We start from the raw sequence: 144,179 nt of genomic DNA, 5'->3' as shown, positions 1-144,179 counted from the left end.
CAGAAATATGTTGCAAAATTATACATACTTTCATTTTTAGAATTTAATTATACAGATGCTTCGCTCATAATATTGGACCTTGTTGTCCTAGGAATCATAATTCCAAAAATCATGGAATAATTATATCATAAAAAAAGTTATTGTCAAAAAGTTAAAAGTATTCTGATAACAATTATAGAGTTGCTCCGATTTCCAAATTGAACCTAATTGTTATAGAAATCTCCATGCAAAGTTTGAAATTAATAGTACAATCCTAACATTTAAAAATTAACTAAAACAAATAACAGTTACACGAAAAGAGCTAATCATTTCACAAACAGACGGACGGACCGACCCTAACTAAAGAAAAGCTTCAATTATAAAAGTTAAATTTTAAAGTATTAAAATAGTACAAAATAAAAATAAAATGGATTACTTGGTACCAGACAGGGAGGGAGGGAGGGGACATTGGGCTGTTTATTACACTAGTCCCCAAAGTCTTATAATAACATTTTCTTATTTGTTGGCTTAGGAACTTTGGTGACTTTCATTGAATTTTGATTGGTTGATTCATTTAGTTGAGCATCCAAACGTTTCAACCACCAATTATAATCTACAGTAAGGGTTATTTTGTGTATCATCATTGGAGATGTCTCAATATATCGGCCATTGTCCCTTTTAATATTAGAAAATAATAATAATAGATTACTTGGTGCTACAGACACGAAAGTCAGGGATCTAAAGGGATAAGACAATGGATGATAAATTGATGTATATCTCCAATGATGATGCATAAAAATAACCCTTCTGTAGATATAGTGGTTGAAATGTTTGAACTAACCATTCATATTAGATAAAGTTCCCAAGGTTTTTAGACCAGCAGATAAGAAAATGTTACTATAAAACTTTGGGGACTAGTGTAATAAACAATGTCTCCTCCCTGCCTCCCTGCAGAAAAGTTGAATATGATTAATTTCTCCCCCTCTCTTGTCTAACTGGCTGGTGGCTAGGCATAGACTATCAGGGATAGAGGAGTATGTATGTTACAAAATTACATTTGTTTGAATTACATTTGTCTATAATTTCTCCCCCTCTCTTGTCTAACTACTGGCTGGTGGCTAGGCATAGTATCAGGAATATAGGTATATGTAGAGATATTGGCTTATTTCTGCAGTTCTCTAAATATTCTTTGGTGCAATGGACTTTCACCCCTGATTTGACTACAGCTGAACTACCTCCATTCTCAAGTTAAACATGTTACTAATAGACTAAGCGCTTAGTCTATTAGTAACATGTATGAGTTTGCTTAGTCTACAAGTTACATGTGGAAAGTGCTACTAATAGACTAAGCGCTTAGTCTATTAGTAACATGTTCAACTTGAGAATGGAAAGGGGATATTGCTTAGTCTTTTAGTAACATGTATGAGTTTGCTTAGTCTATAAGTTACATGTGGAAAGTGCTTAGTCTATTAGTAACATGAGCCTTTTTGTTCAAGCTACTTATCCCTCTACCCCTGTGTTGCTAGAATAGCAAGCGTAGCTGTTAAACAGCTGTTACTAATAGACTAAGCGCTTAGTCTATTAGTAACATGTTTAACTTGAGAATGGAGGTGCTTAGTCTAATAGTAACATGTATGAGGTTGCTTAGTCTATAAGTTACATGTGGAAAATACTTTTACTATTAGTAACATGAGACTTTTTTTCAAGTCACCTATCACTTTATCCCTGTGTTGCCAGCATAGCAAGCCTAGCTGCCTTTTTTTCAAGCTAGCTTAATGTTTGCTTGGGGTCGTCAAGTTTGAGAATTTTAAGAATATTGCCTTTTGTAACAATTAAGTGGCATATAAAAAAATTGGTGATTTCTCTTTGGAGGGTGGTGGTTGTACCCTTCAAACAATTGTTATGAACCTTCCCATGACCTATGAGAAGGTACACTGTAAAGGAGAACCATATCGGTTCAGCGGTTACAAAGATCCCTCGGTAAAGACAGACATTTTTTTTTGCAATATTTACCCTTACGGAACCCCACCCTTTCAAATGAAGATAAATCTTTTAAAAAATGCCCCCCCTCATATTTTAAATTTTATTTTTAAAACTTAAGTTGAAAGTGGTGGAATGTTTGACCTCCTCCCTCTCTTTCACTCCATCTAAGTACCACTGAGGCCTATAGGGGCGTAGGCGCCATTGACAATATAAGAATATCGAATAATCTAGTAAAAAAAGCATTAAATTTTTAATTTCTAGTTGACATCCCCGAATCCAAACTAGCATGGCGTCTTGCGTTTCTCCAGTCATAACAAAGAAAACTACGCAATTTTACGCATTCACGGGTGTTCTCACAAAAGCGTCAAAATGCGTCAAAAATAAATTCACAGCCACAATGTCATTATTTATTAATTTATATATATGATGGGAGTGGGTGTAAATTTTATTGGTACCCAAAGTTTTATAATTATCTCTCTAGCTTAAAAACATTTGATACTTTTAACAAATTAATTGCCCATTGTCCACTCCCTTACTCCATGAAGTTTCTGATTTTATGCCAAATAGAAATATGCTCATTTTAATAATTATAGAAAAGCTTCGCTTTTAAAAATAGAATTTGCTAATAGACAAAATAAATTATTAGCTCTTTTTAGAAAACGATTAGACAAAAGACAAACCCTCTTTTTTTAGTTTTCCCTCCTAACACACACACACTTACACACACACACACACACACACACACACACACACACACACACACACATAAACACACACCCCATCGCTATAAATGATCTAAAAATTTCACTTGACTACCCCAGCAATGGTTGAAAAATTATTCTCCAACCGGAATTCTTTATTATTATGTAGTAATAGAGATTATGGGGATATTGGGCTGTTTATTCAACTAGTCCCCAAAGTTTGATAATGTTTCTTTCGTGAATTTTGATTGGTTGCTTCAATATGATGAGAGTCCAAACGTTTCAACCACAAATTGTAATCTACATAAAGTGTAATTTTGTGTATCATCATTAGTGATGTATATCAATTCATCGGCCATTGTCTTATCCCTTTGATCCCTGAGTAGTAAGGTTTTCTTTGTCTGAAGCTTAAGATCTCAATAACCACTGAGTTGATTGAGCTCTTTTTTTAGGGAAGCTTCATATAGGTCTTGGGATGGTATTAGGCTATTTGATTATTTATATTTAGGCCTTTGGATGGTTTTAAGCTATTTTCGTCGAATACATTTGAATACATAACACTAGATGCTAGGGGCGCAAATTTGAGTTGATAAATTTTCCAAATGCCAATTTAAGATTGAATTTATATGATATTGACAATAACATTTCATTGCTCTAACTTTTCGACCAATTAAAAATAACATATTCCTTTTAAATTATGTTCAAAACATTAGCGCAACTGCACCCCTAGCATTAAACAAAAATAGTTTGAAAAATAGCCAAGAACCACCCCAAGACTTTTCTTTACTAAACCAATAGCCTAAAACTATACCAGATCCTATAGGAAGCTTCACTAAAACGGATAAATCAAATGGTTCAGTGGTTACTGAGATCTTAGTGGACAAAAAACAAACCTTATATTGAATTTTGATTGGTTGGTTCATAAAGTTGATTGTCCAAATTACTAATTGTAATCTAAAGAAGGGGTAATACTGTGTAACATCATTGAGGTTGTACCAACGTCTTATCCCTTAAAATCCATGGCTTTTTCTATTAATAGTTGGACGGTAAGGGGTGGGGGGGAGATTTCTTTTTTATAGACAAAGATATTTTTGTTTACAAAGACCAAGAAATCTAGAGGGATAAGACAATGGCCGATAAATTAATGTACATTCCCAATGATAATACAAATTGCTGATAAATTTCTGTAGATTATAATCAATTGTCGAAATATTTGGACGCTCAACTTAAAATGATATAACCAATTAAAATTCCCAAATTTTTTTAGCAACGGAATAAAATATGTTACTAAAAAACTTTGGGGACTGTGTAATAAAAAGCCCAAAGATTTCTTTCTCCCTCACATAGACCTACCCATGGCCTCGTCATCCCCTTGATTATTTTCTACCAGCGGATACGCTCCTTAGAGGCCTCTAGGGGCACCCCAGACAAAGAGGGGGGGAGGGGGTGGATAATCAACCCTCCACTTCCAATATATAATTTAACAAGGAAGATTTTTTGGATATGGGAGGGGGGGGGGGGTAACATGAATTGACAGCGTGGCTTTACTATTATAAGGTCTGTACGTCCGAAATTCTGTACGTACATTACGGTTAGCTCTTTTTGTTAATTTCAACTTTGTTACAATATTTAGAATAGCAACTCTATAATAGTTACCAGAAAGTCCGTGCGTCCATGTAAAACATTTCTGATTTTTGACAAAAAAAATTTGTATGATTTAATTATCCTATTCATCTGATTTTTGTAACAATGATTCCTATGCCAACCAGGTACATTAGTTTTAAGCGAAGCATCTCTAAAATGAAACCCCAAACTTGTAAGCATGGCCTTAAACAGAATTAAAACTTATTTCATGTGAGGGAGGATGATAAAAATGGATGAGTAACCCTTCTTTAAAAAATTAGAATTTGATGTATTTCAGTGTATTGTAAAATTATCTCACAAAATCCCTGAGATGGGTTCTGCGAAATCTAAACAGATAATACAACTGAAGAATTCAAAATTTTAAAATTATTATTTTAGCAATTTGTATAATGTCTAATACTGCTCTAAAAAGATGTATTCATTAATATGCAGCAAAAATGGATTTAAGATAATTTTTTTATAAAGTCTGTACCAACAAAAGCGAAATAATTAAATAAATAGTTGTATACTCTATTTAGATTTTGCGAATGCCGCGCTCGTTATTCATAGCGTAAAAAATGTCGAAAAAACGCGACATTTTCTTTTAAGAACCCATCTCTGAAAGAAGAAGAAAACAGAAATGTAGAAAAGCAATAAAAATAAACATTACAAAAGGACAGACATAATCTATAATACAAAGTAGAACGATGTCTGTCTGTCTGTTTGTTTGTAGCGAAGGATCTCGCTAACCGCTGAATGTATCGGGTTCTCCTTTACAGGGTAGCTTCTCATAGGTCCCGGGAAGGTTTATAATCATTTTCTTGGGGGTGGGACACCCCCGACCCCCCCAAAAAATGAAAAATACCCCCCCCCCAATTTTTTTAAAACTAGAATTAAAATTGTGGGGTCGACTACCCCCCCCCCAAAAAAAAAGCCGCTAGTTACTTATATAGTAGCTTTGCTACTAAGAAAGTTACAAACAGAAAGACGTACAGTCTGAGTATAGCTAAAACAATGGATATAGGATATACATGGATATATTGACAGGGGAAAATTATTCTCCAATTTAGCTTGCTAATATGGACCGTATTTATTGTTCAGTTCCTTCATCCAATAGAAGGAAAGGGGGTGGAGTAAACGGGTGATTGGGGAGTATCATTATTTTAGCCAGCTGAGAGCATTACTTTATCGGAGTACATGAAAATCTGGTGCAACATCCAAGTAATAATATATCTATTTAAACAAGGATGCCAACATCCATAAAAGCGAAGTTCTGAAACGGTCGGGCAAACGGACAAACGGCAAAATTTTAAGTAAATTTGTTGAAACACTTCTTGATACAGAATAATGTTTACGGACATACTTACATTTTTAGGTTTTGATTTTAGAGTTGCTTTGCTTATAACATTGTACTTTGTTGTCCCAGGAACCAATATTCCTGATCGAATTTCGGCCCAACACCGCGTCATAACGACTGAAAAAGTTAGGGAAGGGGAAATGCCTTGGCCTATGTAGGGCGCATCTCTTTGCCATGCACAATTAGGCCTAACAACTCACAAGGGTCTCGCAATGAAAGAGTCTTTAATTTTGTTATCCTAAATTCAATGAGGAGCTATTTCGCGCCTCTTTAAAAAATTCAATTTATATTTTACACTGTAAAGAGAGTTAGTTTCTAATTGCTTTTATATAAAAAGGTTTTTTTTTAGTTCACTGACATTATCTTTATGATTTGTATACTATGTCTTATGTATGTTTACTTTTAAGAGCAAAAAATATTATTTAATTTAATCTCTTTTATTGTACTTATAGCTTAGTTTAGATAAAAAATGTATATAATATTTTAAAAATTTGGAACACCTTGCGTTGAAATTATTAACTACATATTGTATAAGAAAGCCCGTATGAATGTTTTTTTTAAATTGTATGTGGCGGAGGGGATTAGTTTTACTTTTTCTATGTCAGTAGTTTGTAGAATACTAGCGGCTTCTTCCCTAGCCTCTAGGGGCTTCGCCCTATAAGGTAAGGGGGAAGTCAACCCTCCTATCTATAATACAAAGTAGTCTATAATACAAAGTAGAATGATGTCTGTCCGTCCGTCTGTCTGTCCGTCTATCCGTCCCTTAAGATCTCGGTAACAACTAAACCGATCGGATTCTACTCTTCAGGAAATATACCTACTGGTCCTGTGGTGGTTTTAGGCTATTTTCTTGGGAGGTGGGACACTTCCAATCCCCCAACCCCCCAAAAAATAAAAAATCCCCCCCTTTTTTTTAATAATTAAAAATTTGTGGGGGCATCTCCAGAGGTAATTTTCTTTAATTATCTCTTGGGGCAAAGCCCTGAGAGGCTAGGGGCGAAGCCGCTAGTATAGAATGTTTTTTTAAAAATAGGCACTGCTACAGGCGACCTACTGCTACAGCCCACTGCTCCTAAAAAAATATAAAAAAGGGGGGGGGGAATTTTGTTTTTTTTTGGGTTGGGGGTGTCCCACCCCCGAAGAAAATAGCCTAAAACCACCACAGGACCAGTAGATATATTCCCTGAAGTGTTGAATCCGATCGGTTCAGTGGTTACCGAGATCTTAAGGGACAGACAGACGGACTGACATACAGATGGACTGACATCATTCTACTTTGTATTGTAGATGCTACGGGAATGTATTGACCTTTAAACAGGTACAACTCATTTACATAAAAAAAACATTTCACTTTTTTACAAAGATCCAAGATTATTTCGTCAATAAGTGCAAGAATATGTGGTAGGCGGCATACGGACAAGCCTTTTGCAGAGTATGCTATGCTTCGGGCTTATCAAATCACACCCCGGCGCTAATCTCAGCTTATCACCATTCTATCCAGCCCCCTCTGGGCATTGTCTACACATCAGAAGCAGCGGTCAACTTGGACACCGCTGATAGTGGGAGGGGCGCTGCCCCTCTCACCTTCAAGTCCCCAGCAACCTACCCTTTTCCGGAAGATGTCTACCTTCCCCCCTTACTGAAGCCTACCACTCTACTGTCCACCTGAATGGGGCTCCGCCCCATCTCCCCCACACCCTTTCTACCTAACCTATTTATCATCTATTTTGTATATAAACTAGTAACCTTATTATAAATGCATTCAGTTCAAATATATCTCTTTAACAGTAACTACTTGTAGTTTCTTATTGATAGAATCTTTAAAGGCTAGGGGCTCTTTTGAATCGAACTCGCGTTGTAGGGTTGAAACGCTTCACCCTACCACAAATACAGAGAGAGAGGGGATAATGGGCTGTATATTACACTAGTCCCCAAAGTCTTAAAATAATGTTCTCTTATTCGTTGGCTTAACAACTTTGGGGACTTAAATTAAATTTTGATTGGTTGGTTAATTAAGTTAAGTGTTCAAACTTTTCAACAGCTAATTTTAATCTATGGTCGGGGTAATCTTGAGTATCATCATTGGGGATGCACATCAATTTATCGGCCATTATCTTATCCCTTTAGATCCCTGACAAGAAGGACCGTTCTAAATTATTACCTTCCCTCCCCCCCCCCCCAATATTTATTTGTTTCTTGCTTTTTATATAAGTTTAAGTGCAGGGAACCAAATCACCCCCACAAATTCAAAACTAAGAAAAAATTAGGGGAGGGGAGACTTGATCGCTACATTTCACCTTCCTCCTCCAAAGACATAAATAGATTTAAGTAGAAAAATCTTCCATAAGAAAAATCTAATATGGTCCATTAAGTGAGCATTAGCGCCTAACGGCTTACATATAGTTTTTTTTCTAATTTTATCCAACATTATTAAACAATTAACATGCATTAATAATTTGTACCACTGTTACTAATAAACTTAATTGTCTTCAAAAAAAATTATTGTATATTTTTTCTTCACGTAAATTTATTAAAAATTAATATACATTATCATCATAAAAAATATTAAATTATCTATAAAATGAAAATCATAAAGCAACACGCATAATTTAATTTGCAATAGTGACGCCTAGTGGTCTTTTTTAAAACTAAAATTTTGATTAAACATCTTAGTTCGTCAGACAATTGGGGCTCGGCAAAGTTTACAAGTTTACGACCAACTCAAATATTATGGAACCCAATCTTAATTCGTGTAACCTTATAATTTAGTAACAGGATGTTTGTTTGTGTGTGCCGAAGGATCTCGTTAAACGCTGAACCCATCGGGTTCTCCTTTACAGTGAGGCGTCTTACAGGTCCTGGGATGGTTTAAGCCTATTTTTTTTTTTTTTTTTATAGAAAGTCTTGGAATGGCTTTAGGCTGTTTGGTCGCTATAATCAACCTACTTCCCCCAAGAACAAAAGAAATGGAATAACATTATTAATCCATCTCTTTTGGTTCATTAATTGAGCATTAGCGCCTAAAGGCTTACTCTAAAGGAAATGCAGAAAACGTACAGGTACTGATTCGAAGAGTGATAAAAATATTTTATTTTTTTTATAAATAAACTTGACTGTCTTTAAAAAAAAACAATAATTGTATATTTTTTTACGTAAATAAAAAATTAATGTATATTTAAAATACAAAAAATATTTATATATCTATAAAATGAAAATCATAAAGCAACACGCATATTTTTGTTTGCAAAAGTAACGCCTAGCGGTCTTTTTTCAAACTAAAATTTTAATTAAACATCTTAGTTCGTCAGACAATTGGGGCTCGGCAAAGTTTTGAGTTTCCGACCAACTCATTTAAAATGGAACCCAATTTTATTTAATATAAATATACTTCTAATAAAGTATAAGGATGTTTGTCTGTCTATGTGTCTCTCTGTCTGTACTGAAGCATCTGGCTAACCACTGAACCGATATGGTTGTCCTTTACAGGGTAGCTTCTTATAGGTCTTGGTATGGTTTTAGTCTATTTTTCTGTCCTTCCTTATATCCTTTCATATAATTTTAAAAATTAAAGAACAGATGAGTTATTTATTGCATCGTATTACAGACAGCTTTCCGCGGATATCAAAATGAAATCTTATAAGATTTAAACCAGTTTTGTTAGCATTGAGAACCCTTCCCCTTAAAATTGACCTTGCATGAGATTGTATAAAGAAGAACCATATCGGTTCTACATTTAGAAAGATCGTTGAAACAGACAGACAAAGATCCTGTTAATTTAATATAAGGATTTTAGTATAGGAACCATCACCTAAAAAAAATATTTTTTACTCTTTTGAACACAAATTTAAAATGGGATGAGGTCAACTTTTCCCCCTCCTACCTTAAGTGCCCCTAGAGGCTTCTAGGGGGCGTAGCCGCTAGTCTATAATACAAAGTAGCTTGATGTCTGTCTGTCCCTTAAGATCTTTTTAACCACTGAACCGATTGGATTCTACTCTTAAGAGAATATACCTACTGGTCCTGTGATGGTTTTAGGCTGTTTTCGGCGGGGAGGGGGGGGGTGGACAGAATATCACCCTCCATTTTCTTTTTACTCGAAATTAGTGAGGGCACTTCCAATTTATTATTTGTTTTTATTTATCTCATGAGGCAGAGACCTTAGAGGCCAGGGGAAACGGATCATGTAGAGGACAAATCTAATTAAAAATTCCCCACCCGGCCAAATATACTCTTGCTACGTAATATTAGCCACATTGCATTGGCTTACATAAATTAAACATCATAAAAGTTGAATGTTTTCATCTTTATGGTAAGATAATAGGAATATTTTAATCCTAATTTAGATTTTTACATTTATAATAGTGTCTGTCTTTTTAACCTATTTTTTTTTTTAAATTTTACCTTTTTTTTATAAAAACTTTTAAAATTATATAATTTTATTTGTATATTTTTAAACTATCGAAAAATACTACTTTCGAAAGAAATAAAACTAAAAAACCCAATACCACCTAGCGGTAATTTTTTAAACTAAAATTGTACAAGATTGAATATTTTGTTATCATCAAATTTAACCCTCTCTAGACGAGAATTTCAAATGTAAAATTAATAAATATTATTTTTAAAAGTTACGATGATACAGTCATGTTTTTTTTAGAAGCGTGTCTATTCTAAATTGTTATATTATGTTAGAGATGTTTAGAATATTTAATTTTATTACGTGTCAACTTCTTGTTTTGGACCTATTTAAAAAAAATTATATATCTAATAATACAAAGTAGAACGATTACTATCTGTTTGTCTGTAAAAATCTCGGGAACCGCTGTGTACTATGTATCCTTATACGACAGTAACAGGATGTCTGTCTGTTTGTCTGTCTGTTTGTAACGAAGGATCTCGCTAACCGCTGAACCGATCGTGTTCTCCTTGACAGAGTAGCTTCGCATAGGTCTCGGGAAGGTTTATAACTATTTTGGGGGAGGGTACCACCATCCTCCCAAGAGAAATTAACCCTAGAAAAACCTCCCCCCCCCCAATTTTTTTTTACTTTTTCTTCTAAAATCTAAAATGTTAAACTGGGTTTTCAAATTTGACCCTCCTCAAGTGCCCCTAGAGGCCTCTTGGGGGCGTAGCCGCTAGTTCCATTAAAAAAGTAATTAGGTTTTTTATTTGTTCATTAAAATATCACTAACCAATGCATCTGTATAGTTTTACACTTTTGGAAAGCCTAACATAGGCCCTGGGATGGTTTTATGCTATTTTATAATTCTTATATTTAAGTCTTGGGATGGTTTGAGGCTATAATCTTCCCCCATCTTTTAATACAGAGCCGTTAGATGCGCTATTGGCGCAGCTGCTAGTAATTATCAATGGGAGGGAGGGGTCATATGGCTATTCATTAAACTAGTACCAAAAGTTTTATAATATCCTTTTCTTATTTATTGGCTTAACAACTTTGGGGACTTTTATTACATTTTGATTAGTTGGTTTTTTAAAATAAATGGCCAAACGTTTCAATCACTAATTGTAATCTACAGAAGGGTTAATTTTGGTAATCCACATTATGGGATGTACATCAATTTATCGGCCATTGTCTTATCCCTTTTGATCCCTGAATTATCATAATATATTCAATTGTAAATAAAGTTTTTTTTATTGTTTTAATTATGCTATGATTTCTTTTGAAGGCGAAGCTTTTCTATAATTAGGGTCCGTTCATACATGACGTTTAGCCCTTTTTTTTTGTTGAATTAGACATGTTAGAATTGTCCTTTCGCGTTTAAACTTTGCATAATGATTCCTATAACAGTAAAGTACGATTTAGAAAGCGTAGCAACTTTATAATCGTTACCAAAAAGTCCATATGTCCATTTAAAATACGTTAATTTTTAACTTTTTAGACAACAATTTTTTATGTGATATAATTAACCTATTCTTCTGATTTTTGGAATACTGATTCCTAGGACAATAAAGTGTTTATGTTCGTTTGTCCTACCGTTTTAGAGCTTCTCTTCTATGTATGTTGTCATCCTTGTTAGAATAAATATAAGATTACGCGTATGTATTACACATATATGGCTTCCCTACTAAGAATAATTGCGTCTTATTATACCAATACATGTAAGGATAAGACAATGGACGATGAATTGATATACCATTCCCAATAATGTTAAACAAAATTACCCTTTCAGTATATTGAAATTTTTGGTTGAAACGTTTGGAAGTTGCTAGTTTAGACATTTTTAGTTTAAACCAACCAATCAAATTTTGATAAAGTATCCAGTTTTTTAACCAGTTAGTTAGATAACGTGTTTATAAAACTTTGGGTACCAGTGTAATTTTCAGCCTAATGTTCCCTCCCTTCCGAACATTTCTACATTTATATGGTAGGTCAGTCCATGTGTTTAGACACAACTTACAAATTTACGAGCAGTGATTACTAGAATAACTAGGTATTATATTCTAAGTGATATTTGTAATCAATATTTAAAAACGGCATTATCTATATTCAAAATAATTCTTTTATTTAAAGTTTATAAGATACATTTTTGCCTACAAATCATCGTTGGAATGCAGAAATCTAAAGGGATAAGACATGGCTAATAAATTGATGTATATCTCCAATGATAATACACAAAATTACCCTTTTCGTAGATTACAATTAGTGGTTGAAAGGTTTGGACACTCAACTTAATTAACCAACCAATCATAATTCAAGTCCTCAAATTTCTTGAGCCAACGAATAAGATAATATTTTTACAAAACTTTGTGGACTAGTGTAATAAACGGCCCAATGTTCTATCCCTCCCTAGAAGAATTCAACGTAGAATGATTAATCAAAATAATTTTGCATTAAAAACAACAATAATTTTATTTTATAAGTAGTGCAGCAATAATAAACCAAGACCTTCTATGTATAATACAAAGTAGAACGATGTCTGTCTGTCTGTCTGTCTAGAGCATAAATTAAACAAGGATGACAGCATCCATTAAAGCGAAGCACTGAAACGGTAGGACAAACGGACATTAACACTTATATGTTGTCAGAACTAAATAATCAGAATATAAATATATAAGAGTCGAAGCAAAATTTTAAGTAAATTTGTTGAAAAACTGCTTTATACAGGATAATGTTTATGGACATACCTACATTTTTAGGACTTGATTATAGAGTTGCTTCGCTTATAACATTATACTTTGTTCTCCTAGGAATCAATATACCAAAAATCAGATCAATCGGATGATTTGATCACATAAAGATTTGTTGTTAAAAAAGTAAAAAAATCAACATGTTTAAAACGGACGTACGGACATTTTGGTAATAATTAAAGAGTTGCTACTCTTTCTAAATCGTACCTAAATATTAAAGGAATCACCATGCAAAATTTGAAATCGATGGGACAATTCTAACATGCCTAAATTAACGAAAAAAGCTATCCGTTATGGACGTGCGGACGGACGGACGGACGGTCCGACCCTAATTATAGAAAAGCTTCGCTTTTAAAAATGGGGCTGGTCGACTAACCCCCTCCCAAAAGAAAAAAATCCATCCCCCAACCATTTTTACCTTGATCCTTTTACGAATTTCACCTTTTGATCACCTCTTGGGGCAAAGCCCCTAGAGGCTAGGGGCAAAGCCGCTAGTACCTAATACAAAAATAATGTATTGTCAAAAATCACATCTACCTTCCCTCAATTGCCCCTAGAGGCCACTAGGGGCAAGCCGGCTTTTTAATATAAAGAATAAAGTTTTTTTTGTCTGAAGCTAAAGATCTCAATAACTGCACTGAAACAATTGGGTTATCAATTAAAGGCAGGCTGTGATGGTTTTTAGGCCAATTTATTTTAAGATTTATGAATTTGGATGGTTTATGGCTATTTTTTATCTTCTCTCTGCCCCTTAGAATACCAAGCCCCTAGATGCTAGTGTAAGATAAAATAATGACAAAAATGAAGTAATAGGATGACTCTCTGTCTATGTATACCAACGGATCTCGCTAACCGCTGAACCGATATGGTTCTCCTTTACATTGAAGCTTCTCATGTAGATCCTGGGAAAGTTTATAACTTTTTTAAGGGGAGGGTACCACCACCCTCCCAAGAGAAACGCAACATAGACATATTTGAAATATAAAAAAAAACATTTAAAGTGTCACTAGAGGCCTTTAGGGGCGTATCCGCTAGCAGTGGCGTGCGAACCGAAGGGGGCATTTGGGGCAATCGCCCCCCCCTAGCGACCAAAACGCCCCCCCCTGCCCCCCCCCTAGCCACCGCCCCCCCTGCCCCCCCTAAATGTTGAAAAATGCCCCATTTTGCCCCCCCCTGGTCAACAAAAATGCCCCTTTTTGCCCCCTACCCTACAAAAAGCAAAACTATCCCAGTTTCCAAAAAAAAGATCAAGAAATACTCAAAAAAAAATTTTGGCGCTTTGCGCCAAACAGACAGTTACTATTCATTTAACCTTACCAAATTTTTAAATTAGTGTAGAAATTAGGTTAAAATCTTTTTTCACTAAATAAACCAGGTAATAGGAAGTATTTTATTTTGTATAATATAAACTTTTTACCAAAGAAATTTTGTACATCCCCGATGATGATACACAAATTACCCCTTATATTAGTGGGTGAAATGTATGGAAACTCGACTTAATTAACCAACCAATCAAAATTCCATTAAGGTCCCCAAAGTTGTTGAGCAAACCAATAAGAAAATTTTATATGAAATATTGGGGACTAGTGTAATAAATAGCCCAAAAACCCCTCCCTCCCTGCATATTTAAAGAGAAAAATTTGTGCTTCGCGCCCTTCCAAATGGTTTCTGCTTTTTATCACTTTGTATATTTTGTTTTTATTTCTATAAAAACATGTGTAAACAACAAATATTTAATCAAAAAGTTATTTTATATAAAAAAGAAACAGCATTGATATTTATCTAAGCCTTTTTCTCAACACTGTATGTCTGTCTAAATGAATAGCTATATATGATGTCATATTATTTTCAGGATAAGTTTATCATTTTTTTTGTGTACATATCCTTACAAAGAGACATGTTTTTTTATGGCAATTTTCATTAAAAACCCTTCAAACTAACTACAATCTATATTTTTAACTTGATAAAATACGCCACTCTTGTTGTCTTTAATTGATTTTAGTTCAAAGGGGAGTAAATATTTTTAGGTGCGCTTCACGCACCGCCCTTATAAATCCTTGGAAACACCACTTAATCAAAAATTAACAGAGTTTTAAAGTGCCATTTAAAGAGGGTAGGATATGTTGATATAACTTTTTAGCTTCTCTATAATTCACTATGGCTGTCAGTACGTAATGCTAAGGGGGAAATGTGATTTTTTCAACTGCAATTAAAGATTGAAGGTTAAAACTTAATGTTAACATTCCCATCATTATGGAATATAATTAACTATAAAAAATTCGGACTGCTTTTCATGACGTTTTTGGCTATTTTTGTATCTTTTAAATTTCGGGTATAGTCCCTTATGTGACATTGCCTATTAAGGTGCATTTTGTCGTATTTTCACAGTAGCTTTTCACCTATTTATAGCTCCTGCTGGGCCAATTGCCTAACCCTGCGGGGAAATCACCTGACCTAACTTAACCTAGAATAACCTATTAAAAGCTACTATGAAAATACAACGAAATGCCCCTTAAGAGGCGTTGCCACAAAAGAGACTATACCCCAAAGTTTTCTATATTTCTAAGAGATTTTTATATCTGTAGATGAAAGGACAAGTAATTTTTTTTATTTTTTACATAGTTCTTTATATCTTTGGTTTTTATGGTACGATAAATTATTTTGTGGATTATAATATTAAAAAAAATTAAATTTTTTGCTGTACATACAGGAAAAAGGATTTGTGACTTTTTCTACCTAAAATATATACCTATTTATTTCAACAGATGCTCTTTAAATCTACTCATCTGTATTCTTATTAATGATTTTTTGTGCTTTGCTACTTAAAGATGTTGTCATCCTTGTTGTCATACAATAAAGAAATATTTAAAATCAGTTTTACATATTAGGTTAATTTTTGGTAAATTATTTCCAAAATGAGTGTTTTTATCTCCCCCCCCCCCCAAATTTTTTTAATGGGGTTATTCATCCTTCCTGCTGAGATTTTATAACATCCCCTTCCACCCATAAAAATGTTTTGTGGTGGGGGGGGGGGGGAGGTTAAATTATCTTCTGTACTTTTTTTTCGAAGATGCTTTCTAGCTCCCTTCCCTTCGGTCATTGCAGGGTGGGCAGAAGGGATGGGGGAGAAGAGATGGGGAAGAAGAGATGGGGGGTTAAAAGATGGGGGAGAAGAGATGGGGGGAAGAAATGGGGGGGGAAGAGATGGGGGATATAAATGGGAAATAGGGATGGGGAAGAAGGGATAAGGACCAGAAGGCCCATAATCAAATAATCCCACCCCTTAAAACGCCCTTATTTAAAACTAGTATATATAATCAAAATGCCCCCCCCCCTAAAGCAAAGTGCCCCCCCGGGGCACTTTGATTTAGGGGGGGGCAAAATTTTACAAAATCTTCAAAATGCCCCCCCCTAGACAAAGTGCTTCGCACGCCACTGGCCCGCTAGTATCTTTATATAATAGAAAATGATGTATGCTAAGGATCTCGCTAACCACTGAACCGATATGATTATCTTTTACAGTGAAGCTTCTCATGTATATCCTGCAAAGGTTTTTAAGGGGTGGATATCATCACCCTCACAGTGAAAATCGCCCCTAGAAAAGTACGACCCTCCCGTAAAAATGCACAATCAGAACTTTCAGACAACGGTCGTGCAATCAAGCAGGCGATGTCGCAAATTAAAACCTCGCCCAGCAAGGTTATTTACTAGGTTTAATCAGGGATATAAAGGGATGAGACAATGGCTGATAAATATTGATATACAACCCAAATAATGATATACAAAAATATCCCTTCTGCATGTAGATTACAATTGGTAGTTAAAACGTTTTGACACTCCAACTTAATGAACCAACCAATCAAAATTCAATAAAAGTCCCCAAAGTTTAAAAGCCGACTAATAAGAAAAATTATTCTTATAAACTTTGGGGACTATATTTATAATAAACCACCCGTTGTCCCGTCCCTCCTAAATGTTTGATTATATAAAAGCTGCGATTCCAAAAACTTTAAACAAAACAAGCAACTGTAACAATCGATATATAATTACTTGGATGTTGCACCAGATTTTCATATACTCTAATAAAGTGATACTCGCAGCTGGCTAATGATATATACTCCCATACCCTCCCTTCCTACCGACTGAACTAATGAGCCAATAAACGAGGTCCATGTTAGCAACCTAAATTGACGAAAATTATGGTGCATATTCTTTATTATTAACAAAATAAAAAAGAGGGGGGGGGGGGGGACATTAAACTGTAAATTACACAAGTACCCAAAGTTTTATAATTGCATTTTCTTGATTGGCTCAACAATTTTGGTTACTTTAATAGAATTTTAATTTCTAAATATTTTAAAGCCACATGGAGGGGACAATGGGCTGTAAATTTAGTCCCCAAAGATTCATAATAATATTTTCATATTCGTTGGTTTAAAAACTATGTGGAATTTTGATTGGTTGGTTCAAGAAGTTGTTAGACCAAACGTTTTAACCACTCATTGTAATCTACAGAAGGGATATTTTTATGTATAATCATTGGGGAAATACATTAAATTATCAGCTATTGTCTTATCCCTGTAGATCTATGCTCTAACCATAGTTTGAAAATTTGATGGATCAATCTAAAAGACGAAAGATCCTTACATAAATTAATTAATGACGTCAAAGGATTTTAACCTTTGTGGTTCGTAAACTTAAGATAAAAACTTAATAATCAATAATAATTACTTTTTAAATCACGTTCGCTTCATTTAAAAAAATAAATGTTTTAACACTATGTTGTTAAAAAGTCATTATTTTACACATTTGCATATACAATAACAATCTTATAGTGCTATAAATAAGAAGCAAAATAATTTTGAAGAAATTATAAATTGTTCTCTGAGACCCCTAGCGTGGAGATTTTAAACTACATATAATAGAAATGCGATAGATAATAATATAGTTAATTCTTAAGTAACAGGATGTCCGTTTGTACTGAAGGATCTCGCTAAATGCTTAACCGATCAGGTTCTCCTTTCTAATGTAAATTCTCCTAGATCCTGGGAAGGTTTACAACTATTTTGGGGAAGGGCACCGCCACCTTCCTAAAAGAAATCATCACTAGAAAAAAATAACCCTTCACAAAAGAATTAAAATTTTTTTAAAACTAAAATAAAAAAGGATGACAACATCCATAAAAGCGAAGCTCTATAATGGTTGGACAAACGGACATTAATGCTTGTATAGTGTCTGAAGTAAATAATCAGAATATAAATGTATAAGAGTCGAAGCAAAATTTTAAGTATATATGTTGAAAAACGGCTTGATACAGGATAATGTTTATGGACATAATTACATTTCTAGGACTTGATTATAGAGTTGCTTCGCTTATGATATTGTATTTTTTTGTCCCAGGCAGGAATCAGTATACCAAAAATCAGATCAATCAAAAAGTAAAAAATCAACATGTTTAAAATGAACGTACGGACATTTTGGTAATGATTATAGAGTTGCTACGCTTTCTAAATCGTACCTAACTACTACAGGAATCACTATGCAAAGTTTGAAATCGATAGGACAATTCTAACTACCTAAATTAACGAAAAAAGCTATCCGTTACGGACGGACCGACCCTAATTATAGAAAAGCTTCACTTTTAAAAATGGGTTGATACTTGACTAACTCCCCTTCCAACATGAAGTTTTTTTTTCATTCCTAACCTAAAACCCAGACAATGGTCGATAAATTAATGTACATCCCCAATGATGATACACAAAAGTGTTAAATACAATTAGCGGTTGAAACGTTTGGACACTAAATGAATCAACCAATCAAAATTCTAAAAAAAAGACCCCAACGTTGTTGAGTCAACTAGTGAGAAAACGTTATTGTAAAACTTTGGGGACTAGTGTAATAAACAGCCCAATGTCCCCTCCCTCCTTGCCTGAAACCTGTTCCTGGGCTAATAATAAACTTTCCTGAATAGTAACACTGTGCTACTATGAGTAAAGCTATTTAAAAAACTTTAAATTTTATTTTCCATTGGCCAATCCCTTTAATACTTTCTGTTAATTTCTTTAGCACTAGCGGATACGCCCCTAGAGGCCTCTAGTGGCATTTAAATGTTTTTTTTTATTTTAAATATCTAATTTGATAAATAATTTGTTTATGTTGCGATCAGCTGTTAAATTCATGTCTCTACGCAGCGCCGCTACGCTAGCGACACTATGCGGCGGGAATATTTCATTTTTTTTCGATTTTATTGTGATTTCTCTTAGGAGGGTGATGGTACCCTCCCCCAAAATGGTTATAAACCTTCCAGGGACCTATGAGAATCTACCCTGTTAAGGAGAACCCGATCGGTTTAGCGGTTAGCAAGATCCTTCGGTACAAACACACAGACAGAAAAACATCCTGTTACTTTAGTATAAGGATTAGTCATTTGGTAATCGATATATTATTACTTGGATGTTGCACCAGATTATCATCTATAATACAAAGTAGAATGATGTCTGTCTGTCTGTACCGGTAACCACTGAACCGATCGGATTCTACTCTTCAGGGAATATACCTACTGGTCCTGTGGGGGTTTTAGGCTATTTTCTTGGGGGTGGGACACCCCCCCCCCCAAAAAAAACATCCCCCCTCATTTTTTTTTACAAATGTTGCGAATTTGGCGTATTGGTTATTTAATTGGGAAAATTTGCGATCCATTCACATTTTTTCCTGCTGGGAAGTTGCGAAAATTAGTCCCCCTGTATAGTATGAACGAACTGGCCAATAAATAAGCTATCCATATTAGCAACCTAAATTGATGACAAATTTTCCCTATCAAAATATCCACGTATATCCCTTATTTTTAAAAGCGAAGCTTTTCTATAATTAGGGTAGGTCCGTCCGTCCGTCCGTCAGAGAGAGATAGCTCTTTTCGTTAATTTAGCCATGTTAGAATTGTCCTATTGATTTTAAACTTTGCATAGTGATTCCTATAGTAGTAAGGTACGATTTAGAAAGCGTAGCATCTCTATAAGCATTACCAGAATGTCCGTACGTCCATTTTAAACATGTTGATTTTTTACGTTTTTAAACAACAAATTTTTATGTGATCTAATCATCCGATTGATCTGATTTTTGGTATATTGATTCATGGGACAACAAAGTATAATGTTATAAGCGAAGCAACTCTATAATCAATTCCTAAAAATGTGAGTACGTCCATAAACATTATCCTGTATCAAGCAGTTTTTCAACAAATTTACCTACAATATTGTTTCGACTCTTATACATTTATATTCTGATTAATCAGTTCTGACACTATACAAGTGTTAATGTCCGTTTGTCCTACCGTTTCAGTGCTTTGCTTTTATGGATGTTGTCATCCTTGTTTTGTTAATTTCTTTAGCATTAGTCATTTGGGATAACCCAGACATTTTTCTTTGCATTTTTTAATCGGGAAGGGAGGGACGATAGACTGTTTATTACACTAGTACCCAAAGTTTTGTAATTACGTTTTCTTTATAACTTTGGGGACCTTTAAAAACTTTGTTTGATTTATCAAGTTGAGTGTTCATACGTTTCAACCACTAATTGTGATTTACAGAAAATGTTATTTTGTGTCTTAACATTGGGGATGTACATATTGTACATCAATTAGTTAGCCATTGTCTTATCCCTTTAGATCCCTGCATTTGGGATAACCCAGACATTTTTAGCAGGGATCTAAAGGGATAAGACAATGGCCGATAAATTGATGTACATATCCAATGATGACACACAAAATTATCCCTGCTGTACAATTACAATTAGTGGGTGAAACGTTTGGACACTCATTTAATAAAAAAAACCTATCAAAATTCAATTAAAGTCCCCAACGGTGTTAAGGCAACGAATTAGAAAATGTTGTTATAAAACTTTGGGGACTTGTGTAATAAACAGCCCATTGTCCCCTCTCTCTCTCTGGGAATGAACATTACAATAAGCAGACAATAAGGTAAATGGTAAAATTATTAAAACATTCATTTTTAACATACAGACACATATATTGGTGAGTTTTAGAGCAATTAGGAATATATCTGTAATACAAAGTAGAACGATGTTTGTTTGTTTGTCTGTTTGTCTGTCTGTCTGTTTGTTTGTTTGTCTGTCTGTTTGTCTGTTTGTTTGTCTGTCTGTTTGTTTGTCTGTCTGTCTGTCTGTTTGTTTGTTTGTTTGTTTGTTTGTTTTTCTGTCTGTTTGTTTGTTTGTTTGTCTGTCTGTTTGTTTGTAGCGAAGGATCTCGCTAACCGCTGAATCGATCGAGTTCTCCTTTACAGGGTAGCTTCTCATAGGTCCCGGGAAGGTTTATAACAATTTTCTTGGGGGGTGGGACACCCTTAACCCCCACCAAAAAAAATTAGTTTGATCAAACCTCTTGGGGCAAAGCCCCTAGAGGCTAGGGGCGAAGCCGCTAGTAGAGTTTATTAAAAAGGTACAGACATTTGGAATTTAAGAGTGACTTTAAGATTTAAACAATATGTAGAAAAAGCTACGCTGTTAAAATGTTATTTATAAAACAAAGATGTGATAATAGAAATTGATCACTTAGTATCATAAACAGCTTTCCGCGGATATTAAAATAGGAAACAGATTGATATTAGTTTAGTTAGGCCACACAAGGGGCATATGAACCGGTCTAACAAAACTTCTATTGAATTTATGTTTTTTTTATTTTAATACTCGTGGAAAACATGATTTTTCAGTATGGCCGGGAAACGGTTCTAATCCAGTGGATATTAATCGGTTTCGAAGCCACACTGGAAATAAAATTATTTCCCTGTTTGTAGAAAAGTTAACCTTTATTTTAAATGTTATTAAATCTTTAATGCCAAAGTATTCCTCCTTCCCTTTTTACTCAGGGATCTTAAGGGATAAGACAATGTATGATTAATTCATGTAAATCCCAAAAATTCCCAAGTTTGAAAACTGCTAATTTTGTTTTATAAAATTAAGATCAGATAGATATTTTAAACCAACGAATGAGAAAACGCAGGGAGGGAGGGGAAATTGGGCTGTTTATTACACTAGTCCCCAAAGTTTCATAATAACGTTTCCTTATTCATCGGTTTGCCAACTTTGGAGACTTTTACTAAATTTTGATTGGTTGGTTCATTAAGTTGAGTGTTCTAACAATTCAATAACTTATTGTAATCTACAGAAGAGTTATTTTGTATATCATCATTGGGGATGTGATTGTGCATAGATTTGTCCGCAATTGTCTTATTCCTTTAGATCCCTGAGTGTAATTTAAAGTCCATTTTCCTCCCCCTAGTTTACTCGACATTATACGTCGCATTTACATCCTTTTTTAGTAGCGAAACTACTCTATAATTCGAAATGTCCGTCCGTCCGTCAGAGACAGAAAGGGGGAAACGTGATTTTCTAGGCTCCTACGAAAGATAGAGAGCTGAAATTTTTAGGGATTAATTATATTAACATTCTTCATATTTTTACCAAGTTTCATTAAGATTCATCAATTGATTGGGGTGCTTGATTTTTAAGCTAATTTTTGAGCTTCGCTACTTATGGATGTTGTCATCCTTTTTTTCTCAATTTTAGCTCAATTTAAAATAGAACTATTAGTATTAGAGGGAACTCACTGATTTAGTACAATATTAGCAAAAAGTATACTATTCATATGTTGATCTATAACTATTATCTCTATTAAAATAGTACTAGCGGTTGCGCCCCTAGCCTCAAAGGGCTTTGCTCCAAGAGGTATAGGAATTTCCTCGCTTATATAGAATTTATTCGTATTTTGTAAAAAGATTTTATAAAGTTGAAGATGGGGAGTTTTTGCTTTTTTGAGGATGTGGGGGTGTCCCAGCCACCAAGAAAATAGCCTAAAACCACCAAAGGACCAGTAGGTATATTCCCTGAAGAGTAGAACCCAATCTGTTCGGCGATTACCAATATCTTAAGCTTCAGACAGACAGACAGACATCATTTTACTTTGTCTTAAAGATATAACAAGCCAGTTTGATAAATTTAAGTTTCTAACATTACATAAGTATATCTATAACTATTAGCTTTATTGCAATTGAATTAGACAAACCCATTAAATTATGTAGATCTATAACTATTAGCTCTATTACAATTGAATTAAATAAACCCATTAGATTATGTAGATCTATAACTATTAGCTCTATAGCAATTGAATTAGATAAACCCATTAAATTATGTATATCTATAACTATTAGCTCTATAGCAATTGAATTCGATAAACCCATTAGATTATGTAGATCTATAACTATTAGCTCTATAGCAATTGAATTAGATAAACCCATTAAATTATGTATATCTATAACTATTAGCTCTATTACAATTGAATTAGATAAACCCATTAAATTATGTATATATATAACTATTAGCTCTATAGCAATTGAATTAGATAAACCCATTAAATTATTATATCTATAACTTTAGCTCTATAGCAATTGAATTAGATAAACCTATTAAATTATGTATATCTATAACTATTAGCTCTATTTCAATTGAATTAGATAAACCCATTAGATTATGTAGATCTATAACTATTACCTCTATCACAATTGAATTAGATAAACCCATTAGATTATGTAGATCTATAACTATTAGCTCTATTGCAATTGAATTAGATAAACCCATTAAATTATGTAGATCTATAACTATTAGCTCTATAGCAATTGAATTAGACAAACCCATTAAATTATGTATATCTATAACTATTAGCTCTATAGCAATTGAATTAGATAAACCCATTAAATTATGTAGATCTATAACTATTAGCTCTATAGCAATTGAATTAGATAAACCCATTAAATTATGTATATCTATAACTATTAGCTCTATAGCAATTGAATTAGATAAACCCATTAAATTATGTAGATCTATAACTATTAGCTCTATAGCAATTGAATTAGATAAACCCATTAAATTATGTAGATCTATAACTATTACCTCTATTACAATTGAATTAGATAAACCCATTAAATTATGTAGATCTATAACTATTAGCTCTATAGCAATTGAATTAGATAAACCTATTAAATTATGTAGATCTATAACTATTAGCTCTATTACAATTGTATTAGATAAGCCCATTAAATCATGTATATCTATAACTATTAGCTCTATAGCAATTGAATTAGATAAGCCCATTAAAACATGTATATCTATAACTATTAGCTCTATTGGAATTGAATTAGACAAATCCGTTAAATTAATTCAAATTTCCGAATGCCATAAATGCTATTGCTTTTTGTGTGTCTTTATTGCTTTTATGCATTATTGGCCCTCTAAAACTATTATTTCTATACTAGCGGATTCGCCCCTAGCCTCTAGGGGCTTTTTTTCCCCAACAGTTACCCATCAGAAAAAAAATGTGATAAATCGCAAATTCGTTAAAAGAATTGGGGGGGGGGGGAGGTCCCACCCACCAAGAAAATAGCCTAAAACCACCACAGGACCAGTATGTATATTCCCTGAAGAGTAGAATCCGATCGGTTCAGTGGTAACCGAGATCCCAAGGGACTGGGACAGACAGCGTTCTATTTTGTATTATATCTATCTATCTACATTGATATCAGGATTGAAGGCACTTCAAGTTCTTAACGTGGTTTAATGCCATATGGATTGAATAATAATCATACCGTATTTACACAGGTAAAGTAAAATTATTAGAGAACATAGGTCCTCAAAATTTAATGATGATGCAAGAAAGGGGTACAAACATGATTAATGTAAGGAATATTTTTTGAGTATTTATACAAAACTTATTTTAAACTTTAAAGGTTTTAACTTTTAAAGATATATATATCTAAATTTTTTATATTTAAAAATTTTATTTTTAAATAATAATAAACATTGCGATTGATTAATTTTTATGTTTGGTAACAAATTTGTTGCAAAATTAATTTTATTATTCTAAATGCGGACGCCTAGCGAGTAATAAATAAACTATATAAACGAGAAAACGCCCAACAGTAAATATTTGTATTTTAACCCTTTACGTCCGAAAACAATTTTTAGCGTTTAATTTATACTTTTTTTTTTACTAAGGATCTAAATAATAAATATAATAAAGGCCGATACTCTGATGTACATTCCCAATGATGATACACAAAATTACTCCTTCTATAGTGGTTGAAATGTTTGTACACTCGAATTATCATAAAACTATGGGGGAATAGTGTTATTTTTTTTTCTTCAATTTTCTCGTTGATCCGTCTTTATCTTATTATACATGTGTGTGTGTGTGTGTGTGTGTGTGTGTGTGTGTGTGTTTGTTTGTGTATATATATATATATGTAGGGATTTTAAGGGATAAGACAACGTACGATAAATTGACACACAAACACATTTATGAATTTGAAAATATTTTGTTTGGTTTTGGGGATCTTTAAATCAATTAGAGGGGACATTGGGCTGTTCCCCAAAGTTTTATAATAACGTTTTATTATTCGTTGGCGCAACAACGTTGGGGACTTTTATCGAATTTATCATTGGTAGGTAATTAAGTTGAGTGTCCACACGTTTTAACCACTAATTATAATCTACAGATGGTTTATTTTGTGTATTATCTTTGGGGATGTACAAAAAATTATTGGCCATTGTTTTATCTCTTTGGTTCCATGGGTTTTTAAATCCTTATATTATATTGTTAATAAATTTTAAAATATTTCCTTTTTAATTTTCTCCTCTCTCCCATTACTAAAAGGGATTTTTATTTTCATTATTAAAACGATTTTCCATTGGAAAAATTGAGATGGTTCTAGACTATAAAATTTCAAAAGTAAAGTATTGGGGTGGTTTTGGCTATTTTACTGCCACCCTCCCTCCCGTTTTCTTCTAAATGCTATAGCGGCTAATATGATTTGTCTAACGTTAAGATCTTATTTATAGAAAAGGGGCGGTTTGTCGTATTTTCACAGTAGCTTTTGATAGGTTATTTTAGGTTAAGATAGGTTAGGTGATTGCCCCGCAGTGTTAGATAGCTAATGTGAGAATACGAAGAAACGCCCATTAAGAGGCGTTGCCACGAAAGGAACTAAACTCAATCTTTGTATTGTTAAAAAAGTTGAAAATCAACATTTTTAAAATGGATGTACGGACATTCTGGTAACAATTATAGAGTTGCTACACTTTCTAAATCGTACCTTATTACTACAGGAACCACCAAGCAAAGTTTGAAATCAATGGGACAATTCCAACATGCCTAAATTAACAAAAAATTTCTGGACAGACGTACGAATGGACCTACCCTAATTATAGAGAAGCTATTTGAAAATATTGTTTGTTTATTCGCACAAAGGGCATATATTCCCCTAACACCCTTCCCCCCCCCCTCCCCCATTACAATTTATTTCTTTGTTAGATAAAGGTGGAAATACTCTAACCCCCTTAATTAATTCCCCCTTAATTTATTTTAGGGGGGGAGGGGCAAGATACTTTACATCCCCCAATAATTTCCCCTCTTTCAAATTTATTCAATGGGGGGAATATCCCACCCCTCCCCCCTTGTAATCTGATTTATTCACATGTTTTTCCCTCATTTTTATTTTTTTTGGCAGGGGGGAACGGATAAGTCACCTGCAAAAGATTAAAAACACAATGACAATATTAGACCAGAGCTGGATCTTTAAACCATTTCCATGAATGAATTGTGATTTAGCGCACCATTGAAATGATTTAAAGATCCAGCTCAGTAAAATTCTTAATATAGGTTATAATATATTGATATAAATATCTGGATGTCTATCTGTCTGTATATACCAGAAGTTCTTGTTACCAAACCACTGGACCGATTTTGGTCTCCATTTCAGTGTAGATTATTATAGATCTAGGGAAGTTTTTTTAAGAGATATCTTATTCATTGGGTCAAAAACGTAATTTTCCTCAAAAAAAGTAGGGGTGCCCGAGGCACCCTCAAAGAGAAAGAGAGAGAAAATATTTCTAAAAAGAGTTTGGGTCCACTGAGGGGAGTATTATCCCTCCCCCTGGGACGTCCCTTAACCCTGATCTCGCCCTCATAACAAACATATTTTTCAAAAACACAAAAATCTGCGTGAAAAATTCCATTTGGATGCACTACAAGGCAGGGATCTAAAGGGATAAGACAATGGCCGGTAAATTGATGTACATCCCCAATGATGATACTTAAATTTACAACTTCTGTAGATAACAATTAGTGGTTGAAACGTTTGGTCACTCATCCAAATTAACGGACCAATTAAAATTCAATAAAAGTCACCAAAGTTGTTCAGCCATCAAACGTTTATAAATTCCCAACTTTATGAAAACTACCGGTAATTTTTTGCCCTTTTTTTCTAATTTTCCCCTATATGTATATTAACAAGGAGGACAACATCAATAAGTAGCGAAGCACAAAAAATGGACTAACGGACAAAGTTGGTTATAGAGCAGATATTCAGTTCTCATAACAAAGAAAAAAAGAGAGATAATATGCAAAAACTAGAAGAAATTCCCGAAAGTAGGTTTATGTTGCATGACAAACAGACAGATGAAAAAAAAACAATGTCTTTGCCGAGAAAATCACATTTTCCTCCATAGCGTAAAAATAAAATTGCCCCAACTATATATTAAACTAATTTGTTGAAAAGTTTGGACACTGCTAGTTTTAACCAACCAATCTAGATATGTTAAAGCACCCGAAGTTTAATAGGAATATAGGCTTTGAGTATCTGTATAATCTATAGTCCAATGTCCTCTCCCTCCATGTATGTATTACCCCTATATTTGTAAATTAGCGGTTGCTCTCCTAGCATCTAGGGGCCTACCCAGCCTTAATTTAAAAAATAAAATAGCCTAAAACCATCATAGGACCAATAAGAAGCCTTGCTGTAGAGGAGAACGATATCGGTTTAGCGGTTAGCGAGATCCTTCGCTATAGACAAAAAAACGCTTACTACTTTATATTAAAGGATTATAACCATTTGATTAAAAAATATCCAGAGAGGGAGGGAGGTGACATTGGACTGTAAATTACACTTCTACCAAAAGCTTTAAAACCGATATATGTTATTATTTGGCTCAAAAACTTTGGGGACTTTTAATTTGTTGGTTCTAGACTAGTGGTCTCAGAACTTTTCAACCAATAGATTCAATCTGAAGAAGGGATAGTTTTGTTAGTCATCAATATTTCTCAAAACTTTTCTATAAATATGTTTGATCTACAGTAGGTTTAGTATTGTTTATCATCATTGAGGATGTGTATCAATTTATTGTCCATTGTCTTACCCCTTAAGATCCCTGGCATATATAAATTTTTAATTGAGAGTTTACCCTTTCGTGTCGCGGTGTACATCCACTTACGCAAAAAATTTGTGTTCATCCCCAATGATTATATAAAAAATTACCCATTCTGTTGATTACAATTAGTGGTTTAAACATTTAGACATTTAGCTTAATTAACCAACCAATCTAAATACAATAGTAGTTCCCAAAGTTGTTAAGCCAACGAATAAGAAAACGTTATTATAAAACTTTGAGGACTAGTGTAATAAGCAGCCCAATGTCTCCTCCCTCCCTGTAGTGCATATGTTAAATATGTCAAAACCGTATGTTCGATTCCCATAATTTTACAAGGGTTGAATATTTGGGGGGAATATAAAATTATGTGTAAATACCAGGTTTAAAGGGATAAGACAATGGACTATAAATTGGTGTAGATTTCACCAAATATGATAAACAAAATTCCCCTTTTGTATATTAAGATTGTACCAACCAATCAAGATTCAATAAAAAAAAGTACCCAAAGTTTTAAGTCAACGAATGAAAAAACGTGTTTATAGAACTTTGGGTACCACAGCAAAATTAACGGTCCAATGTCCTCTCCCTCCCTGTACAAAAACAGCTGCTTTGTTTAGTAACTAGCGGCTTCGCCCCTAGCCTCTAGGGGCTACGCCCCAATAGGTATAATTATATCTTTTATTACCTAGAGAACCCCCACTCCACAACTATTTTAAATAATCAAAAAAAAATGGCGGGGGGGGTTGGGGGTGTCCTACCCCCCAAGAAAATAGCCTAAAACCACCACAGGACAAGTAGGTATATTCCTTGAAGAGTAGAATCCGATCGGTTCAGTGGTTACCGAGATCTTAAGGGACAGACGGACGGACAGACATCATTCTACTTTGTATTATAGATTAATGTCCCCCGGATTGAAAACCGGCAAAAATGGATTGACACAAACGGTTCAGTGGTTACAGATATCTTAATATACAATCTAAAAGAAACAGCTTTTTGTTTGTTTGGGCGTTTTCTCTTGGGAGGGTGGTGGTACCCTCCCCCAAAATAGTTATAAACCTTCCCGGGACCTATGAGAGGCTACACTGTAAAGGAGAAACATATCAGTTAGGAAGATCCTTCGGTACAAACAGACAGTCAACCAGATAGAAAAATAGACATCCTCTTACTTTTATTTAGAATTGTTTTATTCATGTTTATCCAGGGATCTATAGGGTTAAGACAATGGCCGATAAATTTATGTACATTCCCAATGATGATACACAAAATTAACCCTTCTGTAGATTACAATGAACCAACAATTAAAAATTCAAAAAAACGCCCCTCAAGTTGTTGAGCCAACAAATAAGAAAACGTAATTATAAAACTTTGGGGACTAGTGTAATAAACATGCCAATGTACCCTCCCTCCCTGTGTAACAGGGTTTAAAACTGTCCTAAAACATATTTTTTAAACAAATGTTCATTTTTTCTGCACTTTCTATATGTCTGAAAATGTACCATAAGGGTTAGGCAGCCGCAAATTTTTTGAAAATCCGCAGCTTAAGAATATATGGCCTCAGCTTATCTGTGCTATTTAAACATTATAGCGGTTGCGCCCATAGCCTGTAGGAATATTTTTAAGTGATCTCTTTAACAGAGAGAGAAGGGACAATGGGCTATTTATTACGATAGTTCCCAAAGTTTTATGATCATTCTTAATTGTTAACGCAATAACTTTGGGGACTAGAATTAATTTTGATTGGTTTTTTCTTTAGGTTGAGAGTTCAAACGTTTCAACCATTAATTTTAACTACAGTTTGGGTAATTTTGTGTATCATTATAAGGGATGTACAACAATTTATCGGTCATTGTCTTATCCCTTTAGATCCCTGATTTGCATCCGCATAAAAACCGCAAATATATATGCGGCTGCCGCGCCTTTATATAATAACATATTTTTATTAGACACACATAATACATATGTCAAAATGTTTTGGGGAAATATATAAAACATTTTTTTCTATTGTGGCTTCGAAACCGATTAATATCCGCTGGATTAGAGCCGGTTCTCAGCCATACTGAAAAATCATGTATAGCATTGTATTTTCCACGAATAATAAAATAAAAATCTTAATATGTTTATATATTTTGTTAGCCTGAGCATTCGGCCCCGGGGCTAACAAAACTGGTTTTAATCTTAAAATTTTTCATTTTAAAATCCGCGGAAAGCTGTCTAAAATACGATGCGATAAATAACTTTTATGCACGAAGTTCTTTGTTGCTTGCAAGGATCTAAGGGATAAGACAATGAACGATAAAGTTATGATGATGCACAAAATAACACATTTTTTAGAATAAAATAAATTGAAAAATTTATTAAATTAATATTAATACTATTTTTTTTTGTCTGAAGCTTAATATTTTAATTACCAATAAACTGATTGAGTTCTCCTTTATATGGAAGCTTCCCATAGGTCCCAGGATGCATGTTTTAGGCTATTTCTTTCATAGATTTAATCCTTGGGATGGTTTTAGGCTATTTATCTGCCCCCTATGTACTCCGCCTAGATGCCAGGGGGCGCAGCCGCTATTTGATAAAAAGATGTAGAATATATAAAAATTAAATATAAGTTTTCTCTAAATGCGTATAGAGATTGTTATCAAATATAAGAGAGAGAGAGGTTTCGTGATTTTTCTATAAGAGAGAGATAGAGAGAAAGAGAGAGGTTTCGTGATTTTAATCATTGCAAGATTGTTTATATTTATGAGTAGGTCCCCGCGCATTACTAAAGGGCCATGGTAAAAAGCTAGCTCTCAGGGAACAAGGGATATATGCTATTAATATAATTTATAATAAACATTTTACCCCTATTATAACAGCTTCTTAAAGCAGTGATTAATAGATAAAAATTGGGGGGAAGATTAAATTTTCGTTCATTGTCTTTTCCTCCCTGGTCAAATATAGAAAGGGTGAAACTACGTTGCAGCCAAAAAAGCAAAATTTATAAATGAAAATTCATGCATCGTTACGCGGATATTAAAATAAAAGAAGAAAAGCTGCGTAAAGTTGTTGGTAATAAAATGCCATACACGATTTTTCAGACAAAAAAAACACTCACTAGGTACTTACTTAAAAATATTTCTAAGAGGATAACGCCAAAAATATTAAAAAAATTAAAAGTCAGAACAGAATATTAATACATATATATCAACAAAATTATAAGTAAATTTGTTGCAAAACTACATAAATACATGATATTGTTTAAGGACATACTTACATTTTTAGGACTTGATTATAGAGATGCTTCGTTTGTAATATTGTATAACCTTATTGTATTAGGAATAAGTACTCCAAAAATCAGATCAATCGGATGATTATATCACATACAAAATTTATGTTAAAAAATCAACATGTTTTAAATGGACGTACGGACTTTCTGGTAACGATTATTGAGTATATCGTACCTAACTACTACAGAATTCCCCATGCAAAGTTTAAAATCGATAGGACAATTCTAATATGCCTAAATTAAAAACAATATTGAATGTAGTTGTGTTTATTTTGACTAAAACATTGAAACATGTACTTTACACATCATAATGAATTTTACTAAGTGGTTTCGCCCCTAGAAGCCTCTAGGGGCACTTAAGGTGGGAGGGTATAAAGTCTACGCCCCCTCGATTTGAGTTTTTTAAAAAAGAGTAAATTTGTTTTGGGTGGGACGGGGATCCTATTTAGGGAGGAAAATTCCCTCCCCCAAAATAGTTAAAAACCTTCTCTGGACCTATAAGAAGCTTCACTGTGCAGGAGAACCATATCAGTTCAGCGGTTAGCGAGATCCTTAGCTACAGACAAAAAGCTTAATACTTTATATATACATAACTAGATAACCTATTCTATAAAGTAGTAAAGATTTTTTTGTCTGAAGATTAAGATCTCAATAAATACAGAACTGATAGGGTTCTTCATTTTAGGTAAGCTTTACATAGATTCTGTATGGTGATGGTTTTAGGCGGCTATTTTTTTCAGATGTAAGCCCTGGGATGGTTTTAAACTATTTTTCTAGCCATTTAAATACAGTTTCCCTAGAAGCTAGGGGCTCTGTATTTAAAGGAAGGCAAAAAATAGTCTAAAACCATCCCAGGTCCTATTAAAAGCTCGCCTATTAAAGGAGAACTCAATCAGTTCAGTAGTTATTGAAATATTAAGCTACAGACAAAAAAATAACCTTACTACTTTATATAATAGGATAGTATGCTTAACTAGTTTTATAATAGACGCGCTTCTAACTTTACAAAAAGCCCTAAATTGTACATTTTTAACAAAAGCCTAACTTTGGGGCTAATCCTTAAAAGCATTGGGAGAAAATCTTAAGGATTGAACCATTTTTAAAAAAATTGTATTTTAAAGGGGAAAAGTACCACAATATGCGATTCTTAAAATTAAAAAATGGACAATAGACTGTAATTCAGAAAATAAGTAGATGTTTTTAAGATTCATATTAAAGCAGGGATCTTAAAGGATAAGACAGTGGCGCATAAATCATTTTACATTCCAAGCATGTTTTTGTCAAAGCTTTGGGTACTAGTTTAATTTACAGTCCAATGTCCCCTCCCTCCCTTATTCCTTTATTATTATTAAAAAAAAGCTTTTCTTATATTTTGAAATTTTAATTAACATAAAAAACCCTAAAATATTAGGGTATTAGGATAGAAAAAAGCATACTGCTAAATCGTACAAATGTACAGTAAAAAATCGTACAATTGTACGGCAAAAAGTCGTACAAACGTACGAACATAATACGAAATGAATACAAAACAACAGAGAAACGAAACTGAACAAAATTTAAAGAAATATTATCTATATTCTAAATGAAAAGATATTTAAAAATATAAAATAATTTCCAGTAAGGCTTCGAAACCGATTAATATACGCTGGATTAGAACCGGTTTAAAGCCCTACTGAAAAATCATGCATTGCATCGTATTACAGACAATTCACAAAACTGGTTTAAATCTTACTATTCTTCATTTTAATATCCGCGGAAAGCTGTCAATAATACGATGCGACAAATAACTACCAATTATTTTATAATTTTTATAATATCTTTTCATTTTAATAATTAAATGTATTTTATTATTTTATTGATGGTAGATTATGTTTGTTAATAAACTCAATAAGAAGAATATCAGGAGTTAGGGTATAGCACATACAGAAAAAAATGAATCTAAAGGGATAAGACAATGGACGATAATTTGATGTACATACCCAATGATGATACACAAAATTACCCCCTTCTGTAGATTACAATTAGTGGCTGAAACAATTGGAAACTAAAACAACTGAATAAGCCATCCAATCAAAGCTCCCAAAGTTTTTAAACCAACCATCAAGAAAACGTTATTATAGAACTTTGGGGACTTGTGTAATAAACAGCCCATTATCACCTTTCTTCATGTTTAAAGGAAATATATTTAGTCGCCATTTTGGATTTGATTGTCGGGGTAAACTCGGGGAAAGAAAGTTTTTAAAAGCGAAGATTTTCTATAATTACGGTAGGCCCGTCCGTCCATAACGGTTAGCTCTTTTCATCTGTTTTTTTAAATACTGATTCCTATTACAACAAGGTACAATGTTATAAGTGAAGCATCTCTATAACTAAGTCATAAAAACATCAGTATGTCCTTAAACAGTATTGTGTATTCAATCAGTTTTGCAACAAATTTACTTACTATTTTGTATAGGCTTAATATTAAGTTTATTCAGTTCTGACACTCTACAAGTGTTAATGTTTGTTTGTCTATTCATTTCAGAGCTTCGCTGTTATGGATGTTGTCATCCTTGTTGGGAAGGGGGTAATAAACATTTTACTTTTTAACCAGTCAATCTTTAAGGCTGGTAGAAAAGTTAGGGGTAAAACAGTTTTTTTTTCTCCAGTGCTATAGCCTAACCATGAGAAAATGAGGTATTTTATAAATGTGTGTAAAAACTGGAAAAAGGGAGGTAGGTTGTGCTAAAAATCCGTAAAGGTGTGAGTTTTCAGGCTTAAAAACAGTAGTAGTAGAAGGATAATATTCACTAAATATGTGTATTCCTTATTGAAAAGAACGATAGACAACATTTTTTTTAATTAACATAATATTTATCGTTCTACTACTGTTTTAAGCATGAAAACTCACACCCTTACGGAATTTTAGCACAACCTACCTACCCCTTTTTAAAATAAAAAAAAATTACTGTGTTAGGATAATTTAATATTTTTAAGTATTTCCTCTCTTTACATGATTTATTTAAGCTATTTTAATTTAAAATACTTCTTAGTTGTCTTTTTTGTTAAATATTACTTTTTAAGAGGGGGGGGGGATATTATTCCATTAAGAGAGCCAAAATTAAAAAAAAAATATTTAGATTACAATATATATTCCAGTATGGCTTCGGAACCGATTAATATCCACTGGATAAGAACCGGTTCTCAGCTATACTGAAAACTCATGTATAGCATCGCTTTACAGATAATTTTCCACGAATGTTAAAATAAAAATCATAAGATGGATACCATTTTTGTTAGCCAGGGCCTTCGGCCATTAAGGACTAGCAAAACTGGTTTTAATCTTATAATTTTTCATTTAAATATCCGCGGAAAGCTGTCTATAATGCGATAATAAATATTATTACAGTAGTAATTAATTTTAGCACTCTTTATAAAACAACCTCCCCCCTCCCTTCAAGATTAGGCCTAAAACCATTAAAATGACGACATTTTAGAAAGCTAACAAAATTGTATTCCTTTTTATTGCATGACTTTTTTCACCATGTCTTATTTAAAAGATATGACTTCTATAAAAATTTAACACTTTATCACAAAGCGCTGTAAATTAAAGTAAAGGGGTTAAGGGGGGGGGGAAGTTCTGCCACTTTCGCGTAAACAGTGTGCAGTGGACTAGGTATTGATTTTAGATTATAGGTTATTTAGGATAAAAGTTTACTTTTGGGTATTAGTTCACGTATATTTAATCATTTTTTGAATAGGTCTCCAGGTTCAGGTGCTGCAGGCTGGAAGGTCGTTTCTGGACAGGTAAAAAAATTAAAAATTTTTTGTTTGAAGATTTAGAGAGCAACTTCTAAAACAAAATATGCTTCTTTTTGAATGTTATTAACATATCTGCAGAAAAAATTAAATTCGGCCTCCAGGTTCAGGTGCTGCAGGCCTCCAGGTACACCGTGGACAGGTAAAAATTAAAAAAAATAATTTGAAGAGTTAGAGGTACACTTATTAAACCAAATATGCATCTTTTTGAATGTTATTACCATATTAGAAGAAAAAATGACAATCGGCCTCCAGGTTCAGGTGCTGCAGGCCTCCAGGTACACTCTGGACAGGTAAAAATTAAGTTTTCTTATTTGAAGAGTTAGAGGTACACTTATTTAACCAAATATGCATCTTTATGGATGTTATCATCATATTTGCAGAAAATTTTAAAATCGGCCTCCAGGTTCAGGTGCTGCAGGCCTCCAGGTACACTCTGGACAGGTAAAAATTAAAATTTCTTATTTTAAGAGTTTGATGTACACTTATTTAACCAAATATGCATCTTTTTGGATGTTATTACCATATTTGAAGAAAAAATGACAATCGGCCTCCAGGTTCAGGTGCTGCAGGCCTCCAGGTACACTCTGGACAGGTAAAAATCAAAATTTCTTATTTGAAGAGTTAGAGGTACACTTATAAAACAAAATATGCATCTTTTTGGATGTTATTACCATATTTGAAGAAAAAATGACAATCGGCCTCCAGGTTCAGGTGCTGCAGGCCTCCAGGTACATTCTGGACAGGTAAAAATTTTTAAAAAATTATTTAAAGAGTTAGAGGTAAACTTATTAAACCAAATATGCGTATTTTTGGATGTTATTATCATATTTGAAGGTAAATTGATATTCGGCCTCCAGGTACAGGTGCTGCAGGCCTCCAGATCCATTCTAGACAGGTAAAAATTTAAAAAATTTATTTAAAGGGTTACAGGTACACTTATAAAACCAAATATGCATCTTTTTGGATGTTATTATCATATTTACAGAAAAAATTCAAATTGGAATCTAGTTTCAGGTGCTGCATGCCTCCAGGTATTTAAGTGTCAGGAATTCCTGCCTTTTTCTTTAGACGTGGATTGAATATACAATCTAAGAATTTCTTTATATTTTACTAACCTGGATGGAGAATCTGTAGCTCTGAATGACATCTGGATAAAATTAACCTCTCTCAGTAGTAATTTTAAAATTATTTCACTAGCATCTATACTTTATAATCTGAATCCTATTGAAATTGCATTCCCCATTCTGAGTATCTGTAATATTATATCTTAGACAGAATTATATTTTGCATATGTGTGGAAAACCATACATAAACAAAAAGTAATAAATACAGATCTATCTAGCTGGCTCCTGGAGGCCACCTTGACCCTATCTGGAGCACAACTCAAACCTTTCATCTAAATAAAACAAATTATAAAATTGATTTTTTAAACCTGTCCAGCAGGCTCCTGGAGGCTACCTAGAGCCTGCCTGGAACAAAAATAGAAGACTTACTTAATAAATTTTGTCATATTATTATATTTTAGTATTTTCTATTTAGAAACCTTTCCTCTAATATCAAATATTACCTTTATTGGAATTTACCTTGCCAGCGGCCACAAGCAGTCACCAGTGGCCACCAGGATCCAGGTAAGGTGTCCAAATCAAAAAGTATCAAAAAATATTATAACTGCCTGTTCAGAGTGTACCTGGAGGCCTGCAGCACCTGAACCTGGAGGCCGATTGTCAATTTACCTTCAAATATGGTAATAACATCCAATAAGTTGCATATTTGGTTTAATAAGTGTATCTCTAACTCTTTAAATAAGAAATTAAAATTTTTACCTGTCCAAAGTGTACCTGGAGGCCTGCAGCACCTAAACCTGGAGGCCGATTGTCAATTTACCTTCAAATATGGTAATAACATCCAAAAAGATGCATATTTTGTTTTATAAGTGTACCTCTAACTCTTCAAATAAGAAATTTTAATTTCTACCTGTCCAGAGTGTACCTGGAGGCCTGCAGCACCTGAACCTGGAGGCCGATTGTAATTTTTTCTTCAAATATGGTAATAACATCCAAAAAGATGCATATTTGGTTAAATAAGTGTACATCAAACTCTTCAAATAAGAAATTTTAATTTTTACCTGTCCAGAGTGTACCTGGAGGCCTGCAGCACCTGAACCTGGAGGCCGATTGTCATTTTTTCTTCAAATATGGTAATAACATCCAAAAAGATGCATATTTGGTTAAATAAGTGTACATCAAACTCTTCAAATAAGAAATTTTAATTTTTACCTGTCCGGAGTGTACCTGGAGGCCTGCAGCACCTGAACCTGGAGGCCGATTGTCATTTTTTCTTCAAATATGGTAATAACATCCAAAAAGATGCATATTTGGTTAAATAAGTGTACCTCTAACTCTTCAAATAAATGTTTTTAATTTTTACCTGTCCAGAGTGTACCTGGAGGCCTGCAGCACCTGAACCTGGAGGCCGATTGTCATTTTTTCTTCAAATATGGTAATAACATCCAAAAAGATGCATTTTTGGTTAAATAAGTGTACCTCTAACTCTTCAAATAAATGTTTTTAATTTTTACCTGTCCAGAGTGTACCTGGAGGCCTGCAGCACCTGAACCTGGAGGCCGATTTTAAATTTTTCTGCAAATATGATGATAACATCCATAAAGATGCATATTTGGTTAAATAAGTGTACCTCTAACTCTTCAAATAAGAAAACTTAATTTTTACCTGTCCAGAGTGTACCTGGAGGCCTGCAGCACCTGAACCTGGAGGCCGATTGTCATTTTTTCTTCTAATATGGTAATAACATTCAAAAAGATGCATATTTGGTTTAATAAGTGTACCTCTAACTCTTCAAATAATTTTTTTTTAATTTTTACCTGTCCAGAGTGTACCTGGAGGCCTGCAGCACCTGAACCTGGAGGCCGAATTTAATTTTTTCTGCAGATATGTTAATAACATTCAAAAAGAAGCATATTTTGTTTTAGAAGTTGCTCTCTAACTCTTCAAACAAAAAAATTTTAATTTTTTTACCTGTCCAGAAACGACCTTCCAGCCTGCAGCACCTGAACCTGGAGACCTATTCAAAAAATGATTAAATATACGTGAACTAATACCCAAAAGTAAACTTTTATCCTAAATAACCTATAATCTAAAATCAATACCTAGTCCACTGCACACTGTTTACGCGAAAGTGGCAGAACTTCCCCCCCCCCTTAACTCTTATTTAAACAAATTAAGTTGGTGTTAATTGCCCCCCTCTTTTAAAAATATCAGTCCTATTAATGGATATATAATACGTGGATAGTATGAAAGATTCTCCAGCTGGCTAATATAACAATACCCCTATCCCCTCCCCTTCTATTGGAGGAGCGAACTAACCAAGAAATCAGGGATCTAAAGGGATAAGACAAATGGCCGATAAATTTATGTACATCCCTGATGATCAAACACAAAATTACCCTTTCTGTAGATTACACTTAAACGTGGTTAAAACGTTTTGACATTCAACTTAATGAACAAACCAATCGAATTTAGTAGATGTCCCCAAGGTTGTTCAGCCAACGAATAAGAAAACGTTATTTTAAGGCTTATGGAACTAGTGTTATAAGCAGCCAAGTGTACCCTCTTTTCTCACTGCCATTAAATGGTACTATATTAGCAATCAAATTTGACGACAAAATTTCCCCTGTCATAATATCCACAAATATTCTATATCCATTGTTTTTATCACAACAGTTAGTATTGCTCTTTCACAAAAAAAATTTCCAGTATGACTTTGGAACCGATTAATATCCGCTGGTCTAGAACCAGTTCGTAGCCATACTGAATATTATGCATGGCATCATATTACATACAATTTTCCACAAATAATAAAATAAAAATCATGAAAATTAATCTGTTTTATTAGCAAAGACCTTCGGCAGGCCCTAGTTAACTTTTAACCCTATAATTCTTCATTTATTATCCACGGAAAGCTGTTTATAATACAATACGATACTTTTCTCTTTAAATGAACTTAAGTAATAAAGAAATACTGATTGCTTGTGATGTAACTTAAACATTTTTATATTTTGAGTATTATACTTAATAATTTTTTTAATTCAAAGGGGTAGTTTCACGAAATGCATTTGAACTTAATTTAGTGAACCGCATATTTTTTCCTGGTTAATTGGTTAAACTACATTTATATAGCATATAATTGAAAGAATTTTAATTTTCTACTACGTAGTTTTTGAAATATTAAGACTTGAAAATCGCCTTTTTAAGTTGCATTTATCACAAAAGGACGATTTTCAAGTCTTGATATTTTCAAAACTACGTGGTAGAAAATTGAAATTCTTTCAAATATATGCCATATAAATATAGTTTAACCCATTAACTAGCAAAAAATATGCGGTTCACTAAATTAAGTTCAAATGCATTTCGTGAAACTACCCCTTTTTAACAAAAAGGCGGTAACTAATAACTTTGGGCTCATTTATTATTTCCATTGTTCTTTAATTATTATTATTATTTCTGGTACCCAAACTGGTACTTTGGGAACCAGTGGATGTTATTATTATTTTTTTTGGGACACTCAATATTGGATGTCTTTCTGGCTATCGTTGATGTCTTGGATAAGGACATCAAATGCTGATGGTAGGTGGTGGTGGTACCCAAACTGGTATTTTGGGAACCACCAGTGGATGTTATTCTTGACTAGGTTTTCAAAAAATCTTTCAACAGGCTACTCCTAAAATAAAAAAAAACCTATGAAAAAAAACAAAAAAATATTGATTACGTCATAAATCCAGGGACAAGACAATAGTTAATAAATTGATGTACATCCTCGAAGATGATACACAAAAATTACCCCTTCTGTAGAATACAATTAGTGGTTGAAACGTTTGGACAATCAACTTAATGAACCAACCCACCTTTACGTAATATCCGCGCATAAATGACTTCCTTTAATATTTTAGTTTAATAAAATATAACTTGTTTTTTTTACACAAATAAAATGTTTATTACATTAAATTATTTTAATCTAATCAGCAAATTTTCATTGATTTGACATGAGTTTAACATTGTTTATAATTGTGAGGGGGTAGCTAATCTAAAATTAACTATGCAATAAATAGGTCCTTCATTTATCAGATAGAATTTTAAAATGACAAGAACAGAGAGAGAGAGTGATAGAGGGAGAGTGGAGAGAGAGAGTGGAGAGAGAGAGTGGAGAGAGAGAGAGTGGAGAGAGAGAGAGTGAGTGGAGAGAGAGAAAGAGAGAGTGAGAAAGAGAGAGTGAGAAAGAGAGAGTGAGAAAGAGATAAAGAGAGAGAGGGAAATATCATCTAAAGAAACTTATTCTTAAACTTTTCGCCTTCCAAAATTCGCATTACTAATTTTGATCTACAGAAGGGGTAATTTGTGTATCATCATTGGAGAAACACAACAATTTATCAGCCATTGTCTTATCCCTTTATATCCCTGGCAAGTGGCACATTGTTCTGCTTACAATGCATTGCTGACATTCTTGTTTGATTTTGCGTTCAATTTAACATTATTTCAACAACAAAACATTCATGGCAATTTGATATCGTTATCAATTACAACTTATCTATAATACAAAGTAGAATGATGTCTGCCCGTCCGTCCCTTAAGATCTTGGTGACCACTGAACTGATCGGATTCTACTCTTCAGGGAATATACCTACTGGTTCTGTGGTGGTTTTAGGCTATTTTCTTTGGGGGGGGGGGTGGGACACCCCCAACCCCCACAAAAACAAACAAACACCCCCAAATTTCTTTTTACGAATTTTGCGAATTCGCTATTTATTCGCGAAAATTTGTGACCCATTCGCTGGGTAGATAATAGAAGATATAATTATACCTCTTGGGACAAAGCCCCTAGAGGCTAAGGGCGAAGCCGCTAGTTTATTATATAAAATAGTAAGCTTTTTTTTGTCTGTAGCAAGAGATCTCGCTAACCGTTGAACAAATATGGTACTTCAGACCCACAAAAAAAAATTCTTTAGATCTTCTTTATGACACTCAAGTTAAAAATAGGCGGGGCCGACTTTCCCCTACTACCTTAAGTGCCCCTAGAGGCTTGTAGAAGTTCTGACACATTTGCGTAAACCTGGTATATAGGCTTTATCTTTGGACTGAGAGGATAGGTTATTAGGGATAAAATCAATCTTATATGATGAATTTTCCTAAGTTTTAAGATTTTGTGGATAGGCCTCCAGGTGGTCTCTGTACAGGTAAAAAATAAAAATAAGATTTTTTTTGAAGAGTTAGAGGTTATTCACATATTTGTAGAAACAACATACAATTTTGTCTCATAAGCTGACATCTAACTCTTAATTTTTTTTTTCATTTTTACCTGTAGAGAGACCACCTGGAGGCCTGGAGCTCCGGAACCTGGAGGCCTATCCAAAAAAGTTTAAAACTTGGGAAAATTCATCATATAAGAATGATTTTATCTCTAATAACCTATCCTCTCAGTCCAAAGATAAAGCCTATACACCAGGTTTACGAAAATGTGTCAGAACTCCCCCCCCCCCATTCTTTCTATTAAAAGCTATAAGCCTTTTTTGTCTATTTTGCTTCCTTACTTCTTATCCCTTTGAACACAGAGCCCCTATATGCTAGGGTCAAAGACGTTAGTATAAAAATAAATAAAAAATAAACCTCGAATGTGTACTAAATGGTTTTATTGGTAAACTGCGAAAAATCCTAATAATAAATAATTTTTTTTTTTTTTTTGGGAGGGGGGGGACAAGGGCAAAGGTTGTGTCTGTCAGTACTGAATGATCTTGCTACCCGCTAAACCATTATGGTTCTTCTTTACATTTTTCTTATCCCTTTAGATCCTTGGTCGTACCTTTTCCTCTGTTAACCTTATATTAAAGAACAAATGTTTTATTAAAATGCAAAATTTCTAAAGAGGGAGGTCATTTTCTAGTAAATCCCGTAAAGGTGTGTGTTATAAGGCCTAAAAATAGTAGTAGAACGATAAGGTGCTCTATATATTTGTATTCCCTATTGAATAGAACAATAGGGAATTTTTTTTTTTTTTTTTATAACCATACCTGGAATATCTTTAAAAAATACGAAATTTCTATCAAACGCTTTGTTTGGCTCAAACTGACAAAAATTAAAAAAAAATATAATTATAATAATAATGTTTTCTATAGGTACAAGGTAAAGGTTAAGAACAATCTATACCATTAAACAAAGGAAGAAGTCATTCTTTACAGGTTGATTTATTACAATTATATTTTTTTTTATTTGTGTCAGTTTGAGCCAAACAAAGCGTTTGATAGAAATTTCTTACTTTTTAAAGATATTCCAGGTACGGTTATCAAAAAAAAAAAAAAAAATTCTTCCCTATTGTTCTATTCAATAGGGAATACAAATATACAGAGCACCTTATCGTTCTACTACTATTTTTAGGCCTTATAACACACACCTTTACGGGATTTACTAGAAAATGACCTCCCTCTTTATGGAAATTTTAAATAAGAGTAATTCTGTACTAGAGAGATTTTATAATACCATGTCAAAAAGAACATTTAAACATTTTTAATAATTTTTGAAGCAGAATATATAGAGGGTAATGGGGAAATTGACCCCCCCCCCCTAGTTTTAACTCTTAACGGTCGGGGGGGGGGGGGGGGGGCGTTGAACAAAGGTTATTAAATAAAAGGGTGAAGGAAGCGAAAATTGACTTTGACTTACTTAAGGTCGGAAATTCATAATCAAACAGGGGACTTGCACAAAATTTTTTTAGCCCTCTAGCTCTAATAGAAATGAGATAATAAGGGGGGAGGGGGTCGTTCAACCGATTAAGGTGCGGCAAGGGTCCCGACTGTTAAGGGTTAAAAAGAAAAATATATGGGGTAGGAAGTATTTTTTTTTAGTGATTTCTCTTGGGAAAGTGATATTTATAAACCTTCCCAGGACCTATGAGAAGCACCACTGCAAAGGAGAACCGTAACAGTTCAGTGGTTAGCCAGATCTTTATACACATGTACACAGACAAACATCCTGTTACTTTTCTACCCTGGAGAGGCCCCGAGGTTGTAAGAGAAAAAAGCTTTGGGTAAATTTTGATTGGTTGGTTCTAGCAGTGTCAAAACTTTGGGTACCAGTGTAATTTACTGTCCAATGTCCCCTCCCTTCCATGAAAATCCCTAGAAGAGGCCCCAAGGTTGAAAGAGGAAAAATCTAAAGTAGAATTATTGTTGTATAAATAATTTATGTAAATAAAAAATCCTCCAATTTATATTGAGAGAAATTGAATATATTTGAAACAGAAAAACAAGAAGCATATAATTATACAAAGTAGCTTGATCTCTGTCTGTCTTTCCGTCCCTTAAGATCTCGGTAACCACTGAACCGATTGGATTCTACTCTTCAGGGAATACACCTATTGGTCCTGTGGTGGTTTAAAGCTTTTTTCTTGGGGGATGGGACACCCACAACCCCTCAAAAACAAAAAAATCCCCCCCCCCCATATTTTTTTAAAAATTATTTAAAATAGTGGTGGAGTGGGGGATCTTCAGGTAATAAAAAATGTAATTATACCTCTTGGGGCAAAGCCCCTAGATGCTAGGAACGAAGCCGCTAGTTGCATATACTAGGATAGCGAAATTAAATTGAAGAACAAAATGATGATATTATAAAAGTTTTGTGATTTTATTTAATTTAATGAAGGGAGGAAGGGTACATTTGGCTGCTTATTACACTAGACCCCAAAGTTTTATAATAACGTTTTCATAATCCTTTGCTTATCATTTTTGGGGTCTTTTTAAAGGTGTCAACCACAAATTGTATTTACAGAAGGAGTAATATTGTAATTGGGGATGTACATCAATTTGTTGACAATTGTCTTATCCCTTTAGATCCCTGAATTAAAGAGAAGAGAAGCAATATATATATAAAAAAGAACTTTCTTATCGTACATATGTATATATATATATATAGTTATAAAACCAATTTCTCTCTCGATTTTTATAGATTTTCGTCACATGTTTCTTACATAACTTTTTCCCCCTCTTATTTAATCAGAAAAGAAGGGTAATATGACACTAGTCCCCAAAGTTATATAATAACATTTTCTTATTCGTTTACTTAACAACCTTGGGGACGATTAGGTTAGTTTTTCCTCTTTAAGAAAAGATTTATATAGGATTCTAAGCTTATTTTTTCTAAATTGAAGCCATATGTAGTGGTTTTAGGCTATTTTTTACCCCCTTCCTCCTCCCTCAAATGGAAAGCTCATAGTTGCTACTGGTGAATCTTTCCCCTCAAACTGCCTACTCGAGCTTAGAACCCCTACCCCCCACACTCTTATTATGGAATTAATCGAAAATAAGGTAAGGGGAGGTTTTCATTTTATTGTTAATTACTTAATTTCAGGTTAGGTTCGGTAATATTGGGAACTGGGTAGTCCTACAGGGTTAGGGCTTGGAAGGTACCTATTGGGGATAGAAGTATGAAAAAAACATCCCTGGTTTTGAATTTTCGAGTTAGGGGTTTCAGTGCTTTTTTTAGGGAAAGCAATATAATATCCTAGTAATATATAGACTGCGCATAAGGATCTTAAGGGATAAGCAATGGCCGATAAATTGATGTACATTCCCAATGATGACACATAAAATTGCCCTTCTTTTGATTAAAATTAGTAGTTGAAACGTTTGAACACTCAACTTAATAAACCAACCAACCAAATTCAAATTTAAAGTTCCCAAAGTTGTTAAGCTAACGAGTAAGAAAACGTTGCTATAAAACTTTTGGGACTAGTGTAATAAAGAACCCTTCCTGGGATGCGCTTCTAAAAAATATGAAACTTATTTTAGTAATATATGCATAAAAGCTTAAAATATAGGACAATGGCCGATAAATTGATGTACATCCCCAATGAAGACACACCAAATTACCACTTCTGTAGATTAAAATTAGTAGTTAAAACGTTTGAACACTTAATAAATCAACCAATCAAATTCAAATTTAAAGTTCACCAAGTTGTTAAGTCAACGTATAAGAAAATGTTATTGTAAAACTTTGGGGACTAGTGTAATAAACAGCCCATTGTCCCCTCTCTCTCTCTGGACTGCTCTACTAAAAAATATGAAACTTATTTAAGTATTATATGCATAAAAGCATAAAATACAAGAGGATTAAAAAAGATTAAAACAAAATGCAGTTCCTTATATTAGCAAGATTAAAACAAGAATCACAACATACATAAAAGCGAAGCTCTGGAACGGTAGGACAAACGAACACTAACACTTGAAGAGTGTCAGAACAGAATTAGCAGAATATATTATAGAAGTCTATACAAAAATAAAGGGAAAAGTAGGTTGCGGTTAAATCCGTAAAGGTGTGTGTTTTAATGCTTAAAAATAGTAGTAGAAAGATAATATTCACTAAATATGTGTATTTCTTAATGAAAAGAACTATAAACAAAATTTAAAAAAAAATTTACACAATTTTTAATTGTTCTACTACTGTTTTTAACTTAAAACACACAACCTATACGGATTTTACTCGCAACCTACTTTTCCCTTTGTTCCAAAACTGCTTAAATACAGGATACATTATTAAATTGATTATAGCGATGCTTCGCTTCTAACAATGTATCTTGATAAAGATAATTATATCATATTATTCGTTAGCTTAACAACTTTGGGAAATTGGTTCATTAAGAGTGTGAAAACGTTTCAACCACTAATTTCTAATTTTTGGACCCAGAATCCGAATCTGCAATTCTAATTGCGAATTCGGGTTGTTAATTTTATGACTTTTATAGCAAATAAAATTTTTAATCCGCCAAAACAACAAGAATCCGTAATCCATGGATTAATCCGCTTTTTTGGAGGCAGATTTCTGTAAAAATCTGAATCCGACCCTTTAATTGGGCGGATTGCCAACCCTATTTCTTAGACTTGAGAAAGGCATTTGATAGTTTACAGTTTACAAAAAGCATACCTTAATTTTTCAGCAATGTCCATCTGATTCTCCAGATCACCGCGGTCCGTTGTTTCTGCATGCTCAATCTTCCAGGACAGATTCTCTATCTCTGCCTCCAGCTGAGCTTGATTGTATTCAAACTAAAATATGGAGAATTCTCATTGGTCAATTAATACATTTAGAGGATTCTCATTGATCATTTCTTAAATTAAGAGGATTCTCATTAGTCAATTAATAAATTTAGAGGATTCTTACTGGTCATTTCATAAATTTAGAGGATTTTATCAGTTACTTTTAGAAGATTTTTTTCTAGAAAAGTCCGCGAACAATTGAAAAATCTGGTTTTGACCGGTTAAATTGTGGAAAAAACCCACTAATAAGGTCTTACCAACTGTTTCCTGGGACAAGGCATCATGTAGTAATCTTAGGATTACACCCCCTCCCTCCAGGGTTGGAAAAAATACGGGTTTTATCTAGAAAAGTCTGCAGACAATTGAAAAATCTGGTTTTAACCGGTTAAATCGTGGAAAAAAAAACCACCAATAAAGTCTTACCAACTGTTTCCTGGGACAAGGCATCATTTAGTAAGCGTAGGGATAGGTTCCCCACCTCCACAAGAGCTTATAGGATGGTTTAAGGCTATTTATGCTTACCAACTGTTTCCTGGGACAAGGCATCATGTAGTAAGCGTAGGGATAGGTTTACTACAGATTGGCAAAAATCCGGGTTTTTCTAGAAAAGTACGCGGACAATTGAAAAATCTGGTTTTAACCGGTTAAATCATGGAAAAAACCACTAATAAAGTTTTACCAACTGTTTCCTGGGACAAGGCATCATGTAGTCAGCGTAGGGATAGGTTCCCCACCCCCTCAAGAGCTTATAGGATGGTTTAAGGCTATTTATGCTTACCAACTGTTTCCTGGGACAAGGCATCATGTAGTAAGCGTAGGGATAGGTGTACTGCAGGGTGTATCTACACTTGGCCAACAGGTTGGCAGCGTCCAGCAGGTACTGCCAGTCAATCCAGGTCCCACAGCTGGCCTTCACTTTATCCTATAATATAAAGTAGTAAGGTTTATTTTGTCTAAAGCTAAAGATCTCGGAAATGGCTGGTTCAAATTGTTTGTGCTTTTTAGGGAAACTTTTATAATGTCTTATGGTGGTTTTAAGCCATTTTCCTGAACTGCACCTCCTTCCTCTAGAGGCAAGGGGCAAAACAACTATCCCTTAATGATTCAATGTAATCAGGAATCTTGAGGGATAGGATAATGAACAATAAATAAAGATATAATCCTAAAAATGTATATAGAATTTATGTGGATATTACGACTGGGGAAAAATCAGTGAGAGAACAATGGGCTGTTAATTACACTAGTCCTCAAAGTTTCATAATAATGTTTTCTTATTCGTTGATTTTAGTGAATTTTGATTGTTCTAACGTTTCAACCACTAATTGTAATCTACAGAAGGGGTAAATTAGTGTAACATCATTGGAGATGTACATCAATTTATCGGCCATTGTCTTATCCCTTTAGATCCCTGTATAGAATGGCTTCGCTCTTAAAAATGCTAAAAAAACATCCTTCTTTCTAATAATTTAAATATTCACGTATATATAAAATATATAGATAATATTAGATAAATTATATATATAGCAAATTTTCCAAGAAATATAAAAAGAGAAATTATCTAAGTTTGGGGCCTCTTTATAGAGAAAAATTTACTAACAGCCAGGGATCTAAAGAGATAAGACAATGGCCGATAAATTAATGTACATTCTCAATGTTGATACACAAAAATTCCCCTTCTGTAGATAACAATTAGTGGTTGAAACGTTTGAACACTCAATTTAATGAACAAACTCAGATAGAAAAAAAGAGTTCCCTAAGTTAATTCGCCAACGAATAAGAAAACGTAATTTTATATAACTTTGGGGACTAATGCAGAGAGCTAAAGGGATAAGACAATGGACGATAAATTAATGTACATTCACAATGTTGATACACAATTAGATTACAATTAGTGGTTGAAACGTTTGAATACTCAACTTAATGAACAAATTCAGATAAAAAAAAGAGTTCCCTAAGTTAATTCGCCAACGAATAAGAAAACGTAATTATATAACTTTGGGGACTAATGCAGGGAACTAAAGGGATAAGACAATGGCCGATATATTTGTGTACATTCCCAATGTTGATACATAAAATTTTCCCTTTTTATACAATACAATTAGTGGTTGAAACGTTTGAATACTCAATTTAATGAACAAATTCAGATAAAAAAGAGTTCCCTAAGTTAATTCACCAACGAATATGAAAATGTTATTATATAACTTTAGGGACTAATGCAGGGAACTAAGGGATAAGACAATGGCCGATAAATTAATGTTGATTCACAAAATTCAATAAAAGTTCCCTAGGTTGTTAACGAATAAGAAAACGATATTATAAAACTTTGGGGACTAATGCAATAAACAGATCCTTTAATACTTGAATGCTTGGGACGCAGCCTGTTGGTATTAAAATATAATAAAAACTTTAAATGGTACCCAAAGTATTATGAGCAATTTTCCGCATTATTCGGTATAAAAACTTTGGATACTTTTACTAACTCTTGATTGGTTGGTTCAAACTAGCGCTGTCCAAACTTTTCGACTATATATTTTAATCTACAGATTGATTATTTGTTTATCATCAATGGGTATGTACATAAATTTATCGTCCATTGTCTTATCCCTTAAGATCCCTGAATGTTCTATTGACTTTGGCAAAAAATCGTGAATTTTATTTAATTGAAATATTATTGAAAATAGCAACGTAATTTGACATCTGTTAAGTTATATTTTAATGGATATAGAATATACGTGGATATTATGACAGGGGAAAAATTGTCATCAATTTAGGTTGCTAACATGGACAAGACATCCAGGGATTTAAAGGGATAAGACAATGGACGAAAAACTGATGTTCATCCCCAATAATGATACACAATATTCCCTCTTCTATAGATTACAATTATTGGTTGAAATATTTGGACACTCAAATCAATGAATCAACCATTTAAAATTCCCTACAAGTTGTTTAGCCAACAAATAAGAAAACATTATTAAAAACTTTGGGGACTAGTGAAATAAACAGCCCATTGTCCCCTCCCTCCCTGCAAGAATCTCTTGTTGGTCAGTTAGTTCATCCAGTAGGAGTGGAGGGGATGGGGGTGGATTGGAATTTTGTTATTACAGCCAGCTGTAAGTTTCTCTTTATTAGAGTACATGATAATTTTATTGTAAGATCCAAGTAATAATAAATCCATTAGGTATTATATATTTGAATTATTAAGTAATAAGTAACAAGGATGACAACATCCATAAAAGCGAAGCTCTGAAAAGTTGGGACAAACGAACATTAACACTTGTATAGTGTCAAAACTGAATAATCAGAATATAAATGTTTAAAAGTCGAACAAAACAAAATTGTAAGTAAATCTGCTGAAAAACTGCTTAAATACAGGATATTGTTTACGGACATACTTACAATTTAGGATTTGATTATAGAGATGTTTTGCTTATAACAATGTACTGTGTTGTCCTAGGAATCAGTACTTTAAAAATCAGACCAATCGGATAATTTTATCACATGAAAATTTAATGTTAAAAAAGTTAAAAAGGAACATGTTTAAAATGGACGTACGGACTTTCTGGTAACCATTATAGAGTTGCTACATTTTCTAACTCGTACCTAACTCCTATAGGAATCATCATGCAAAGTTTGAAATCTATAGGACAATTCTAACATGCCTAAATTAACAAAGAAAAAGCTATCCGTTACGTACGGACGGACGGACCGACCCTTATTATAGAAAAGGCTTCGCTTTTAAGAAGGATAACAACATCCATAAGAAGCGAAGCTCAAAATAAACATGGATGGACAAACAGACAAAGTGAGTTGTAGAGCAGGTGTTAAGTTGTCGTTAATAAAAAGAGAGAATGTGCAAAAAATCAAAATAAAATAAACTAAAATAATAGTTATTTATCGCATCGTATTATAAACAGCTTTCCGCGGATATAAAATGTTCCATGCCGAAGGCCATGGTATTAATTTTATAATTTTTATTTTTATTATCGTGGAAAATTGTCTGTAATACGATTGACCTTTTTTTATATTGATGAATACGATGCTAAACATTATTTTTCAGTGTGGCTGAGAACCGTTTCTAATCCACCGGATATTAATCGGTTTCGAAGCGATACGGAAAATTGTATTCATGCCTTTTGAAGCATGAGCGAAAGACAGACGTACAAAGCATTATATATTACTAGATGCTACGCCCCTAGAGGCCTCTAGGGAAACATGAGAGGGGGGGCAGTTAAAAAATAGTTAAAAACCTTCCCTGGACCTATATGAAGCTTCACTGTTAAGGAGAACCATATCGGTTCAGTGGTTAGCGATATCCTTCGCTACAGACAAAAAAGCTTACTACTTTATATAATAGGATAGCATGTAGATTAGATGCTCACAGGTCTTAGGAATCTTTTCTGTCTTCTATCTTGATTAGCAGCTAAGAAAATCATAATTCCTGCTCATAATAAGAACGATATCAACAACTAGCGAAGCATTGCCAGGGTTCTTAAGGGATAAGACAATGAATGATAAATTGATGTTCATCCCCAATGTTGATAAACAATAGATCTTCTTCGTTAGATTAAACTCATAATTGGAAAAGTTTTAAAGCCAACGAATAAGAATGCGTGCCTTTAAAACATTTGGTACCAGAGAAAGATTAATAAAAGTCCCCAAAGTTTTAAAGTCATCCAATGAGTGAGCGTACTTTTAAAACATTGAGTACTAGAGTATTTTCGCTACCTAAACCTTCAATGTCATTCATTTAATCCTTAATTACAATTTCATAAAAGTTATTTATCTAAAACTTAATATTAAAGGATCTAAATATTCAAAGATCTAAAGGGATAAGACAATGGCCGATAAACTAATGTACATCCCCAATTGATAAACAAAATTACACATTTTGTAGATTCAAAATAATGGTTGAAACGTTTAGACACTCAACTTAATTTACTAACTAATCAAACAAAATACGACAAAAGTCCCCAAAGTTGTTAAGCCAGCAAATAAGACAATGTTATAATAAAACTTTGGGGACTAGAGTAATAAACAGCCCATTGTCCCCTTTATCTATGAGTTTTAATTTTATACTTAAATTTTAAGAATTTGTATTCGTATCCTCAGTAGTAATGATTATATAAGAAAAGAAAAAAAAGTCGTAATGACTCAATAGTTGCAAATATAATGCAAAAACAAAACAAAACAAGGATGACGACATCCATAGGCAATAAAGCACAAAAAAGTCATGGATGAACAAACGAACATTGAGTTGTAGACTAGATTTTCAGCTGTCATAAAAAGAAGAAATCTAAAGGAATAACACAATGGCTGATAAATTGATGTACATCCCCAATGATGTTACAAAAATTACACCTTCTGTAGATTAAAATTAGTGGATGAAACGTTTAGACACTCAATTTAATAAAACAACTAATCAAAATCCACAAAAGTCCCCAAAGTTGTTACTATAAATCTTTATGAAACAGCCCAATGTCCCCTCCCTCCCAGGAGAAAAAGGATATGTAATAGAAAATCACGAAACCTCTATGAAATAAATACATGTGTTTTGTAGCATGACCGACGGACTGACGGACTAAGTATGACTGAATGCGCTCTACATGAAATAGCAATAAGGACTGACTGACGGACAAAGTGAATTATAGAGTAGCTTCGCTACTTCAAAGTATGAAAAAGGTATAACCCATGAATCACTTCTTGAAAGTGCTTTCTTGCTTAGATTACAGGGATAGGCAAATAGACGATAAACAAATATTTTCAAATTCTATGTCGTCAAGAAGGGAGGGAACATTGGACTATAATTAACACTGCACTGGTACTCAAAGTTCTATAATGATGTTTTCTCATTCATTTACTTTGGAATTTTTGGGACTTTAATAAAATTTTGATTGGTTAATTTATTAAGTTGAGTGTCTAAACGTTTCTTTAACAACTAACTGTAGTCTAAAGAAGAGGTAATTTTGTGTATAATCATTGGGTATGTACTTGAAATTATCGTTATGTCATTAAGTTGAGAGTCCAAACGTTTCAACCACTAAATGTTTTCTACAGAAAGGGTTAATTTTGAGTATCATCATTGGGGATGTACTTCAAATTATCGGCCATTGTCTTATCCCTTTAGATCCCTGCTTTTACTGAGTAATACTTGCAAAATTATCAGAGTATTGTTTAAACATACTTTTCATATTTGTATTTTGTTGCAATCAGGAATCATTAAGGGATAAGATAATGTAAATAAATTGATATACATCCTTAATGTAATTATCAAAATTACCCCTTCTTTAGATTTAAACGATTGGTTGAAAAGTTTGGAACCTTCCAGTTAAAATTATCGACAGTTTTAGAGCCAACAAATAAGATAACATTATTATAAAACTTTGAGTACCTGTGTAATTTACAGTCCCCTCCCTCGTGTTAAAACATACTTTTCTTATTTGCATTTTTTTTCAACTGAATGACTCAACTAGCATTAAAGGATAAAGGGGGGAGTTTTTAATGCAACTATCTCGTAATTAATGTTTAAATGGCACTTAGAATTAGAATTTCTATCTGAAATTTTATATGAGTAATCCTTGGTAGGTCTATTTTCCCCAAATTGAACAAAAAGTTGAAAAAGTGGCGGCTCAGCCGATTAGCCGTTTTTTGGGTGTTTTTGGGGCAAATCTGTCATAAATTACGTAGGACTCAACTTTTCCAACTTTTTGTTCGATTTAGGGAAATTAGACCTACTCAGGATTACTCATGCAAAATTCTAAGTGCCATTTATTCATTGATTACGAGTTGGTTGCATTAACCCCCCCCCCCCCCCCCCTTGTACTGGTTTCCAAAGTTTTATATGTTATTCGTTGACTTATAACCTGTCGAGACTCCCAATTAATAGACAGAACGGCTAATATATAAAGTAGTAAGGTTTTATTTTGTCTATAGATTTCGATAACTACTGAATTTATGGAGTTCTCAATAGTTGGAAAGGGATGGCAATCCGTTAAATTTTTGGACCGGATTCGGATTCTTTCAAGAATCCGTCCAAAACATTCGGATTCGGACTCCGGATTCTAGCAATATTTTAAAAGGCTTTTTAAAAATAAAAAAAAATTAGTGCTACATAGTACATACGTCCTAAAAATTAATGTTCTTGGTGTTCTCTATAATTCACTTCCGAGAATCGAACCAGATTTTTAAAGATTTTATATATAATGATGATAATCTTTGCCTTCAAAAAGGGGGAAATCAAGACGCTAATTTTAGCCTACCAATTCAGAATCCGAATCCGCTATTAAAAAACGGATTCCAAAATTGACCAAAAATTGGGCGGATTCCGGATCCCGGATTCGGATTGCCAACCCTATTAACATTAGACCTATAAAGATTTTCAACTATTTAGTAGAAAGGTGGTACTGCCACCCTCCCAAGAAAAACAACCCCTGGACAAAAAATAACCCCTCCCCATAGAAACTTTTTTTACTTTTTCTTTTTTAACTTCAATGTCTAGAGGAGAGTCAACTCTCCCCCCCCCCCCCCCCTCCATCCAAAAAAGGCCTCTAGGGGCGTAGTCGCTAGTACCTACATATTATACAATGTTAACAATTTTGGGTGTTGTCATCCTTGTTTTTCTGTATGAGGTAAATACTTTGAAGCAGAGTTGCATCTAAAACCGATAATTCTCCTTATATTTTTAATAGCGAACCTACTCAATAATTCACTTTGTCTCTACGCCCGTCCGTCAATCAGTCCGTATCGGTATGAGAAAAATGTGATTTTCTCTGCTGTTATTCGAGGTAGACGATTGATTTTTTAGTGAAGTGTGCATCTAGTATATAATTTACTTTGTCCGTCAGTCTGTCAATCATGAAACAAAATATAAATATCATACAATAAAAACAAATGGGAAAGGTTTCGTGATTTTTTTCTCCAATAAATCTATAGTTTTTTAACAAATGCTCTTTAAATCTCCTAGTCCGTATTCAAATCCATGATCTACTTATGGATGTTGTCATCTTTGTTTTTGTATTTCTTGTACACTTTTGTAGTTTCTGAACATGAAAGAATCGAGAACAAAATTAATTTCTTAAAATGGTCACTTTAAATGTTTTCCTCAAAAATAATATTTTTAAATCATATAAGAGGGGGGGGGGGGGGTGCGTAATGACATCTGAACTTAAACAGTGAGCAAAACGGTCTAAATATTGAGCTAGATTCTTGAAACTTGGTATATAAGCCTAGTCCTATAGGGGTACTACATCTAAATGAAAAAAAAAATTATTTTTAGGTTAGGTACGAAAAACCCTGCGGAAATGGGGTTTTTAGGCCTTTTTTGGTCTATTTTGATGTAGAAACTTACCTTAAATTGTTTTTTCTTATAAATCTTGGGTACAAACTACTATTTTACAGAAGTTTAACTGGAGACCAAAGTTTTATAAACACGTTTCCTCATTTTGGCTTAACACTTTGGGTACTTTTATTAAATCTTGATAAGTTGTTACAAACTCTTTTACCACTGATACAATCTACAAAAGGTGGTGAAGGGGGGTAATTATGTTTCTTATAATTAGAAATAAATCTTACCTCTATTCTATTGTTAATTTTCTCTAGGGTCGCAGCCTCCAGCTTCATACTTCTACTATGGTTCTCCCACTAAATAAAAAAAAATAATCTCAGCCATACTGAAAAATCATGTATATAGCACCGTATTACAGACAATTTTCCACGAATGTTAAACTAAAAATAATAAAATTAATACCTACCAGTTTTTTTGTTAGCCCGGTTCTTTGCCCCTCAGGGCTTACATAACTAATTTAAATCTTATATTTTTTATTTTATTATCCGCGGAAAGCTATCTATAATACGATGCGATAATAGTTATTTCTCTCATCGTATTGTAAACAGCTTTCCGCGTATATATAATGTACAATTATAAATCAAAAACGGTTTTTTAGCCCCGAGATGCCGAAGTCACGGGCTAAAAAATATGGTTTACACTTTACATCTTATGATTGTACATTTTTATGTTCGTAGAAAGCTGGATATAATACGCTGCTAGACATAGTTTTTTCGTATGGATGAGAACCGGTTCCTAACCACCGGATTCGAATGAATACGAGAAATAATCTTATTATCTTATAATTGTTCAATTTTCCTTTTTGCTATCCAATTCCAGTGCTCTAATGGGATAAGACAATGGCTAATAAATTGATGTACATCCCCAATGATGATACACAAAATTATCCCTTTTGTAGATTAAAATTCGTGAAACGTTTGAACAATCAACTTAATTAACCAACCAATTAAATTTCACTAAGGTCCCCAAACGTTAATATAAGACTTTGGGGACTGGTGTAATAAACAGCCCATTGTCCTCTTTCTCTCCGATCCAATTCACTGAAGTATTTTTTAGGGAAAAAGTAAAATTTTCAGTTTTCCTTAACTTAAAAAAAAATGCTTTGTTGTTGTCAAAAATGATAAATGTACCTTTTATGTCGCTGCGTCAAAGCGTTCTTTTTCACGGAGAGAGGGGACATTAGCCTGTTTATTACACTAGTCCCCAAAGTTTTAAAATAACTTTTCATATTCGTTGGATTTGCAACTTTGATAGAACTTTGATTGATTGATTCATTTAGTTGAGTGCCCAAATGTTTCAACACTAATTGTAATCTACTGCAGGGGTAATTTTATGTATGGGGGTGTACGTCAATTTACTGGCCATTGTCTTATCCCTTTACATCCCCAGTGTCAAAGTATTCTTTTTTCCTGTTGACTTTTAAAAATTTAAGACTAACGAACTTTAGGAATTTTGAGAATTTGTATTTAAGTCGATGTTTGGTGATTTTTTATTAAGTTATGGAAAATCCAGGGATCTAAAGGGATAAGACAATGGACGATAAATTGATGTACAACATCACTAATGATGATAAAATACAAAATTACCCCTTCTGTATCATGTTTATAAAACTTTGGGTATCATTATAATCTACAATCGGATGTCAAAGTTTTTCAACCTTTATTTTTCAAAAAAAAAAAATCTTGACTGCTTACCCGCTCAAAATAATGTAGATATTTCTTGAGAGCTTCTCTAGCCTGTGCATGAGCTGACTCGTTGGCTATGTTAGGATTCTCCTTATACCTAAAATAAAGATCTAACTATACTGTGTCAAATGCTTCTATGAGGTCAGAAAAAGAATGATTAAGACTGTCAAATGCTATGGTAAAGTCTAAAAATACGCTGTCCTGTTGGCTATGTTAGGATTCTCCTTATACCTGAAATAAAGATTGACTGAGTCAAATGCTTATATGAAGTCAGAAAAAATGATTCACACTGTCAAATGCTATGGTAAGGTCTAAAAATATGCTAGCTCGTTGGCTATGTTAGGATTCTCCTTATACCTGAAATTAAGATTGATTTAAACAGTGTCAAATGCTTCCATGAGGTCAAAAAAGATTGATTAACAATGTCAAATGCTATGATAAGGTCTAAAAATAAGGTTGACTCATTGGCTATATTAGGATTCTCCTTATACCTAAATAAAAGTTTGAATTATACTGTGTCAAATGCTTTCATGAGGTCAGAAAAAGAATGATTACCACTGTCAAATTCTATGATAAGGTCTAAAAAATAAGGTTGACTCGTTGGCTATGTTAAGATTCTTTCTCATTATACCTACAATAAAAGATTGAATTATGCTGTGTCAAATGCTTTCATGAGGTCACAGAAAAAAATTGATTTGGGGTAGCATTAGCTTTCCTTATAAATGAAATATAAATAACTATAGAAGAAATTCTGTCATATGCTATGATCTAGAAGTATGAATAAAATAATAATTTACAAAATGCTTTCATGATATTAGAAAAAGAAGTATAGTAACATAAAAGATATATTATCTATTTCTTGTGTGAAATAGCATACTCTGTCAAATGATATCGAAAAGTCAAAAAATACGTTAACATATTTTCTTTATAAATTGTAAATCTAATTACTCAAAATTTGAACCTTAAAATCAAAACGTCATTAATGATCTTTTTAACCTAAAAACATTATGAAAAAAAGGAAAAAGAATACCTACATAAACATATATTCATATAATTAAAAGTTATAATTATAAACTTAAAGTCTTTGAAGGTATGAAAGTACTATATAAGAATTAAGAAGACAAAGATCCATAAATATATTTTTTTATTCGAGGATTTAAAAAAAATAAATTAGAAGATTTTTCAAAATTTTGTATTCATTGAAAAATTCAAACTGTTTTACTGTTTAAAATCAGAGAGAGAGGGCAATGGGCTGTTTTTTACACTAGTCCCCTAAGTTTTAGAATAACGTTTTCTTATTCGTTGGCCTAACAACTTTGGGGACTTGGGTGAAATTTGATTGGTTGGTTAAGTAAGTTGAGTGTTTAAACGTTTCAACCACTAATTTTTATTCTACAGAAGGGATAATTTTGTCCATCATCAAAGGGGATGTACATCAATTTATCGGCCATTGTCTTATCCCTTTAGATCCCTGGTTTAAAACTAATTTAAATAATCTTTTATCCTCTCCATGATGGTAATATTCAAAGTTAAATTAGGTATCTTTAATCCTGGCCTAAAGATGTTATTTCAATATGATGACAGTATGATTTCTGTATGAAATACACTCTAAATGTTCTGTTATAGTAACGTATTCAAGTGTTTTTGGGAACCGAATTTAAACTTTCATACATAATCTTTCATCTCAAATAAAAATTCCACTTTTTTGGTTCTTTTAGTTCAGGGAAAAAAAGGACATTTACATTTTCAAACATCCAGGGATCTAAAGGGATAAGACAATGGCCGATAAATTGATGCACATCCCTAATGATGATACACAAAATTACCCCTTCTGTAGATAAAAAATATTGGTTGATTGAAACGTTTGGACACTAAATGAACCAACCAATCAATTATATAAGTCCACAAAGTTATTAAGACAACGAATCAGAAAACGTTATTATAAAACTTTGGGAACTAGTTAATAAACAGCCCAATTTCCCTCCCTGCAAACTTCCAAGAATTTTGATTTAGATTTTATTTTAATATTCGTAAAAAATGTCTGTAATACGATGATATACATGAATTGCTGCAAATCGGATTTTTTTTTATTTTCTTTGATTTTACAGAACATTTTACAGCTAGAGTATGGGGAATTTCTTGGCCCAATCCAGGCTTAACTTTGTACCAGTTAAGATCTAATGGAGCATCCCGTCCGCTAGAGGTCAAAGGTATGTTTTTCCTAAAGTTTAACAACCCTTTTTTTCTCTTTTTTCTATATATCTTACAAGTTTCCAAAATTATCATTTATATTATGTACATAAACGTCTGGAGGGGGGGTGTTTACTTTGAAACCCTAATTTTAAACCCCTCAAAATTGTATTAGATTGACCACCCCCCCCCCCCCCCAAAAAAAACCTTTGAAATCTCTAATTTTACACCCCTAAAAAAGCTTAGGTGTCCTTGAATATGTACCTATCAACAAGTACTTAGAGAGATATTATATGCAAAGAAAATCTTTTTTTCTCTCCAAAAAATCTATCCTATCATGTGAACAAGGGAAATTTTTGTTTGTCCTTTAAGATCTCGCTAACAACTGAACTGAATAAGTTCAGCATCCTAGTGAAGCTTTATATTGATCCTGGGATAATTTAAATCTATCTTATTATAATATAAAGTAGTAAGGTTTTGATTATGTCTGAAGCTCAAGACCTCGATAAATGCTGGTCCGCATTGGATGTTCTTTTCAGGGAAGCTATAGAAATATCTTAGGAACGTTTTTTGCTATTTTCTTGATCTCCCTGAGGGCGATAAAACTTGTTTCATTAATCAATTAAAACCTAGGGATAGTTTTAGGCTGTTTTTATGACTTCTCCGAATACATAGCCCCAAGATGCAAGGGGCAGGAACCACTAATTTGAAATACTTAAAAAAAGTACTTCGTTAATGAAAAAAAAATAGAACAAAAGACTGTATAGAATCTAACAAACCATCATATGATCAAATATGATTTAATTTATTAAGTCTATCTATGTTTACGTACATTGTGTACTCTAATTAGCAAAAACACAGAAAAAAAACTCAGGGATCTAAAGGGATAAGACAATGGCCGATAAATTGATGTACATCCCAAATGTTGATACGCAAAATTACATAATCTGTAGATTACAATTATTGGTTAAAACGTTTGGACAATCAACTTAATAAATCAAAATTCAAGAAAAGACCCCAAAGTTGCTAAGGCAACGAATAAGAAAACGTTATTATAAAACCTTGGGAACTAATGTAATAAACAGCCCAATGTCCCCTCCCTCCCTGACAAAATGTACTCTAATTAGCAGAAACTCAGAAAATAGAGAAATTCTTGCTAATACCATCAACAATGTCATATTTATTCATAGGTAGGTAAGAAAAGTTTAAAATACAAGATAAAAACATTTTAAGTTAAAAATAATAGTAAACTACAATACAGTAAATCTACACTTTGTCTTAAAAACATACTTTTTGAAATGGCGATTCAAAGGTTTGATTGGTTGGTTCATTAAGTTGAGTGTTTCAAAACGTTTCAACCACTAATTGTAATCTACAGAAGGGGTAATTGTTTGCATCACCATTGGGGATATACAACAATCAATTTATTAATTAGCTAAAACAAAAAGGGGTAATTTTGTTTATCATCATTGGGGATATAAATACTGGTACACCAATTTATCCTCCATTGTCTTATCCCTTTAGATCACTGCATACCTACCTACTCCGAAAATGTCCACGAACGTTTAAATCAAATTATAGAGTAGCATTGAAAAATTTTAAAAATATTTTGTGTTGACTTCAAAGTTTTTTGTTTTAGCTAATGAAGTTACTGCAGTGGTATACAGGGATCTTAAGGGATAAGACAATGGAGGATTAATTGGTGAACCAGTGTATAGCCCCAATGTTGATAAACAAAATTAACCCCTCTTTGTTTTAGCTAATGAACTTACTGCAGTATATCTACACATTTAGGGATCTTAAGGGATAAGACAATGGAGGATTAATTTGTGTACCAGTGTATATCCCCAATGATGATAAAACAAAAATACCCCTGTTTTTGTTTTAGCTAATAAAGTTACTGCACAGTGGTATACAATACACAGGTCAGGGATCTTAAGGGATAAGACAATGGATGATTAATTGGTGTAAAAGTATATAGCCCCAATGATGGTAAACAAAATTAACCCCCTTTTGTTTTAGCTAATAAAGTTACGGCACAGTGGTATACAATACACAGGTCAGGGATCTTGAGGGATAAGACAATGGAGGATTAATTGGTGTACCAGTGTATAGCCCCAATGATGATAAACAAAATTACCCCTGTTTGTTTTAGCCAATGAAGTTACTGCAATGGTATACAATACACAGGTCAGGGATCTTAAGGGATAAGACAATGGAGGATTAATTGGTGTACCAGTGTATATCCCCAATAATGATAAACAAAATTACCCCTTCTTGTTTTAGCTAATAAAGTTACTGCACAGTGGTATACAATACACAGGTCAGGGATCTTAAGGGATAAGACAATGGAGGATTAATTGGTGTACCAGTGTATAGCCCCAATGATGATAAAACAAAATTACCCCTGTTTGTTTTAGCTAATAAAGTTACTGCAGTATTATACACGCTCAGGGATCTTAAGGGATAAGACAATGGAGGATTAATTGGTGTACAAGTGTATATCCCCAATGATGATAAACAAAATTACCCCTGTTTTGTTTTAGCTAATAAAGTTACTGCAGTGGTGGTATACAATACACAGGTCAGGGATCTTAAGGGGTAAGACAATGGAGGATAAATTGGTGTACCAGTGTATAGCCCCAATGATGATAAAACAAAATTACCCCTTCTTATTTTAGCTAATGAAGTTACTGCAGTGGCATACAATACACAGGTCAGGGATCTTAAGGGATAAGACAATGGAGGATTAATTGGTGTACCAGTGTATATCCCCAATAATGATAAACAAAATTACCCCTTTTTTGTTTTAGCTAATAAAGTTACTGCACAGTGGTATACAATACACAGGTCAGGGATCTTAAGGGATAAGACAATGGAGGATTAATTGGTGTACCAGTGTATAGCCCCAATGATGATAAACAAATTTACCCCTATTTATTTTAACTAATGAAGTTACTGCAGTGGTATACAACACATTCAGGGATCTTAAGGGATAAGACATTGGAGGATTAATTGGTGTACCAGTATATTCCCAGTGATAATAAACAAAATTACCCCTTTTGGTTTTTAGCTAATAAAGTTACTGCACAGTGGTATACAATACACAGGTCAGGGATCTTAAGGGATAAGACAATGGAGGATTAATTGGTGTACCAGTATATATCCCCAATGATGATAAACAAAATTACCCCCTTTGGTTTTAGCTAATGAAGTTACTGCACAGTGGTATACAATACACAGGCCATCAGGGATCTTAAGGGATAAGACAATGGAGGATTAATTGGTGTACCAGTACATCCCCAATAATGATAAAACAAAATAAACCCCCTTTTTGTTTTAGCTAATAAAGTTACTGCACAGTGGTATACAATACACAGGTCAGGGATCTTAAGGGATAAGACAATGGAGGATTAATTGGTGTACCAGTGTATAGCCCCAATGATGATAAAACAAAATTACCCCTGTTTTGTTTTAGCTAATAAAGTTACTGCACAGTGGTATACAATACACAGGTCAGGGATCTTAAGGGATAAGACAATGGAGGATTAATTTGTGTACCAGTATTTATATCCCCAATGATGATAAAACAAAATTACCCCTTTTTTGTTTTAGCTAATAAAGTTACTGCAGTAGTGTACACAGGGATCTGAAGGGATAAGACAATGGTCGATAAATTGGTGTACCAGTACGTAACCTATGTGCAAGTGCATACCCATTACCTATTCTGTAGATTAAAATAATGGTTGAACAGTTTTTTTAACAATTGTTTGAAACCAACTATCAAAAATATCAAAATACAGTTTTAAGCTAACGAATAAGAAAACGTGATTATAAAACTCTGGGTACCATGGGTGTACTTTATGTACATTAATAATCTTTATAATTTAGATGACCAGAGGGAAGCGAAGCAAGCCTACATAAATTTTTTCATTCCTGAGCATACCATTGTCCATTACCCTCAATGATTTTTTTCAGATGACAGTAAATAAAATATTACCTGGAGCATTCGTAGTATTCAGATCCATGTGACCGCCAGTCTCCGAGGCACATCCAACAAAATTCATGCTTGCAGTTATAACACTGCATATGATTACAACCTCCGTTCTTCTCGATGCAAATATTACACTTTGGACAGTCCTACAATAACAGGATAAATTGTCAATTTAGACAGTTCTTGTATGTAATCTATAATACAAAGTAGAATGATGTCTGTCCGTCAGGCTGAAGCTTAAGATCTCGGTAACCACTGAACCGATTGGATTCTACTCTAAAAGGTATACCTACTGGACCTGTGGTGGTTTTAGGCTATTTTCAAAAAAAAATCTCCCTCCCTTTTTTGCAGAAGATTTCCTTGGTCCTTTTTTTTGCTGAAGATTTCCCTGGTCCTTTTACGATTTTCACCTTAATTTTTTTTTGATCACCTATTGGGGCAAAGCCCCTAGAGGCTAGGGGCGAAGCCGCTAGTCCTATTATATAAAGTAGCAAGATTTTTATGTATAATGTTATTTCGAGTAATCTATTGTAGGAAATATTCACATGGCTCTCGGGATGGTTTGAGGCTATGTTATTTTTAAAAATATGTCTACGGACGGTTTAAGGCTATTTTATATGCCCTTCGCTATGTTAATTATAGGAGCTTTATTTATAATCCAACCATTCAAAATTCAATTAAAGTCCCCAAAGTTGTTAAGCCAACAAATAAAGAAAACGTAGCTATGATAAAACTTTGGGTACCCACAGTTATGGAATCTCAACCAAAAAGATTTTTTTATCCAATCTTGACAAGTGAGGTATTTTTGGAAAGAGGAATATACATGTAGTAGTAGTAGTAGTAGCCCGTTTCAACTATCCATTATCATCTGCTGGCAGATTCTCAGACAAATCTAAGAATCTGGCTGCTTCAACCGGCCTGTTCCATAGTGACTTGACTGTCAGTCTTGTTGGTCTCGCTGGACATGAGAACAAATGCTTAGTGTCGTGTGGAGATCCCCCACAGTCTGGGCATTTGTCGTCAATGTTCGGATCTATTCTGGAGAGGTAGCTGTTTAATTTACAGCTATAGCTCGACCTTAGTTGTGACAGTGTAGATCTTGTTTGTCTGGGCAAGGATTTTTCAGATTCATTAACTTCTGGAGGTTTTGTTTTCAGGACCTGATTAGCCTTTCTGTTTTTGATGGTGTTTTTAACTGAGGAAGTGTGGATTTTTTTCAGGTTTAATTTGTACCTCTCAGAGTCTATAGTATGCCCTCTGGTAAGATTCTTTACCTCCTTGCCAAATTTGGCCTTTAAAGTCCTCTTCATGGTCCTAGGGGGTGGTGGAGATGACAAGTTAACTGGAGTAGGATGGTTGTTGACTTGTGTTGCCAGTAGATATTGCTTGGCAAGCATCTCACAGTGGTCACGTACAGGCATAATTTTAGACTCTTCATGCAAATGATCTTCTTTAGTCATAAGATGACAACCAAGGGCTGTTCTTAGAGAAGTGTTTTGAGCAACTTGGAGTTGATCCCAAGCACTGTTGCATATAGCTGGAGTCCAAATTGGGCAGCCATAGTTGATTAATGACCGTCCAATAGCCTTGTAAGTGGACAGAATCGTCTCTTTGTCTTTTCCCCAATCTGTACCAGTAAGAGCTTTCAAGACATTATTCTTGGTATTAAGTTTATTTCGTAAATCAGATGTGTGTTGACGAAACGTGAACAAGTTGTCAAATGTAATACCAAGAAATTTGGGTTTTTTCACTGTTGGTACTGGTTCTCCTCCAATTTCTATTGGAAGTTCATAGTTGACCTCCTTTGTAGCTGTTGTGAACAAAGTAGCTGTGGATTTTGCTGGTGAAATAAATAGATTCCTGCTCTTAAACCATTCATCTAGAACGTTCAGATATACATTAATCTCATCACATATTGGGTCAATTTTAGTTCCAGATCCCAGGATGTTAGAATCATCTGCATACGATACCAGTTTTAAGTTTGGTGGTGGCAGTGGCATCTTAGACATATAGAGATTAAAGAGAACTGGTGAAAGTACCCCTCCTTGTGGCACTCCTTGATTCATCTGGCGGTATTTAGACTTGGATCCTCGAAACTCAACATAAGTTTGCCTACCATTAAGATATGCATTCAAAAACCTTTTAATATGGCCATTTAGCTGAAGTTCGTAGATGTCTTTTAACAGCTGGCCATGGTCAACAGTGTCAAAAGCTTTCGACAGGTCTATTGCAACGGACACTGTTCGGCTGACAGGTTTTTTCTTGTTGAGACCACTGGTAATGTGCTCAGAGATGGAATGAAGAGCTGTTGTGGTTGACCTACCCTTCCTAAATCCATGTTGATGATCTTCAAGTGGAATTGATTCGCTGACATAAGGAAGAAGTAGGGCTTCAAGAGTCTTTGCTGGTGGACACAGTAATGAGACTGGCCTAAGACTAGTACCTTCCTCTGGTGGCTTTCCAGGTTTGAGCAAAGGTATAATTCTGCCCGTTTTCCAGATTGATGGTATTTCAGCCTTATTTACGCTGTAATTGTAAATATTAGTGAGAAATTCAATACCATTGGGGCCTAGGTGTTTCAACATTACTGGCGATATTCCATCAGGTCCTAGTGCTTTTGAATTTTTGGATTTTCTGATGGCTTCACGTGTTTCAGCAGGTGTAAATATTATCTCTGGATCAGATGTTTTCTTTTTGAGATTCCTAGCTGTTGTGCGTGTTTCTTGTCTGGGTTTTGTGGTATTTCCAGGAGTATATTGTTGGTTTAATTTGTTTGCAATAACCTTAGGATCATTGTATGTTTTACCATTAAAGCGGATTCCTTGATTAGATGGCTGTTTCTGGGGATTATTGAGATTTTTGATTGTTTTCCACAATTTCTTAGATCCATTTTTGCAGTGTTCGAGATGTTGTTTCCATTTTTCAAGTTTATGTTGCTTAATCTTTTTGTTGATGTCATGATTAAGCTCTTGAATTCTCTCTCCATTGTTATTAGTGTTATTGTCAATGTCTTCTGCTCTTAATTTATCTCGCTCATCAATCATTACAGCAGCTTCAGTAGGTATGGCATTGTAGATTTTAGGTATTCTGCCTTGTGGGATGGAGTTTTTGGCTGCTTTAACAATTGTGGCTCTGAAGAAAAACGCCTATGTAAATTAGAAAATCCGCAGAAATCATATTTGCAAGTTATTTGCAAAAATCTGCAATGTTAATTTGCAAAATTAATTTCATGCCTTTAATGACAGATTTAGAAAAAAATCTTTTTATGAAATGTGTTTATCTATAAGCTTAGAACATACTTAAGGCAAAAAAAAATTCTTTAGTGTTACTTTTTTCACCTTATATATGAAAAAAGCAGTTTCTCACAATTTATGATAAAAAATGTACAGGAACAAAAAATATGTTTTTTCTTGATGTAAACACAATAATTGGCATAAAATCTATCATCCTAAATGTAAAAATCAGCTATAGACTCCTTTTTAGAGCAAATATAGTGCAAAAAGTAACCAAGACATTTTTGCAAAGTGTGGAAATCTAAAGAAAATAGTTCTTTTTGATTTTAATATACATATCAGATAAATGTATATAAAATTAGTGATCAAAAACTATAAAACAAGTTATAACTTATTTCAACCCTATCATTGATTAAAATGCACTTTTAGGTTTACTCATTACCAAAGTTGCACATAAAAACTCTTTTTTATAAGTTAATAAACAAAATAAATTCAAATCAACAATTAGGCATTTTTTATAATGCAGTAGACCATTTTGTAGTTGTTTTTTTTTTGGTATTTATTTTGTTTAATTACTTCATAAAAAAGTTTTTATGCACTACTTCAGTAATTCTTAAACCTAAAAGTGCAATTTAATCAATGACAGTGTTGAAAAAACTTATAACATGTTTTATAGTTTTTGATCACTAATTTTATATACATTTATCTGATATGCATATCAAAAGCAAAAAGAACTATTTTCTTTAGATTTTGATACTTTGCAAAAATGTCTTGGTCACTTTTTGCACTATTTTGACTCTAAAAAGGAGTCTATATCTGATTTTTACATTTTAGATGATAGATTTTATGCCAATTATTGTGTTTACATCAAGAAAAAACATATTTTTTGTTCCTATACCATTTTTTATCATAAAATGTTAGAAACTGCTTTTTTCATATATAAGGTGAAAAAAGTAACACTAAAAAATTTTTTTTTGCCTTAATTATGTTCTAAACTTATAGATAAACACATTTCATAAAAGATTTTTTTCTAAATCTGTCATTTCAGGCATGAAATTAATTTTGCAAATTAACATTGCAGATTTTTGCAAATAACTTGCAAATATGATTTCTGCGGATTTTCTAATTTACATAGGCGTTTTCTATGTATATTCCTCTTTCCAAAAATACCTCACTTGTCAAGATTGGATAAAAAAATCTTTGTGGTCGAGATTTCATAACTGTGTACCTTTATGTTTGCTGATATGTAGTTGGAAAACACTCGTATAAAACTTTGGGTACCTTTGTGTTTGCTGATATGTAGTTGGAATACGCTAGGATAAAACTTTGGGTACCTTTGTGTTTGCTGATATGTAGTTGGATAACGCTAGGATATAACTTTGGGTACCTATGTGTTTGCAGATATGTAGTTGGATAACGCTAGGATAAAACTTTGGGTACCTTTGTGTTTGCTGATATGTAGTTAGCCGTCTCGCTGTCGTCCGCACACTTGGTCAACCATTTCTTTATGGTTTCACAGTCGGTAGGCGCGTGGTACGAGTTCCCGCATTTGAAACAAAACCTTAAAGAAATATAAGATTATCATGGAGGGAGGGGACATTGGGTTGTTAATTCAAAGTTTTATGATAACGTTTATTCTTATTCGTTGGCCTAAAAACTTTAGGGACTTTTCTTGAATTTTCCTTTTCAAAATAAAATCTAGAAAAAAATTATTAGAAATATTAATTAGATGGAATAATCTATAATATACCAAATACAAAGTAGTATGATATCTTGTCTTTCCGTATGAAGCTTAAGATCTCGGTAACCGCTGAACCGACAGGGCTTTACTCTTCAGGGATTTTACCTACTAGACCTATGGTTAAGCTATTACCTCCAACCCTCAAAAAAAAATAAAAATACCCCCCCCCCCCCCAATAAACCATTTCATTATGGTTTCACAGTCGGTAGGCGCGTGGTACAGTTTCCGCATTATACCCCTCCAACATATTTCTTTTAGTTTAGTCAGGGGAGATAATGAAAATTTTTTTATATTTTTTCACATCCAATCATATAAATTTCATTTACCCCCCCCCCCCCCCCCCCAATATGTTAGGGTCAATTTTGCAAAATATACACCCCTGGATAATGTCCCTAAATGTGTTTCTTAAACACTTTGTTTTACGTGGCTCATTAGTTGGCTCATCTTCGGTCAGTCCTTTTATTGGTCGGTACAACTACAATAGTAAAAATTCTTCTTAAAAGCGAATCTTTTTCATAATTAGGGTCTGTACGTCCGTATGTCAAAGTGAGCTTTTTTTATTCTATCGATTTAAAACTTTGAAAGATGATTCCTGTAATAATACAACCTACCTTGACTTACACATAACACAGATAGCGCTTTTAGACACACAGTCCGCAGCCTTTAATAATGGATATATAAATTACGTGGATATATTTTAAAATAATTTATGTATATAGGTATACTAGCGGCTATACCCATCGATGCCTCATGGGGCACTTTGGGGAAGGAGAAAGCTCAACATCTACTTTACCTTCCTATAATACATTTGATTCTCTGTAGGTAAATAAATCGAAAAAAAATGTTTAATTCGTCTTCTTTTTTATTTTTTTTGTCATGCTGCTTTGTTTGGTAAAATATTGGCATACTTTGCCTTACTTGATAAAATATTGGCATACTCTGCTTTACTTGATGAAATATTGGCATACTTTGCCTTACTTGATAAAATTTTGGCATACTCTGCTTTACTTGATGAAAATTAGCGTACTCTGCTTTACTTGAGTAAATAAAAATCTGGTGCAACATCCACGTAATTATATATTCATTCCTTTATTACGATGGGGCAGTTCGGGCCGGGACAAAACCGTAGGTTCGGGTGACATCTGAAAAAAAGAATTGTAATTTCAATATTTGTAGAATAAATATAGATGTATAACCAGTCAATTTCCTGGTTCTCCCTGTTGGGGACCTTTTTTGTCTGCCAGCAAATTGCTTTCTGCTCTTTTGTAGCTTCTGGGCTGTGTTAATATTCCCAACGCTATTGGTTAATTTTCAAAGACCCAATTGAAAGTCGGCACAGGGACCTCTTTAACTCCCTTCCTCTCTATTGTTTTACTCTAATATTTTTAGGGATCTTAAAGGATAAGACAATGGACGATAAATTGATATACATCCCCAATGATAATAAATAAATAAATAATTCCTTTCTGTTGCTAGCCCTTAATATTTAGTAATAAAATCGCATAAAAATGTTTCGTAGGTACCTATTTATATTGTTTTAATATTTTTATACTCATTGTATTAACTACCTAGGTAAGGAGTTATTTAGATCTAAAGGGATAAGACAATGGCCGATACATTGATGTGCATCCCCATTGATAAAACACAAAATTACTAATTTTGTAGATTAAAATTAGTGGTTAAAACGTTTGGACACTTAACTTAATGAACCAACCAATAAAAATACAATAAAAGCTTCAAAAGTTATTGAGCCAACGAATAAGAATATGTTATTATAAAACTTTGGGGACTAGTGTAATAAACAGCCCAACCTCCATTTAATACACCTTAAATAAATAATATTTGGACCATATCAGGGATCTTTAAGGATAAGACAATGGCCGATAAATTGACGTACATCCACAATGATAATACCCAAAATAAACCCTCACCTGACATACTCTAAGAAGGACAGATGTTTATATTTTGTAACGAGGTCTGATTTTCGTATAATGCTTAAAACCTAAAATAAAAATGTATATTAAAAACTTAATTTAATAGGTACCTAGTTATTTAGGTATCATATCGTATTATAGACAGCTTTCCGCGGATATTAATTGAAAAAAATATAAGTTTAAAACCAGTTTTGTTATACCGAGGGGCCTTAGGCCTGTGCTAACAAAACTAATGATAATTTTTTTATTTTTATTTTATTATTTGTGGAAAATTGTCTGTAATATCTAAGGTTTTAATCCACCGGATATTTATCAGTTCCGAAAAAAGCTTTTTGTCCTTAGGTACAGTTAGAAAGTCTGAAATTACTTATTTTAATATATTATCAGCAAAAAATTTGAAAATTTAATGAATTTTGGCCAAGACACACAAACATCCTACTACTTTGATAGAAAAACATCAAATAACAGACATACAAGATATGAGCGTAGCTACTGTATAACTTACCATATCCTCGTCTATAACATTATCACAGCCTTGCGTCATACAGACAGACATACATACAGACAGAAAGACAGACGGACGGACAGACAGACAGACAGACAGACAGACAGACAGACAGACGGAAAGACAAACAGACAGACAAACTTACCATATCCTCGTCTATAACATTATCACAGCATTGCGTCATATAGACAGACAGACAGACAGAAAGACAAATAAACAGACAGACATAAAACTTACCATATCCTCGTCTATAACATTATCACAGCCTTGCGTCATACAACTCATAGTGGTTGATACGCCCTGAAAAAAAAACATATTAGGTAGTTAGTTATCGCATCGTATTATAGACAGCTTTCCACAGATATAAAAATGAAAAACCAGATCAAAACCAGTTTTAAAAAACTTGTGTTAGTTAGTTCAATGATTTTTATTTTAATATCCATGGAAAATTGTCTGTTGAATGCCATGTTATACATGAGTTTTCAGTATGGCTAAGAACCAGTTCTAACTAAGCGGATATTCATTGGTTTTGAAGCCATACTAGATTAAAAAAAATATATTTAAAGGACTAGTAGCTTTTCCCCTAACCTCTGAAAGATTTGCCCCAAGAAATATTTTCACATTTATTAACTCTATTGAAAATGAGAGTCTAATCGGTTTGGCGGTTAGCGAGATCTTTAGGTACACAAAAACAACATATTAAATCTTAAATTTTAAAACTTTTTGAAAAGTTGCACGTACCTAGAGATCTTAGTGGACAAAACAATAGACGATAAATTGATAAATATCCCCTTTGATGATGAACCAAATTACCCCTTCTGTATATGTCCGATAATTAGATGAAAAGTGACTCTGCGAACTAGTTTGAATCATCGAAATTCCATAAGCTTCTTAAGCAACAAATAAGGGTGCCTTTTTTCATGTAAAAGTTTGGGTACCAGTATAATTTACAGTCCAATGTGCCCTCCCTCCCCTTCATAATATTTTCTACGTACCTGATTAATTTGAATTTCAAAATGCATTTGCCAACAATTAGCACAGAATTTGTGTCCACAGCCCTGAAAATAATTAATATTATTATATAGGACACCTGTCTTTATTTGCCAACAATTTGCACAGAATTTGTGTCCACAGCCCTGAAAATAATTTTATTATATAGGACACCTCTCTTTATTTGCCAACAATTAACACAGAATTTGTGTCCACAGCCCTGAAAATAATTTTATTATATGGGACACCTGCCATTATTTGCCAACAATTAGCAAGGAATTTGTGTCCACAGCCCTAAAATAATATATTACTAGCTTCTACGATTCTAGAGGTCTATTGGGTAACTTGAGGAGGGGGTAGTTGAATTCGATAACCCAATTATTTAAAAAGAAAAAAAATTTCTTTGGGGGGGGGGGGGGAGAAATTTTTTTCTAGGGGCGATTTCTCTTTGGAGGATGGTGGTACTCTCCCCCAAAATAGTTATAATAGTTAAAATTTTGTCTGGCCTCTAGCACTCTTTTCCAAAGGAATTATTGATGCGAAACATTTACAAAGAAATTATTGATGCGAAACATTTACATTTTACCTACTAGGTAGGTACTTACTTTTATTCAATATAAAATATCAAAAAATGATAAATAAGATAAGCTATTAAAAAATCATGAATTTGTGATATACCTGGCTCCCTAGATACTAAAACAAACCTTTGGTGAGGTGAAGTTCATATGAAGTCCAATTCACCGATCAGGGATAAGACAATAGAGATAAATTCATAACACCCCTAATGATGATTATCAAAATTACCCCTTCTCTAAATTACCTTTGGTGAGGTGAAGTCCATATCAGGAAGATCACAGGCGCACACCTCGCAGTTTAAGATCACAGTTCCGGTACCGCCGGTCGTGGCGCCCGTGGCCGGCAGCGAGGCGGCCGCCATAGACTGGTGCGATGACGAGTCGGGGGGCGGCAAGTATTTGTCAAAAATGTCAGGTATGTTCCATTTGTGCGCGTGCAACAGCTGCTTGGAACGAGCTGAAAATATAAGCATGACATTTATTATTTGTTATCCTTGATATAATTGGGGTAGGTACGTTCGTTCAATACGCCTTCACGACTAACGGTAAGCTCTTTTCGTTCATTTAGTCATGTTAGAAGTGCACTTAAGTGTCCTATAGACTTAAAACATGACATGTTGAATCGTTGATAGATACGATTTATAAAGCATAGCAACTATACATAGACGTCCAAGGGGGGGGGGTAATGGGGCGATTACCCCCCCCCCCCCAAACGATTGTGGGGGTGCCGTAGGCACCCCAATTTTTTTTTTCATTTTACCCCCCCCATTTAAAATTTACCCCTACCCTGGGGATGCCGTAGGCACCCCCAACCATTTAGGAGGGGGTATTTAATTTTGGGGGGGTAAATACCCCCCCAAAATAAAAAATCTCTAATAAAAAAAATTTTTTCTTTTAATACTATATATTTAATAAAATTTAAATTACCCCCCCCCCCAAAAAAATTTTACCCGGGGGGTAAATTTTGGGGGGGGGTAAACTAAATTTACCACTGCCAACAGATTTCAGGGGGGGTAATTACCCCCCCCCCCCCAAGCAAATTTTACCCCCGGGGTAAAACTTTTGGGGGGGTAAAAAAAATTTTACCCCCCCCCCAAAACGAATTACCCCCCCCCCCCTTAAAAAATTTTTACCCCCCCCCCAAAAAAAAGCTTGGACGCCCCTGCAACTATATAATCTTTAACAGAATGTCCGTACGACAGTTTATTGATCTGATTTTTGGAATAGCTACTGATTTCTTATTTTCTAGGACAACAAAGTACAATGTTATAAGCGAAGCAACTCTATAATTAAGTCCCAAATATGTAAGTATGTCTATAAACATTATCCTGTATAAAGCAGTTTTTCAACAAATTTACTTACAATTTTGCTTCGACTCTTAAACATTTATATTCTGATTATTCAGTTCTGACACTATATAAATGTCAATGTCCGTTTGTCCTACCGTTTCAGTGCTTCGCTTTTATGAATGTTGTCATCCTTGTCAAATAAATATTTTGCATGAGAATAAAAATCAAGCGCGGGAAACAATGGTTACCGTGGGAAAGACCAAGCTTGACTTTAACAGTTTCGATGCTCTCATTGAATATTTTCTCAACAGAATCCACGCTCAAACATTCGTACGAGAAGTATTCAGGATCCTCGTTATTGTTAAACTAAAAATAAAAGATTTTAAATTCAGGGATCTTAAGGGATAAGACATTGGAAGATGATTTGATGTACATTCTCAAAGATGATGAAACAAAAAGATTACAAAAAGTGGTTGAAACTTTAGGACACTCAACTTAATAAACCAACCAATCAAAATTCATTAAAAGTCCTCAAAGGCCAATGAATAAGAAAACGTAATTATCATACTTGGACCCGCAGTTTTTTTTATATCAATACTAACTATTTACTAAATACTGTTTATTACACTCCATGTTATTACCCGTGTTATTCGTTGTTGAATGAATAATAGTCATCACAACCATCATTTTCATTCTCAACTTTGGAGTGCCGCAAGGATGAATACTTGGACACAGTTTTTTATTATACTAATTCCAACTATATATAGATACAACACTAATAAATACTTTTTCTTTCTCTCACACACACACACCAACACACACACAGTTATTACCTGTGACAATAATCTATTCTCTTCTTCATTATTGAATGAATAATAGTCATCATAACCATCATCTTCATTCTCAGAATAACTTTCTTCCTGATCCTCCACATCACTACCAACACTCTCCTCGTCTAGATTAAAATTATTGGTTGAAAAGTTTGGACACTACAAATTTAGGACCAACCAATCAAAATTCAATAAAAGTACCCACTGTTTTTAAGACAATCATGCGCGGTACCAGTGTAATCTACAGTACAATCTAGAGAGGCTCTCCGAGAAAATAAGTACAGCCAAGCAGAATGGAAGGAATTAGTTAGCATAACAGGTAGACATACGGACGTAATAAGAATCTTCACACAATTCAAGCAGTCTATGTATCTTAAATAACAGTTCAAAAAAAATAAACAGCCCATTGTCCCCTCCCTGATATTTTCCCCTGTAAAAAGATATTGACACAGAAACATTGGCAATGTAAAGCCCCTCAAACTATTAAACATTTCATGTTTACAGGTTCGTGCCAGCCCTGCATTATAAGTGTGTCATCACTGCAACATCCAGCTTATGTTTTATCATGTGTATTAATTATTATGAATTTATATTGATGTTTATTTAATGATCCTATAACCTGTCATGCACAATAAAACCATGATCATTATTCTTTGTATGTTTCATTTCTTTCGTATTTGCAGAGTAAGTATGCTGAGGTTTTAGTTTGATTTTAGTATATGATTTATATTATCATTTCAGTATGTCTAATATGTTGATTACAATGACGGTAGCGAGGTGTTTCGTGTTGTAATATACCCACCCTAGATATTATCCAATTAGCAGGAATTTAGGGGTATTTAATACAAACAAATAAAAACTTAATAAGCTAGGTACCTAGGTACTTAAAATAAGATTGTAAAAAAAATCTGGGAATCGTCCCATTCGTACGTGGCAAAGCCCCTTTGACGGGCGATTCGTCGTATTTCTATAAATAGGTTATATTGGGTTAGATGATTGCCCCGCAGGGTTAAAGCCCCCCACAAGCGCTAGAATTAGGAGAAAAGCTTCTATGAAAATCACGAAAAGGACTATAGCCAAAACTCTTCTAAATGTACATACCTTGATCACTCATTTTCACAGAAAAATTATCTATTCAAAATTTCACAATTAAGTCTTAACTAAAAAACTAGAAAAATCAATTAAATCACTTTTCTAAACCATTGTTTATTGTAACATACGCTTATCTGAAAAAAATAATAAATACCTATCAAAATTATTTTTGATTTACAGAACATTTAATTTAATTTGCATGTATTGTAAACAGATTCAAAATTCTTAGGTAGGTAATACATTTTTCAGTATGGCTTAGAAACCGATTAATATCCGCTGGATTAGAACCGTTTCTCAGCCATACTGAAAAATCATGTATAGCATCGTATTACAGACAATATTAAAATTAAAATCATAAAATTAATACCAGTTTTTTTTACTAGGGCCTACGGCTCCTCATGGCTAACAAAACTGGTTTGGATCTTACAATTTATCATTTTAATATCCGCGGAAAAATGATTATAATACCATGCGATAAATAACTATTATGTATATTATTCTCAAAAGGAATTCTTAGATTTTACAAAATTAATAGGTACCTATGTAGGTATCTAAAATTGAAAGGGGTAGTTCCATAACAAGGGGAAAAGTAGGTTGCGGGTAAAATCCGTAAAAGTTAAAAACAGTAGGTAGTAGAACGATAAAAATTTAAGTTAATAAAAAAAAAAAAATCTATTGTCAATAGTTCTTTTCAATAAGAAATACACATACTTAGTGAATATTATCGTTCTTAGAACGACGTTCTAATACTATTTTTAAGCCTTAAAAGTAAAACACACATTTTTACGGATTTTACCCGCAACCTTCTTTTCCCTTTTTTAGGTACCTAGGTATTTCATTACTTTAGCTGCAATTGGAATGCAAAGTAGCAACCAGTTTCATTACTTGCTAAGTTCTATAATACATTTCAATTGAATTATTAAAAGTAGGTTGCAGGTAAAATCCGTAAAGGTTGTGTTTTTCAAGTTAAATACAATAGTAGAACGATAAAAATTTAAGTTAACTTTAAAAAAAAGTTATTGTCAATAGTTGTTTTCAATAAGAAATACACGTATTTAGTGAATATTATCGTTCTAATACTATTTTTAAGCCTTAAAACACACACTTTTACGAATTTTACCCGCAACCTTCTTTTCCCTTCTTAAGGTACCTAGGTGTTTCATTACTTTAGCTACTTGGAATGCAAAGTTTATAACCAGTTTCATTACTTGCTAAGTTCTACAATACATTTCAATTGAATTATTAAAAGTAGGTTGCGGGTAAAATCCGTATAGGTTGTGTGTTTCAAGTTAAAAACAGTAGTAGAACGATAAAAATTTATGTTAACTTAAAAAAAATTATTGTCTATAGTTTTTTTCAATAGGAAATACACATATTTAGTGAATATTATCGTTCTACTACTATTTTTAAGCCTTAAAACATACATTTTTACGGATTTTACCGGCAACCTTTTTTAGGTACCTAGGTATTTCATTACTTTAGCTACTTGGTATGCAAAGTTTTAACTAAGGGATAGTTGTATAGAGTGCATTTAAGAAAACGGATTTCAAACAAAAGTTAGATATGTTAGAATATATGTTAGATATATCCTTATACTAAAGTAACAGGATGTCTGTGTGTTTGTCTGTGTGTTTGTACCGAAGGATCTCGCTTACCCCTGAACCGATCGGGTTCTCCTTAACAGGGTAGCTTCTCATAAGTCCCGGGAAGGTTTATAACTATTTTGGGGGAGGGTACCACCACCCTCTCAGGAGAAATCGCCCCTAGAAAAAAATTACCCCTCCCGAAAAAGAGAACGAAACATAAACCAATTATTTCTGTAATTAGATATTTTAAATAAAAAAAAATTCAAAGTGCCACTAGAGGCCTCTAGGGGGCGTAACCGCTAGTGTTAGATATGTTAGAACATATATAATTTTGTATTACAATAAATAGCAATCAATCAACTTATCAAGCACCTAACAAAACCGTAGTAATGCTATTTTTGTGGTAACAAGGACAGCCATTTATGTTGCATATACCCCAAAAAAATATGATTATCCAGTTATCAGAAAATTAAAATTCTTTTAAATAGGTATATATATGTCCTATAATAGATGTAGCTTAAACTATTCCCAGCTAACATTTTCATTAAAATTCATTTAATTTTCATCTTTTTCGCTTACATCTATTCATTTAAAATCATCATGCCAGAAAAATGAAAATCAGGGATATTTCAGAATCAACTCCCTTCTAAAATGGCACCGATTTTGATGATTATAGAAATGAATTTTAAATGACAATCATTTTTGTGAAGACCTGACTTTTAAATGACAGTCATGTTTGTAGAGAAATGAAATTTACATGCCAGGTCATCTTTTTACAGAAATAATATATAATCTAAAGCAGCATCCAAGGACTTGCCACATGTACCTACTTAAGTATGATGGCCAAAGATATTACTAAAATAAATAATGTGTTGTAGTTTACACTGAATTTAGTCGTTTATATGAGTAATTGAAATTGTAATTCAAATAAGATTTCTTTATTTTAAATGAATGTTAAAAATTCCTTTCATGTTCAAAAATATTTCCGTTATATTTTCTGATAAAATAATAATTACTCAATTTTAATTAAATTTATTTTTACTTAACTTTTCCCACTTTTAAAATTAAAATTTGAGACCTCTAGCGGGATTTTTTTTAACCATGTAATATAGAAAAAAAGAATGCCCTGAAAATTAAATGAAAGTCATTTAGATGAAAAAAAGATGACAGGAATGTTTTTTTCATGAAAAAAATGAAAATTAAATGACCAGCATTTATTTTTCATCTCTTAATGATATGAAGATTCTTGGCATAATTTGGAAAAAGTCAAACATGAAAATTTAATGCCGGGTAATTTTTCGGAAAATTACAAAAATGAAAAATTAATGCTGGTCATTCACTTTTCATTTTCAATGAAAAAAACATTCTTTTCATCTTTCTGGCATTTGGGGGAAAATTACAAAAATGAAAAAAAAATGCTGGTCATTTATTTTTCATTTTCAATGAAAAAAAGATTACTATCATTTCTATGAATTTGAAATTGTCATTTAATTTTTTAGGAGAGATGACGCATGTTTGACTGGGTTGAACAGATAAAAAAATATGCAGTTCACTAAATTCAAGTTTAAATGCACTTCGTGCAACTACCCCTTTCATTTTTTTCCTAAAGTTCTTCAATACAATTGATTTGAATTATTAAATAAGAGTCTGTACTCGAAAAATAATCAAATTGTTCACAAAAATTATCTTGTAATTAATGCTTAAGTTTGATCACATAAGTCCTGGAAGGCGCAAGAGCTAACAAAACTGGTTTTAATCTTATAATTTTTCATTTTAATATCCGCGGAAAGCTGTCTATAATACTATACTTATACGATTAATAACTATTTAAATATCAATTCACAATATACATATTTAAAATAAACAGCATTTTTTTGACTATACAAAGAAAATTACCTAATCATTTTTTTACATTATAGTTATGAATGTATATACATAGAAAAATTATTTAGTGTATAATTTTCAGGGATCTTAAGGGATAAGACAATGAACTATAAACTTATTTGATATCTCTCCAATGATGGTAAACAAAATTACCCCATCTGTAGATTAAAATTATTTTAAAAATTGGAGAATTAATATGGGTGCCCAAAGCTCTTTAGCTTACAAATATTAATAAATAACGTTTATAAAACATTGGGAACCAGTGTAATTTACAGTCCAATGTCCCCTCCCTCCCTGTTAATTTAAACAATATTTTCAAATAAATCTTAAAATATAATTCATTTTTAACATTTTTACTTTAACAAAATAAATCGATTATACATATAAATAAAATAAAAATATTTAATATTGAAACAAAAATCCCCCATACTACTACTATTAACAAAATCCCCCTATTATAAAGTATAAACTTTAAACCATCCCCTCTTGAATCAACAAAATAACCCCCCTTATTGCCCCTCCCCCACCCCCTCGAATTTTCCTTTAAATTGACAAAGAGAGTAGAATAGAGTAAAACCGGCCAAACCAAACCTAAAATTAAAAGACTCCATCTTTAAAAATATTTATATATTTTTCTTTTTTTCTTGTGTTATATACAATTACTAACGGTTGCGTCCCAAGCAGAAAAATAGCCTTGAACCGTAAACAGACTTAATATAAAAATAATATAGCCTAATACCATACAGCTTTAATGTAAAGGAGGACTATATCGGTTCAGCGGTTAGTGAGATCCTTCGCTACAGACAAAAAATACTTACTATATAATACAATTGGATTAAATAGTATTACGATTTATTTTTGTCTGAAGCTAAAGATCGCGAAAACTGCCGGTCCGAATAGATTGGACTTTTCTGGGAAGCTTTAAAAATATCTTTAGATGGTTTTAGGCTATTTTTCTAACCTCCCTTGCCTTCCCCTAGGCTAGGGGGTAAGAAACTGTTCCCATTACATAAAGTGGTAATGTTTTCTTTGTTTATCCGTTAAGAACTCTCTAACTACCGAACCAATTAAGTTACTCATTTCATAAATGATTTAAATAGGACCCGGGATTTATTTAGGCTATTTTATTTTAAGAATTCATGTTTTTGGGAAGGTTTTAGCCTATTTAACTACCTCCCTCCTATTTAGCTAAAGGCTTAGCCGCTAGTTATTAAATAAAAAAAGCATTTTTAAAGAAGAATGTTTTTTAAAAATAAAAAAGTAATTCATAACGAAATAAATTTAAAGACTGGACTTAAAAAAGACGACATTTGCATCTTATTAGTTTTGAGAATATTAATCTTATTTGAATAAAATTATACTATACGTTGCGCCCATAGCACACAGGAGCTTGATTTTAATGGTAGGAAAAATCAGAAATATAGCCTAAAACCATCCCAGGACTTGTGAGGAGCTTCGCTGTAAAGGAGAACCATATCGGTTCAGCGGTTAGCGAGATCCTTTTTTATGGACAAAAGAAGCTTACTACACTATATATAATGGGATAAGAACTGTAAACAATATTCGTCTATAGCCTTTAGGGGCTTTAAAAGTAAGGAATGATTTATAAGAAAAATACACATTAACATATATATAAAGCTTCCTCCTTGAAATGAACAAATTAATATAGTTGACACGTTTCCGAGATCTTAAAGTCGACTCTACACTTTCCATTAATATAAAATTTTAAAAAGAAAAAAAATATGGGGTATAGTTCCTTTGGTGGCAACGCCTTTTAAGGGGCATTTCGTCGTATTTTTACAGTAGCTTTTCCCCTATTTCTAGCCCCTGCGGGGCCAATTGCCTAACTCTGCAAGGCAGATGCCCCTGAAGAGGCGTTGCCACAAAAGGGACTATCCCCCAAATATTTTTGATCAAACTAATTTTAATTTCTTAAAGATGAAATCTTTCCTCTGTGATAGAATTGACAAGCAGAAAAGTTAGAAAATACTCAAAATTCTTCAGTAAAGATCTCCCCGCTTTAATTGTCTGGTTTCAACCTAAAATTTAAATATTAATCGTACTTTTGTATTTGGGCCAATGAATGAGAGAAAGTGATTATAAGACTTTAGGTGAAAATATTTTCTAACATCTCCTCCCTTCCTGTTAATTTTCAGGGGTATTTTTTTCGAGGCGAAAATAGTAATGAGCCTTCACTGGACCTATAAAAAGTTTTACTGTAAAAGAGAACCATATGGGTCCAGCAGTTAGCAAGATCTAATGATACAGACAGTCAGACACACATACATAATGTTACTTTTATGAAAGAAACACCAGGGAGTTTAGATGTTCTTGATTTGAATTCTTAAGCTAAAAACAGACAGACATACACAGAAAGACATCCTGTAACTTTTATGAAAGGCAAACCCGCAGTTATGACGTTTAACAGTTCTTGGTCTGAATTATTGAGCTACAGACAGACAGAAACAAACATAGACATACATCCTATTACTTTAATGAATAGGCAAACCCGCAGTTTAGACGTTCTTAGTTTAGATTCATAGACATACATCCTGTTACTTTAATAGAAGGAATGCACACATGCACACAATCACAAACAAACAGTCAAAAAACACAAATAGAAGACGACAAGCCCAAATTGAAGACGACATTTAATATCCTCCTATTTCCGAACCGAATGTTCCAATCCGTGCATAACAACACCTGCACATTAGACGTCCGGTAATTCTTGATCTGAATCTTCTAAAACTTGGTTTGATGAATCTTCTTTCACTTCTATAAAAAAACAATCCCTCTATGAATCTATCTAGTAAAGTAACAGGATGTCTTTCTGTTTGTCTGTCTGAAGGATCTTGCTAATCGCTAAACTGATATGGTTCTTTATAGTTATAGCTATTTATAGGTTCTGAGAGGTTTTTGGCTATTTAATTTTAGTCTTAATTTTGGGCTATTTTTCTGCCCTTCCATCGAATATTAGATGCTAGGAGCGCAACCGCTAGTCTGTAATACAAAGTAGAACGATGTCTATCTGTCCGTCTGAAGCTTAAGATCTCAGTAACCACTGCACCGATTGGGCTCTACTCTTCAGGGAATATACCTACTGGTCCTGTGATGGTTTTAAGCTATTTTCTTTGGGGGGTTGGAAACCCCCAACATCCCCAAAAATGGATTAATATCCCTCCCCACCAAAAAAATTTTCTTTTTCTTTTTGAATCTAAAATACCTACGAAAAATAAGGTTGATCAAATTGAAAAAAAATATTTCTAAGAGGATATTACCATCAAACCTCTTAAAGCAAAGCCCCTAGAGGCTAGGAGCGCAACCGCTAGTATTATATAAAGAAATAAGATATTTTAGTCTGACACCTAAGATCTCAACATCTACTAAATCGTTTAGATAAACTTCACATAAATCCTGTATGGACTATTTTATCATCAGATTTAAGTCTTATGGGATGGTTAATTGATATTTTTGTCACAAAAAATCACTAATATTTCTTAAATAGCAACCGAGAAAATCACTTATTATCCATAGCGTTACTGGCAGACGGACGGACAGACAAACCGTGTATTATAGAGTAGTTTCACTAATTCGTTAGAATAATAACCTCGGAGACTTTAATTAAATTATGATTGGTTGGTTCATTGAGTTGAGTGTCCTAAAATTTCAACCACTAATTTCATTACCAGAAGGGGTATTTTTGTGTATCATCATTGGGAATGTACACATACATTTATCGGTCATTGTCTTATCCCTTTAGATCCCTATCATAGAATTGTTTATTTCCTTGACGATGTTTTTTAGAGAAAATTTTGAACAGCATTTTAGTCTCATCTCTTTCATCTAAAAAATAAAAAGTTTTTTTCAGTATGGCTTCGAAACCGGTTAATATACGCTGGATTATTACCGGTTCTCGGCTATACTGAAAAGTTATGTATATCACGGACAATTTTCCACGAATATTAAAATAAAAAATCATATAATTGAAACCAGTTTTCATGGCCCGGGCCGGTGTAATCAAATAATTTATCATTTTGATATCCGCGGAAAGCTGTCTTACAAACATCCTGTTACTTTTATATAAGCACAATTTAATTTTAAAGAATACCTTCTACAACTTGTTTGGGGACATGAACATATTTATAGTTAATCAGCTCCAAGACCTATAGGAAGCTTTAAAGAAATGAAGACTATTAGACAGACAAACAGACAGACAGAAAGACAGAAAAACAGACAGACAGACAGACAAAGATACAGAAAAACATACAGACAAACAGACAGACAGACAAACATACAGACAGACAAAGAGACAGACAAACAGACAGAAAGACATCCTTTACTCACATTGATATAAGCACTATTTAAAGATAACCTTTTACCACTTGTTTAGAAAAATGAACATATTTATAGTTAATCAGCTCCAAGACCTATAGGAAGCTTTAAAGACATGAAGACCTATAGACAGACAAACAGACAGACATCCTGTTACTTAAATATGCACTTTTGAAAGAATACCTTCTACAACTTGTTTAGGAACATGAGCATATTTATAATTAATCAGCTCCAAGACCTATAGGAAACTTAAAGACATGAAGACTAATAGACAAACAAATTGACAGACATCTTTGTACTTTCATATAAGCACTATTTAAATAGTACCTTCTACAACTTGTTGAACATGGACATATATATAATTAAGCAGCTCCTAGACCTATAGGAAGCTTTAAATAAATGAAGACTATTAGACAGACAAACAGACAGACATCCTTGTACTTTAATATAAGCACTATTTAATTTTAAAGAATACCTTCTACAACTTGTTTAAAAACATGAACATATTTATAGTTAAGAATTAATCAGCTCCAAGACCTATAGGAAACTTTTAAGAAATGAAGACCTATAAACAGACAAACAGACAGACATCCTGTTACATAAATATGCACTTTTGAAAGAGTACCTTTCACCACTTGTTTAGGGACATGAACATATTTATAGTTAATCAGCTCCAAGACCTATAGGAAGCTTTTAAGAAATGAAGACTAATAGACAGACAAATTGACAGACATCCTGTTACTTAAATATGCACTTTTGAAATAATACCTTCTACAACTTGTTTAGAAACATGAACATATTTATAATTAATCAGCTCCTAGACCAATAGGAAACTTTTAAGAAATGAAGACTATTAGACAGACAGACAGAAAAACAGACAAACAGACAGACAGACATCCTGTTACTTTAATTTAAGCACAATTTAATTTTTAAGAATACCTTCTACAACTTGTTTAGGGACATGAACATATTTATAGTTAAGCAGCTCCTGTAAAAAGATGATGTTCAATGTTAGTTAACATGGATATATTATTACTCGGATCTTACAGCAGATTTTCATGCATTCTAATAAAGTGAAACTCGCATCGGGCTAAAATAAGGATATACTCCATCCATATCCCTTTATGCCAATCCCCTCCACTCCCAATGGATTAACGAACTGACCAATAAACGAGTCTGAAGCGATGGATCTCACTACCCAATGAACCTATATGGTTCTAATTAACAGTAAAGCTTCTTATAGGTCTAAGAAAGGTTTATAACCTCCCAAGAGAAATCACTCTTTAAAAATTACTCCAACAAAAAAAATTTTTCTTTACTTTTCCATTTTGAAACTTAAATTAAACTCTGCGTATAATATATTAAGAACAACATTCCTGTATATCTTCATCGTCTATTTTAGGAGTTTTGGTAGCAGTAGTGTTATAGTCAGCTTCAATATCGTTAGTAGACTCCTTTTTAATATTCATTTAATTATATTTCTTTTTAACATAGAACTAACTTAATGAATCAACCATTCAAAACTCATTAACAGTCCTTAAAGTTGTTAAGCCAGTAGTAATTTTTTTATAGAATAATAATCAGTCAATGTCACTTTTCTTACGAGATCTAAAGGGATAAGACAATGACCGATAAATTGATGAACAAAATTGCACCTTCTGTAGATGAATGAACTGAACAGTTACCAAAAGAAACCAACAAATCAATACTCATTAAAAGCCCCTAAAGTTTTTAAGCCAACAAACAAGAAAACATTATTTTAAAACTTTGAGGACTAGTGAAATGGACAGCCTAATGTCCACTCACTCCATGAACTTCTTCCTCAAACTTAATCAGTCATTTCAAGTGTTTAATGAAATATAATCTGAATTCCTGTGAATTAGTGATATTTTGAGTCTCAGTTTCTTCACCACCACTTAATATACAGTCAGGGTCATCTAGCATTAGGTCATGTTCAACATTAACAGCTGGGTTTGTAGTATACAGGGGCAGATCCCACTTGGAAATACCCCTTTATAGGGGGTATTAACATCTTAATATTGATTAATCCATTAAATAAGTATCAAAAGTGGAAAAATTCCTATATACCTTTTTAGGATTTTTTTCTCATCAATATCTTATCATTGATTAATCTATTAGATAAGATACTCAATTAAGTATCAAAATTGGCCAAATCCCTATATACTTGAAAATATCCCTTAAATATTAACATCTTAACATTGATTAATCCATTAAATAAGATACTTAATTAAGTATCAAAATTGGCAAAATCCTTATATCCCACTTGAAAATAACCTAACCTTCACCACCACTTAATATACAGTCAGGGTCATCTAGCATTAGGTCATGTTCAACATTAACAGCAGGGTCTGTAGTATTTAGGGGCAGATCTTACTTGAAAATATCCCTTTAAAGGGGGTATTAACATCTTAACATTTTGTTAAGCAGCTAGTTCACTCCCTCAAAATAGTTTTAAACATTTCCAGGACCTATGAGAAGCTTCATAATATTGTAAATAAGAAACATATCAGTTCAGTGGTTGGTAATATCTTAAGCTAGAGACAGACAGACACACAGACTGACAGACATCCTTTTACTTTAATATAAAGATAAGTACTTTGAGGGACATGATGGCCTTCCGATTTATTGTAGGTCCTATAACAAAGTGCAACATAACTGTCCTTAAAATAGAAAAGCTTTGCTTTTAAAACTAATTAATGTTGAATTCCTATGTCATCATCATCATCTAGGGTTATCACATCAGGATCACTTCCACTATTACCTCCTTAAATATACAGGATCTTTAGGATAAGACAATGGATGTATAGGCAGGTCCAATACCATTTTGTGAGTCCAATTTTTAACAATTTCTCATTTAAATTAATTCCTATTTTGTAAGTATTCAAGATGACATTTGATGTGCAAATTAATTTGTCTAAGCTTACTTTACTTGATTCATTTCACTAAGAGATCAAAGAAATCAAAAAAAATGTGTTTAAGATATAAACTAAACACAAAACTGAAGGATATTGTTAGAGCTGACCTACAATCCAAGAAGTATTTTATAAAGGAACATTTCAACAGGGAGAAGAACGATGAAGTTATCTGTGATCACGTGGTTGTCAACCTCAAGTGCCAGATATCCTCTAGAAAAATGGAAATACTAATAAGAACTCAGAACTGCGGCCACGTGCAATCATTTGGGCTGGAGAGTAAGACCCTTGTCAGAGTAGCCACCATCGATACAATTTTCAACTTGACCTCTAACCACTGCACACTGGTCTGAAAACGCAGTTTTGGGTCAACAATTCGTTTTCAGCCGTCTTTTGGCCGATTTTAATGCCCAATACAGCAAATTAGGGGTTTTATGGGTCGGGGAGTCCATTTATGAAAAAAAAAATACATGACCTCGAAGGTCAAAGACTGTTAAAATGACCTTTAAAGTCTGATTTTTGCCGTTCCCGAGGTTTTATTGGACATTTAGGGCGGGAAGGAGTTGTCCAATCAAGAAGACTCTGAAATACTTTTTTGTAGACAATTGCATTGGCTAAATATCATGTGAAGTAAAAATTTTTGTAAGTATAACCAGTTTTTCACCAGCTGCAAATTTCAAATTTGCGCGTTTTTAATTTTTAATATCTTGATTATTTTATCTAAATTTTCTTGATTTTATCCATTTAGAAAATATTTTAAATCATTGTTATTTCATCTTACTAGAGGCTTATAAAATTATGGCATATTTTTATAAGGATATGCATTTGTTTGTGTGTTTGAATGTGAGTGTGTGTATTCTTGTTTCTCCTCACTCGATGCTACGAAATAACAAGGCGCGAAACACACACACACACACACACACACACACACACACATGAAGAAACATAAAGAGTAGGCTGAAAGAATAATATCAATTATATGAATATAAAACAATAAAATTGACATTTAAAAATTTATTTTAACTAACCTACATGAAATATAACAGATTTTTATACTATTTAGCTATTTCGTATGTTTTCATTTTGTTTATTAGATATTACTCCGCAAAAATAGATCCTTCCCCCCTCTACGTGCGTCGGAATAATTCTAAATTACAACATCGATGAAATTTAATCGATCTATTAGTTTTTAAGATAATGCAAAAAACGAACAAAACCGGATGCCATATATATCGTGAAATATTAAGCTAATTGCAATACCAACAAATTCTCTTTAATAAACATGCGAAAAGCTCAGAGAGTACTCAATAAGAAAATTTTGCCAAACTTACCCTTATCTTAAAAACTGAGGGAAAAAAACACATTTTTGCATTTTGTACCATTTTTTGTGTTATAAATAATTTTTGAACTTATGTAGGACTTATTTTAGTTGGACAATTTCCAACATGCGGATATTTGATTTTATCAGATTTAAGCAAGTATAGCCAATTTAACAATGTCAATAATACGTTCTTAGATTTTAGAGTTCTGCAGCTTTGGCTCCAAATTATTTCAAAAAACATATTATTAACATGGGTTGATATTTAAAATATAGGTGGCCCAGGATGTCTTTGAAGGCTGGCAGGTCAACTTTTGTCTAAATTGATGGGTAGGAAAAATTGAATTGTTGACCCCTCCGGACCAGTGTGCACTGCAGCACAATTCAGTGTCCAATTTGTAAAAAATCTGGCTTAATGGTTCAAGATGAATTTACAAAAAAAATTACTGGATGAGTCGCCCTCTCACCTTGTTTACCTAGATATAATGGGGGAAATCAGCTACTGACCAGAAATTAAAGATGAACCCATTGAGGTGATTACTATTGAGGATGAGGATAAAGAGGGTAAGGAAAACATGATGAAGAATGGTTGCTTGGGGTATGGTGGGACCTCCACGTGGTCTAAGCGGGAACATCCATCTGGATGGCTAACTGACCAGGAGGCCAGAGGAGACAAAACTGTAATGTACAGTAGACTGGCCCAAAAAAACATGAATTTTTAAATCTTTACCATATCAATTTGCGGATACCTTGAAGTTGTTACCGGCTCAAAAGTAGACCTTTTAGTGAAAACTAGACCTCTCTACAATAAAAATTTATCTCGAAATTTCAATCTTAAGCTTTTTATCAAAAACTTAATATTTTCATAATTTTAACAAGAAATAAGTAAAGAACTGCCAACCTAAAATAATGTAACAAGAGTTCAAATACTAAGCAATCATAAAAAGTAGACAGAACCGCCATTCCTGCCGAATAATTCCAAATAACGTCTAAAAACATTGTTTTATTTAAACTGATAATTTGTGTAAGAAATTGAACTAAAACAGTAGTTATTAGTCTTATGAGAAGAGAAATGATGAAAAACTCTTAAAAATCTACATTTTAAAGACATAAAATAGGAAAAAGAGTTTTTGATAAATTTCATGTCTCAACAGACATTGTCGCCAATATAGAGACAATTTATTTTAATAAGAAATTAAATGAAGGTAAAAAAAATATGTAAAACACTTATTCTCATATCCAACTTTTAAAAAAAGGATACTAATAAAAAAATTAATATTGCAAAAAATAATTTGATTGTTTATTATTAAACCAGGAATAAAGAGTAAGGCATATCTTTAATTATTTTTCTTCAATGATTTTGCTGTATGAATTAGCTTTCCCAAATTATTGTAATAGTACATAAAAAAATTTAATACTTTCTTTCTTCATATGTTTATTCCTGGTGATTTTAATATTTCATTTCAATGTTTGTAAACAAACAGACAGAAAATTTGATGTTATATCCGGTGTAAGGCTATATTTATTGGGGAAGAAAGAATGAAAATAAAAATTGCATTGGACGAGATAGTGATAGATTTTTTCTTAAAATCAATTATAGGGCTAAGATCTACAAACAATGCATAACCTATTTTTACTTAACGCACATTGAAAAGCGATTTAGACCTTCAATTGGGCCACACTAATGTACAGGGCAACCTGGAACCTGCAGCCATCTGTTTTTGGCAATGGAGGGGGAGATCAGTAGCCGAGTTCTCTCTCTCCATAAAAACATGTAGGCCAGACACTGTTAGTGCAAATGCAAACGCCCTATAAGAAGAAGATCAAGAATGGTACCGCCTCCCAGTGGCACAAGCGGAACGCCCCCACAGGTGGCAAAGAAGACCAGGAGGCTAGAAAGACAACTATCAAGGCCCATGAGAACTTCACGAGAAGAAAACAAGGAGACGATATCCTCAAGAAAAATGGAAATACCAATAAGTACTCAGAACTGCAAGCACGTGCAATCATTTGGGCTGGAGAGTGAGACCCTTGTTAGAGTAGCCATCATAGATAAAATTTTCAACCTGACCTTGAACCACTGCAGCATGATTCAGTGTCCGATTTGTAAAAAAATCTGGCTTGATGGTTCAAGATGAATTTACAAAAAAATTACTGGACTAGTCGCCCTCTCACCTCGTTTACCTAGATATAAAGGGGGAAATCAGCTACTGACCAGAAATTAAAGATGAACCCATTGAGGTGATTACTATTGAGGATGAGGATGAAGAGGGTAAGGAAAACATGATCAAGAATGATACCGCCTCCCAGTGGCGCAAGTGGGAACGCCCCCTCTGGTGGCAAAGGAGACCAGGAGGCTAGAAAGACAACTGACAAGTCCCATGGGACCTTTGCATGAAGAAAACAAGGAGACGTCTTTTATAGGAACAGAGGGGGGAAGAAGACCAGGAGGCTAGAAAGACAACTAACAAGTCCCATGGGACCTTCACATGAAGAAAACAAGGAGACAATATCCTCAAGAAAAATGGAAATACCAATAAGAACTCAGAACTGCGAGCACATGCAATCATTTGGGCTGGAGAGTAAGACCCTTGTCAGAGTAGCCACCATAGATACAATTTTAACTTGACCTCAAACCATTGCAGCACGATTCAGTGTCAGATTTGTAAAAATATCTGGCTTGATGGTTCAAGATGAATTTACAAAAAAAATACTGGATGAGTCGCCCTCTCACCTCATTTACCTAGATATAAAGGGGGAAATCAGCTACGGACCAGAAATTAAAGATGAACCCATTGAGGTGATTATTATTGAGGATAAGGATAAAGAGGGCAAGGAAAACATGATCAAGAATGGTACTGCCTCACAGTGGTGCAAGAGGGAACGCCCCCTCAGGGTTGTCAAAGAAGACCAGGAGGACAGAAAGACAAGTCTCATGACATGGGCCTTCGCGAGAAGAAAACAAGGAGACATCTTTTTTTGGCAACAGAGGGGGGGGAAGTCCAAGCCAAACTTTCTCTCTCTTTAAAAAGATATTGGAGTAGGTCCATCTGGGCATGGGGAGAAAACCATGTTTCCCCCTTTTCATGTCTGACGGACAGACAGACAGACTTTTGTTTTTAGTGCACTTTTTTTTTCCCCTCCCACATATTTCATATTTCCCCCCTTTAGCAGTGGATCTCATGCAGAATATACACCCCTGATAAGACAATGGCTGATAAATTAATGTTGATACATAATGATAAACTTTTCTGTAAATTAAACTTATTACCTAATCAAAAAGATTAGACACTCCTATTTAAAACCAACCAATCAATATTTTTAAAAGCACCAAAAAATTCAATTCAGCTAATATATGGCACATTAATGAAAATTAGGGTACCTTAATAACATACAGTCCATTGTCCCCTCCCTCCCTGGGTTAATTTTTAGTTCATGTCACCTGTTTGCTGAAATCTTGGATTAGTTTCACCATCAACATTAAAAATCTCATCTGTCACTTCTGGCAACTAAAATAGATTGGTTTTTATGAAAACAGGTGTCTTTTTAAAACAAAAAAGACTACCTATTGTCCTTTTGTGTAAAATCATACAAACCTTAAAAATCTCAAATTAATTCCAGGCTAAAAAAGATTAAAATCAATATACAGCAACGTTGCCCTCTAAAAAAACCTCAAAAAAATTAAAATTAGTACACAAAATCGTAGGTCCAAGCAGACATCCTTGAGGCACTCCAAAGTTGAAAATATTAAAACCATCAATATTACTAATCTCATTTGTTACTTCTGTAGACTGAAAAGATTCAGGGATCTAAAGGGGTAAGACAATGGCCGCTAAAATGATGTTACACAAAATAACCTATTATAGAAGATTACCTAGTGGTTGAAACATTTGGTCTCTCAACTGAATGAACCAACCAATCAAAGTAAAATTAAAGTCCCCAAAGCTATTAAGCCAACAAATAAAAAAACATTATTATAAAACTTTGGGAACTAGTATAACAATGTCCCCTAATCCCTCCCTGGAAGCATTTACATTATATAAATATTTCTTTTGTAGCATGACCTACAGACCAACCAACCAAGTCCATATTAAATGAAAATCATTATGAGAAATCTTCACAATAAAAATTACCATATCTTCATCCAAGTTTTTCTTTTTGTCCTTGAATATGTTGATGAAGTGAGAGGCAGGATAGCGGATTATCTCTAAAAATATGTATATAAATGGGCTAAAACCTGTACTAGATTTTGATAGCAAGATCCTAAAGGGCAAACTTTAAACTGCCACAGACGTCTAGGGACGTGTGTTAGGGAAAAGGGAAATAAAAAAAAGATTTAAAAAAACTATCAAAATAAAACTCCCCCCCCCCCAAACTAATATCTCCAATATTTCAGGGCCAAGTCACAACAAAAACTTTGGAATTACCACTCAAATTCATCTGAAATCAACAATTCTCTTCAAGCGCAATTAACCAACCCCCCTATTACTAAAAAAAACCTACTATCTTGAAATCATCATTCCCCCCCAATCCTAATAAAAAAGCTTGGACGTCATTAGTCCTTAACATACCTTTCTGTACTTGAATCTCGTTCTGACAGGTAAAGTTACATTTGTGTCCAGGGGGCGGGGAGGCCAGTTTACACTCCTTAAAAAAAACGAGGATGTGTGAGTTCATTTTTTTAAAGGAAGCTTTATTTTCAGGGATTTCCTCCACACTGTATTCCAAGAACAAAGGTATTTGATATTTTATTTTTTTGAGTCCGGAAGATACTCTACAATTCAATTTACGTAAGGAGTCTATGGGGGGAAATGCGATTTATATGATTTATATGGCTGCTATGTAAGATAAACAGCTAAATTTTCATTTGAAGATTTATTTCCGTCTGTCCTTAAAGCTTTAAAAAACTCTCCACCTAATCATACCCATGTAGAGAGTAGCTTTTCTAAATTGTTACTAGGAAGGGAGGGGACATTGGGGCTTATTACACAATTCCCCAACGTTTTATAATAACTTTATCTTATTTGTTGTCTCAACAACTTTGGGGACTTCATCTTAATTTTCATTGGTTGTTTCATTAAGTTGATTCACAGAATCCAAAAAATTTTACCACTATTTGTAATCTGCAGAAAGGGTAACTTTATTTATAATAATAAGTGTAATCAATATATCGTCTATTGTCTTATCCTTTAAGATCCCTGTTCTTTACCTTGTTTTGTGGATAGAAATGTTTGTTACACCAGGGAGTTCGGTTCAACATGCTCTAAATTAATATCATATCGGTTTCTCTCAAAGTCCTTAGTCGAGCACATAACATTAACCGCCCCGTCTTTAGTTTGAGGGTTAGCTTTTTACTGATTTTTTTAGTTCACGAGTATTATATTCGGTAGGTACAGAAGGTATTGACCTCATCAGGATTAAGACCACCTCTTTTAGGGGTTAGATACAAAGAAAATAAATTAATATTCCCCTTTCAACTTGATATCAATTAATTTTAAGCACTTTGAGGGTAAGCATCATTAAAAATATTAGAAGCTATGTTTTAAAAAAATGGATGACAACCGTCTCAACAGCCGAACTTTCAATAATCCTTTATACTAAAGTCACAGGATGTCTGTTTGTCTGTGTGTTTGTGTGTCTGTTTATACCGAAGGATCTTTCTAACCGCTAAAACCGATCGGGTTCTCCATAACAGGGTAGCTTCTCATAGGTCCCGGGAAGGTTTATAACTATTTTCTTGGGGGATAGGACACCCCAAAAATGAAAAAATACCCCCCTAGAGGCCTCTAGGGGCGTAGCCGCTAGTTAAAATAAAGGTAAATCGCTTGAAAAACAGGATACTCACTAATTATAGTCAATACATTTGGTAATTGATAGTCTTGGGTTTTACCTTAATGTTTAAGGAATCATCTATTTCTTTTTATTTAACAAAAAAGGTATCTCCAGATTACATGAATACTTTGTATGCTTGTCTATTAATATATCTAAAACTGCAGCATACCTGATTTCTGGAAAAATCTGGCTGAATATCCTTGATAGGAACTTGAGCTTTTCTTTCGATCACATACCCCTAGGACAAACACATTTTACATATTGTGTGTATGTAGCCCTGATTCTCTGAAGTTAGGATTCAGATGCAAAAGGTGATTGGAAGTGAAAGTAGCGAAGCTGTATGTATAATTTAAATAAGTTTTTAAAAAGCAGTGTTGCGGAGCCGGAAGCCGCCATATTTTGCTGGAGCCGGAGCCGTAATTTTCGTTAAAAAACGGCTCCGGCTCCGGACTAGATAATCAAAGAGATTTTTTATGAATTATAATTTGGTAACTCTGTTTTGTCGTGTGCAAATGTCCCTTTTTTAAGTTTTTCAAGTCCATTTTTATCAAAAAATAAACTTTTGAAACCTTCAAAAGTCCAAAATAGACGTGGGGAAAAATTATGCCGAGTTTTTCTTGATTTTAGGCCGGAGCCGCCATCATCACAGATGGCTCCGCGGAGCCGCACCAAAATCAAACGGCTCTGCAACGCTGTAAAGTAAACCCGCAACCGTGGCTTAACGTAGTGCATCCGCTCATAGTCGGGGAGGTGAATCGAATCTAAAATACATAACACAGATAGTTTGTGACTTTCATCAATTATAAGTTTTCCAATTTCAGGGTGTCAAATCAGTCCAGCAGCGAGATCTTTACCACCGGCCTGATACTTTTATACATACTAGTGGCTTCGCCCCTAGCCTCTAGGGGCTTTGCCCCAAGAGGTGATAAAAAAAATTTGGGCGAAATACGTAAAAGGACCAAGGAAATCCCCTACAAAAAAAATGGGGGGTGGATTTTTTGTTTTTGGGGGGGTTGGGGGTGTCCCACTCCCCAAGAAAATAGCCTTAAACCACCAAGGACCAGTAGGTATATTTCCTGAAGAGTAGAATCCGATCGGTTTAGTGGTTACCGAGATCTTAAGGGACGGACGGACGGACAGACATCGTTCTACTTTGTAATATAGATATGGATTAATATTACATGTAATTAATGCATAAGATTAAATTGACATATTTTTTTAATCGATTAAAATTACTTTTAACAAATCCTATATTTTTTCTTTTTCACCTGATTAGTGACTGGCTGGGTTTGTATCTGATGAAGGTTATTTATCTAAAATAAGAGGGGGGAAATTTGTAAATTTAGGTTGCTAATATGAACCTCATTTATTGGTTAGTTCGTTTATCCAGTAAAAGGGGAGTGAATTGTGTAAAAATGCGGTGTATCGTTATTTTAGACAGCTGCGATTATCAATTTTTTTAGAGTACATGAAAATTTGGTGCAAATATATGATATCGATTCCTTAAATACAGTTTATTAGAAGCTATTTTTACAATTTTTCTTACATTCAGGCAAAAAGCAGGAAACGTTAGGGACAAGACAATTGACGATAATTTCAAGTTAGAGTTATATCTCCCAAACATTTATATACATTCACTCGACTTATAGAAAGCTTCACTGTAAAGCAGAATCATATCGGTACAACAAACGAGATCTTAAAGCAGACATTCTATTACTTTCATAAAGGAGTGAATACCTTAAAGTTACTCTTGTAATTTTCTAGACTGGAATTTGTTGGCGGATTTGTTTGATTGTTTTGCTATACATTTGGGATATGGAACATGTTAACAAGCCACACAACAGGGGTGTATATTCTACATGGGATCCCCGGCTCAGGGGGGGGGGAGGTAAATAAAAAATTAGTGGTTGGAGGGAAAAAAAATGTAAAAATTAAGAAAACTAAAAACATTTTTTCCACCTCCCCCCCCCCTCCTTGGTAAAAAAAAACTAAAAGAATGTGTGGTAGGAGGGATAAAATAAGTAAAATATAGAATTCTTTAAATATTTTTCCATTTTCCCCCCTACTTGGTGAGAAAAAACTAGGGGGGGAAAAAAATAAAGAAATTTGTAGCCGGGGAAAAAAATAAATCTTGTGCAGAATATATACACCCCTGCCACGCAAAGATAATGATTTATTAAAAGCGAAGATTTTCTATAATTAGGGTCGGTCCGTCCGTACGTCCGTCCGAGATAGATAGCTTTTTTTTCGTTAACTCAGGCATGTTAGAATTGTCCTATCGATTTCAAACTTTGCATGGTGATTCCTGTAGAAGTTAGGTACGATTTAGAAAGCGTAGCAACTCTATAATCATTACCAGAATGTCCGTACGTCCATTATAAACATGTTGATTTTCCTACTTTTTATCCGTTTGATCAGATTTTTGGTTATTGATTCCTGGGACAACAAAGTACAATATGATAAGCGAAGCAGCTCTATAATCAAGTCTTAAATGTAAGTATGTTTTAAGTATACTTTTATATTCTTATTATTCAGTTCTGACACTAAACAAGCGTAAACAACCGTACCTGGTCAACTGGAACTGAGGACTCCTGGAGAAGGTAGAGACTGCAGCTGGCTGATGGAAACGCCAGTCAACAGATCGGTAGCCGGCGGAAATGGAGAAGAGAAGTAATGTAGTAATAGTTACGCAGAAAGGCCTGCTTGGAGTAACATTTATATAATAATGATATTCTGAAAGTAAAGAGAGACCATTGCCATATGAAGGCTACATATATAAGGAGCGAGAATATATATATGTAATATTAGAATCACAATGATTATGACTAATAATTGATCTTCTTTATTCTTCCAACAGACATCAAGGATCAAGCCTAAAACATTATATGTTAGGTTGATCATTGGGTGTCGCTGCCCCCTTCAGAAGACAATTAAACCCATATTTGTAGAATTCACTACTGCTGGGTTAAATTGAGATCTGGACAGAGTCTACGAATGAAATTCATAGATGATGTCTTTGATATCATTGTAATTTTAATACAATACAGGCACTAATGAGAGAAACTTCTCAATGTTGTCTGTACTGTGGAATAGTTACTCAATTACTATGCAATGTAGCAATGAACTAAAAATCTGCCCATCTAATGCAGTGTTAAGAAAACTATACTGTGCTATACTTTGCTTTAATTTATCTTATATTTTATGTTTATAATGTTTTTATTTTTACACTTTGATTTCATTTTATATTATATTATTTATTACTGGTTAAGTTGTTAACTAAACAAGGTGTAGATACTCTACTAATGTTTGGATTAACAAACTAATACCTTTATGAGGAGAATATTTAAGATAAAAAGTTTGTGATACCTAATGAACTAATTGATAGGATGTATATTTAAGGTTCAATTAGATGGATACTTGACAGGGAAACTTCCCAAATAGTAGCCTTTTAAATATTCTTATTATATTGAGTTTTGAAAAATTGTTGTTGGAATAATTATTTTAGTTTTTAAAACATGATACATTATGAGTGATTCAAAGTGTGGATTGATATCTGCTAAATCGGTAAATAATAAACCTAGTAAGTAGATTACTCTACAGCAGTTTATTAAGAATCATACCTGTTAGGAAAACTTTCCAATTGGTATTATTTAGCCTACTAATGTTTAGAAGCTCCACCACTTTTCTTTCTGCTACTTATGAATTTTCTAATATATTTAAAGGTAGATTTCTTCTTTGTTTTCTTGGGTGAAATCGGTAGGATGGAAGAAAAGTCATAAGGGTTGTTTGTGATAGGTAGGGCATTGTCAAAGTTGTAAACACGAGTGAAATCTTTACTGCCCTTGCAGAATTCAATGTTTAAGGGCTGATGTTTGTTAGATTTATCAAGCTCTAAACACTCTGGTGATGAATCCCAGTCAAGAGTATCTTTGCTTTCTGAATCAATTAGTCAATAATCTTCATCATTACTGAATATTGCCTCAGAAATGTTGTTTAAGCTTTTGCTTCTGATGATTTCTGGGGTTTGGTTCCTGTTTCGTAATTTCATGCAGTGTTTGTGGTTGATTCTTTTACCAATATTACGTTTGTACCAAGTTTGAATTTTTACTGCAGCTATGGTTTCACAAAGTCTGACAATCTTTTCATTCTTTAAACTGTTTCTCTTGGTAATCCATTTTTCTTTTAGCCTTGGTCTTAACCTAGGATTTTCATCAAATGTGTGAATTGATTCATCATGATTAATTTCAATGTTCAGATTATCAATTGACATGTTAACAGCACTAGTATTGTGTTGACTACTAGAACTATCTTGTTGGGAAGATAGGGTGTGGTTACAAGTATGATCAGTAGAGGAATCTTCCTTTTCTGACTCAATGTCAGAGTCACTGTCATCCATGGGTGTGATTGGTGTCCAGTGAGTTTCAGATTTTGTTTTTTCAGAAGAAGGCTTGTTAAAGTTTGATACATTTGAAAAGGATTTCACTGGAAACAGGTTATCTACATGTACTTCATGTATAGTAGTTGACAACTTCATTTGTCTTTCTGTGTCCAAATTTAGTATCTTCTTCAGTTTTACTGCATTTTTATTCATTTCAATAACTAGAAATGGAAGTCTTCTGGTATGTTTGGAAGGATTTTGCTTAAACATAACCATCATTCCTGGTGTGATGGCATTTGGAGATGAAGACCTCTTCATTCTAACATGCTGTTTCTTTTGGTCTTTCAATGTTAAATCCCTAAATGTCTTGTCAGAAAAATTAATAGGATCATTGTGTATGTTGTCTCTTTTAAAGAGAATCTCAGAAGAAGACAAGTTCTGCCGTCTTAACTTTGAATTCAAGGCAAATGTAGCATCTGCAATATCAAAGTTAGAAAGGATGTCCTTGTCTTTGTGTGTTTTGCGAATTTCATTTTCAAGTTCCTGAATAATCTTATCAACATGGCAATTGCTGTTTTTATTGAAAACATTTCCTAAAACAAGATTAATGCCAGAGTTTTTCATTTCCTTGGTTGGTGAGTGAAGAAGAGATTTGAAAGAAGGATGTGCATCTGTTTTGACAAAGATTTGCTGAGATCTTCTAATAGGTGAAGTAACTCTTGCTATTCCATCAGCAAGATTTTCAGTTGTCTCAGAAGCAATCAGAACAGCTGTGACATACTTACTGAAGATGTCCGTGCAAACTAATATGATTTGCCTGTTCCTTTTCATAACATCTACATTGAAATGAGTACCAGGATGATTAGGAGGATCTGGTTCTCTAAATGGAGGTTTAGGAATCTCATGTTTTTTGATAGAGGTGCACAAGAAACATTGATTATAAAATTCAATCAGAGTGTTGCGAAATCCAGGACAGAAAAAGTACCTAGAAAAAACCTTTTCACTTTGATATTGAGAAGGATGATTTCCCTTTAGATGAATCATCTGTAAAATGGTACTGACTTTATCTTTAGGAATCGCAATCCTGTGATAATCTTTGAATAGTTTATTGTCTGATTCAGTGACAACTACTAGGTCTTTGTGTAAAGAAGCATGACGGAAAATGGTTTTCACCATACGTGATGCATTCTTCCTAGGAGAATCACCTGTTGTTAACAGCTCTTTTACAGTCATTATGTCATTGTCATTTTCCTGCATTGTTTGCCAAACATGTTTGTCCCCTAATGGAAGGTGATTCCCTTCAGCGAGTGACAAAATGTTTTCTGTGGCTGTTGCAGCTATGTGGCAAGGAACATTGGGAGTAAAGAGATCATTTATGGACATAATTGACATGCATTGAACATTGTCAGGTATATCATCCAAAAATCTCTCTACTGCACAATCTTTGGATCCACAGGTAATGTCTAATCTACTTGCATGATCTGGTATAATGTGCTGACCTGTCTTAGCAGATGAATGGATGAATGTAACAGGTCTTCTATTTATTGAGATTAGTATTGTTTGAAGACGTGGATTCCTTGACATTTTCCCTTTCCTCATACGTTCTACTGCTTCTACTACTGCTTTACAGTCTGGCGTAACATATGTTGGTTTTGTAGAAGATAAGATCCAATGAGATGTAGCATTAATAGCAAGTGAAGCTGCTACACCTTCAATTTCACAAGGAAGCCATTTGGTCATGTATGGTTTGATCTTAGCACTAAAGAACTGTACTGGTAGAAGACATGATTTGTTATTTACATTCCTTTGGACAAACAGAGCCCATCCTATACCACCTGGTATGCGGGCTCCATCTGGCATAAGAATTAACTGCTCTGAAGGATGAGGTAGGGTCAGGTTGTTGACATTGTCCAGATGTGACATAGCATTATTGAAAGAGGCTATGAGTTCTGGAGTCCAAACAAATTTGTCTTTGGAAGACAAACCTGACACTGCTTTGTCAAATGGATCCAGGATGTGTGCAAGGCCTGGAATGGATGATAGCAAGGTTTTGTACAAACCTTTCCAAGAGTTTAACTGTTTGACAGTGATAAGCTGATCAATAGAGGATTTGCCAAGAGATGTGAGTATATGGTCTGATGGATGAACTTTACCATCAATTATCCTATGACCAAATACTTCTATGTCTTTAGAAAAAATCTTTACCTTTGAAGCAGCAACTTTAAGATTATTATCATTCAGTTTTGTTAAGACTGTGTTCCAATTCTCAATTGTGGAGTCTATTGAGTCTCCTCCAACAATTATGTCGTCCCTCTCAACATAACAGAAACCTTTCAGAATCTCATCACCCAGAACTCTGTATACCAATTCATCAAGTTCTGTTTCAGAGTTGAGTAAGCCCTGTCCAGCTCTAGTTAATACCCTGACTCCTCTAAAGGGTGTACGTACTCCAAGCCATTGCCAGTCTTGTTTACGAATAGGTATTTGGAAATATGAGTTGAACAAGTCTGCATGTATGTGGAACTTATGTTTAGCAATGAAAGTTAGGACATTTCTACCAGAGGTTTGTTTAGATGGTTTAGGTAAAAGATCATCATTAAGGTTGTTAAAAGCAACGACCCATCTAATATCATCCAAACAGCACTCTTCTAGCTTTTTGTGTTTAGCTCTAGCTTTTTGAAGAATGAAAGAAGGAGATACTTTCTTCACCTGTATGTTGTGCTTCTGGGGATCAACAAGAACACCTTGATTTTCAAGAGTGTCCATAAGCTGTTGCTGAAGTGCAAGACATTTGTGATTATAGAGAGGTACAGGACATTGCTTTGAAGTAGGCAATTGTTCTGACTTAAAGTTTAGTGCAGCTTGGAATTTTCCAGAATTCCCATTGTAGCCATTTGACAAGTCTGTGTTAAAGGCATGACTGTTAATGATGTGTATTTCAGCCAATCTTTCAAGCTGGTGAGGTTTTAATATATCCTTATTTGTGTTTTTAAGAATTATTTCCGAAAAACATGGTTCAGCCATAACAGACAATTTGGGGGGAGGCACTTTAAAGTTAGGGTCTATCTTTTCAGTTGTAAGTGGGAGACAGAGGAACTTGGTTGTCTTGTCCCCAATGAGTGGTTTGTCTGTGTTGTTTGTATATGATATGCTGTTGGAGTTAACAGTGCACATCTGAGGTGGCCATAAGGGGTTGTTAGTAGGCTGAACAGCTAAAACAGACTGACTAGGGAGCCTTTTATCATTAAATGGAATATCAATGGTTCCGTTAGGTAAGACTGATGCTACCTTGTTGAGATGAAGAAATGTATGTGATGGTGCTTTAAGTGACACAGAGGCCAGATTAGAGGGTGGTTCAGGCAAGTGCAAGTGTTCGTTAGTCTGAGGAAAGGTGTGCTTATTGACCTTAATTTCTCTAGTTCTAATTTTGGCTTGCACATCATTCTCAAAATGAAATGTAGTACCTCCAAAGCAATCTGCCTGAAGTTTATCCATGACCAGTGCTTTGAGCCTGACTTCTAATGGACCTCGTTGTAATTTTATGTCTATTTCACCAAGAGATGTCATTCTGGTTTTATCATCAGCAAGTAAAGCGAGTTGATTGTTTGGTAAAATAGGTATGTTGTGTTTGTCTGCATAAGATTTGCGTACAAATGAAACAGTTGCTCCACTGTCTAGTGTAATATGGAAAGGGTTGTTGTTGTAAAACAATGTAAGAATTTGGCTAGGAATCGGATTGAGGTAATTGATACTAGTTATTTCCTGTGATGGGGTGGAGCAATCTGAAGATAGTCATTGTTCTTCATCATGATCATCAGGATCATCATGATCTGAATCATCAGCAAGAACTGAGTTCAGAAGAGCACCTTTAAGCTTACAGCTTGATGGGAAATGAGATTCGTACACTGCTGGAGGCCTTCCTGCAGTCTTACAGATTCGACAGAATGTGTTTTTGCGTTTAGATTTCCAGGATCTATGTCTTTGAACTTGACCTGCGGCAATAGATGAATCTACTTTAGGATCATCTTGTAGTGCTGTAGAATTCAGTGCAGAGGCACGATTAGCTTCTGCATCATTCAAATCTTCAATCATGCTTGGAATCCTTTGAAAGATTTGAACTTGCAGGTCTTTTAAAGTCATGTGACCAACCATTTGATGTCCAAAGGTCTTGCTCACATGCATGGGAAGTCTAGGATCAATTTTTTCTAAACACCATAGCACAATGGTTTCTTCGAAGGTAGGAGAGATTCCCTCATCCTCTTTTAATTCCTTGTCATTCAAGTATTTTACTTTGTGACCTTTACGTTTAGTATTATCACAAATAGCTGATCTAAACTCCCTGTAGAAGGTTTGGTGGTTAGATCCTGGTTTATAGGAAAGCTCACTAACTTTGAGGAAATGAGCACCCTTCTTTTCTAAATTGTAGTGTTGAAGGAGGTAATTCATGATCCATTCAGTGGAAGTACTTTGGTTTGTGATGTCATCATGCTCAGAGTAATGACAACAAACAGCAATTAGTTGGATGATTTTAGAGACTTGAGAGTTCCTTTTCAGGAGTAGCTCGTCAAGTTCTGCCTCAAGGTCATCTCGAGAATAATCATTTCCAACTTTACGAGAAAGTTTTACTTTATCAGGATCCCTGGAATGCAACTCTTGGATTCTCTTGCGACTATCAGAATCAACAAGAGCAATCCAATCGGAATATATTCCTCCAGATAAGAACAGATAGTTGACTGTATCTTGTTCAAGAAAGGAATATAAAGAGTTTTTCCAGGCTTTAAAGGCGACAGATGTGACTCCATCTGCTGGTAGGACTTCTGGAGCTTTAAGCTTCAGGGCTGACATTGTTGGCGAGAGGTTGATGGGTGTGGGATTTGGGACCGCTGCCACCACGTAAACAACCGTACCTGGTCAACTGGAACTGAGGACTCCTGGAGAAGGTAGAGACTGCAGCTGGCTGATGGAAACGCCAGTCAACAGATCGGTAGCCGGCGGAAATGGAGAAGAGAAGTAATGTAGTAATAGTTACGCAGAAAGGCCTGCTTGGAGTAACATTTATATAATAATGATATTCTGAAAGTAAAGAGAGACCATTGCCATATGAAGGCTACATATATAAGGAGCGAGAATATATATATGTAATATTAGAATCACAATGATTATGACTAATAATTGATCTTCTTTATTCTTCCAACAGACATCAAGGATCAAGCCTAAAACATTATATGTTAGGTTGATCATTGGGTGTCGAAGTGTTAATGTCCGTTTGTCCTACCGTTTTAGCGCTTCGCTTTTATGGATGTTGTCATCCTTGTTTAATGGTAAATTAGTATACCTATAAAGGGATAGATTAATAAAATATTTAATGTGAGTATTAAATTCCATTATGGCTTTGAAACTCATTAATATGCGCTGAATAAGAAACGATTCTGAATTATACTAAAAAATCATGTATAGCACAGAATTACAGACAATTTTTCAGAAATATTAGAATAAAAGTTATTAATACCAGTTTTGTTAGCTCGAGTCTTTGGCCCCTCGGGGCAAACAAATTATTGTGGGCTGCGAGGGATAAATCCTATGATCATTACTATTTTTGTATTCTTTGTTTATTCATATATCAGAATACGATACATGTGTTTTTAGTCCGGTTCAGAACTGGTTTCAACTTCTAGTTATCAAACACTGAATCCCACAAAAGTAGTTTAAAAGTTGGCAGGTGGGTCTTTTGATCGGTATTGGAACGACTTGGATATCGAAAAAAAACTAAAAAGTTTATAGAATTATTAAGGTAGAATACCTAGTTATTTAATGAATCTCAAACAAATAGGGGAAAGCACTCCAAATAAAAAATGCTAGAAACTCTGCTGCGAAAAATCTTTTCTACTTTTTGATGTAAACGTCCTTAATAATATTCTATTCTTAAAACTATTTCTTCATGTTCCCTATCCCTGCTGTTGCTGTTGTTGTTGATAGTTGAGAAACTGCTGTTGATAGGCTGTGGCATTCTCACTACTGCTGTTGGCCTTGCCATTCCCCGTGGCAACCTGGTTCTGGTTCCTAGTATGGTTGCGGTTGGCAGCCTGGTTTTGATGAGGTTTACCAACATTAGATTGATGACCTAACAATTGGGGGATAAAGGGTAATTTTACATACAATCCTATTATATAAAGTAGTAAGCTTTTTTTGTTTATACCAAAGGATCTCTCTATACGCTGAACCGATATGGTTCTCCTTTACAGTGAAGCTCCTTATAGGCCCAGGGAAGGTTTTTAACTATTTTGGTTGAGGGTACCTTCACCCTCCAAATAAAAGAGTTCCCCTCCTCCAACAATTAAAAAAAAATTTCTTTTAAAAACTTTAAATGAGGGGGAGGTCGACTACCCCCTCCCTCCCCACCTTAACACGGTACTAGAGGCTTCTAGGGGCATAGCCGCTAGTTCTTATATTAAAGTAATTTAATATTTATCTGCCTGTTTTTTTTTATCTCTCAAAAATTAAACATAAAAATATTGGTGATGAAAAAAGTTTGAGTTGAAACACCCAATAAAAGTCCCCAAAGTTATTAAGCCAACAATAAGGCAAAAACGTTATTATGATAACTTTGAAGATTAGTGTAAGAAACAGCCCAATGTCCCCTCCCTCCCTATAAAAAGTTATATTAGGTGTATAGAAACACGTACATATGTATATCTAATTTAGCTATCTAACAGGATGTCTGTCTGTTTGTCTGTGTGTTTGTTTGTTTGTGTGTTTGTACCGAAGGATCTCGCTAACCGCTGAACCGATCGGGTTCTCCTTAACAGGGTAGCTTCTCATAGGTCCCGGGAAGGTTTATAACTATTTTGGGGGAGGGTACCACCACCCTCCCATGAGAAATCATAAAAAATCTAAAATTTTAAAAAATATTTGAGAGACTTGAACGAAACATTGGTAGGTATCGTATATAGACTTAAAAAGAGACTGGAACAAAAAAAATTTAAAGTGCCACTAGAGGCCTCTAGGGGCGTAGCCGCTAGTTTATTTATATTACAACTTACAAGGGACGATTTCCCTCAGGATGGTGGTTGTACCCTCCCCAAAAATAGTTATAAACCTTCCCAGGACTTATGAGAAGCTACATTGTAAAGGAGAACCATATTGTTTTAAGCAGTTAGCGAGATCCTTCGGTACAGACACACACACAGTAGGTACACAGAGATCCTGTACTTTATTATTGGGATTGACTTTATCCCCTTCCTGAAGAATTTTTGGTTTTATAATCAGCTGTTGAGTTGGAAAACTTTTGGTGGCTGCTTTGAGCGGCTAAATTTTTAGAAGAAGTACCCACCGCCCCCTAAATAAAAGTGACATAAATAACTTAGTAAGTGGATATGCCTTCTCTTACGTTAAGTCAAACTCAGGGATCTTAAGGGATAAGACAATGGGCGATAAATTGAAAAACATCCCTAAATGATTGTATAAAAAATATTGGTAGAAAAGTGTAGACACTGAATTATTGGAAGAAGTACCCACTGCCCCCTAAAGAAAACAAAGAGGAATTATTATTGTATAAAAGCAACAGGATGTCAATTTATGTGTCTGGAGCCTAAGATCTCGCTAACCGTTGTACAAAGATACATATTAGGTCATTGGAATTGTCAAATAAATAATAAATAAGACAGGAAAACAGCATTTTTCAATAAATATATCTCCACTACGATGCTTTTACTTAAATTAGTAATTTTAACAGTGATCTAAAGGGATAAGACAAGAGTCGATAAATTAATGTACATTCCCAATAATGATACACAAAATTACTCCTTCTGTAGATTACAGTATGTGGTTAAAACGTTTGGACATTTAACTTAATGGACCAACCAATCACAATTAAATAAAAGTCTCCAAAGCTGACGAAAAAGAAACCGTTTTGTAATCCTTTGGGGACTTGTGTAATAAATAGCCCATTGTCCCCTCCCTTCCTGAAAGGGGGGGGGGGGTGCGTCATGACATCTATTCTTAATCCGTGAGCAAAATGGTCTAAATATTGAGCTAGACCCTTCAAACTTGATATATAAGCCTAGTCCTGTAAATATTACATCTAAATGGCAAAAAAATCCAAAATTTTTTATATTTAGGTTAGGTTAGGTAAGAAAAACCCTGCGGAAATGGGGTTTTTAGGCTTTTTTTTGGTCTATATTGATGCGGAAACTTACCTTAAATTGTGTTTTCTTAGGGTTTTAACTTAAATACACTGTGTCTATTCATAAAGACATTATTTAAGATGATTCAGCAAGTTGGCGACCGACCCCAGGGGGCTAGGTGGGTGGCCCGCAAGGGTTAAGTGCATATTTTCCAATATACATGTTGTGACACATCAAATTATAGGTTTTTTAGGTCAAGGAACTCAAATTCAGAGCTAAAATAAGCATTAGATTAATCTGAAGCTAGCCCCAGCGGGCTAGGTTGGTGGCCCGCAGGGTTAAGTGCATTTTTTCCAATATATATCTTGTTATATATCAAAATATAGGTATTTTAGGTCAAGGAACTCAAATTCCAAGCGAAAATTAGCATTAGACTAACCTGAAGCTAACCCACCCGGGCTAGGTTGGTTTTCTGCAGGGCTTAGAAGCATTTACCTAACCTATCCTAGAAACTTACTTATATTTTTACAGGTTTTAATCTTGAATAAACTGTGTCTATTAATGAGGACTTTATTTAAGATGATCCAGCAAGTCGGGGACCGACCCCAGGGGGCTAGGTGGGTGGCCCGCAGGGGTTAAGTGCATTTTTTCTAATATATATGTTGTGATACATCAAATTATAAGTTTTTTAGGTCAGTATCTCAAATTCAGAGCTAGAATTAGCATAAGACTAATCTGAAGCTAGCCCCAGCGGGCTAGGTTGGTGGCCCGCAGGGGTTAAGTGCATTTTTTCCAATATATATCTTGATATATATCAAAATATAGGTTTTTTAGGTCAAGGAATTCAAATTATGAGCGAAAATTAGCATTAGACCAACCTGAAGCTAACCCCCCCGGGCTAGGTTGGTTTTCTGCAGGGCTTAAGAGCATTTACTTAACCTAACCTAGAAACTTACTTATATTTTTATAGGTTTTTTCTTGAATAAACTGTGTCTATTAATGAGGACTTTATCTAAAACTAGTGGCTACGCCCCTAGAGGCCTCTAGGAGCACTTGAGGAGGGGGGAGTCGAATTTGATAACCCAATTTCTTTATATTAGATTTTAAAAGTAAAAAAATTTTTTGGGTGGGTGAACATTTTTTGTTGGGTGGGGGGGGGGGGTGTCCCTTCCCCCTCCTTTTTTATTTTAAATAAAAAAATAAAAAAAAATTTTGGGGGGGATTTTTATTTTTTTGGGGAGTTTGGGGTGTCCCACCCCCCAAGAAAATGGTTATAAACCTTCCCGGGACCTATGAGAAGCTACCCTGTTAAGGAGAACCCGATCGGTTCAGCGGTTAGCGAGATCCTTCGGTAGAAACACACAGACACACAGACATCCTGTTACTTTAGTATAAGGATGATATAATATAATCTGCAGGGGTTAGCCTTAGGTCAGTCTAATGCTTAAAATAGCTCTGAATTTGAGTTTCTTGACCTAAAAAACCTATAATTGTATAATTGTATGACAACACATACCTTAGAAAAAATGCACTACACCTTTGGGCCACCCACCTAGCCCGCTGGGGTTGGTCCCCAACTTGCTGGATTATCTAAAATAATGTCCTCATTCATAGACACAGTTTATTCAAGGAAAAAAACAAAAAGAATAAGTAAGTTTCTAGGTTAGGTTAGGTAAAATGCACATAATCCCTATGGAAAATCTACCTAGCCCGCGGGGGTTAGCTTCAGGTAAGTCTTATGCCAATTTTAGCTCTAAATTTGAGTTCCTTGACCTTAAAAACCTATATTTTAATATATATCAAGATATATATTAAAAAATAATGCATTTAACCCCTGCGGGCCACTGACCTAGCCCGCTGGGGCTAGCTTCAGATTAGTCTCATGCTAATTCTAGCTCTGAATTTGAGATACTGACCTAAAAAACTTATAATTTGATGTATCACAACATATTTATTGGAAAAAATGCACTTAACCCCTGCGGGCCACCCCCTAGCCCCCTGGGGTCGGTCCCCAGAAAACCAACCTAGCCCGGGGGGGTTAGCTTCAGGTTAGTCTAATGCTAATTTTCACTCGGAATTTGAGTTCCTTGACCTAAAATACCTATATTTTGATATATAACAAGATATATATTGGAAAAAATGCACTTAACCCCTGCGGGCCACCAACCTAGCCCGCTGGGGCTAGCTTCAGATTAGTCTAATGCTTATTTTAGCTCTGAATTTGAGATCCTTGACCTAAAAAACCTATAATTTGATGTGTCACAACATGTATATTGGAAAATATGCACTTAACCCTTGCGGGCCACCCACCTAGCCCCCTGGGGTCGGTCCCCAACTTGCTGAATCATCTTAAATAATGTCCTTATGAATAGACACAGTGTATTTAAGTTAAAACCCTAAGAAAACAAAATTTAAGGTAAGTTTCCACATCAAAATAGACCAAAAAAGCCTAAAACCCCCATTTCCGCAGGGTTTTTCTTACCTAACCTAACCTAAAAATAAAATTTTTTGGATTTTTTTGCCATTTAGATGTAATACCTACAGGACTAGGCTTATATACCAAGTTTGAAGGGTCTAGCTCAATATTTAGACCATTTTGCTCACGGATTAAGAATAGATGTCATTACGCACCCCCCCCTTTATGCTAGTACGGGTTCGCTCCTAACCTGTTCAGGATTTTTTGTCCAGTGAGGGGGGGGGGGATGATTACCCTAAGAATTTTTTCAGGGAAGGTGTCTCTCCCACCCCCAAGAAAATAGATGAAAATCATTCCAAGACCAGTATTTATCTGAAAAGTTTGTCCCAACAGGTTTAGCAGTTGCCGGGATCTTAAGATACAGACTAGCGGACGGACTGAAAGTTTTGGCAGTTGTTGAGATATTTAGATTCAGACGGACGGATAGACAGACATTGTTCTACTTTGGATTATAGAATTTATAATTATGGCTGTACTATGTAGTTTCTTTTAGCACAATGGAATTATTAAAACACAGAAGAATTTACATTTCATTTTCAACCCAATTATTTGGGTTTTTAACCCCCCAACCCTCAAAATAAAAGGCATTCAAGGAGTTAACAAAGGGAGGGGCCGAAAGTGACACTTTTTGAAACCAAAACTAAAAGTCAAAGGAACTCAACTAAATAAAGAGCTACAGCTCTGAGATTTGACATGGCAGTTGCTTTATAGAGGTACAATATGGAACTGTGAAGAAACGGCGACGGAACCGCCGCTCCCGCCGAAAACCGCCGTTTCCCGCCGAATTTTTTGCCTTTTTCCGCCGATGGCAAAATCTAAGAGCTGTAGCTCTTTATTTAGTTGAGTTCCTTTGACTTAAAGTTTTGGTTTCAAAAAGTGTCACTTCTGCCCCTCCCTTTTACCCCCCCCCCCCCTCGTAAAGTTGAACGTCCCTAGCTGTCAGTACCTGCTGCTGATTTGTTTTTAACTGGTTCTGTTTGAAATAAGATGAATATGTGACCATGGGTAGGCTTCCTATAAAAACATGCAGAAACTATAGATAGATAGATAGATAGAGAGAGAGGGACTGATTTGTTCTTAACTGGTTTTGTTTGAAATAGGATGAATACGTGACCATGGGTAGGCTTCCTATAAAAACATGCAGAAACTATCGATAGATAGAGAGAGACAGATAGAGAGAGAGAGGGGGAGAGAGGGACTGATTTGTTCTTAACTGGTTTTGTTTGAAATAGGATGAATATGTGACCATGGGTAGGCTTCCTATAAAAACATGCAGAAACTATAGATAGATAGATAGAGAAATAGAGGAGAGAGAGGGACTGATTTGTTCTTAACTGGTTTTATTTGAAATAGGATGAATACGTGACCATGGGTAGGCTTCCTGTAAACATGCAGAGACTATAGATAGATAGATTATATATAGAGAGAAAGATAGAGAGATAGATAGAGAGAGAGGGACTGATTTGTTCTTAACTGGTTTTGTTTGAAATAGGATGAATACGTGACCATAGGTAGGCTTCCTGTAAAAACATGCAGAAACTATAGATAGATAGATAGAGAGAGATAAAGATAGAGAGATAGATAGAGAGAGAGAGAGGGACTGATTTGTTCTTAACTGGTTTTGTTTGAAATAGGATGAATATGTGACAATGGGTAGGCTTCCTGTGAAAATCATGCAGAAACTATAGATAGATAGATAGAGAAATAGAGGAGAGAGAGGAAAAGAGTTAAAGAGAGAGAGGGACTGATTTGTTCTTAACTGGTTTTGTTTGAAATAGGATGAATATGTGACCATGGGTAGGCTTCCTGCGAAAATCATGCAGAAACTATAGATAGATAGAGTGAGAGAGAAAGAATCCTGTAAAATCACGCAGAAACTTTAGATAGATAGAGAGAGAGATGAATACGTGACCATGGGTAGGCTTCCTGTGAAAATCATGCAGAAACTATAGATAGATAGATAGAGAAATAGAGGAGAGAGAGGAAGAGAGTTAAAGAGAGAGAGGGACTGATTTGTTCTTAACTGGTTTAGTTTGAAATAGGATGAATACGTGACCATGGGTAGGCTTCCTGCGAAAATCATGCAGAAAAGAGAGAGAGAAAGAGAGAATCCTGTCAAAATATGCAGAAACTATAGATAGATAGAGAGAGAGAGAGAGAGAGAGAGACAGAGAGAAGGAGAGGGAGGGGCTGATTTGTTCTTAACTGGTTTTGTTTGAAATATGATGAATATGTGACCATGGGTAGGCTTCCTGCGAAAATCATGCAGAAACCTTAGATAGATAGAAAAAAAGAGAGAGAGGGAGAGAGAGAGAGAAAGGGAGAGAGAAAAGAGAGAATCCTGTCAAAACATGCAGACACTATTGATACAACACAAACAAGGAAGATTCCAATAGTACCGAAAATGTTTGACATAATTCGTATATAAAAGTAACAGGATCTGTGTCTGTCTGTGTGTGCCGAAAAATCTCGATTAAAATCTGATTAACCGATACGGTTCTTTTTTACTGAAAAAACTTTTGTTTGTTATTTATCTATAGTTTATACATGCCTGTATGAGAAAAATTTGTGGTGAAAGGTTTCGTGTTTGTTGGAGCAATCTAAATATATATTTCAGTTGTTTTCGAGACTATATTTTTTTTTATAAATACCAATCGAAAAGGATATTAGGGGCACAAAAGGGCTGTAGATTAACTGGTGCTTCCCCTCGGTGTCTATCGAGCACTGACCCCTCCCCCTCAATTTTTTTAAATATATTGAAATGAAGGGGAGGTAGTTTCTAAATTTATAGAGACTCCCAATTGCGTTAACCAAAATAACCCTTTCCTCTGATAGAAATTATTGATGAAAAATTTTGAAAACTAACAACCCAAACAAGTTTTAATAAAAGTTCCCAAATGTTTTTAAGCCAACAAATGAGATATAGTGATTATAAAACTTTGGGTACCCACCAGTATGATTTACGTTCTAAAAAACTGATTAAGAACTTTGGGTACCTATACGATTTACAGTCTAAAAAACTGATTATCAACTTTGGGTACCTTTATAATTTAGTCTAAAGTATTGATTATGAACTTTGGGTACCTATATGATTTACGGTATAGTAATCTGATTATCTGATTACCCGAATGAATTACAGTCTAAAAATACTAATTAAGAACTTTGGGTACCCATAGTTTGGGTACTAATTTACAGTCTAAAGTAAACAACTGTTTTCCTGTAAGAACTGTCCCTGCGTGGATGGTGTCAGCCGTTGAGCAGCTTGTATAGATGTGTTCAAACTAACAATTTATTATTAGAGATAATATAGTAACAGGATGTCTGTCTTGCTAACTGCAGAACCAACATGGTTCTCCTTTTTAATATAGTTTCTCATAGGTCCTGGGAAAATCATATATGTTTTGTAAAAGAGAATTCGAACCAAAGAAAAAAATTACTTTCCCCAAACATATTTTGTATGTTAAAAATAAAAATATGGTGGGGTCGACTTAACCCACCCTTCCCCCCCCCCTCCCCTAACGCTAGTTAGGAGATACAACAAAAAGGTTTTCTACATTTATTTATTGTTTTATAGAAAAAAGTTTCATTTTAGATCACAAAAAAGATATCATTTAAAGATCCTGCTTATCAATATCTCAATTCCTGGATAACGAAGACAGATTGCTGGCATACAGTGGGTTATTACTCCTCATAAGCCCAGTAATTGGATAATTATCAGTTATTTGGGGTAAGGAGTAGGTGTTTGTTATAGTATTTGGACCTGAAAGAGGTTACAGGGACAGTTACATATTGATGATGTCATAATTACCCCAAACTGCTAACAAATGACATAAACAAATAAAAGTTGCACTATCATTTCCCTCGAAATTAAGAAAATTAAATTATCTATCAGAAATAGGATAATTGTCCGTTATTTGGGGTAAGGAGTAGGTGTTTGTTATAGTATTTGGACCTGAAAGAGGTTACAGGGACAGTTACATATTGATGATGCCATTCCTATTTCTTTTACCCCAATAACTAATAAAATACATAAACAAATAAAAGTTGCACCGTCTTTCCCCTCAAAAGTCAAAATCTTGATATAATCCCATAAATAGGATAATTGAATGTTATGTGGGGCAAGGAGTATGTATTTGAAATAGTATTTGGGCCTTAAAGAAGACAGGGAGAGTTATATAATATATTGATGACTTCATAATTATCCAAAAACTGCTGACAAGTGACGTAAAGTAATAAAAGTTGCACTTTCTTTTCCCTCAAAATTAAGAAAATTAAACTATTTATTAGAAATAGGATAGCTGTCTGTTATTTGGGGTAAGGAGTAGGTATTGGTAATCGTATTTGGACCTGAAATAAGGGGACAGGGACAGTTACAACTTGATTACGTCATAATTTAATTACTCCAAACTACTAACAAATGACATAAACAAATAAAAGTTGCACTATCATTTCCCTCAAAATTAAGAAAATTAAATTATTTATCAGAAATAGGATAGCTGTCTGTTATTTGGGGTACGGAGTAGGTATTGGTAATCGTATTTGGACCTGAAATAAGAGGACAGGGATAGTTACAACTTGATTACGTCATAATTACCCCAAACTACTAACAAGTGGCGTAAATAAATTAAAGTTGCACCATTTTTTCCCTTATAATTAAGAAAATTTAATTATTTATCAGAAATAGAATAGTTGTCTGTTATTTGGGGTAAGGAGTAGGTGTTGGTTATAGTATTTGGACCTAGAAAAAAGGGGACATTACATATTGATGATGTCATAATTACCCCGAAGTGCTAACAAATGACATAAACAAATAAAAGTTGCGCTCTTATTTCCCTCAAAATTAAGAAAACAAAATTATTTATCAGAACAAGGATAATTGTCTGTTATTTGGCTTGGCAGTAGGTATTTCTATCTATCATTTACTTATCCATGTTTTCCTGACGCTAATGAATTAAAAAATGTCCCTGGTCCTGCCTGTTTTAAGGTTGGCCGGGTGATGACTTCTGGTGATTAGGAGGTTCGGTTCCACTATCCTGTTCTGGGGCTCACTAAATTAAAAACCTGGATTTATGGTAAAAGAATTTTAAGAGATAAATGAAACTGATTTTACAGTAAAACCAGAGAGAGAGAGAGAGAGTGGACAATGGACTGTTTATTATACTAGTCCCCAAAGTTTTATACTAACGTATTCCTATTCGTTGGCTTAGGGGACTTCTAATGAATTTTGATTGTTCGGTTTATTAAAATAAGGGTCCAAACGTTTCAATTACTAATTGTCATCTACAGAATAGGTAATTTTGTGTATTATAACATTGGGGATGTACATCAATTTATCGGCCATTGTCTTATCCCTTTAGATCCCTGACTAAAACTGTTGGTTGTTTTTCTTTATATAATGCGTCCTTTGTATTTTTAGCAGCGCAGCTACTCTATGTCTAAGGTATGTCCGTATGTATATCCAATTGTCACTTTATCATAATTGAAAAGTACTTTAGCTTAAACAAAGTTTCGGGATTTCTTAAGTACTTTTATTTATTTTTACAAACTTGCTATTTTTCTTAATAACAGTTCACTGTTATTTTTCTTCTCAGAACCAAATTTTGATATTCAAGTGCATGATTAAGCGGCCAAACGTCCTATAAAACAACCAATCCAATGACTGTACGACATTCCATTCCCCCTACGCACCTGACATAGCAGCAGAAGAAACCATTTTTTAACGTCTCTGGTTATGATATGGTGTTGGGCCGAGATTCGAACCTTTTTCCTTCTCGATATTGATAAAATAATGACTTCATCAAGAGAACCAAAGGGCATCATCTGCTTTTAATGAGATGCAATTCATGCTCTAACGCCCACTGGTGGATATTAGATTAAGTAACATCCAACACACAACCAACTCTTTGATTGCACGACCTTTGTCTGAGAAGTCCTAACTGTGCATGGAAATAAGTTGCGCCTGTTTATGGGTTAAGGCATTCCCCAGACTTTATTTATGTCGCTCACCTGACATAGCAGCAGAAGAAACCACTTTTTAACGTCTCTTGTTATGATTAGGTGTTAGGCCGAGATTCGAACCTGTTCCCCTACCCATAATTGATAAACTGTATTGACTTGCCTTGCATTTAAGTAATTTTTCCTAAGTAGACTCTGTTGCCCATTAAAGTTATAACCTAAATTAATATTTTGACTTTTATCATTTTTGTGTTATATAAAAGTAACAGGATGTCTATCTGTGTGTGTGTGTGTCTGTCTGTTCTTTCTAACCGCTGAACCGATATGGTTCTCCTTTACATTATAACTTCTCATAGGTCCTGGGCAGGTTTATAACTATTTTGGGGGGAGGGTTCCACCACCCTCCCAAAAGATTGATAGATTGAGGAACATCCCAAATTACGACAAAAGGGGGGTTTTTAATGCAACCATCTCGTAATCAATGATTAAATGGCACTTAATGGCTATCTTAAGAGCAAATTAGTCACGAAACCTATCTCCACATAATACCTTTTGTCGCTCAAAAACCTTATAAAACGGTTCTAGCCGGTAGCTGTTGGTACTAGAAATTTAAAAATCGTTATTGCTATCATTTAACATGAATTAAACCAAAAATACCTTTAAAAAGTTGATTCCTACGTAATTAATGATGCATTTGCTGAGCCGCCAGCCGTTACTTTTCCAACTTTTTGTTTGATTTAGGGAAAATAGAACTACCAAGGATTACTCATGAAAATTTCAGATCGAAATTCGAATTCTAAGTGCCATTTAATCATTGATTACGAGATGGTTGCATTAAGCCCCCCCCCCCCCCTTAAACAAATAAAGAATGAATAAAAGTACTCAAAGTTTTTTGGCCAACACATGAGAGATCGTGTTTATAAATATTAGGTTTTTTTAAATAATCCTTTAAAAAAAAGTATTCCAGTATGGCTTCGAAAACGGGTAATATCCAATGGATTAGAACCGGTTATCAGTCCTATACTGAAAAATCATGTTTAGCATCGTATTACCGACATTTTCCCACGAACACCGGGGTGTATATTCTACATGGGATCCTCTGCTCATGGGGGGGGGGGGGGGAAATAAAAAATAAGTGGTTGAAGGGAAAAAAAAATGTAAAAATTAAGAAAACTGAAATTATTTTTTCCATTTCCCCCCCCTCCTTGGTGAAAAAAACAAAAAAAATGTGTGGTAGGAGGGATAAAATAAATAAAATATAGAGTTCTTTAAATATTTTTCCATTTTCCCCCCTTCTTGGTGAGAAAAAACTAGGGGGGAAAAAAAATTAAAAATTTTGTAGCAGGGGAAAAAAAATAAATCTTGTGCAGAATATACACCCCTGCACGAATATCAAAAATCAAATCCAGTTTTGTTTGTTTAGCCATTGGCTTTTAGGGGCTAACAAAACTGGTTTTAACCTATTAATTTTTAATTTCAATATCCGCAGAAAGCTGTCTATAATACGATGCAATAAATAGCTAACCTTTAGGGAGTATTTTAAGATATCCAGATTGTCTGGACTTGGCCTTCAAATCTTTTAATTTCTTTGACAGCATTCGTTTGGCCAACATATCCTATATAAAAATAACAGGATGTCCAAGTGTCCGTAGTTTTAAGATCTTGCTAACCTTTTCAGTGAAGCTTCGCATAGGTCATTGGGAAGGTTTATAACTATTTTAGGGAAGGGCACCAACACTCTCCAAGGAAAAAATACTCCCCCCCAAAAAAAAAAATTGATTTTTTAGAATCTAAAATTATTTTAAAGTAGTAATTCTTTGATGGGATTTTTAATTTGTTGAGCTTTGCTTTTATGGATGTTGTCATTATTGTTTTTGTTTAGATAATTAAATTCACCTGAACATTTGAGAGTTTTTCAGAAAGACTGTATTTCTTCGGATGTGTTGGTCCTGAACCTTTAAATCAGAGCCCACTTTAGGGATACACATTGGACGATGAACTTTTAAAAGATACAAGTAATCGGTTAAAAGATTATACACGTTTTTTTTCTAAAATCGACCCAACAAGAATTATGAAAATTTAAGCCAATGAATGATTTAAAGTGTTTATAAATAACAGTATAAATAACATTCAGAACATCCTCAGAATTTTTAGAAAAGCTTAAAATTAATTGTTGAAGTCCTAATTTCTTTAGGAAAGGTGAATGAAGATGTACTATACCCCCAATTAGTGTCACTGAAAACAAAAAAAAGCTCTAAACAAACTTATAATACCGGTTGTAAAACAGCAGATATTAATCAGTTTCGAAGCTATACTGAAAATTGTAATTTTTCTCTTCAAATGGGATAGTTCTATGATAATTAATTTTTAGTTTGGAATATAACAAAAAAAATTATTTATTGTTAATAAATACATTTGGTGGAATTACCCCTTTTGAAAAAAAATTACCTTTTAAATTATTGCTTCGAGATTTTTCACTGGTTTTCATCACCGTAGAAGCAACTGACTGTGGTGGTCTAAGAAAAAAGGATTTTACAAATTTTTAGTAAAGCTATTTATCGCATCGTATTATAGACAGCATTCCGCTGATATTACAATGGAAAATTATAAGACACTAGAAAAAATATTTCATCAACAAAGCATTTGATTGAATTTGAGGCAAGTATCATAGTAGCCATCGTCTTATCCCTTGTGATCCCTGGTAATTAACAACTCACTGTCCTCTCCCTCCCTGACTATAAGCGACTTATTTGATGTTGTGGTATGGGTTGAAACTTTGAGCTAACAAATAAGATCGGGACATTGGGCTGTTGGTTGCACTCGTCCCAAATGTTTTAAAATAAGTTTTCTTATTCTTTGGCTTAACACCTTCGAGGACTTAAATTGAATTTTGGTTGGTTGGTTCATTAAGTTATTTGTCCAACGTTTCAACCACTAATTTTAATCTACAGAAGGTATTATTGTTGTGTATCGTCATTGACATCAATTTATCGGCCATTGTCTTATCCCTTTATATCCCTGTGAATAACACCTAATTGTAATCTACAGAAGGGGTAATTTTGTGTATCGTCATTGAGGATGTACATCAATTTATCGGCCATTGTCTTATCCCTTTAGATACCTGTAAACAACCCCTAATTGTAATCTACAGAAGGGGTAATTTTGTGTATCATCATTAATGATGTACATCTATTATCGGCCATTGTCTTATCCCTTTAGATCCCTGTAAACAACCCCTAATTGTAATCTACAGAAGGGGAATTTTGTGTATAGTCATTTGAGAATGTACATCAATTTATCGGCCATTGACTTATCCCTTTAGATCCCTGCGAATATCCACTTATTGTAATCTACACTAGGGGTAATTTTGTGTATCGTCATTGGGGATGTACAATATTTATCGGCCATTGTCTTATCCCTTTAGATCCCTGAGTTAAAGAGAAGCAATATAAAAAACCTATCCTATCGTATATGTATTATGTATAAATAATCACAAATTGTAATCTGCAGAAGGGGTAATTTTGTGTATCGTCATAGGGGATATTCATATACATCAATTTATTGGCCATTGTCTTATCCCTTTATATCCCTGTAAATAACCACTAATTGTTATCTACAGAAGGGGTAATTTTGTGTATCGTCAGTAGGGTGGGGATGTACATCAATTTATCGGCCATTGTCTTATCCCTTTATATCACTGCGAATAACCACTAATTGTTATCTACAGAAGGGGTAATTTTGTGTATCGTCATTGAGGACTTACTGTGAACTTGGTTGTGGTGTTATCCCTTTTAGGTCACTGTAAACAACCACTAATTGTAATCTACAGAAGGGGTAATTTTGTTTATCGTCATTGGGGATGTACATCAATTTATCGGCCATTGTCTTATCCCTTTATATCCCTGTAAATAACCACTAATTGTTATCTAAAGAAGGGGTAATTTTGTGTATCGTCATTGGGGATGTACATCAATCTATCGGCCATTGTCTTATCCCTTTATATCCCTGTAAACAACCCCTAATTGTAATCTACAGAAGGGGTAATTTTTTGTATCGTCATTGAGAATGTACATCAATTTATCGGCCATTGTCTTATCCCTTTATATCACTGCGAATAACCACTAATTGTAATCTACAGAAGGGGTAATTTTGTGTATTGTACTTGGGGAATACTTACTGTGGACTTGGTTGTTGTTGTTGTGTTATGGGTTGCTGAAATGAAGTTATCTCGCAATCAGACTCTTCGTTCAAAGTTTTTTCTACTAGACCTAAAAACAATAGGTAATAACAATTGACAACATCCATTAAAAGCGAAGGAAGACAGACAAACGAACATTACCTAATCAAAAATATAGAGTAACAATGAAGGGGGTGGTAGGTTGTGCTAAAATTCCGTAAAGGTGTGAGTTTTAAGGCTTAAAAACAGTAGTAGAACGATAAAAAAACATCTCGTCATCAAAGATTAAATGGCACTTAGAATTCGAATTTCGATCTGAAATTTTGCATGAATAATCCTTGGTAGGTCTATTTTCCCTAAATCGAACAAAAAGTCCCCCCCTTTATGTTAACTTAAAAAAAAATTTTTTTTTGTCAATTGTTCTTTTCAATAAGAAATACACATATTTAGTGAATATTATCGTTCTACTACTATTTTTCAACCTTAAAACACACACCTTTACGGATTCTACCAGAAACCTACCCCTCTCTTTTATCGTTCATAAAAACGAAGAAAGATAGACAAACGAACATTAACAAATATGTGAAGTAACAATGCATTTAATATTGAACATAATTTAGAGGCATAAATACTAAATATATCCTAAATATAGGTGTTTAAAATACACATACGAAGTTGCTAAAACAATAGGAAAATTCTAACATGATTAAATTACCGAATAAAGAAAGTACACACGGACCGAACCTAGATTGTAGATAAGCTTCGCTTTTAACGAGAATAAAAGCGTCCACGAAAGCAAAGATATCAAAGGCACTGAATCTTCTCATAGTTCCTGGGAAGGTTTATTACTATTTTGGGGGTAGGGTACCACCACCCTCCAAAAAAAGCAATCACCTATAGAAGAAAAAAGAACTTTTCTTTTTAAAACTAAAATTAAAAATGGGGGGGGGGATCTCTCCCCCTTACCCACCTCAAGTGCCCCTAGAGGCCTCTAGGGGGCGAAGCCGCTAGATGAAAATAAAACTACCTTCTATTTCTAAAATTGTGGGATCGACAGACACAATTCCTTGCAGATTTTTTCTACCTAAAAAAATACACCAAATCAATATATACATTATACATTCAGGGATCTAAAGGGATAAGACAAGGGGCGATAAATTAATGTACACCCAAATACTTGTATACAAAATTACAACTGCCATAGATGAACACTATTGGCAGCGTGTCGGAGCCGTATCTGGAAATACGGCTCCGGCTCCTACCTTAAAATTAATATATCAATTTTTGTTCATTAATGAATTTGATAAAATAAAATAAATAATATAAAATATTTTGCTTTTATTTGATTAAAGCTATATAAAAGTAGAAGGATGTGTGTCTATTTGTTAAGTAACAATAGTTTTTCAGTTTATTTTATGGAAATAGACCGTTGCCAAAGGGGGGGTTTTTTAATGCAACCATCTCGTAATCAGTGATTAAATGGAACTTAGAATTCGAATTTTGATTTGAAATTTTTCATGGGTAATCCTTGGTAGGTCTATTTTCCCTAAATCGAACAATAAGTTGGAAAAGCACCGGCTGGCGGCTCAGCCGTTTAGCCGCTTTTTGCCTATTTTCAGGGCAAATTCATCATTAATTACGTAGGAATCAACTTTTTAAAACATATTTTTGGTTTAACTAATGTAAAATGATAGCAATAGCCATTTTTAAAGTTTCTAGTACCAACAGCAACCGGCTAGAACCGTTTTATAAGGTTTTTAAGCAAAAAAAGTATTATGTTGAGAGAGGTTTCGTGCCTAATTTGCTTTTAAGAGACCCAAAAAATGGAAAAACGGCTGAGCCGCCAGCAGTTAGCCGTTACTTTTCCAACTTTTTGTTCGAATTAGGGAATTTAGACCTACCAAGGATTATTCATGCAAAATTTCAGATCAAAATTCGAATTCTAAGTGGCATTTAATCATTGATTACGAGATGGTTGCATTAAACCCCCCCCCCCCCTTATAATATTACTTAAAAAAATCATTTTTAGATAATCTGGAGCAGGAGCCGTTTTTAACGAAAAATACGGCTCCGGATCCGGCTCCACCAAAAATGTTGCTGCTCCCGGCGCCGACTCTGAAACGCTGACTATTGGTGTAAATGTTTGTACAACCAAACAAAGATTTAATAAAAAAAAAGTAGGTACCAAACCTTTTTTAAGCCAACGAATAAGATGACGTGGTTATAAAACATTGGATACCAGTGTAATTTAGTGTCCAACGTTCCCTCCCTCCATCCTCACTGACAAAACCTGGCACACACATGTGGGAAAAGGAGTCTAAAAAAGTTTGGGTACCTGTAGGAATGGGTATCTGAAAAGGTTTGGGTACCTCTTCCTTTGGCCTCTCTGGGGATTCTAAACACCGTAAAAATGCAGGTTTGGCCTAAAGTAGAAAATAAGATTGAAAATATTTTCCATGACGTCCAAGACTTATTATTTAACTCTACTAGCGGCTGCACCCCTAGCTGCAGCATCTAGGTGCTCTGTATTCGAAGGGATAGATATTAAGAAATAAAAAGTAGCCTAAAACAATTCAAAGACTCAAATATAAAATGCTCAAATGCTTTTCCCCAAAGTAACAATGGTGATAGAAAAAAAACCTTCCCCTCCCTTACTTTTTGAAATAAAATGTAAAAAGGTAGAAAGTTACCCAAAAACTCAATATCACCTAACCTAACCTGACCTAAAACAATAACTAGGTACCTAAACAAATACTACCCCCTTCACACCTGATTAGCAATTTACTTCAAATATAACGGGGGAGGGTTGTGTGCTCAACAGAACCTGTGAGGAAAATGGACAAAAATTCACCTTAAATCTTACGGCTCCTTCGAACCTTGGGGGACCTTTAGGAGGCACGGATTGACTGGAACCGCTAGATTCAGATGCCTCAGGTTGATGGTCAATCTAAAACAGTAACAATATAGTGACGGACAGACGTACGGTCGGACATATATTTAGAAGGAACAGCTTTTCCAGTATCGCTTCGAAACCGATGAATATCCGCTGGAATAGAACAGATTCTCAGCCATACTGAAAAATAATGTATAGCATCGGATTATATACACACAGTTTTCTACGAATATAAATATGTACAATCATAATTCATAATATATTAAAACCAGTTTTGTTAGCCCGTGCCTTTAGTATATTTTTATATCCACGGAAAAGTGTTTATAAAACGATGTGTTAAATAACTAGACTTGTAACAATAGATTCGCATGGATCGCGTTAACGGTCAATCTAAACAAAAAATATGAGTGACGGACTGACGTACGGTACCCAGAGAGAGAGAGGGAACAATGGGTGTTTATTACACTGGTCCCCAAAGTTTTATAATGTTTTTTTAATCATTGACTTAACAACTTTGGGTTATCTCTAGTGAATTTTGATTGGTTGATTCACTAAGTTGAGTTTTCAAACGTTTCAAGAAAGGGTAATTCTGTGTATCATCATTGGGGATGTATATCAATTTATCGGCCATTGTCTTATCCCTGTAGATCTCTGTCTAGTACCACTACATTCTGATGCTTCGGGTTTACGGTTATTAAGATAAATAATTCTAACTTACTTCAGTGACGTACGTACGGTAAAAGCTACACAAATGGAAAACAAATGCAAAACCACGGTAAAAGATCAAATAAATTCCCATTACTCCTATGCAAAACTTTGGGTACCAGTATAATTTACATTCCAATGTCCCCTCCCTCCCTGATTAAAAGTGTCCGACTTAGAATTGCACAAAAAAAAACTAAAACGAAATGTCTAATTCATAGCCTAATTATAGAAAAGCTTTTAGAAAAATCATCCTAAAACTTACATTAGCTAAATTTTGGTCGTTCTCTTTTCCTTTTTGTTCCGGTTGTTCTAGTTCTTGTATTAAATCATCCAACATCCTTAATAAAAGTAGCATGATGTCTAAACTGTGTATCTGTCTGTACCGAAGGATCTCGCTTACCACTGAACCGTTCGGGTTCTCCTTAGCAGGGAGGCTTCTCATAGGTCCCTGGAATTAAAGTTTATAACTATTTTGGAGGAGGGTACCACCACCCTTACAAGAGAAAATACAAAACTAGATATTTGAAGTGCCACTAGAGGCCTCTAGGGGGCATATCCGCTAGTTATCTATTATACAAAATAGAACGTTTTCTATCCGTCCGTCTGTCTGTCTGTAAAGCTTGGATTCTATCTAACTGCTGAACCGATTCATCTTTAATTTTCAGGGAACATAGCTCTACTGGGGGTTTTAAGCTATTTTCTTAGAAGATGTTTGTTTTAATTCTTGCATTAAATCATCCAACAACCTAATAGCAGTTTTTTGGGCAAACAAAACTAGTATTTTTCATTTTAATATTAGCAGAAAATTGTTAAAAATGTAAAAAAATGGGAATAAACTTAGGATAATTTAATTTGGCATGAGCATGCGGCTATCAAAAATTTTATAAAACTCCAATTGATGTAGAGTATACGTGGATATTATAAAAGGGGAAAAATTTTCGTCAATTTAGGTTGCTCACATGGACAGCTCTCATTGGTCAGTTCGTTCATCCGGTATAAGTGAAGGGGGTGGGGTAAAAGGGATTGAGGGGGAATTGTGGTTTTAGCCAGCTACAAGTTTCACCTTTACTTATTTTATCAAATGCTCTGCTTCAGTCAAAGAAACATAAATGTACCCCGTTCTAATCCAACGGATATTAATCGGATTCGAACCCATAAAAGAGTAGTTATTATTGCATGTATTTTAGACAGTTTTCCGCGGATATAAACTAGTTTTAATATCATGATTTTTAGTGTAAGTGAAAAACACTGCAATACGTGATTTTCAGTATGACTCTGAACCGGTTTGAATCCAACGGATATTTATCGGATTCGAACCCAAACAAGAGTAGTTATTATTGCATGCGTTATAGACAGTTTTCCGCGGATATAAGCTAGTTTTAATTCTATGATTATAATTTTTGATATTCATTCATGGAAAACAATGCAATACATGATTTTTCAGTATGACTCAGAACCGGTTTGAATCCAACGGATATCAATCGGATTCGGAGCCATACTGGAGTAGTTAGTTATCGCATTGTATTATAGACAGTTTTCCGTAGATATTAACAAGATATTTACTGAAAAAAAGATCTTACCCAATTCCACTATCGTCTTGATTTCCCTGAAAAACATATTATATCATTACTAGCGGCTACGCCGCTAGAGGCCTCTAGAGACACTTGAGGAGGGGAGAGTCGAATTTGATGACCCGATTTATTATTTTAGATTTTAAAAGAAAAAGTCAAAAAAAAATTGGGGAGGGGGGATTTTTTATTTTATTTAAAATTTTAATTTAAGTTAAAAAATCGTAAAAAAAAATTTTGTGTGTGGGGAAGGGAATTTTTTCTATGTGCAATTTCTCTTGGGAGGGTGGTGGTAACCTCCTCCAAAATAGTTATAAACCTTCCCGGGACCTATGAGAAGCTACCCTGTTAAGGAGAACCCAATCGGTTCAGCGGTTAGCGAGATCTTTCTGTACAAACACACAAACAAACAGACATCCTGTTACTTTAGTATAAGGATAGTTTAGGTGTTTTAGAAGGGGAGTACCTGAAAAACTTTAGAGATTCGGGAGCTAATTTCACTTTTAAGATTCTATAAGGCTAAAGTTACTTATAAATACATTTACGAATTTTAGGGGACTATTAATTTAGAGGTTCTAGAAGCCTTAACTTAATTAACAATCAACGAAAAGCATTTTTAAATGGTGGAAAAGTTAAAAACTTTGAAAAAAAACTTACATGTTGTCCAAGCATTTCCTTCAGTTCGTCACCAAACATTGACTATGAAATTCTTATTCTTAACTTAAATATCAGGGATCTAAAGGGATAAGACAATGGCCAAAAAATTTATGTACATCTCAAATGATGATGCACAAAATCACCCTCTTCTCTAGATTACAATTAGGGGTTAAAACGTTTGGACACCCAACTAAATGAACCAACCAATCAAAATTCATAAAAGTCTTCAAGGTTGCTAGGCCAACTAATAAGACTTTGGGGACTAGTGTAATAAACAGCCTAATGTCTCCTACCTCTAGGCGTTTCCTCTCAAAAGATATTTTTCTTCAAATGGCATTTATGATTAAATCCAAATGTTTAAGAATAAGAATTTCATTCCTGTAGCAGTTGATCAACATTATTGTCAGGTTCATTATTATTATTAGAGGCAGTAGCAAGTGTTTCATTAGGAGGTAGTTTTGTATAACTATTTTTCAAACAAAGTATAAATACGATTGCAACTTTTTCAAAAAAGAAATAAGGAAGCTTGGGTATTTTTATCTCTGCCTTTGCTAATCCCTGCAATGTGCCCTAACCCTGCGGGGCTACCTAGTACCCAATATAACTTAAACCTAACAAACAAACCAAAAAATTCCCCCCTACTAATTATACAATGTATTTTAAAAACTAGGATCAGGTTGGTTTCTATGCTAAATAAGATACTTAATGTGTGAAAAAATCTTCATAAATAAATGTGCTAATTTTATTGTACTTTATCCCTATTGGTAGAACCACCACCACAGTCGAAATTCCCGCCATAATTGACGACATTGTTCTCGTTCCCGCCAAAATTACCCACATTGTTCTCGTTCCCGCCAAAATTACCCACATTGTTCTCGTTCCCGCCATAATTGTCCAGAAATGGTTTTAATTCAGTGGGTTCTGTTTGGCCGGTCCTGTGTTTTTTTTAATCAATGGCAAATATAAGTGTGGGGAAGGGGGGTGACTGAAACCAACACCCCCTTATAATTGAATTTAGGAATGATCACTTATCACCTTTTTTTTCAATGGCTAATATAAGCGTGGGGAAGGGGGGTGACTAAAACCATCACCCCCTTATAATTGAATTTAGGAATGATCACTTATCACCTTTTTTTTCAATGGCAAATATAAGCGTAGGGAAGGGGGGTGACTAAAACCAACACCCCCTTATAATTGAATTTGGGAATGCTCTCACTTTTTACCTTTTTATTCGCAGAAAAAACTCTCTGCACGCCAATGATGGCAAATAAATATGTAGTTAAAGACTAAACAAGGATGACAACATATCTATAAAAGTGAATCTTATCAAACCAGAGAGAAAAACTAACATAAAGGGAACTATCCACGAACGAGAGCAAGTGATTCTAAGAACCTTCCAGCATTGACCAATGGTATTTTTTTTTAGTGAATATACTAAGTTTATGTTTAATATTTGGTTTATCAACTAAAAAGTTGGGTTTTACCATGGTTTTTTATGAAAAATACTTTGAAATATAAATCGTTTTTTGATGCAATCTCATCAAATGCTTTAATAAGTTCAAAGGACAAAATAAAATAACATGACAGAAAAGCATCAAATGCTGTAAATTGCAAAAGTACTTTAATTTAACTGTTTACAATATTACAAGTTACCAAAAATGCTTTACTTTTCAAATTTTTTTTTCATATAAAACTATGGTGAAACCTAACTTTTTAGTTAATAAACCAAATATTAAACATAAACCTATTATATTCACTAAGAAAATACTATGGATCAATGCTGGAAGGTGCTTAGAATTACTTGCTCTCGTTCGTGGATTGTTCCCATTTACTGCAATCTGTTTATAGTTTCAAAGATTTTTAAAGCCTATTTTATTTTAATATTTAAGTATTAAGATGATTTTAGACTATTTTACTTCCCCTCCTCTCCCCTAAATGATAGTTATTATTAAATTACTCCTTTCATGTGGCAGGATCATTTTTAGTTTATGCTTCAAATCTTTAAAATCAGGCAACAAATAAAAAAGACATTCTACCAATCTTGAAAAATATTTCATTAATTTGCCATTTTCCTGGTTTGTTCTTCCCGTTGTTTGGACACAAGATCTATTCCATTATTCCCCAGTAAATCCAGCATTTCAACTAAACAAAACAAGGTTGATTTGTTGAACATGTGCTAATCTTTTTTAATAGCGAAGCTTTTCTATAATGTGGGTTGGTCCGTAAGTCTGTCCAAAACTTTTAGCTCTTGCAGTTTATTTAGACATGATGGAATTGACCTATTGTTTTGGGAAGCTCTATAACAGTTACCAGAAATTCTGTATATCCTTTTAAAACATGCTGGCTTTTTTACTTTTTAGACAACTTCTTGTATTATCTTATTAATCTAATTTTTGAAATAATGATTAGAAGGTACAATATTATGAGCAAAGCATCTATAATCAAAGGGGTAGTTTCAGGGGCGTCCAAGCTTTTTTATTTGGGGGGGGGGGGGGGTAAACATTTTTTAAGGGGGGGGGGTAAATTTTTTACTGAGCTGCCAGCCGTTATCCTTTACTTTTCCAACTTTTTGTTCGATTTATGGAAAATAGACCTACCAAGGATTAGTCATACAAAATATCAGATCGAAATTCGAATTCTAAGTGCCATTTATACATTAATTATGAGATGGTTGCATTACCCCCCCCCCCCCCCACCTCCCCCTTTAGTGAACCGCATATTTTTTCCTGGTTAATTGGTTAAACTGCATTTATATGGCATTTATTTGAAAGAATTTCAATTTTCTACCATGTAGTTTTTAAAATATCAAGACTTGAAAATCGTCTTTTTAAATTGCATGTATCACAAAAAGACGATTTTCAAGTCTTGATATTTTTAAAACTACATACCTAGTAGAAAATTGAAATTCTTTCAAATATATGCCATATGAATATAGATAAACCCATTAACTAGCAAAAAATATGCGGTTCACTAAATTAAGTTCAAATGCATTTTGTGAAACTACCCCTTTACAAACTGAAGACAACCTATTAGTGATTAGTCCCCATTAAGCTTTTTTAAGAACTAAGTATCCATAAGCCCTAAATATCTTCTCCTGCTAAAAATAGCCTGGGATCTTTCATGATTTGTCCTCTTTACCTTATTTCAGAACTAAGTATTAATAATGAACCTAAAATATCTTTAGTGTTTCATCCCCTATTGCCTGGTAAGCAAGACTCAGTATTGAACACAGAATGTCCACTTTCTACAAAGTAGCTTAAAATCTATCATGATTTTTCCTCTTTACATGTAAAGTTTAGAGAAGAACTTGGCTTAAGTAGCCATAACCCCAAATAGCTTCAGTGTTTCAAATCCATTTAAATGGTAAGCAAGACTCAGTATTAAACATAAATTGTCCACTTTCTACAAAGTAGCCTATAATCCATTATGATTTGTCCTCTTTGCCTTTAAAGTTTAGAAGAAAACTTGACTAAGTAGCCATTAGCCCCAAATAGCTTTAGTGTTTCATCCCTTTTAAATGGTAAGCAAGACTCAGTAATAAACATGAATTGTCCACTTTCTACAAAGTAGCCTAAAATCTATCATGATTTTTCCTCTTTACCTGTAAAGTTTAGAGAAAAACTTGACAAAAGTAGCCATAAGCCAAATTACTTTAGTGTTTCATCCCCTATTACCTGATAAGGAATATTCAGTTCCAAACATGGATTATCCAATGTCAACAACTTCCCATACACAAAGTAGCCTAAGACCTTTCATGATTTGTCCCCTTTACCTTATTTCAGAACAAAGTAGCCATCAGACCTAAATATCTTTTGTGTTTCATCCCCTTTACCTGGTAAGCAAGATTGTTCATTGTCTATCATTTTATAAATAAAGTAACATTAGATCTTTCGTGATATGTCCTCTTTACAGATACAGAACAGAACATAATTAAGTCACCGAAAGTCTCTAATATCTTTCATGTTTCATCCCCTATTACCTGGTAAGCAAGACTCTGTGTTAAACATGGATTGTCCATAACCGCCTGAACAGAATATTCATTCTACTCAAAATCAGAGAGAGAGAGAGGGGACAATGGACTGTTAATTACTCTTCCCCAAAGTTTTATAATAACGTTTTATTATTCGTTCGCTTAACAACTTTGGAGACTTCAGTAAATTTTGGTTGGTTGATTCAATAAGTTGAGCGTTCAAACGTTTCAATTTAACCAATAATCTACAGAAGGAAAATATTTTGTGTATTATTATTGAAGAAGTAATTGTTCATCGTCCATTGTCTTATCCCTTAATTAACAAGGATGATAACAACATCAAAAAGCGAAACAGCTCATAACTATCTAAAGTTTTACAGTGATATAAAGGACAACTGGCTTATACAGTACAAAAGGACGGGCAAAAGTCTGACATTAGGGAACATTCCTGGTATATTTAGGTAAGACATTAACAAGTTACAATCCGAGATTCGCTCCAATCTCCTTTTCATGTTTTTTACTTAAATTTTCATGTCATGGATATTAAGAGATATAACAATGGATCTTAAATTGATATATATCCCATAGGTTAATAAAAACATAAAATTGGTTGAAAAGTTTAAACACTGCTAGATTAAACTAACAAATCAAGATTTTCTAAAACTACCTTAAGTTTTAAAGCAAACAAATGATAAAACATGCTTATAAAACTTTGGGTACGAGTATAATTTTGAGTCTAATGTCCCCTCCCTTTCAGTAATTAATATTTAGTCTGTAGAACAATTAATATTGTCGATAAATTACATCTCCAATGAGAAAAAGAACACCACCCCTTTTATGTAATAAAATCATTGGTTGAAAACTCTTGACACTGCTTAGTTTGAACCACCCAATCAAGATTAAACAGAAGAACCCAAAGTTTTTAAAGTCAACAAATGTGAAACCATGCTTATAAAACTTTGGGTACCAATATAATTTTTGGTATTGATAATGAATATTTGTCCTGTAGAAGTACCCAAAGTTTTTCAGCTAACTAAAACGAGAAAAGTATTTGCAAAACTTTGGGTACCAGGTACCCAATCCCACGCTAAAAATGAATATTTGTCCTGTAGAAGTATCAACATCGTCATCCAAGAAATCCAGAAATCCGTCATTTTGCATTCTCTTCTTTTCTACGTAACTTTAACCTTTCATATCCGCGGAAAACTGCCTATGATATTCAGGCGTGCTACTTGTGGATAAAATAATAATATCCAAGACAGTTTTCCGCGCATACGAAAGTGAAAAATTGCTTTTTTTAAATGCCTGCTTTTAGTCTCCGTGATCTAGACCAACAAATTCTGTGTTTTTATTTATTTTCCGTGGTAAATTGTCTGACACGATACACGTATACGAAAGTAAAACAATTGCTTAATTTTTAATTCCTGCTTTTTGCCCCCGAGATCAAGACAGAATTCTTTTTATTTTCCGTGGTAAATTGTCTTTTACGATACACGTATATTTTGGTAATTATGGCTTAAAACCTGCCGGTAATAATGAAGCGAAAATGTATCAGATTCAAGCCAAACTTTATAGGTTGTGTTTGACTTCTATTTTGGGGCTCTTATTTTCATGGGGGGGGGGGGGGGTTAAAAATAACTTAAAACCTTCCATAGGTTTAAGTATAAAAGATAAAACCACCCCAAGAAGCTATCTTATAATGGAGAACTTAATCGTTTCAGGAGTTACTGAGATCTTATAGCGCCAAAGAAATAAAACCGTTCTCCTTAAAATTATTAATTGGACGGACAAATAAAAGAAAAGTAGAAAAACACGAAACTTTTTTATAAGAAATATTTATAATTTTTTTAAGCATGAGCGACAGACCGACGGATCAGTAGGCAAAAATTGTGAAAACTCATCATAACTAAAGTAAAACTTCACACAAAAAAAATTCAGCCGTCTATCTTGAATAAAAACCAAGAAACTTCGAGTCTTACCCTAAATACATTTTCTAACAGACAAACAGATAGACATTTCGAATTTAAGATTTGTTTCGATACTAAAAAAGCGTATTTTTATTAGAATTTTTAGATTTTTGAAATAATAACAAACGCACTTCATTTTTGTACATTATTCAAAAGTACAAACACACGTACACACACACACTCACACACATACACACACACACACACACACACACACACACACATACACACACACGCCACACAGCTACGATAATGGATTTGTTATTACTTGGATATTATGACAGGGGAAAATTTGGCGTTAATTTAGCTTGCTTAATTAATGGATCTCATTTATTGGTCAGTTCATTCATACAATAGGAGTGGAGGGGGATATAGTCATTTTAGCCTGCTACAAGTTTCACTGTTACTAGAGTACATTAAAATCTGGTGCAACATCCAAGTAATAATATATCCATTCTTAATTTCTTACGGCGTATTATTAAATACGCGGCAATTGTTGTTTTTAAACCATAGAGGAGTAAATATAGATTAGTTACAGCGAATCATAGACAATTAATTGTGCAGGGATCTAAAGGGATAAGACAATGGGCCGATAAATTAAAGTACATCTCCAATGAAAATACACAAAATTACCTTTTCTGTAGATTATAATTAGTGTGGTTGTAACGTTTGGAAACTTAACTTGATAAACCAACCAATTGAATTTTGATTAAAGTCTCTATACTCTCTAACTCACTTTGTCCGTTTGTACATTTATCATTTTTTGTGCAGACTCATTTAGGCATGTTAGAATTGTCCTATTGATTTCAAACTTTGCATGGTGATTCTTTTAGTAGTTAGGTACGATTTAGAAAGCTTAGCAACTCTAAAATCATTACCAAAATGTCCGTACGTCCATTTTAAACATGTTGATTTTTTTACTTTTTAAAATAGCTTTTTTCGTTAATTTAGGCATGTTAGATTTGTCCTATCGATTTCAAATTTTGCATGGTAATTCCTGTAATAGTTAGGTACGAGTTAGAAAGCGTAGCAACTCTATAATCATTACCAGAATGTCCGTACGTCCATTTTAAACATGTTGATTTTTTTTACATTTTTAACAACAAATTTGTATGTGACCTAGTTATCCGATTGGTCTGATTTTTGGTATACTGATTCCTGGGACAACAAAGTACAATATTATAAGCGAAGCAACTCTATAATCAAGTCCTAAAAATGTAAGTATGTCCATAATCATTATCATGTATCAAGCAGTTTTTTAACAAATTTACTTACAATTTTGCTTTGACTCTTATACATTCGCATTCTGATTATTCAGTTCTGACATTATACAAGTGTTAATGTCCGTTTGTCCTACCGTTTCAGAGATTCGCTTTTATGGATGTTGTCATCCTTGTTTTTTCCTATGAGTAAATAAATATACGTAAATGACCCAATATACAATAAGTCTGAAGTCTTTTATTTAGTTTAACATAATAGCCATTAAAATAAAAATATAAGAAATATACGTAAATGACCTAAAAATAGGGATCTAAAGGGATAAGACAATGGCCGATAAATTGATAAACATCCCCACATATCATAAACAAATTTACCCCTTTCATAGTTTAAAGATTTTGGTTGAAACATTTGGACACTCATTTAAATGAACAAACCAATCAAAATATAATAATAAAAGTCCCCAAAATTGTTTAGCCAATGAATAAGAACATCTTATTTAAAAACTTTGGGGTCTGGCTCAATTAACAGCCCAATGTCCCCTCCCTCCCTGGTCCAAAAGTCTTTTGTTCAGACAACATAATAGCTATTATAATAAAAATAAAAAATAAAACTGATTTTATCACAGAGAGAGGGGACAATGGGCCCCAAAGTTTTAAAATAACGTTTTCTTAGTCGTTGCCTTAACAACTTTGGAGAATTTCAATTGTTTGATTAATTAAGTTGAGTGTCCAAACGTTTCAACTACTAGTTTTTATCTACAGACGGAGTAATTTTGATTTGGGATGTACATCAATTTATCTGCCATTGTCTTATCCCTTTAGATCCCTGGATTTTATAGAAAAAAATTCATAAGATTTTAAATTGAAAAGAAAGGATAAATAAGTTAATGCGCATTAATCTGGGGAGGGGAGGGGGCATTGTACTGTAATTTATGTTGGTACCCAAAGTTTTATAAACATGCTCTTTCATTGGGTACCTTAATAATTATGGCTTTTTTATCAATCGTGTAAATGTTGCCCAGACTTTTTAACACAATAATAATCTACAGAAGGATTATTTTGTTTATGATCATTATTGATGTACATTGTACATTAATAAATGTCCATTGTCTTATCCCTGTAGATCCCTGACTGTTACTGGACTTACTAATAAAAGAGTTCTTTTATTATTATTTTTGTTTAATAGTGATTTTTATAAGATTTTGTGGATATAGTCCCTTTCGTGGCAACGTACCTTAAGGGGCGAATCTTCGTATTTTTCACAGTATGTTTTCCCTGCGGGGCCAATTGCCTAACCCTGTGGGGCAATCAACTAACCAAATATAACCTAACCTAACCTAAAATAACCTATAAAAAGCCATTTTAAAAATACGACGAATAGCCCCTTAAGGGGCGTTGACACGAAAGGGAATATTCCCGATTTTGTTATCTAACATCTTTTATCATACATTTCTGTATTTTTCTCATTGAATAATACATATACACATACAGTATAGGAGAACTTAAAGGGTGGGGGAGATGCTGATTGGGCCCCTTTCATTTTAGTTTTTTTAAAAATTTAAAAACTCTTGTTGTGTGTGGGGAAGGTTAATATTTTTCTAGGGTCGATTTCAACTAGGAGGTTGTTGATACCCTTTCTTCAAAATAGCTAAAAACCCTCCGAGGACTTATGAGAAGCTACATTGTAAAGAGGAACCATGTCGGTTCAACGGTTAGCGAGATCTTTTGGTACAAATAGGCAGACAGGATTAGTAGCGCAGCAACATCCCCAATGATGAAAAACAAAATTACCCCTTATATTTTGATTGATTGGTTCATTAAGTTTGGCGTCAAAACGTTTTTACCACTAATGGTAATCTACAGAATTTTGTGTATCATTTTTGGAAATGTACATCAATTTATCGTCCATTGTCTTATCTCTTAAGTTCGAAGTATGATTCCATATTCATTAATTTAATTTACGTGTGTGGGTGCTAGCAATGGATATAGTATATACATGGATATATTGACAGGGGATTTTTTTGGTCAATTTAGCTTTCTAATTTAGACCTCATTTATTGGCTAGTTCGTTCATCCACTGCACTGGGAGGAATGGAAACGGGGAAAAAGGGGGTTTATTCATTTTAGTCAGATGGAATTATCACTTTATTAAAGTACATGAAAATCTGGTGCAACATCCAAGTAAAAATATACAGAGAGAGAGAGAGAGAGAGAGGGGACGTTGGGCTGTTTATTACATTAGTCCCCAAAGTTTTATAACAACGTTTTCTAATGCGTTGGCTTAACAACTTCGGGGATTTTTGCATCTTTAAGTTGAGTGTTCAAACGTTTTAACTACTAATCTACAGAAGGGATATTTTTATGTATTATCATAGGGGATGTACATCAATTTATCAGCCCTTGTCTTATCCCTTTAGATCCTTGAATAATATATATTCATTTATACGTGTGGGTGGCTCGCAAACTTAATTTCCTTTTAATTAATGTTAAGAGAGCAATCGTACAATAGACATATACAAAAGATACTTTAGGTTCTATGTATAAATATTTTAAGAAGGGAGGAAGGGGACATTGGGCTGTTTATTACACTAGTCCCCAACTTATTATAGTAACGTTTTCTTCAGGGTTCTAAAGAGATAAGACAATCACTGATAAATTGATGTACATCCCGAATGATGATATACAAAATTACCTTTACAATTAGTGGTTAAAATGTTTGAACACTCAACTTAATGAACCAATCAATCAAAATTTAATATAAGTCCCCAAAATTCTTAAGCCAACGAATAAGAAAACGTTATTATAAATCTTTGGGGACTAGTGTAATAAATAGCCCATTGTCCCCTCCCATCCTGGGTTTTCTTATTTGTTGGCTCAACAACTTTTGAAACTTTAAATAAATTTCAATTTGTGCCTAAACTTTTAAACCAATAATTTTGATCAATATAAGGGTAATTTATTTAAACCTAGTGGTTTTCATGATTTTCATGATAAAAAAAAACTAAAAAATCATTCATTAACCAAGTTATCTTTTTCAAAAACTCTTCAAATGAAAAAAGAGAAATAAAAAAAAGAGTAAATGTGATTTCTAAAGACATCTGAAAAGATTGTTATCACAGCATAATATTAAAATTTCAAGCAATTTTCTTATTGTGAAACCATATCTTACGAATTCATAGAAATAGTCGCATATCACTTAACAACCATTCGATATAAATTAATACTTGGATGTTGCACCAGATTTTTATGTACCCTAATAAAGTGATACTCCCAGCTGGCTAAAACAACGATACCCTCCCCATTTTGCCCAATCCTCTCCCCTCTTACTGAATGAACGAACTGATCAATAAATGAGGCCCATATAAGTAACCTAAATTGACGCCAAATTTCCCTCTGTCCATATATCCACGTATTCTATATCCATTATTGTATATTAATTAAAAAAAAACTATTGCTCTTAAAACAACAATGATGACAACATCCATGAAAGCGAAGCTTAACATATCAGACGAAGGTCAGGGATCTAAATGGATAAGACAAGGACTAATAAATTAATGTACATACCCAATGGTGATACACAAAATTATCCCTTTTGTCGATTCAATTAGTGGTTGAAACGTTTGGACATCCAACTAAATTGAACCAACCAATCATAATTCAATAAAAGTTACCAAAGCCAACAAATAAGAAAATAGAAAACTTTTGGGGACTAGTTAAGATAATAAAATAACTTTATATAGGATGCAAAAACCTTACAAATAAAATTTTAGTTTCCAAAAGAAAAATAATAATTTTGCAGGGTTCTATTTTAGGGGTAATTTCTCTTGGGAGGGCGAGATCCTTCGCTACAGACAAGAAAAAGCTTACTACTTTATATAATAGGATTATAAAATGTACAATACGCCAACTTAAAGAGGAGCTTCACTCGCAAAAAGAAATGTCATAATAAAAAAACCTCGATTTCTCTCTCTCTTTTTTAGTAGCAAAGCTACTCTATAATTTAATGGGGTCATCTATTAGTGTATTTTCCCTATAGTAGGGTGTAACCAGGGTCTGCTATTCAGCTAATTAATTCCGAAAATTAAATATTTTGTTGGAGTAAAGTTGAAGTAAAACTTGTTTTTTGGTGTAACTGAAAGGGATGTGGGTATGAAGGGGGAGAAAAAAGGGAAGGGGTTGAGGGGAAATTTTTACTTAGAAATGTTCGTCAGAATCACATTCCCTTTTCCCTAGGTGTAAACTTTTAGTCAAATTCTCTTTTTAAGAACAGTTTGACTTAATAAGTGCATTTGACTAAACGGAAATATGCGGGAAAAAATGACCTTCTTTGTACTAGGTCCTTTAAGAGGAACCATTTTTAACGTCTTTAGTTCCGACGCGGTGTTAAGCCGAAATACAACAAGCAGTTGCGCTACGTCTATAACAGATAGATTTTTTCGTTAGTTTATGCATGTAAGAATTGTCCTATCGATTTCAAACCAAGTACAATGTTCAAAGCGAAACATCCTTATAATCAAGTCCTTAATGTAAGTATGTCCTTTAACATTTTCATGTATTTAAGCAGTTTTTGGCAAATTTACTTACAATTTTGTTTATACTTATAAATTAATATTCTTATTATTTAGGTGTAAATGTTCGTTTGTCCTACCGTTCAGAGCTTCGCTTTCATGGATGTTGTCATCCTTGCTATATAACAAACATGTGTCTTTATTCTTGAAAGACTTCAATAATATTAAACATAATCGTTCTTGTCCTTTTTCTCTAATTTTCTCTCTTTTTTCAGTGTGGCTTCCAAACCGATTAATATCCGCTGGATTAGAACTTGTTCTCAGCCATAATATCCGCGGATTGCTGTCTATAATACAATAAGATTCTCTCTTTATATATGTTACTGAGACATTTTAATCTTTCTCTGTTTTGATTATTCATAGATGATCCAGGGATCTAAAGGGATAAGACAATGGACTATAAATTGATGTACACACACCAATGATAATACAAAAAACTACACCTTTTTTAGATTACAATTATTGGTTGAAACGTTTGGACACTCAACTTATGAAATCTACCAATAAAGATATTACAAAGGTCCCCAAAGTTGTTAAGTCAATTAATGAAAAATGTTATTATAAAACTTTGGGGACAAGTTTAATAAACATAGCATTGTCCCGTCCCTCCCTGTTTTTATTATTCATAAATGATCACTATGGTCTAGATAGGGATAAAAATTTTAAATTACTTTTTATCAGGGATCTAAGTGATAAGACAATGGCCTTTAAATTGACGTATATTTACAATGAAGAAAAAAAATTCTTTAGGTTAAAAATCATTGGTTGAAAAGATTTAATAAAAGTACTCTAAGTTTTTAAGCCATAGAATAAGATAATATGTTTATTAGGGATCTTATGGGATACGACAATGGGTGCTTGCTTACATGTGAAGTCTGGAGCACTGAAACCCTCCCCCCCCCCCCAATCAAAAAAATCAAAAAATAGTGGGGGTTGGTTATTTTTTTTACCCCCCCCCCCCTTTATTTTGAAAAATTCGAAAATAAGGGGGAGGCGTTGTTTTTATCTCCCCCCTTGATTGTAAGCAAGTACCCGTAACCCGACAATGTACTAAAATTTGATTTCTATCCCCCAATGAGGAGTTATAAAATATCCCTTTTCATTAAGTGCCTATGATAACTGATAAGTTCTTCATTTTAGTAATGCTATACATATGCTGGGATGGTTTTAGGCTTTTTTATTAATTGTAGAAAATCGCTATTAGAAGATACAATATATGATTTTTCAGTATGGCTTAGAACTGGTTCTAATCCAGCGGATATTAATCGGTTTCGAGGCCATACTGAAATATTTATTTATTGAATTATAGTATGGACAGTTTTCTGTAGATAGAAAAATGAGAAATTCATAATTAATTCTAGCCGCAATGGATAACTCAACATTTTCAAAGATTTTTATTGAAACTTATTTAAAGAATTCGTCTGTAATCCAATTATGAAATTGAAAAGAAGAATAAAATTGGTGCTTTCACGTAAAGCGCATGTGGAGCACTTATAACCCCCTGAAAGCAATTTTCCACAGAGAGAGAGAGGGGACAATGGGCTGTTGATTACACTAGTCCCCAATGTTTTATGATAACTCTTTCTTCTTGGGGACTCTAGTGAATTTTTATTGGTTAGACCATTTAGTTGAGTGTTCAAACGTTTTAACCACTAATTTTAATCTGCAGAAGGTATAATTTTGTGTATCATCATTGGGGATGTATATCAATTTATCGGCCATTGTCTTATCCCTGCTTCTTTACTACCCAAAGTAACCTTACCTTGGCCGACTAATTGATGTAAACCCCCAATACACAAAATTACCACTTATGTAGATTACAATTAGTAGTTAAAAACGAATGAATATTCAATTTATTGAACCAACCAATAAATTTTTCAAAAACTAATAAGAAAACGTTATTATAAAACTTTGGGGACTTGTGTAATAAACAGCCCATTGTCCCCTCTCTCTCTCTAACCCCCCTCGCTTTTATTTTTAAAAATAGGTGGAGGGGGGGGGGGGGTATTAGTGATCAACAATGTACTTTGTGGGAAAGTGCCATAAAATCAACATTCATATTATTCTTAAGATTTCTATAGAATTTATACACAAAACATCTTTTTATTATATTTTCTACAAAGAAAAACAAGTAAGATAAAGTTCATGAATGTTATACATAGGATAGAATTGTCTCAAATGTTTTTAATTTTTACTTATATGATATTAATTTTTTCAATTAGTTTCAATAAAATGAAAATTAATTTCTTTTTCTAAGTGCTTGAAAGTTTATTACAATGGATGGGTAAACTTTTCAACTTTTACCATATAAAAAATTTTGTTTGTCAAATCAATATCTCTACAAAAATGGCTAAATATTAACAAACACATTATTATCGTAACAAAAATTACATTAATTAAAAGCGAAGCTTTTCTATAATTAGGGTACATAGCTTTTTTTCGTTAATTTAGGCATGCTAGAATTGTCCTATCGATTTCGAACTTTGCATGATTCCTGTAGTAGTTAGGTACGATTTAGAAATCGTAGCAACTCTATAATCATTACCAGAACGTCCGTACGTCCATTTTAAAGATGTAAATTTTTTTTAACTTTTCAACACCAAATTTTTATATGATCTAATTATCCGATTGATCTGATTTTTGGTATATTGATTCCTGGGACAACAAAGTATGATATCATAGGCGAAACAACTCTATAATCAAGTCCTAAAAATGTAAGTATGTCCATAAACATTATCCTATATCAAGCAGTTTTTCAAAAAATTTACTTTAATTTTGCTTCGACTGATTATTCAGTTCTGACACTAAACAAGTGTTAATGTCCGTTTGTCCTACCGTTTTAGTGCTTCGCTTTTATGGATATTGTCATCCTTGTTTCTATGTTTTTTTTGTCCGTTACTTTGGCATTGTACATTTCATTTCCGCAGAAAGCTGTTTATAATACGATGCGAGAAATAACTATTCTCGTATTCATTCGAATCCGGTGGATAGGAACCGATTCTCATCCATACGAGATGTCACTACTTAACAAGTAAGAGTGTATTGTTTTGTCGGCTGCTCTTGTCTCCTATGGACCCCTAAAGTAGGGTCATCTTGTTATTCTATTTAGTTATCCAAAGAAGTAAGGTTTTCTTTGTCTGTAGAAATGACCTCGCTAACCGCTGAACAGATTGAGTATTAACAATTAAGAGTTCTTTAAACCTTATTCCTCTTTCGCTGGAAGCAAAGCATTGTGAAGTGGTTCAATTGATAAAGTTACAACGTAAATTCACCAAAAAACAGTTAGGGCACATAAAATGTTTTCAAATCAAATATCAAATAGGCATTTATATTTATTGAAAGAAAATCTTCACACAAAAGATTTCATAAAAGATATCCAAAGCCCATGAAAACTATAGGATTTAACAAAATGCTGTATCTATAGGCCCATCCAGAGGCGCCTATTCTTTTAGCTGGTTTATAATTTTAGTTTTGACCCAACCTAATTAATCATTTTTTTTGCAGTAATGATTCAAAAACAATTAATATCCAGTGAATTAGAACCGGTTCTTAGCAATACTGAAAAATATGTATAGCATCGTACAATATCCAGTTTTCTGGCATCTCAAGGATAAAAAACTGGTATCTCTTTTGTGAACATCAATACTTTGATTAAATAAGGAAAAAAGGTACAAGCTCTTTCATAAACCCAACATAAAGTTAACCAAATTATAATTAAAGTGCTTGTTAGTTCATAATCAAATATAACTTCCACCCCTTTGGTTGTGAAGAATTAGCTGATATTTGAGTTGCCGATTGTGTACATAGATTCCTCATCCTATCTCAATATTTACAAGTAGCTAAAATAGCTTCAAACTTAAAAAAATCCAAATTTGAAAAATTATAATTTTGAATGTATAATGTATAAATCGTTTATACATTATATCGTTTTTCCCTTTGACCAGAGTAGCTGAAAATAGGTCTTGCAATATTTGGGCTATCTGGTGTACAAATTCCGAAATTAGGGAAGAAATAGGCAATCAGTTATCAGTTTATAATATTTTCAGGGATTATTTTTATTTCAGATTTTAAAAAATTATGTTTCATGTCGACATAAAATGTGGTAAAGTTTAAAATTCTTATCTTTAATGAAATATACTGCCATAAGCCTATTTATACTATAGTATGTAACTATAAACATTTGTTTCCATGGACAATATTTACTTAAACCACCAACATTAAACATTAAAAAGTCGCATTTGACCTTCAGCCTTCTTAAAGTAAGGATAATCTTTAGCTAAATAATATAGTTATCAGGAATAGGGTAAAACTAAAGAATAAAACAATTCTTAGAAATCAAGGATTGATATTTAAAAACTAATTTTAGCTGGTTTGGTGTATTTTGTCAAGAGAATCTTTTCTTCCCAAGTTTTAGACCACCAAACAGAGGATTTCAATTTCTAGTTGCATGTACTTTAAATCGCATAATCCTTATACTAAAGTAACAGGATGTTTGTCTGGTTTTCTGTCTATTTGTGTGTACCAAAAGATCTTGCTAACCACTGAACCGATCGGGCTCTCCTTTACAGGGTAGCTTCTCATAGGTTCTGGGAAGGTTTATAACTATTATCTTGGTTGTTGGGACACCCCCAACCCGCCCAAAAAATGAAAAATACCCCCCCCCAAAAAAATTAAAATTTTTTAACTAAAATTAGAAATGTGGGGGGGGGACACCCCGTCCCCCCCCCCCAAAAAAAAATACATAAAAAAAATTTCCACCCCCCAAAAAATGTTTTTTTTCTTTTTAAAAAAATCTAAAATTCGACTTACCCCTCCTTAAGTATTCCTAGAGGCCTCTAGTAGCCTTTAGTTCAATATATTACAATGGACATTCTAAAAATCCTAAAATTTTTGGGAAAAATTTTGGAGGTCAACTATTTTTTTCTTATGTCAACAATTACAACCGAAGAGAGCACAACCCACTTTTTTCTCATTTTAAGTCTGTTTTGGTTTATAATTACAAAATACGTTAAAATTGTTTCTTTTACTACTTATTCTAATGTAACATTTTGCTACATTGCATTATATATTTTCTTTTAAAGTTATATCTCCCTCCTTCCCTGATATAGGTCGACCTAGGAAACCTATGTTGCTTGAATCTGATCAACTAAAAATTGATTACCCATTTCTTGCCTAGGAAAACTTAGTTTGCTTAAGTATGTTTATGACGTCACCGAAACTGTCCAAATTTTGTATAACTTTTGCGGAACAAGTTCCAATTACGTCATATTTTTCTTTCCCGAAAAAGGGAGGGGGGGAAGAAAATCTCTTCAAAAGAGATGGGGAAAACCCCCTTTTCTCCCATCTCTTTTTTCTTCCCCCCTTCCCTTTTTTTTCTTTCCCCCTTCTCTTTTTCGAGAAAGAAAAATATGACGTAATTGGAACTTGTTCCGCAAAAGTTATACAAAATTGGGACAGTTTCGGTGACGTCATGTTTATAATTACCAGGAAGGGAGTGGATCCTGGATCTCATGCTTTTTTAACAAATCTAAAATTTCATTGTCTTAAAAGATAAACACCAATTCTCATCATAAATCTAAGTTTTTTGTCCAAAACTTTGATTGCTCATAATATTGAAATGAATCATATTTGACTAAACATAAGCTAATGTGTCTGTCTGCACGAAATTCCTATTTGAGTTGTTCAGATTATTTTGTGTGACAGAACAACTAATTAACAATTCTAATCCTATTATATAAAGTAGTAAGCGTTTTTTGTCTGTCCCGAAGGATCTCGCTAACCGCTAAACCGATATTGTTCTCCTTTAGAGTGAAGCCTTTTATAGGTCCTGGGAAGGTTTTAAACTATTTTTGGGGAGGGTGTCTTCACCCCCTCCCCGCCCCAAAAAATATTTTTTTTTACTCTTTTAAAACTCTAATTTCAAATGGGATTAGATCGACTTTTCCCATTCCTACTTTAAGTCCCCCTAGAGGCTTCTAGGGGCGTAACCACTAGTACTAACATAACCCAATGTTTAGTTATCATTAATATTTTTAGAGGCAAAGTTAGTTGACTATGAATTTGCCTGTGATACTGAGGTGTTTGGTTATTATCATTGCAATAATCATATTTTGTTATCAGGTAAAAAAAACAGTAGGTATCTTACAAAGATTGTAAAATATTAAATTTGTTGCATCTTTTGATACTCAAAATATAAATGATTTTTATCATGTAAAATTAACCCTGAAATTATATAACCTCCAAGACTGACCCAAAATACCCATATCCACCCCTCCCCCCATTGTTAAAAAAAAGCAGGAATAAAACAGTTAGGGAGTTTAATCCATTTTTATAGAAGCAGAAATATAATCTATGATTATGGTTTTGACCTTCTAAAAAACGTCATCTACCATTCCACTTTCCCCTCTCTTTGTGATGATATCATCAATGCCGACATTATTTTTGTAATCTAACGTTCCAATTTTGCCTCTCTTGGTGATGATATCATCAATGCTGATACAATTTTGAAATGAAATATTCCACTTTCTAGAAAGGCAAAACTGGAATGGTGGTTTACACTTTTAACATCGACATAATTGAAATCATATATACTATTTTTAAATTATGTTAATCATAGGAATGTTTAAAGTACTATTATTAATTAAAAAAATTTTATGTAAAATAAAAATAATAACTAGAATATACGATTACTATTATGTTGATTTAAAGAAGGAAATCAATGTTTATGAATACACTGATATATAAACATAAATGTACCATTCCAGTTTCGCCTCTATTGAAAGTGGAATTTCAAAATCGTATTGGTGATGATAATATCATTGGGGAAAGTGGAAGGTAGATTATGTTTTTTAGAGGGTCAAAACCGTAATCATAGATTACATTTCTGCTTCTATAAAATGGATTCAACTCCCTAACTGATAAAGATGGGACAATGGATCTATGATTTATTCTTCGGGTTGTCTTTGACATCTAGTACTTAAATCATGCATCTTTTATTATTTTTCTAATTTTTGAAAAATTGTGTAATTGCATAGAATGCTGCAAAATATATCTTCATTCTTATGGAAACACAAAAACTAACAGACAATAAAGTAATGAATGAACAAAATACAAAAAAAGATATTTTGGTTGGTTCAAAATAACTGTGTTTCTTCTTAGTATTCAAGGGAATATGTGGAAACTTCTTTAAGGCTCATTGATTTAATCATATCATAATTATACAAATTATTTTTTGGAATGTTCATTCTTTGAGCAATTTTTGTATTAATAAACTTTTATAGTTTAATATTGCAACACAAAGGCTTATTTCTAAGCCATCAGTGGATGTAACAACAAGACTCCCAATGAGCTCCCTTGAAGAACCCCCAGTATTTACCATCTGTCCTCAATTTCCAGTTAACAACTCATATCTGAACAGTGTAGGATTTCAGTCACCTGCTTACTTTTTGGAAGGTACAAATCTTATATTGTTCATTTTTACTTAAAGAGTAGATATTTAATATCTTGCACTGTAAATAGTTTAACTGAATAGCTCTGTTATTGACACACAGGAGCCAAAATCTATAGCCAAAAAAAAGAAACTAATTATTTGATTGTTTATTGAAAATTGTCTAATATGATACCATGAATGATTTTTTGTTACAGTTAAGAACTGGTTTCATTCCAGCAGAAATAAATTGGATTCAAAGACATGCTGGAAAAGTTATTTATTGCATTGTATTATAAACAGTTTTTCACTGATATAAAAATGTAAAATAAGATTTAAATTTGTTTTTTTAGCCCCGAGATGCTCAAGGCAGGGGCTAAGAAACTAGTTTTAATCATATGATTGTACATTTTTTTTTTTTTGTAGAAAACTGTTTATAATACAATGCTATACATAATTTTTCAGTATAGCTTGGAACTGGTTCTTATCCACCAGAAATTAATTGGTTTCAAAGTAATACTAGAAATGATCTTCCTAATATTCTACTCAATTTATAATATACTAGCGGCTTCGCCCCTAGCCTCTAGGGTCTTCGCCCTATATAGTTATGGGAAGTCAACCCTCCTTAATAGAAATATTTAAAAAAGATATTCTTTGTTTAATTACTCTGTGGTACAATTAAACCCAGGTTGTTTGCCGTATACACAAAAATTTCAATTCGTAAAAATTAAACCTAGGTTGTTTGCATACACAAAAATTAAAATTGAAAAAAAAATATTTTAAATTTTTTTTGTTGGGGGGGAGGTGGATTCATGGGGGCTTCGCCCCATGTTGCAGTGGGGTTCCCCCACCCCAATTACTGGTTTTTGTTTACAAAAATTTTAAAAAATTAAAAATTTTGGAAGTGGGGATTTTTCTTATTTTTGGGGGGGTTGGGGTGTCCCACCCCTCAAGAAAATAGCTTAAAACCACCAAAGGACCAGTAGGTATATTCCCAGAAGGGTAGAGCCCAATTTGATCAGCAGTTACTGAGATTTTACAAAAAATGTAAAAAAAAATTTTGGGGGGTTGGTTTTTTTTATTTTTGGGGGGGGGTTGGGGGTGTCCCACCCCCCAAGAAAATAGCCTAAAACCACCACAGGACCAGTAGGTATATTCCCTGAAGAGTAGAATCCAATCGGTTCAGTGGTTACCAAGATCTTAAGGGACAGACAGACAGACGGACAGACAGACGGACAGACAGACGGACAGACAGACGGACAGACAGACGGACAGACAGACGGACAGACAGACGGACAGACAGACAGACAGACAGACAGACATCAAGCTACTTTGTATTATAGATGAAAGAATTTAATTTCATGTTAAATAAATCTTTCCTTTAAGTAAACTTATAAATTGATTAGTTTGCATCTAACCTAGATATACTTTAGAATCTTATTTTAGGAAGCAGCTATGAGGTCAGTGATATCTCATTTGGTGGTCACAGGAACATTACTCATGAAGAAATAGTTGACAACACATATTCTTATGACAAGGTTCCTATGATTATGATAACAAAGCTACACTTTGAGTTTGCCAATCTG

The 144,179-nt window shown here is 33.9% G+C and overlaps 3 protein-coding genes across 5 annotated transcripts; all 3 read right to left on the bottom strand.

The window, feature by feature from the left end:
- Positions 1-39,595: 39,595 nt before the first annotated feature.
- Positions 39,596-74,761, bottom strand: LOC145306565 (putative E3 ubiquitin-protein ligase ariadne-2). Its single transcript, XM_080148753.1, has 16 exons — positions 74,635-74,761; positions 73,537-73,658; positions 72,952-73,069; positions 71,660-71,871; positions 70,845-70,907; positions 70,087-70,149; positions 69,342-69,412; positions 68,503-68,552; positions 68,022-68,076; positions 67,110-67,230; positions 62,443-62,582; positions 56,262-56,349; positions 54,795-54,863; positions 47,002-47,145; positions 46,111-46,232; positions 39,596-39,865 (listed from the first exon to the last, which is right to left on the bottom strand). The coding sequence occupies exons 1-16, from the start codon at positions 74,645-74,647 to the stop codon at positions 39,832-39,834; spliced, it is 1,485 nt and encodes a 494-aa protein (XP_080004879.1). The 5' UTR covers positions 74,648-74,761; the 3' UTR covers positions 39,596-39,831.
- A 3,880-nt stretch (positions 74,762-78,641) lies between these two features.
- On the bottom strand, positions 78,642-108,515 carry LOC145305332 (uncharacterized). 3 transcript variants are annotated; one of them, XM_080146946.1, is made up of 19 exons: positions 108,434-108,515; positions 104,130-104,224; positions 102,842-103,011; positions 94,248-94,312; positions 93,779-93,823; positions 92,680-92,748; positions 91,888-91,941; positions 91,250-91,325; positions 90,812-90,885; positions 90,121-90,187; positions 85,159-85,212; positions 84,728-84,763; positions 84,302-84,364; positions 83,809-83,883; positions 83,367-83,420; positions 81,884-81,938; positions 80,799-80,872; positions 80,048-80,134; positions 78,642-78,688 (listed from the first exon to the last, which is right to left on the bottom strand). In XM_080146946.1, exons 1-17 carry the CDS (start codon positions 108,488-108,490, stop codon positions 80,806-80,808), a joined length of 1,176 nt encoding a protein of 391 aa, XP_080003072.1. In that variant the 5' UTR covers positions 108,491-108,515; the 3' UTR covers positions 78,642-78,688; positions 80,048-80,134; positions 80,799-80,805. The 3 variants fall into 3 exon arrangements, with proteins under 3 accessions (XP_080003072.1, XP_080003073.1, XP_080003075.1); XM_080146947.1 differs by having other exon boundaries at positions 102,848-103,011; XM_080146949.1 differs by lacking the exon at positions 84,728-84,763 and having other exon boundaries at positions 84,302-84,367.
- A 5,032-nt stretch (positions 108,516-113,547) lies between these two features.
- Positions 113,548-128,651, bottom strand: LOC145306346 (uncharacterized). The gene is made up of 16 exons (XM_080148435.1): positions 128,522-128,651; positions 127,422-127,469; positions 125,518-125,584; positions 124,206-124,380; positions 123,823-123,913; positions 123,443-123,486; positions 122,798-122,823; positions 121,480-121,555; positions 120,471-120,566; positions 119,955-120,042; positions 118,647-118,703; positions 117,620-117,710; positions 115,891-115,958; positions 115,339-115,397; positions 114,968-115,058; positions 113,548-113,660 (listed from the first exon to the last, which is right to left on the bottom strand). The coding sequence occupies exons 1-16, from the start codon at positions 128,571-128,573 to the stop codon at positions 113,548-113,550; spliced, it is 1,242 nt and encodes a 413-aa protein (XP_080004561.1). The 5' UTR covers positions 128,574-128,651.
- Positions 128,652-144,179: the final 15,528 nt, after the last annotated feature.

This window comes from Acartia tonsa, chromosome 14 (assembly GCF_053477335.1).
Source record: "Acartia tonsa isolate MP-2025a chromosome 14, ASM5347733v1, whole genome shotgun sequence".
NCBI lineage: Eukaryota > Metazoa > Arthropoda > Copepoda > Calanoida > Acartiidae > Acartia > Acartia tonsa.
This window is presented reverse-complemented; position numbering and strand designations above follow the sequence as displayed.

Bases quoted from the DNA above. Each gene is read 5' to 3' on its own strand.
- LOC145306565 (XM_080148753.1), bottom strand. The intron at 70,908-71,659 runs GTAATTTAGAGA...AATTATTTTCAG, and splicing joins TGGACTTCACCTCACCAAAG to GGCTGTGGACACAAATTCTG. The intron at 62,583-67,109 runs GTACCCAAAGTT...CTGTTATTGTAG, and splicing joins ACATATCAGCAAACACAAAG to GACTGTCCAAAGTGTAATAT.
- LOC145306346 (XM_080148435.1), bottom strand. From the start codon at position 128,573: ATGCAAAATGACGGATTTCTGGATTTCTTGGATGACGATGTTGATACT. The intron at 115,959-117,619 runs GTAAGTATTCCC...CTTTTTTCTTAG, and splicing joins CAACAACAACCAAGTCCACA to ACCACCACAGTCAGTTGCTT. The intron at 113,661-114,967 runs GTTAGCTATTTA...ATATTAATTTAG, and splicing joins TCTTAAAATACTCCCTAAAG to GTTATAACTTTAATGGGCAA.
- LOC145305332 (XM_080146946.1), bottom strand. From the start codon at position 108,490: ATGGTCACATATTCATCTTATTTCAAACAGAACCAGTTAAAAACAAAT. The intron at 90,886-91,249 runs GTATGTTAAGGA...ACATATTTTTAG, and splicing joins CGAGATTCAAGTACAGAAAG to AGATAATCCGCTATCCTGCC. The intron at 81,939-83,366 runs GTATTCTTAAAA...TTTATTTTTTAG, and splicing joins CCCTAAACAAGTTGTAGAAG to ATGAAAGAGATGAGACTAAA.